The sequence below is a fragment of the Manacus candei genome, unplaced genomic scaffold (genome assembly GCF_025592945.1).
Source record: "Manacus candei isolate 608988 ecotype Guabito, Panama unplaced genomic scaffold, ASM2559294v1 h1tg000067l, whole genome shotgun sequence".
NCBI classification, from domain to species: domain Eukaryota; kingdom Metazoa; phylum Chordata; class Aves; order Passeriformes; family Pipridae; genus Manacus; species Manacus candei.
The window spans coordinates 10,283,569-10,427,747 of NW_026138115.1; the positions used below are offsets into that span (position 1 = coordinate 10,283,569).

General features: G+C 44.8%; 3 protein-coding genes across 9 annotated transcripts in view; 1 reads left to right on the forward strand and 2 right to left on the reverse strand.

Moving 5' to 3' along the window:
* Positions 1 to 876: 876 nt before the first annotated feature.
* GPATCH2L (G-patch domain containing 2 like) lies at positions 877 to 47,061 on the reverse strand. Of its 5 annotated transcripts, none has more exons than XM_051806758.1 (11): positions 46,932 to 46,988; positions 46,136 to 46,341; positions 45,360 to 46,027; positions 39,083 to 39,147; positions 35,500 to 35,676; positions 35,042 to 35,121; positions 32,908 to 32,975; positions 31,986 to 32,040; positions 29,937 to 30,022; positions 19,354 to 19,445; positions 877 to 14,300 (listed from the first exon to the last, which is right to left on the reverse strand). In XM_051806758.1, the coding sequence occupies exons 3-11, from the start codon at positions 46,016 to 46,018 to the stop codon at positions 14,128 to 14,130; spliced, it is 1,455 nt and encodes a 484-aa protein (XP_051662718.1). In that variant the 5' UTR covers positions 46,019 to 46,027; positions 46,136 to 46,341; positions 46,932 to 46,988; the 3' UTR covers positions 877 to 14,127. The 5 variants fall into 5 exon arrangements, with proteins under 5 accessions (XP_051662718.1, XP_051662717.1, XP_051662716.1 ...); XM_051806757.1 differs by having other exon boundaries at positions 46,136 to 46,456; positions 46,932 to 46,983; XM_051806756.1 differs by lacking the exon at positions 46,136 to 46,341 and having other exon boundaries at positions 46,932 to 47,042.
* Positions 47,062 to 88,343: 41,282 nt separating this feature from the next.
* Positions 88,344 to 131,520, reverse strand: IFT43 (intraflagellar transport 43). Of its 3 annotated transcripts, XM_051806411.1 has the most exons (10): positions 131,341 to 131,520; positions 130,877 to 130,966; positions 125,016 to 125,045; positions 115,653 to 115,720; positions 103,259 to 103,291; positions 102,713 to 102,759; positions 90,801 to 90,873; positions 89,790 to 89,865; positions 89,377 to 89,439; positions 88,344 to 88,589 (listed from the first exon to the last, which is right to left on the reverse strand). In XM_051806411.1, exons 1-10 carry the CDS (start codon positions 131,398 to 131,400, stop codon positions 88,479 to 88,481), a joined length of 651 nt encoding a protein of 216 aa, XP_051662371.1. In that variant the 5' UTR covers positions 131,401 to 131,520; the 3' UTR covers positions 88,344 to 88,478. The 3 variants fall into 3 exon arrangements, with proteins under 3 accessions (XP_051662371.1, XP_051662373.1, XP_051662374.1); XM_051806413.1 differs by lacking the exon at positions 125,016 to 125,045 and having other exon boundaries at positions 131,341 to 131,453; XM_051806414.1 differs by lacking the exons at positions 125,016 to 125,045; positions 130,877 to 130,966 and having other exon boundaries at positions 131,341 to 131,428.
* Positions 131,521 to 137,431: 5,911 nt separating this feature from the next.
* TGFB3 (transforming growth factor beta 3) overlaps positions 137,432 to 144,179 on the forward strand; it is a 19,259-nt gene continuing 12,511 nt past the window's right edge. Inside the window, exons 1-2 of the mRNA XM_051806309.1 lie at positions 137,432 to 138,068; positions 143,755 to 143,918. Coding sequence (XP_051662269.1) covers positions 137,585 to 138,068; positions 143,755 to 143,918 — 648 coding nt within the window. The 5' untranslated portion in view covers positions 137,432 to 137,584. The remainder of the gene's footprint in view (positions 138,069 to 143,754; positions 143,919 to 144,179) is intronic.

The following is a 144,179-nucleotide window of genomic DNA, read 5'->3' on the forward strand; positions in this document are numbered from 1 at the left end:
AAATGGGTATTTAGCTGAAAACAGAGCCTGCCAACCCACATCTGACAAATGACCACTATAAAAAAATTGGAGAGGGAGGGAGGTTGTGTTTGTTTTTTTTTTTAAAAAAGATGCACTATTTTCTCTAGAAGATCTAGACCTGACAGTCCATGGAGAACAGAACAAAACACAGGATATTAAAGACAAAAGTTAGTATTTTTTCCTTTGTATGTTTCTCCTTCTTTGCAACACAGCTCAGTCAGATGATTGATCCTGGTTCCAAAGAGGAGGTCTCTGTCCTGAGGGCATTTTTCCCAAAATATACACTAAGATTTCTGATATTTTAAAACTTTGCTGAATTGGGCATTAACAGGCAGCCTATCACTTGTTAAACAACAGCCAGGTTTTCTTCACTGGACAATCATTACTTTGGAGTTTAGAGAAAAGAATCAAGAGGACAACACTTGACTATCACTGCAAGACATGAGTTAATATTCATGTCATCCTATTACGTTCAGGTAAAAGTATATAAAGTGTGACTGCTCAATAGCAAGTTTTCACCTACCTATTGCTCTTTCTCAAGTTATAGTAGACAAGTTATTTCATGGCAGATTCTCTGCAGTACCACGGATTTGGGTTGCTCTTTCAATTCCCTTGAAGTCCATCCAGAAATCATAGTATTTCCAAAGACAAGGCATTTTTGGGGAAACTAAATTACCTTTATAAGGAAACCCCAATACAAAGTGAATACATACCAAAAAATCTTAGCTCAAAAATAAATAATATATATATACAGGCACATATATATCTGGTTACAGATAAAAATACTCAAAAGGGAAGAAAAAAACTGTCGTCCTAAGTTGCCCCTCGGTACATACACTTTACAATAATGCCAAATCAAATGATCACACAATTTATTATTTTGAGAATCTAGCTTCAGAGCACAGAACACACATCTCTAGAGAGGTGAGGGCCAAGAATTGAAGGAGATTAGCAGCAAATGAGTCAGACCCAAAGACAGAAAAGAGAAAGCTGGAAACAGTCGAGTTCTTACAATGAAAACAACTGACCACCAGCCCTAGGGAGACGCCTGCCTGCTGCCATCTCTCTCTTAGCTGAGAAGCCAGAGAGAGACTTCAGCAATGAGGACAGTGGTCCACACCTTGTCACTAATTGTGGCTGGATTTGCAGAAGCCCTGAGCACTCATAGCTGCTATGGAACTTAGTAGGAAATGTGATTTGAACCTACAAAAGGCTACAAAGTAAGCCACTCCAAATTGCCAGTGCCTGGGTATCTGGTCTTAGGCCCCCCAAATGCAGAGATAAACTCTGCCTCAGTCGTTCTGACTTAAACTCCTTATTTATACAATAACATCTAAATGCTCAGCACATAAATTCATTAACATTCTAAGTTGCTATAGCAGGAGGTACCCTGAAGACACTAACAAGGAAATTACTTCTTCCCTCTTCAGAGTGGAGTCTGGATGCTGTGCAGTAAATAAAGCTTTAAGTCAGTCTAAATGAGGAGGGAAAAAAACAATCAAAGCCAGTAGCTGTACACTCAGAGACCTCAACTGTCCTACACTAAGGCGGGAACTTGGTGTGAAAGCGGGGGATGGAGGACAGACAGGCCAAGACACACAACCCTCAAATCCAACAACAAATCATGCAAGTGCTTGACTGCATTGTACTGTACATGCACGAGGGCACTGATTACAGGAGTTTGGGCCACTTGAATTGTAGCCTTGTCAACAGAGCTCAACTTTGTTTTGTTATTTGGGGTGGTGGCGGTGCTGAAGAAGGTACTTGTTTAAATGTCTAAATAAGTATGTAAACGCATGAAGCCCATAGTTTAGAGTCATTTAGCCTGTCACTGTGGTGAGAAGAGCTTGAAATGCTACTTGCCTCAGGTAGCCCTGTGGTAGCCTCAGCACCACCTGAGTGCAGGACAATGGCCAGACTTCATGGTCCCTTCTCCCCACCTGGGAATCAAACCCTGCACTCCTCACTCCCATACCTTTCTGTCTCCACAGTATCTGAAAGGACCAGCATGGGATAAAGGGTTCCCAAAAGCTCCCCTTGCTGCTCATTGGACAGCTAAGAAAGAAAACACAGGACTTCTTTCACTCACCATACAACACTCAGCAATAAGAGTGTATGGCTTCTTAAAATGGGACTGCATGTTTCCCCATGGAGGGTGCCTAGGTGAGTCCAAACACTTGCAAATTATGTAGTGAAGCAGAATGAAGAAGAGTCCTAAGACAACATCGGTGAACGTCTCAGGATGCTGGTGTCAAAATTACTAGGAAAACAGCAGTGTCAGTGCTGGCATTAGTTTATCAGAATCACTGGTCAGCCATCACTGTACCTGCAGGCAATCTGAACTACAACACTTCTCAGAGGAAGATTTCTCCAATCTTTAGGTACAATTCTCCAATTTCTAAGTACAATTTTACAAGTGTGTTTTGCAAAATCTGTGTGCTATATCTGCCTAATGGCAGCAACTTCTGACTAAGATCTGCTCATGTTCTCATCTTTAGATACCTCCCTCTGAATCCACTACTAGAAAAGAATTACATTAATATCATTTACCATTTTGAAACTCTGTACTATGTTCCATTAAAAAACTATTACTAAGCATCTGTCCTCACTGGAAAATTGCTTGACTTCAGTAGAGAACAAAATTTGTACCCCCAGATTTGAAATACCCTTTCTTTAGATGTGAGAAATTCTCCATTAATACACAGCAAGCCTGCTTGTATTCATTTGTAGGTTCAGTTGATATTTCTGAGCTGGAAAGCATGAAGCAAGCACAGTCTGAAAAACATCAAAAGGCTATCACAGTCATCCCTGTTACCAAATTATTCACTGGGCTTCTAATTTTTTACAATTTATTCATTGGAACAGTTAATATAGAGGGATTCCTGTGTTGTTGCTTCCACAATGGGCATAGCTACCAGTACTGGCTCACAAACACAGGCAAAAGAAAATTCAAAGTCCAGTGCTCATTTGATCTTTGAAGTCACTGTTATCATAATAAAAAGAATGATGCCAATCTATCTTAAAAGGATGTCAGTGCTGGCAAAATGAACAGATATCTATAAAACTATCAATTGAAACTGACTTGCTCATTTAAATGAAATCCCCTGTGGGACTGGGCAGATCCAAAGGAGTGACTTGGAAGTGAAAGGTTACTTAAACTCTGAAATTGTTTCAGATTCCGAACAGGGAGCATCTCACTTGTCTAGAGACAATGTCCTGACAAACTGGGAAACAAAATCATTACATAACAACTCCAAAGAATGGACATGATAAATTACCTCAAATTCACTCACGTTTGCAATTCAAAGGAAGAAAAGCATAGTAACTCCCTACAGACCTTCAGGTTACAGGTTATACTTAATGAAATGGTCAAGGAAGCATGCGGATTAATGGACATTCCAATACTGTAAATCTAGTTAGATGTCAGTGAAATCTCTCTTCCACCACTCTCAACTCAGTTTGCTTTATATCAGATAAAACAATTCTTTCGTATATTGATTTATTTCCAGTTTCTATAATCAGAAGAGAGATTCTGCAAGAACCTCATTCAGAGAATATGCATCATGTTTTAAGACAGAAGAATCTTTCTTATTTACATAAAGAGAGTCCTAAGAACCCAGAGTCCAATCCCTAACAAACAGTTAAATTTTATGACCCCATAAAATATTTGGGACATGCACAAGGCTGCTCTTTACAGATCTTGTGTAGACTTGTTTGTGAATTATCTCTAGGTAAGCCCTCTGTGACAGAAGGAGGAAGCTAAAATGCAACTGATGGTAGCTTTGCCTGGCTGGTGTTGCCAAAACTTGAGAGAAAATTCAATGTTTTCAGCAGTGCACTGCGTCTCTGGTCAGTCCAGACCAGTCTCACTTCATAGCCCTCTTAGAAATGCCTTCAGCAATGAAGTCTCACATGCACCAATCTAGGCAATCTAGGCTTTAGCTTCAAGTTCATTTTTATGCCCATCTACACAAGACAAGAAATTGCTAGCATTTCCATTTCCATAGAACACTTTCTATCACACAGACAATAATTAATGATGCGATAGATTTTGGAACAAAAAAAAAAAATTCTTACTTTCTAGGATCTTGTGCATTGAAAAGCAGTGGTGAGAACTTTAGGTTCAGAGTCAACTAACTGAATATCACCTTCTATGGTAATGTTACAGCAGTGTTTGGGCAGCAAAGGCTAGCATGACACTCATATGAAGCCCGAACAGCAGTATAAGAACACTCTGTAAAGAGTACTATAAGTGACTCTTACAGTTATACTCTGTAACTCTAAAGAATACTCTAAGTGTAGACACTAGCACTGAATGCATATGGATATGAAATACTGGGGATTTTCATGCAGGAGGAAAATTAAAGGTTAAATGACAAGTTTTCAGTGTGAAGCTTATGAAAAATTACTTATATGGGTTAGTGGATTACATAGGACTTGCTGGGTGTGTATAGGTAGTTATACATGTCAAAAAAAGCCTAATTGTAAAGAAAGAACAAGACTTTTCAACCTTGCTGAAAAAAAAAAAAGCAGAGTAAGAAACAATGTCAGGATGTTCATATCAGGAAAAAACTATTCCAAGAAAAGATGCAATTTACTTATAAAGAGAGTAATTAATAAGAAAACTGATTACAAACAAAGATGAGCTAATTCTTACTTGATGCTTTTAAAGTCAGGACATGCCCTTGTAAAAATATCATTAAATCCACTTGCAAGATAAATACTACAGCCAAAAGGTTTGCAAAAGTTTTCTCCAGCTTTGAAAAAAGTTTGTACATCTTTTTGAGACTGGACACTGGGCTAAGAGAACACCAAAAAAAGCATAATTATAAAACTACTTCAGCCTTACAATACCCCCTAGGTATCCAAACCTAGTCACTGTGAGAGACAGACTACCAAGGCAGACAGATCTTTGGTCTGACCCAGTACAGCCTTTTTCATGCTGTTCATCCCATTTCCTTCAGACGTTACAAGGACAAGAGGGCAGCTTTACAAAATCCTGATCATCCTCATAATACTGGCATCTCTGCTTTAAGACAATGAATACTCTAGGTCATAACACGCAGGGTTCAGCAATACTTTTCCTGATTGTCTGCAAGTATATATATATATTGCATCTTTCTCTGACATAACACGCTGTACCAGTCCATTTTCCACTTTTACCAATCCTTTAAGTTGGTAAAAGAACTCTCTTTCCCTAGTATGTCAGTTAATACATCTTTGTTAACTCATTGGACTCACACTAACAGCCATGTTTGCAGTTGGGAAGGCATTCTACCCACACTGAAGTTGAGAAGGATGTTGAAGGTTCCCTCTGTCTCCACAACGTAAGTCTGTATTGTACATCACGTGGTCGAGGGCCAGCCATGCGCCCGTCTCCAGGCATTGGTGCCAGTTTAGTCTCCCTGCACTTGCCTATGGCACTGTTCACTTTCTTAAGAATGAGATGCTTAGGTATAATTAAGACATTATGTTCTCTGTGTTGAGTTCAATCCTTGTACTGGGTAAAAGTTAATGGCCTAAGATAATCTTGTCTTACCTTCTGCATAGCAAGAGTCTCCTTATGCTTAATGCCTTAAGAAGCATTGCTGTATTTTTCCCATTTTTGATGGCATAAAAGGAAGATTTCTCATCATAAAACACAAACTGGAACAGAATACAGAAGACAAAGACATAGTAATGAAGTATCACACAGAGAACTGAGTTTGTCCTCCTTTGATAGTCTTCTAACAGACTATTAAAATACATTTTCTGAACAAATGATTGGTAGCGTCCTTCACTTTTGCTTCAGTGAAAAGTACTCAACAGTAAACTGTTGAGGAACAAACTGTTCCTCAAGACAACAAAGCAAAGCTCTTATCCACTTGATATAATTCCTTTTCAATATCCAGGCACACATACTGTTTTTTGTAGCATCTTCCTTCTTCGGTACAGAAGGGGTTACAATAAAAGATGCACTCAATCACCCTTCTTGTTGTCCGTCCTCCAATTTCCCTTCTCATCCTCTGCTCAGGATCTCTGCAACATCCACAAAATAACCGCAGGAGTTTCTACAGTTTGAAGGGCAGCACTGACCAACTCGATGTCATTACTCAGGAATGATGCTGGCAAGACACACCTCTGCATACCACAATTATGAAGCTAATCTATCACTCAGTAGCACTAGTCCCAGCCTCTAACAAGTTTCTCTCCAGCTGCTGTTTTGTTGCCTTCTTCACTCTTCATTGTACCTTAAAATCACAAATCCATCAGGCCAGAAACTACATTCTTTTAATTTAAACTTCTCCAGTACCTACCAAATTGAGTATTAAGCCTGACTAGAGCTCACTGGAAGTACTGGAAGCATGCAAAGAACTACTCAGAAACGTGCCCCTCTCAGCTCTTGATTTCTTTTTCACTGAATGTCCATCTTCTCTCTGTACATAAAAGCATGTCATTTTAAGATGGGTCTCCGTTCTCTCTGAAAAAATGTGGCAATTGCACGAGGTCCCCAGTGACAAGAAGGTGTACATATACATCATCTTTCTAAAAAGACACAAAGGAGTATCTGTGGAATGATAGGCTAGTCATCCCTACCTCAGTCCCTTGCAGCTTTATGAAGCAAGTTCTGAAAGCCATTTCCAGGCACCTAAAGGACAAAGAGGTAACTAGGAACAGGCTGCCATATTAAAAGAGGGAAAATCAAGCCTATGAACCTGACTGCCTTCTATGATGAAATGACAGACTCTGTGGATGCATAGAGGGCAGTGAATGCTGTTTACAATGATTTCAGTAAGCCTCTTGATGCAATCTCTCATAGTATCCTTATAGCCAAATGGGGGACCTATGGGCTACGGACCAGTGAGAAACTGGCTTAAGTGCCAGGTTAAAAGAAAAATGATCAATGGTTTGAAATCTGCCTGATGGCCAGTTATGAAAAACATGCCTCAGAAGACAATACTGAGATCAATACTGTTCAGTGATCATTAGTGACCTGGTGGAAAAAGACAGAACATAAAGATCAGAAAAAACGGCATGTTAGGGAAGGGAGCCACTGATATGCTGGAGGATGGGGGTACCACCCAGAGGGACTTTGACAGACTGGAGGAATGAATAAAACAGAAACATCACAAAGTCCATGTATAAAATACAATAGTTCAGCTGGAAGGGACCTAAAATGAATACCTAGAGCAAATGACTGATCACATCATGACTAACCAAATGTTAAAATAAGGGCATTGTCCAAATGCCTCTTAAACAAACAGGCTTGGGGCATCAACCATCTCTCCAGGAAGCCTGCTCCAGTGTTTGACCATCTGACTGTATAGAAGTGTTTCCTAATGTCAAGTCTGAATTCCCCCTCATGCAGCTCTGAACCATTCCCGTTTGTCCTGTCACTAGATACCAGGGAGAAGAGTTCAGCATCTCCCTCTCCGCTTCCCCTCCTTGAGAAGCTGTAGAGAGCAGTGAGGTCACCCCTTAGTCTCCTTTTCTCCAAACCAGACAAATCCAGATTCCTTCACCAGTTCCCACAGGACATGCCTTCCAGCTCCTTCACCAATTTGCCGGTTTTTATTTGCTCTGTTTTAAAATTACATCGTGAGCCAGTCGAAGGAGGTGATTGTCCTGCTCTGTTCTGCACTGGTGCAGCCTCACCTTAAGTCCTGTGTGCAGTTTTGGGTACCACAATATAAGAAGAATATAAAGCTACTAGAGACCATCCAAAGAAGTGCTATGAAGCTGGTGAGGGGCCTAGAGGGGAAGCCATATGAGGAGCAGCTGAGGTCACTTGGCTTGTTCAGCCTGGAGGAGACTGAAGGGAGAACCTCATCGCCATCTACAACTTCCTCACGAGGAAAAAGTGGAGGGGCAGGCACTGATCACTTATCTCTGGTGACCAGTGACAGGACCGAAGGGAATGGCCTGAAGTTGTGTCAGGGGAGGTTTAGGTTAGATACTAGAAAAGGTTCTTAGCCCAGAATGTGGTTGGGCACTGGAACAGGCTCCCCAGGGAAGTGGTCACAGCACCAGGCCTGAAGAGTTCAAGTGTTTGGACAATGCTTTCGCTCACATGGTGTGATTCTTGGGGCTGTCCTGTGCAAGGCCGGGAGTTCATAGAATCATCACGGTTGGACAAGACCTTTAAGATCATCAAGTCCAACTGTCAACCCTGCACCACTGTAAACCCTAAGCCATGCCAGATCCAGATGCCTCTTAAACACCTCCAAGGCTGCTGCCTCCACCACCTTCTTGGGAAACTTATTCCAGTGTCTGACTACCCTAACAGTGAAAACAAATTTTCCAATATCTAATTTAAATCTCCCCTGTTTCAGCTTAAGGCCATTCCTCTGGTCCTCTCACTATTACAGGCATGGCAGAAGAGACCGGTCTCTACCTCACTACAAACTCCTTTCACAGAGCTGTAGAGAGTGACAAGGTCTCCCCTGAACACTGAGGGGTGCACTCAACTCCCACATTCAGGTAATGAGTAAAGATGTTAAACATGACTGGCCCAAAAACCAAGCCCTGGGGAGGGGGGGCCCCAGTGTTCCTGGGGAACACTGCTAGCAACTGGCTGCCAACTGGATTTAGTTCCATTTGCCATAATTCTCCGAGCCTGGCCATCCAGTCAGTTTTTTACCCATCAAAGAATGTACCTATCCAACCTGCAAGGAGACAGTTTTTCTAGGAGGATGCTGTGGGAGATGGTGTCAAACACTTTACTGAAGTTTAGATAGACTGTATTCACAGCCTTTCCCTCATCTACTAAGTGGGTCACTGTCATAGGAGACCAGGTTAGTCAAGCAGGACTTTCCTTTTGTAAACCCATGTTGGCTGGGCTTGATCCCCTGGTTGTCCTGCATGTGCTGTATAATGGCACTTAGGATGGATGATCTCTTCCACAGCCTTGCCCAGAGGTTAGGCTGACAGGCCTGTAGTTCCCCAGATCATCCCTTTTGCAGATGGGGGTTCCATTTGCTAATTTCCAGTCAGCTGGAACTTCTCCAGTTGACAGGACTCCTGGTAGATGATTGAGAGTGGTTTGGCAAGTTCTTTCACCAGTTCCCTCATTACTCTGGGGAGGATCCATCAGGGCCTGTAGACTTGTGAGTGTCTAATTGGCATAGCAGGTCACTAACCATCTCCTCTTGGATTACAGGGGCTTCACTCAGCTCCCCATCCCTAACTTCCAGTTCTGGGGGCTGAGTATCCTGAGGACAACTGGTCTTGATATTAAAGCCTGAGGCAAAGAAGGCATTAAGTACCTCTGCCTTTTCCTCATCCCCTGTCATTGTACTACCCTCTGTATTCATTATGGAGACACTCCTTGATCCTCCTTTTGTTGCCAATGTATTTATAAATACTTTTTTTGTTGTCTTTAACTGTAGAGGCCAAATCAAGTTCTAGTTGGGTTTTGGTCCTTCTGATCTTCTCCATACATGATCTCGCAACATCCTTATAGTCCTCTCAAGTTACCTGACCCTCCTTCCAGAGACAATAATTCACTTCTTTCCCCCTAAATTCCAGCCTAAGTTCTCTGTTTAGCCAGGCCAGTCTTTTTCCCCAATGCCTTGTCTTTCTACACATGGGGACAGCCTGCTCCTGAATATTTAACAATTCCTTTTGAAAGCACATTCAGCCTTCCTGGACTCCTTTGCCCTTCAGGACTGACTCCCAAGGGACTGACTGTATCAATCAATCTCCTAAACAGGCCAAAGTCTGCCCACTGGAAGTCCAAGGTGGAAGTTCTGCTGGTGCCTCTTATTTCAACCAGTATTGAAAACTCTTAACATTTCATGGTCACTATGCCCAAGACAGACACCAACCACCGCATCACCCACCAGTCCTTTGCTGGACTTGATGACCCCTGTGGGTCCCTTGCAACTCAGGATATATTATGATTCTATGATTTAAAGGACTTTAAATGCCTTCCAGTAGCACCCAGTATGATCTTCTCCACAATTTTTCCAGGTACTGAGGATAGACTAACAGATCTGTAGTTTCTTCGGTCTTGCTTCGTGCCTTTCTTGTAAACTAGAATAACACTAGCTAGCTTCCAGTCAACAGGAACCTTCTCAGACTCACAAAACCTTAGGTAGGTGATTGAGAAGGGTTGTGCTCTAACAGTCCCTAGCTTCTGGATTAATTCCATCTGTCTTCATAGACTTCCAAGCATTCAACCGGTCCCTTGCAATCTCAGTGTACACAAATGGAAAGCCACTATTCCCACAGTAACGGTCATCCAGATCAGAAGACTGGACAGCCCAAAGTCTGTCAGTATTATGAGAGATTGAAGCAAAAAAATCACATTGAATACCTCCACTTTTTCTTAACCCTGATTTGTCAGGTGACCATCTTCAACACATATTGGTCCAATGTTTTCCTTAGACCTTCTCTCGCTGTTATTGTACTTCAAAAAGCCTTTCTTGTCTGACACAACACCAGCCAGTTTCAACTCTAATTAAGTTTTGGTCTTTCGTATTTTCTCCCTGCATATATGAAGCCCAGCTCCATATTCTTCCTGTGAAGCCTGACCTTGCTTCCAGAGATCTTTTTCTTCCTGAGTCCCAAGAGGAGTTCCCTGTTCTGCTAAATTGGTCTTCTGCACTGCTTGACTTTCAACAAAGGGATTGCCTGCTCTTGTGCTCTTAAAAGGTGATTCTAAATAACTGACCAGCCCTCATGGAACAGCACACTACTATCTCACTGAGTAGCCTAAAATTAGCTCTCTTGAAATCCAGGGTAGCAACTCCGCTGACCCTTTTCCTCATTACATCGAAAATTTTAAAATTACCCATTTCATGATCCCTGTGGCCAAGGCTGCCACCTACCATCATATCTCTCTCAAGTCCTTCTCTAGTCATAAATAAGAAGCCTAGGTGGGCATATTTCCTGCTTGACTCACTGAGTACTTGTGATGCAAAATTACCTTCACCATACTTCAGGAATTTCCCAGACTTGCTTGTCACAGTAGTATGGTATTTCCCAGTTCATACCTGGGAAGCTGAAGTCTCCCATAAGGACAAGGAGAGTAGACGATTGGAGAGAAGACAAAATCGGAAAAAGACTGGGGAGTCCTGGCTGACAAGAAGTGGAACATGAGTGAGCTGTGTATCTTTAAAGCAATAATCACATGTTGGACCACCTTGGTAGAAGCACAGCTACCAAATCTAGACATGTTATTATTCTTTTCTACTCAAGTAATCCACATTGGAAGCAGTATCCTTCACAGCGAGTACTGTGTGAGCAGAGTGTGAGTTCTAAGAAATCTGCCTTAGAGAATAAAAGAGACAAAGCCACGAATGTATTTTATTCATCTTAAGAATGCTGCAGATATTAAAATCTGTATCAACTTACTGAAGTCTGAAGATAAATTTTGATAAATACCCAGGAGTAACAAAATACATGATTCATTTAGCTTGCCTCAGGAGAATCAAATTTGGTTGAGAATGCAACTGACCTGTAAATGGATTCTAACATAGAAATAGGAAAGACAGGGCAGCTGCAATAATTTGAGTCTCCTGACGCTTCCAGAAATTTGCCATAGTAGGAAGTATGGTCTGCCAAGACAAGACCTGCCACAGTTACTCTTCAGTACTGCCACAGGTACATTCAGCCTTTCAGGACAAGAAATATCTCCTAGGAGCTTACAACCTAAGTAAGGGCTTAACCAGATAACAGTGCTACTGACCTCAATAGGAAAATCTGATAAATTATCTTTGTCCCCAGAGAAAAGTCACGTGAAGCATGGCAACCCACCTCCCACCCACTGCAATGAGATGAAGGCTCTGGATTCCCTAACATTTTCTTACACAAGTTTTAAAACCATCATGACACCACAGAAGAGAAAGAACTACTCTGGACAATACGCAGAATGTAGCAAGATATATCAGAATTGGTTTTAAAAAGAGGAATACAAAGGTTAAATATAAAATTTTAGCTGAATGATCAGTAATCTGAGTAAGTCTGTTGAATAGACTCAAACCAAGAGAGGTTGTGGAGGGTCCTTTGTGATATCAAACCCACTCAATTTCACAAAAGCTCTTCTAGGGAACCACTCCCTGTCACTGGAGCAGCATGCAGTTTAGATTACAAGGCTTCCAATCCTAAAATTTATCTGCAGGTTGTCAGGAGTATGTGACCACCTGTATTCACGAGTATTAGAAGACAAGCTACTCGTCTTCAGATTTACCTTCCCCTCACATTTCTAGATTAAAGGTCCTCCAGTGCTGAAACTTCTTGTGCTACTCCTTAGACACAATTGCTCAAAATAACTACAAATAAGACAAACCAATGACTACTTCAAAACAGGAGCACTCCTTCCTCCACAAAAGCCTTACAGTTTGCCCTGTAATCCAAACAGACCTCTGTACTCCTCCTTTAAGGTAAAAATGCCCCACCCTAAAAAAAGAAAAAAAAAGTTTTGAGATGGATTTACAATGACAGATCTGACAGTTTGCTTGGGCTGCAAAATATAAATCCAATTTGGATATCTCCCCAGGAATAAGTAGGTATTAGGGGATCAGACACAGACAGTATGTCTGTAGTATAACCAACTATATTTGTCAATTGTGATTTAGCAAGTCATTCAATTTCTGTTTTGTGTATGTTATGACCACTTAACATTTTAATACAGAGTTAAATATAAATCACTGCTTCATATTCTCACAATCAAATCTGTCCCTCAGCTATTTGATTTATAAGGCAGAGCAGAACACTGCAAAACCACTAAAAACATGCAAATTTTGTTGTCTGCTTAAGAGTGCTAGCTGCACTTCCACAATCAAAATTAATTTTAAAAGTTTAAATGGTCCTGTCTGAAAGCGCCACACAATGAAGAAAGCAAAGAGTTCTATTCATACAAATATATCCCATTTTTACAGGACTTAAGAAGCTGTGAGGCCACCTGTTCCTTGACGCATGCTATGCAGGTATATATTCTGAAAACACAGCCCAAGATAAGCTCCAGAGTTATTTAAGGAAAGAGAGGGAAGAAATCACTGTCCAATATATATTCCGCAACACAGAAGGTAACAGCAGACCAAGTGGAAGTTCTATGAAGAGAATCTCTTTAGTGTTCACTGCAGTGTAATGTGCAATCATCAGCAGGTGGAGACACCCCCAGTAGGTATAGCAGACAATACTTGTGAGGGGAGGGAAAGCAGGAGACAGAAGGAGTCTGATCAAAACCCATAACGCTCTGAACTCCGGTGACACTTTAGGTGGTTTTTTTGTTCAATGGCACGTTAACTTCAACAGCAAGTATCCTTTAGAAACACTAACAGAATTTTTTTTAATTTATACACTGAGATATGGAAGTGTTGTATATCCTCTACCATACTCCAATGACATTGAGGGACCCAGGTTCCTTTCCAGGACACCAGCTTACATATTTATGCCAAAGTAGTTCTCCCAAATCCTTATTCAGTAGGAGGTTTAAGAATGAACATGCAATACACAAGACTAAAGACATTCAGAACAAGGGGGAAGGAAAAGGTCTAATGGATGATGATGCTGCCAGTGAGCCAATGGCAATTTCTACGTGGACAAGCACCATATTTGCTTTGCCAAAAGCAACATGATTTGAGTCCATTAGCACATGGCCTGAAAACCTTCTGCTAACATAGAATTCAGGTTCCATATTTCAACCTGTTTGCATTCCCTCCTCATTCCCCAGCCAAGAAATCCCTCTGGCCTGGATAAAAGCAGGGAGAGAATTCTGCCTCCCTGAGTGGCAGTGGGACTTTCACCCCCAAAAATGCCAAACACACAAACAAGCATCATGTCCAGGGGGTGAATAAAGATCTGAAAACCCAAAAGAATCTGTACATGACCTATTACATATAAGCTGGCATCAGGGAAAGAGATGAATGCATAATAAATACAGCAATAGCAAGAATATTTTTAAAAGCCGCTGCGATCCCAACAGTGATTACCTTTTCCTAAACACAGAGTCACAAACATGACTTAGGTATGTGGGGCACACAGATCAGTCTGGATGATGGCACGCATCACACACCAATACTGAGGATACCACTACTACCAAACAACATGTTTGGTGCAGATACACACCAGAACCAAACACTTCCAAAATCGAGCAAGCTTTTATAGTTGCAATGCGTCCTTTTAGCTGTATCCAAGGCTCTTCTCTGGTGGCATTTTAAAAAAGTTACTGGAGGCAGCAATAGTAGATTTCTCAGTTGCTGGTGTTTTCCCAGTCCACTCAGAGTTCTGGGATCTCAAGGATGGTGTTGCTGGTAGCTCTGATTCTGCTGCATCCATGTGGAAAGATAAAGTTGCTGGAATATAAAATTGCAGGAAAGGGGGAACAGAGGAAGAGAATAGGGAAGGGCAATTAAAAAAAAGTTAGAACAAGTGACCTCATGGTAAACGCCTCATATATATAATTTCTTTTATGAAACTGTTATTTATTGAGTTCCTACAAGTTTTCCATCCAAATTCCTTTGAAATACAGGTTCTTGATAGCATTAACACCTTCACCTTAATGAGTCACACATTCAAAACTCTAATTTCCCTTAGAGTTCCTGTTGAAAATCAAGAGCTTTAGCTGTCCCATATTTAAACTGAATCAATTCAAAATCACTCATCTGAAGATAAATTGAACTCTTTGCAAAGACTCAATTAACCCTGTATCTGAAACTTTGAAAGTCTCTGAAGGCATGGCAAATTTCAGGTTGCAAAGCTCCTTTAGAGATGAAAACATACCTCTCCTTCTCACACAGTAAAGGCAGTAGCATGAACCTCCACATATATCCAACATGGTAAATCAGCATATTATGACAAGAAGCTACTTGCCAAGCTAGGTTGAAATCCATTCTCATTTTCTCAGTACAACCACTGCTTCAAATGGGACAGATTATAATAGCACAAGAGACTTGCAGATCCATAGCTCAACCCAACAGTCACACAAATTACAAGAAGGATTGCCAGAAACCTAGAGATATGAAAGTTTACTTCCATTCTCAGTATCCTGAAACACTCAATCCCCACAACCAGAACAGGGCAGGGTAGAGTAATTGTCATAGGAGTCTTTGGGGCAAACAGATTTTTTTTAACAAGTAACTGCCTCAATACTAAACACATCTCTTCTTCATTGTAGTCTCATAACAGATAATAATTGTTTGTGTGTTTTAATTACAAGTTGCATGTGCTGCTCTGTAGTGGATGAAGGATAAATAGGCCTCAAGGATAACAAGCCTCAACTAGAGGACTAATTGCTTTGAAGTTTAAATAAAAAGTTAGTTCAATGTTTGAGGTTCCACACTCAGTAGACCTGGAACCCCAACAATGCTGCTTCTGCACATCCAAAACAGTGAGTCATTCCCATACAGCCACAACAACATAGCTGATAACAATATATTGCATATTTTATGTCTAGTCCACCAACTTCTTCCATCTGAAGGTCACATGAAACATGAAAAAAACCCTCAAAGTCCTTAAACTAACCAATACTACACTATGTGACCCTTGTTAGCAGTCTCCCCACACAGGCTCTCCATCTTTGCTCATAAAAAGAAAAAAAGCAAAGGACTGAAGTAGGCTTCTTGCTGCTGGGTATGACAAACCACCACCCTGACAAAGAATGAATGATTAGCAAGAAATACAAGAGGGAAAATTCACCAAATTGCTAGTACTCATCAGACTGGTCTCTGAAAAGCAGTTTCACAGGCTGCTAACTGGCACCTTTTAAAAACTGGTTTTTCACAAGCTAAGTGCAAATACATGACAAGGCAGACAAAAATCTATTTATGCAGATTTTTACCCCCAACTCACTGTAAGAGCTGAAAAGGATGCCAGTTACCATGTGCACTGCTACATACCTAGTGGATTGAACCACATAAACACTAAAAACATCAGTGTACAGATCGACAGTTGTTCACCATTCATGGCACAACCATCTGTACTTGCAGCCTAATCTGGCAAAGTGAAAACAGACATGACAGTCTTCATCAGATCCCTTTCAAACCAAAGAATAACTACCATGAGAATAACATTTCATGCAGTATTTCTCAGACAAGCCCTACAGTGCAACTGGGGACATTATTCCAAATCTACTGTACTGCAATGGAAAGTAACTAAACACAAGGACACTACCCATGCCTTCAAAGTCTTAGATCACTGAAAGCTCAAAGGAACTTTCTCACCACAGACTTTGTTCCTCCCTAGGCACTGCCTTTTGGTCATTAAGCTTGATGAACCTCTGGTCTAATCCAGTACAGTCAGTCTTAACTTCCTCCAGATTTCCTTATTCTACTGCCAAACTACACCAGTCAGACTTTTGTTCTTAGCCAGTAAAAGCCTTATGCTTTAGGGCTCACACTGTTCGATTGTGTAGTGTAGAAGACACTAACTTTAATTTTCAATCTCTCTGAACATTTGCATGTTTGCTCAACTTAATTTTGATAAGTCCCTTCCTGAAGTGCAAATTAATTCTGAATTTCTACCTACTTTTTGTTGCTCTCAACAGATACCTCAGTTATGGTATTTAGGTCCATTAGCCTCAAAGAGCAGGATTTATACCAGAAGTTTAATACTATAACAACACAATAGAGACCTAAGGCACTTCTGCTACAGCAATGCATGTTTTTTGATGTTCATACAGGGGTCTCTGGCAAAAGATGCTTTACCAGAACTCATAAATACTCACATTCATGAAAGTATGTGAGAGGACATGGAATAAACTTAGTTTGTTTGGCTCCCAAATAAACATTATCTCTAGCTCCCTTCTCTCATTCCTGCACTTAGAAAGGAAATAGCATCCACATCTCATCTGCCTTTTATTAGTATCTTCTGATTTCAGCCAAATTCGACTCAAAACTTTCTGTGGATAGTGGGGGGGTGAGGCGACAGGGGAAGATTTGTAGCTGCATGTTTAAGAAAGAAGCTAAATTCATCACAATGACAGGGGATAGTGTTGGCAGAGATTTGAGCTATTTATTCTTTTAGGAAAATCCTATAAAGAATGACACGAGAAAGCCTCTATCTGCAGTCTTGTTCATCACACTGGTGAGGAGTCCGATAACAGATGTATGCAGTAGCGTGATTTAGTGCCGGGAGCTGGCCCCTGATGTGTATTAATACAGCGGCAAAGCGGAACGAGCTCCTCTTCATCACTCATCTCTATAAAAGAGGTGGAATCCGAGATGGCCCGATGTTCGGCAGAGCAAGCCCATTTGTTCTGCTGACTGATGAAGCCAGCTCAGGCTGTGTCCTTCACCTCCACGGGGCACTCAGGTTGCAAAAAAGAAGATCACTGAAGCAGGACCTGGTCAACAAGTGAGACGAGAGCAGCTGGACTCAGCTAAGTAGATATTTAAAGGTGAAGAAATCCAGCACTTCATATGCCTGCACTGGTAGGCAAGGGCCTGTGTTCTGATTCACCTGTGCTTCACCTTTTGCAAAGGAGGTAAAACACCACAAACATAAGCATCTGTAGTGAGAAAAAGAGGGTGCCATGATTCCACAGGCATAGGGGAACTGCAGCATATGGCATTTATGCAGGGGTGAGTAGATGCATGGCAAGGGAGAAAAATCTTTATCTATTTCATCAATATCTAACAAGCACAAGAGTCTCCAGATAATTCTACTTTATTGCAAAGTAATACAATGTATTTTTTTAGGCCTTAGTAATTCCATAGAAAGACCCCCTTTGACAGAAATAATATCAGATTTCAGTACTTTCCAATGTCCAGGTTGTGCTCCAGCTACAACTGGGAGTCTGTTGTAGAAAGTCATCTAGGACACAGCTTCAGTTATCCAATCATAAAAGTTGCTTTCCAAAAGTCAGAATTGTAGCAAACCCTGCCCCGTAGTTGTTCACTTTGCTAAACAGGGTCTAAGGGAGAGATCTTTACCATTTCTGATCATTGCAGCACTTGTCTCTTAAAGATCAGTACAAGCAAGTCCATATTGTAGTTACTACACTCATTTCTTATTTTGTAATACATAACTCTAATTTTCTCTCCCATCCATAAAAAGAAAACTTTCCAAACCCCTGTTGCTATTTCCACTGCTAAGTTCTACTCCAGATGCAGTTTCAACTCTTCAAAAAAGTGTTCACTGTACAATTTGCCTAGTCAGGTAAGTACAATTTACACAATACTCTGAAACATGTAGGCATAAAAACAGAAGCTGTCCTTATAGAACATGACCAGCAATGCAGTACAGAATACAGTCTGAACAGTAAATGAATGGACAGGTAACAGGGGACAGAGAGATATTAGCATTCATACAAAGAAAGCTTAGTATTCCAGTGCTAAAATTCTGTGGCGAGATACATGATTTTACTAACCCTTTCACTACAGAAGTTTGAATATCCCAAAATGGAATATGCAAAAGCCAGGAAAGAATATCCTAAATAAAGAGTTGATAACAGATGACACTTATGCTGAGCAACAGATTAATAATGTTCTTTTCTCCTCTTTTCTAATACAGAACCTTTCAGACAGTTTGTAATTCAGATCTGTGACCTGGAGAGAAAGCACAACTTTCTTTCCTACTTCATTATTTTACTGTCTAACCACCAGCCCAAGAAAGAAAGACGAACTTCATTCCTTTTATTTATCATCAGTCTCTTTGGCCTTCCCCCTGTTTTCACATCTCCATTCTTCCCATCAGCTTACCCACTGCCTTGTTACTGGATTACAAGAACAATTTTTTAATAAACTAGTTGGAAGAACGTGTTGCTTGATAGTCACAAGACAGGGTAAGGTGAGAGGTCAGAAAGTAGCATCCTAAACTCCTCTGTGTTCTGCAGATTAAAACTTTCAGATTCTGATGAGTCATCAATCACTTTCCAGAAATATGCCACATGAAAATAGACCAGCATTTTAATGACTACATCCCTAGAGCACGAAAAAGAAAAAAGTAACTATTTTCATCCAGAAGAGTAAGACAACCTCCAGGGAATAATAGGTGGTCTCATCCAGTGATGACAGAAAAACTGCCAGATTTTTGCTCCTGTGAAAGTACCTACAAATACCCTGACAAAGGGCATCAGAGCCACCAGCTAATGCCAGCCCAACACTGAAGGAACACACTGTGCATACTGATCAACTCCCTATTACCATGGACTGCATAATTTAGGACAGCAGAAATAACATCTTATGAAGAAACAGATTACCATCCACTATACAGTGAAGCACCGTAAAATATATTAACCTAGCATAGCTACATCACCAAAAATTTGTTTAATAGACAGCTTTTGATGCTATGCAAAACCACACGATATGCTCTCTCACACTTTTCACTAGTTTCAAACCAAGGTAACACTACTTTTGCCTGTGTCACTTTGCTCAAGAGATACATGACTTAAAAATGTTGGCAAGTTACCTGATGTTGGGCTAGACATGGAGGCTGCAGCTGGCTTTCGTTTCCTCTTGATGTCCCTTGAATATGGTGGTCCCAGGTGGACACTTGTTTGCCTATGGAGAAATTAAAACAAATTAAACTCTGTTCCAATATTGCGTTTCTGTAAGACTGACCAGTCACCTCCAAATCCCATCTTCCCCTCAGCCTATCTAGTAAGCAGGACACGGAAAAACTTCTCAGGGAAGTTTTGATCACATTCTTTGTTAATATACCATTATGCTCCCTCTTCTTTTAAGAGCTCAAACACATAAACTGCTCAGAAGAATAAATTCTTAGCCTTTAAGGGATCTAGTTTTGCATTAACTTTAAAATAACTCCTTGCATACATAAAGATGTAGATCAAGCAGTGATAAGACACGTCCTACCATTACTTCTACATAAGCATAACAAATGTCTGCAAGATTGCTCTTTAAAGAAACTGTGTGATATTTGCTCCCTTAGTCAAAAATTATTTTGCGATCTACTTAGTACTATAGTCATCTTAGAATGTACCTATAATGCCAATAGTCCATGCATATTGTTTTCACCACAGCAGTAAGTTCGTAAAGTTAGGAATGCAATGCTGTCTCATGCATTTTCAAAATCATTATTTCCTTATCAAAGTGCTGTGAAAACAGCTGAATCTGGCTTATGGTAATACAGACTTGTTGCACCTCTAAACTGGCTGAAAGGCATAATCTGTTCCATTAATATCAACTGTTAAGTTTGAAGCCTACTGACGGTCATTGCAGTTTAATCATTTGACAATTAACAAGAAACCTGCATTGTCGCGACTGACTTGAATTGAGAACTCCTCCAAGTTCTAGATCTAGGAAGCAGAGTTTAATTCAGAAACAACAGTCTTTACAGCAGACCAGAGAACTTTATCAAATACCATCCATAATGAATACAAATGTGTTGGGTTCAAATCCCTGCTTTGTCCAGTATAACAGTTGCTTTGGCAAGTTCCTTGGTCACACTCAGCCTCAGATCTGATGTGCAAAAGGCAGAACTACAGTGCAAATAGAATGCATTAAACACTGGGAGGTGCTCACCCCGTACAAAGATTGGAACCGTATAAATTTGATGATTAAGTAATGAAAAGCTTGTTATTTTGATTTTTTTTTAAAAAAATCCTGAAAGTTTAACAAACACTTCTATAAAGTACTGAAATCTTCTACAGATAACAAAAGGAAAAGTTCATAGGTTTTTACTTCTGTGCCAAAATCGATTAAAAAAAAACCCCAAACCCCAAACAGCATATTTAGAATATCTATAATTTTAGATGATGACTTTACACAAAACCAAAGTGTGCTGTTATATCTCTACAGTGTAGAGAGCACAAAAAAATTCCTATACCAGTCCAGTCTACAAATTGTTTGAATGCTGCTGCATCTACCTACTTACCTGTAAAAAATGCACAACCACAAAATAAAAGACATATCTACCCTTCTGTCTTCTCAACTAAACTTCAAAAGTTCTACAAGAAGTCTACAAGATCTGTCCTCTAAATCTGACATTAAGGAACAAAAATTTTTAAACTGTGCTAAGCTTCACTGACAGCCAATTTTTCAAATTTGGGAACACAGGTTAATACAAACAGACAAAGAAGTCTCCTGAGGGGATTGAGTGTACCCTCAGTAAACTCACAGACAACATTAAGTTCGGTGGGAGCGCTGACCTGCTGGAAGGTAGGAAGGCTTGGCACTGGGATCTGGATAGGCTGGATCGTGGGGCGAGGCCAATGGCCTGAGGTTCAACAAGGCCAAGTGTCAGGTCCTTTACTTTGGCCACAATAATCCCCCACAGCACTACAGGCTGGAGCAGAGTGGCTGGAAAGCTGCACAGCAGAAAAGGACCTGGGGGTGCTGGTTGACAGCCACTTAACATGAGCCAGCAGTGTGCCCAGGTGGCCAAGAAGGCCAAAGGCATCCTGGCTTGGATCAAGAATAGTGTGGCCAGCAAGACTAGGGAACTGATCATCTCCCTGTACTTGGTGAGGCTGCATCTCTAGTCTTATGTTCAGTTTTGCGCCCCTCACTACAAAAAAGACATTGAGGTGCTAGAGTGTGTTCAGAGAAGGGCAACAGAGCTGATGAAGGGTCTGGAGGGTAAGTCATATGAGGAGTAGCTGAGGGAGCTGGGTTTGTTTAGCCTGAAGAAAAGGAGGCTCAGGGAAGACCTTATTGCTCTCTACAACTACCTGAAAGGACATTGTAGACAGGTGGGGGTCAGCCTCTTCTCCCAGGCAACCAGTGACAGGACAAGAGAGTGCAGCTTCAAGTTGTGCATGGGGAAGCTCAGGTTGGATATCAAGAGGAATTTCTTCAAGGAAAGGGTTGTTAAACATTGGAGTGGACTGCCCAGGTAGGTGTGGAGTCACCATCCCTGGAGATGTTCAAGAAATGACTGGACATGGCACTTAGTGCCACAGTCTAGATGACAAGGTGGTGATCAGTCAAAGGTTGGACTCAATGATCTTGGAAGGTCTCTTCCAACCTAAATGATTCCGTTATTCTGTGAAATGCTTTCAAAAATACTGGCACACCTATAAACTGCATATTCAAATCTTGTGTTTGTACACTGAACCGAATAACCTTTAAGTGACTTTGCATATCCTAAAAGCTGCTTTTGTACATGACTACAATAGCAGCTATATAATATTTTAGCATAGCTGTACCATGAAACATCTAAGAACACATAGCCCGAGGAAAAGATTCAGTTTTTTTATTTTGCATCAGTGACACAGTATTAGATTACTAACTAGATGACTATATCATTATATATAATAATCCAACTAATTTTAAATAATAACAACATTATTATTAATAATAATAATAAAAATTCTCCCTTTTAAATTTTATTAATTTACACCAACATTAGCCATCTGATCCTTGGTGGAGAATCACTATGGACTAGGAAAGAATCATGCACTATCATTTCCAAGAGACTTTATGCAATTTTTCCCTTCACAAATATTACAGCTAGGTTTTGAATAAGAACTCCTGGCTCTCAGTTACATGCTCAAACCACATCTATCCTTACCTGATGATTACACAGGGGGTAAAAAGAAAAGGAAAAATGAAAACAGAAGAATCTCAAAATCACTTCTTGTAGTGAAAGTAAAGGCAAATCATACTCCAGCTGGAGACTACTAGCAAGGATATTGTATCTAGTAGCCCAGCCTCTAACACACAAAGGCTCAGAGGTCATAAATTGTCTCTGTAACATGTATTTCATTCAGGTTTATCCCTTATTGATCACCCACACTTCGGTTAGTAAATCAGGAACCTATTGATTACTCACTGGCTCTGACTAACCCGGTAGTAAAAGTGTCAGTTTCAAGTGGTTGGTGCACTTTACAGGCACCATAAATCTGCATACAGGGAATCTCCAGGTGGTAAGAACCTTGGCAGAGAAAAGAGCAGAAGATTGCATGCAGGGATGATAGCCCTCATTAAGACGTGGACAGAAAAGATGACTGAGGTATAATTTATGAAATATACACATTTTTGGAAGAGAGCACTTTTCAATCTAAATTTCTAATCACTAGTTTGCATACAGGTGCTATATCAGTGAGATAATAGAATTAGTAAATCCCATTTTAACAGCAGACTCCTACAAACACCACCACCAGGCAAGTCAAGTAATGGGTATGCAGAGCACCCAACATAGCAGTGTACAGGCTGAACTATAGAATGTGAAAATATCACTGACAAGCTGCAATGATGAATTAGTTCTCTTCCAAAGCTGAATTTTAACAACTCTTCTGAACTGTTAAAAATTACTCTGAAGTAGAATAGAACAGGAAAGGCAGAAAGAAAATGCATATTTGTGCATTGTCACAACACCCTCTGTGTAGAAGTTTGAGGCCAGAGCTTTGTGGGATGAAAGATATGGGCCTAAACTGATAAATTAGAACAGTACTTACTCTGTCCTTACTAGCTTTCAATCTCTTCTGCTAGGCTTCCATACGTTCTTTAATGTTGCATAAACAGTAATGAGAATATAATTCCCTGGTTTCTTTTGGAATAGGGTGATCAGAAATAAAAAACAAAGTTGCAGTGCTTAATCACAGATGGAACTGCTGGGTGACCAGAGACTAATATGAAAACCTAGTTTACATTGTAGAGAAGGCTGAAATTCTAACCTGGGAAGAGAAAAAGGAAAATACACTTGGAGAGACAAAGCAGGATGCAGAGTGCAGCTGTGTTGATGGCTGTAATATATTCAACTCACACCGCAGTCCCTCACTGCCAGGAGTTAGTAAATGAAAAATTACATATGTATAGGAAAAATGGCTTTATATGAAAAGTCTATAGTGTCTTTTTGACAGTGATAATATTTTTTGTAATCACAAGCTAAAGGAATTATTCAGGAAATATGGATTTATCTCTTGTTTTTAACATAGTACTTATAGTACCCAATTCTGCATGCAGGTCACGCTGGAGAAAAAACAGGCTTTGCTATGAAGAAAGCTGAAATTCATGGTAATCTCTAATGTGCCTGAACTAATGCTTCCTTTCTTTTCTTTTCCGCATATTTATTCTATGACTTTATTTATATTTTTTTAAATTAAAGGTAGCTACATACACAGGACTCCTATCTCACTTCTACAGTTCAAAGTCACCATGTGCTAGAACTTGCCACTATTTTACATCTACCACAGGACTTCAACAGAAAATTAGGATTGGCAGTACAGTCTGTGGAGACAATACAGAGCACAAGCAGACACCAGACCACAAAGAACTTTACTGAACAGCATCAGGCCCCTGAAACCTTCACTAATCTATGAAGTCTAAATTGTAGCATAATGTCCACTTAAAGTCCAGTGTAAAAACTGCCTCAATCTCCCAAATGAAGGCCTCTGAAAAGGCCCTACTGACCTAAATGTGGTAGTCAGTGGCCTTCTTGGAGGCAGGAGGCACACTGCACACTTGTGAGTGCATGCATCTTGCTGTAACGTAAAAATGTCTGTGTCAACTGCTTTAGGCATCTTTGTTTTTTTTTTAACTCCTTTTCCATTTATCTGGAGCACTTTCATGTCTTCCTTTGCTAAAGCCTGGCTAATATTCCAGTTGGGGATATAACTGAATTCTTCTGACAGGCATGCAGTGAACAGCAGCTATCAACCTAGTGTCACATGCAGTTGTCTGAGGCCTAATGCTCCCATCTTGGTGAATCCTAATTCTCCGAAGTGAAAAATAAATTCTGCTTGGCTTCAGAAATTTTTTTACTTACTATTTCAAATTTGTGTACTCAGCAGGTCTGGCAAATATTAGGAGTCTTTCTGGCACAGATATTGTGTGATTCAGTGTGAAAATAGAGACTATAATATATGGGATCACATCATCTCTGCTTAGAATGCTTACATGGAAAACAAGAAGAAAATATGTTCCCTTGCATTTGCCACACACAGGCTTTTAGGGATGGAATTGCCACATCATTACAGTGCTTACTTGGGGAACAGACTGCTGTTGTTGAAGACTGTAGGAGACGCATCCAAGGCACGAGTGACGTGCCAAGGCTGAGAAGTCCAAAGGAGATGCGTCTAAGTAGATAACCCTATTGGTTAGAAGGTGACATGATATCAGGGTATAAAGGGACGCGCCGAATTTGAAATAAACCTCTTTGTCTCACCACCTGAGGAGGAGCGTACTGATTCTTTACCGTGTAAAGTACCGCCACGCAACAGAAGACCTGTAAGATTTGTACGATTTAAGAAGTGAGCTGACCTTTTAGTGATTTTGGAATATGAAAATGTGCTCCAGGAGCTTTCTCATGAGGCACTGCAGGGCATAGGAGACTGCTGTGCACAGGGAATATCTACAGTGAGATGTGATGGTAAGAACCACTTGCACACAAAGCTCCCATATGTGAGCAACTTGTATGGATTTACACATGTTATGCGCAGATCAGACTTTGGTGCCCAGCTGGCTCTGTAGTCAAAGAAGAGGAAAAATTCTGCTTTTACTATTAATTTTGTGAAGCCACTATCAACAGCCTCAGGTAACACCTGAGGGCTTAGAGAAAGAGCCTTTCATTTGGCTTGTGTTTGCTGGGAATATAGCATCACAACAGCAACAGTTGAGTTGTTGGGAGTTTTAGTAGCAATATCCTTGTTAGAATGTAGTTTTCTATCAACATCCACTTTAACATGAGGATAACATCCCTGGTTTGTGTAATAGTATACTAATGTCTGCCGCTTTACTACGAAGTCCACATGCTTTGCTTCATCTAAGGATAGGGCTAGAACAAAGAATATAAACAGACAAACTGAATGATGTGAGATTTACTTTCACAAGCGTATTTCTAGAGCTGGAACTAGAATTTGAGACATTCAAGTCTGTTCAATTTAACAGCAACACCAAACCCAGGGTATGGGGCAACTGGCAGTTTATAAGAAGATCACTCAGCCCTCTACATCGGGGCAACTGGCAGTTTATATGAAGATCACTCAGCCCTCTACATCGGGGCAACTGGCAGTTTATATGAAGATCACTCAGCCCTCTACATCGGGGCAACTGGCAGTTTATATGAAGATCACTCAGCCCTCTACATCGGGGCAACTGGCAGTTTATATGAAGATCACTCAGCCCTCTACATCGGGGCAACTGGCAGTTTATATGAAGATCACTCAGCCCTCTACATCTTTATCCCTTGTTCCAGGTAAGATAACAGACTTATTTCTAAATCAAATTAAACTCTAGATTTACAGTTAATATTAACTGAGAGTACATGCAAAACAATTTTCATTGTCTGTACTGTTCGAATGTCTAATACAGTTCTTCAAACCTCCAACATCTACCTGCCATCTGAGGTCCTATGACCTTCAGTGGGAACATTTAATTGCATTTTTCACCCATAATCCTATTTTCAAGGCTAGGTAAATAATAAATGGCATTAGGAACAATTTAACTTCTACCTTCCTTTCTTATTCTGCCTGCCATTCAGGCTCAAATTGAAGTGACTATTGGTTCTAGGCTCTTCTGAGACTCTTACCCTGCATCAAGGCAATAACATTCCATCAACCAACAACCCATAACATCTTCCCACCAACATAACCACTGAATAACCAAAATCTAATAAGATATTCAACTTCAGCCTATACAAAACCCTCTCAAGTAGGAATTGGAGAAGAAAATTCTGTTCAGACCACTCTTTCTCCCAGACGCAAATGGGCAGAGGGGGAAAAGGGAAAGGATCATTTGCGCATGCAAGTCTCTACTTGCTTGCTTTTAACGGCCTGCATCATGAAGTCAAAACCTTAACAGACAAGACATGATTAGCAAACGCTTTGTGCTCTTAAAGGAGAGTAATTATAGGCATGTGAAAAAAAGAAGAGATCCCTGAGGTACTCTTCCTTGCATGCCTCCCGAGAGGCAGCAGGGCCATTAAAAATTCCATGATGAAGAGGAAAAACAGTCTGGGAACAGCCAGGAGGCAATACAGCAAATTAATACACCAGCCATCCCTTGGGAGGACTGCAAGAAAGCAGGAAACTCTCCTTGCTTCACAAAATAAAATTATACCACTAATGATAACAGTCACCACACACACAAAACGGCTTCTAATGATGGGTGTGAAATTCCCAGTGCTGTGCATACACTTTGAATGAAATCTCTTCTCATCACAGACATAAATCAAGAAAGGTAATCTAGGTAGTGTACAATTTATACAGCCTTTCAAATAAGACTTCCCAAGGAACCTTCCGTATAGAACCTCCTCCTTGACACTGGCAAGCCTTTCTTGAACACCCTCAACTGCGCTCAGTATTCTGGCCTTCAGCTCTACTTAAACAAAGCACTGGGTTACCAGTCCTTCAGACAAATTGCACCAAAATCCACCACTGAAACAAAGAAAACATTTCCACAGCAGAGAAAGACTCCACCTGGGATGTATACTCCTTGGGACACACTCGGTGATAGTAGAAGCTAAGCAGAAAGAGGCAATTTTGCGTGGCACAGCGGGCATCAGGTTGAAGAAACTGGATGTCCACAACAGCAAGACAATTTCTTCTCTAATACATTTCACATTATTTCAGGGGATTGGCTTCCCACACAAATTCTTACAAATTTCTGCAGAGAGTTTCTCCAGGATGAGGTGCAAGCTGTTTGAGTTTCCTAAAGCACAAACTACTGAAATTGACTCCACCCATGGCAAAAGAGGGAGATGTTAACTGGGGCAATAGCTAAACAGAGCTTAGAGATCACCTGAACCTCCTGTAAGAAAATGGACTACTAAGTAGTAGGCTTAGCGTGTAAAGCACCTAAAGAAAAACTACTGTCAAGAAAATGTTTCTGTGAAGGAACAATTTCCTTCTGTGTCCTTATCAGCATCTTTACATAAAGAAAGCACCTTGTACCAAAGAGTTCAATCCTTGCCATATACATGGGGCCACAAAACACATTTGTTCTTTTCATATTTCTTTCTCCTATAAAGGTTCTTGAGCACATTTCACACTAAAATAGTAGCTACTTTCTCAAACTACAAGCATTCAGAAACACAACTGCCTCTGGGATGGTATAATTTCTCCGTCAATTCAGTAACAATTTATCAGTGCTTATGTTTGTCAGGATGCCAGTCACCTGTTCATTAGAGGATGAAAACAAAATATATTATTAATTAGTTAACTAGACTATATACTCAGCAAAGCCTAGCTAACCTGATCCCTACGGGTTTAGAAATCTCTTTGTAAACAGACTGGTTTTGGAAAGGGCCTTCACTAATCATCATAAAGGTAGAGATTTTGCCCAGTTTGAATTTTCAAGCAGGATTTGTCCAGCTCTCCTTTCTGGAAGACAAACTCCTATAGAGCCCCAAGTAAAACACTCGAGGCACAAGAAAGGTTATCCTAGCTGAAAATGAAGAGACCAATCAATTTTCTTGCTTCACAGGCAGAAAACAGCCCCAGAGTGGGGCAAAAGCACAGAAAGGAACCAATTTGCTGATGCACAATCTTCTGAATTCTCTTTATTCTCGTCCAGTTGAACATTTAAGAGCTGATTTCTTCCTCCCTCCCCCTTTCCAGCTTTAACATGCTGGCTACAGCAGCATGAGGTCATGGTGCGACATCACAAAATTCCCTGCAGAAGCCAGTGGGAGGAGAGGCTTTGTTGGGTGGGTGCCAAGCTTCTGTTCAGACACATACAACCTTAGTACATTTTTCATGCTCTATTTGCTAATTAACAAGGAAAAGAAAGCCATGAAGCTGAAAGTCCAGACGTTTCTTTCAGATTTGGTCCCCCATACAAGCACACAAGCAGAATTGTGTCCAAAGCAAGGCTTTGTCTGCGTGCATGAGGAAAGACCTCAAGGGCACCTTACTTTTACATAGTCACCTGCAGCACAAGAACAGGAGTCACCTCTAAGGCCAACACATGAATTTAATTTAGGATTAGTCAGCAGAAGGTGCCTGAATAGTGTATTAGCCCCAACTACGCAGACTCAAATATATCCAACTTTGGCCAGATCAGATCTAAATTTCAGCTTTAGCAAGAGAGAGACATATCAAGCCATTAGAGGTCACCTCAGGTGAGTTCTGAATCTGCTCAGAGGGTGCTCAGAGGGTCTATTTTAGACACTCAGAATACCAAAACGCCTCAGCATGTCACCCACACAAGCTTGTCAGCACTTTCTCTCTCATCTTCTTCCGATTCTAATAGTGGACAATGATACTATGCCCACTTGTACCTATACAACAGACTTGCAGCAACTCACTGCACGTTCCAGAACAGATTACAGTAGTTTCTAAATAATCTACCTGTCTGTCATACACTGTTTCATATACTGTAAGCACTTAGTTCATTGAGACTGTCAAATAAACTGCATCAGTATGTTTTATGCTAAGTTTGAACACGGGGTTCCTAGGGAAAAGCCTGTTAACTTACAGTAAGGTCCATGAGTATTGTTCAGGTCTGTATTGGGTCTGGCTGAGCTGGAATTCATTTCCCTGCAGTAGCCCTCACAGTGCTGTGCTTTGCATTGGTAGCTAGAAGGGTGTTGATAACACACCAGTGTTTGGGCTACTGCTGAGCACAGCATCAGCACTGTAACATTCCTTCTTCAATGGAGGGCAAGATCCTGGGAGGGGACACAAGTAGGCCAGCTGGCCCAAACTGACCAAAGGGATATTCCAGACTATATGACATCAGCTCAGATATAAAAGCTAAGGCAAGGAGCAGGAAGGCAGGCATTCATTGTCTCCAATGGCTGCCTGCTGAGGAACCGTCATGCGTTCCAAAGCCCTGCTTCTCGGAGGTGGCCGACCATCGCTGCTCATGGGAAGTAGAGAATAAACTGTGTTATCTTCCACTTCACTTCGCTTTTGCGCGTACAAGCTTCCACTTTGTTTTTTGCTTCAAATAAACTACCTTATCCCAACCCATGAGTTGTTTTTCCACTCTGTCACTCCCTGTCCAGCTGGGAAGGGGAGTGAGAGAGCAGCTGGGGGGGCACCTGGCATCCAGCTAAGGTCAATCCACCAAAAGACCACACAGTACTACTGAGAAACACCTCTGAGAGGGAAGTGAGACAATGCCAACAGAGCAGAGTAAGGGAGTTACCTGGCAGTGCAGTGTGCTGGTGAGCATCTTCGGTGGGAAGCATCAGCAAGCACATCCAGAGAGTACAGAGGAGATAACGGATTGAACTGGAAAGTCAAGAGATTTTATTTAAGCAAAGTGTTAAAAGAAATAGTCTCCAGATACAGCTGCTCAGATCTATTCCCTATAGCTGTTCATACAAAGAAGACCTTTCCAACACCTCAAGGGGTGAAACTAGATGAGAACAGACTCTCACTTCAGACAAAAGGCTAACACAAAGGGGGCAACAGCAAATCTCACAACAGACAGCCTTAGCACACTCCTCTTTCAACTCACTTTATTAAAAATGCTGGTTGACTAAGAGCATAAGTGCTCTACTGCTGCATGCCTTGAGCAAAATGTTTGCTTCTCTTTCAGAAAGCCTCTTGTCTACCTTCACATTGTAGAGAGAAAAGTCACTGTTATGAATGGTGCAAGCACAGAATTTCCCACAGAGCAGTTCCCATATTCCCTATGGTTGTATGTATCACTGAAACAGACCTCTAGAAGACTCAAGTGCACCAGGTTCAGTTCACAAATAGCTCCCAATTCATTCCACAGCAAGTGAGCTGCTCCTTCCACTCCCAACTGACCTCACAAGCTGCCTTTGCAAACTGCTTAAAACAAACTTCTGAAATACTGCATAGTCAGGCTAATCTAAGATCCTTTGTTAGACACACACTAGACAAATCCTGAAAGCATCAAACCTGCACAAGATAGCTTGTTGTAAAAGATGCAATAGTTAGGACAGAAATGGAATAAACTGGTCAAACAATGCATGAAGCAAACTTTGCTCAATATGTAAATAGAAGGTTTAAACCGGTAGTTTCTCTGGGGTATGTGCATTATACTTCCATTCAGCATCTCCTCTTTATTTATAATTCACACCTCGAGCAGGAAGTTCATTTCCATCTGCTTTTCAAAGTGCTACACCAATCTCCAGAACACTTTTCTTGTATTACTAGGATAACTGATGCATTTTTAAATAAGGATAAATGAACAATCTACAGCTGTAGCAGGACTCATCATACAAGCTATCTGCAACTCCAGAACTCAGTACTAGGCCTTTACCCTAAACATTTCTGAGAAACAAGATGGATCACAAAGCTGCTGCCATCAGGGAGCTCCTCCTTAAGTGGGACTGTTAGTTTACTGTCAGTGAAGTAACACTGCAACTGCACAGCAGGGAGAATCACCAGGAACCCTCTGTAGCTGATTCAAGTTCATTTAAGAAAAACAAAAGTAATTTGTTTTGGTCATTTTAAAGCTCTACATAGTTATCATTCCTATCTCTAGCATTATAAAAGCAGCATGTGAAATGTTCTTGTTAATAGAAAATACACAACTGCACAAAGGCCTGAAAATCATTTCTTATCATACATGTATTTGTAGTCACCTCAAAGAGAAAACAGAATTCAGTCCTACTGCTCACCAACCACAAAACAATTCACAGAGGAACAGAAAGGAGTGTGCATGGCCAGGAACACTGTTAAAACGCGACTGCTCAAAATGAAGATCCTTTTTGCTTTCTGCTATTAAGAACCTGAGCTCTTATATCTTAAGTAAAAAAGTCTCCTAGCACTGAAGCTAAGAAAGACTTACTGGAGAATATAAAAGTGCATACACAAGAGTTTTAGTTACAAGAATGCCTATTTTTCTTGCTTATCACCTCTTACATTTTCCTGTTACAGTTTCTATTTAACTGTACCATTTAAGCTCACCATTTTTTTGCTTCTCTGTTGATGAGACTATCAAGTAGAAGCCTGAGTCAAAAAAGGCAAAACAAAGCATTTCAAAAGAGTAAAATGTTCCAATTCTTATGGAATTTTGAGAGGGCCAAAGGTCCTCCTTTCAAAAGGCATTTTCCCTTCCACTCACTGTCAGAGAGGAAGGCTTATACTGACCTAAAACAGGCAGATAAACAAAAGGAGTTCAGTTTAAATAGACAGTATAATGCCTGAGAAATGGTTTGTGTTCAAAACCCAGAAGACATCTCAGTTCACAAAATGAGAAGGGACAGGTCTGCCTTACCTCACGTGCACAGGCCACAGTGTGTGGGAAATCAGAAGCCAGCACTGTGTCCTTTCTAGAGAGAAGGAAACCAAAAAATAAAAAAGGAAGAGCAGAGTCAGCTTACCTGGTTGCGATCTCTCTTCCCCATGGATGGTAACCAAAAACTGGAAGGAGGGCAGAGTCGAAAGGACAAGGTGGAAGCAATGCCAATGAACGAACATGAGGGGGAAAAAAAAGGAGGGTTGGGGTAAGAAGAGAAGGGGAAGGGAAGAACAAAGATGGAGGGAGAAGGAAAAAGATTAAACATCATCAGGACCCATACTGAAAACAAGAAATTTCAAATCCAAGGAAGAAACCTAGATATAAACAACTGGTGAAGGTTGGACCCATTGCACTGCAGTCAAGAGGTGCCATCCTTACCTACTCGTTCCCCAGTAAGAATAGCATCACAGGGATATCAAAGGATAGGCACCATGACAATTCCCAGTGCTGACTACAATTTAAATACACTAACTGGGGAAGGAGACAGAACAAAAAAGAAAGAGAATTTCATGGTTGCCTTGTCAGCATGATTTCTGCAGCCTGGGTATGCACCCATAGTGTGACTCCACACCAAAGCATTTAAAAAAACTAACATATAGGGCTTAGTCTCCTCTTACCATGCAAAAGATCTGCAGTTATTACAATGGCACATTATAAGGGAGGAGGAAAGAAAAAGCTGGCTGTAAACAAAAGGGCATTTGAGCAGTGTCCACACACTGGGGTAGCAATTCTAAGTAAGAAAACAGAGAAGCCATCAGTAGAGTACTGTCCCCCATTCCATAGGTTATGCTTAGGTTACTACCCAGCTCTTCATTCCCTTCAGTCCCAGGAGGGAAGGGGACCCTATAGTTCTTCATCCCCTCCCAAAGGTCTATACAACAGCTGTTAAGGGCCTTACTCTTTCTGGCGCGGATCACTAACAATATGACCTAGCCTCTCGGTGCCCAGGTTGCTCATGGAGGTCTCCTGAAACACAAAGACAGGTAAAGATTGCAAACTCACACAGTGAGCAGACATAATAGCTTGCTGCTGCCAGTAAGAACAAATCTTACTCCCCTGGGTCACATCCTTTCCTTACCAGCCCACTCTCAGCTAAACATATTCACTCTTACCTTTTAGAACCTCAGCTGAGCCAATTTAACTAAGTAGAATCTCAGAAAATCATTTAGTTTTATTCGTGAGGCTTGGTTTTTGTTATTTCAGTGATGATATTTGCTTGCAGAGGGGTTCACCAAGGACTGGACTAGTACAAACTATGCAGCACAACGATGCAGTTAAGAGCAGGAGAAATGACTGAGAAGTGCTTCTTTCCAGGTAGTCAGGGTCAGCTCGGCCATAAACAGGCTGAGAGACAGAACACTACACTATTCCACTAACAGCAGGGATTCACCAAGCACAGATGAATAAAATAAGGAGCAAAAGCACAAAGCTTTTGCCCTTTCTGAAAGCAGCAATTCAGCAGCAGGACCTCTAGCAGCTAAAAAGAGGTAGATCCTAGAAGAAAGGACTTGCACTGGGAGCACGTTCCTTCCGGTGAGACGCTGCCCTGCGTATGTGCTTGATGCTGGAATACACATACACACACAGCCTGAAGCACCAGCTGTTCACATCTGCATAGCAACTCCCTCCAAGAAGGAAGTATACTTTGCAGCAAGGGGCAGAAGATGAGAGTATAAGTCTTTCACAGGTATGGTTTGTTTCTGCCAGATACATAGGCAAAACACACTCAAAGTTTGGTGGCAGTTGTAGCAGCAGGGGTGAAAGATGGGCTATTTGTTACAGCAGGAAAATTATTAACTTAAAGTGCCATAATGTTTAAATTTACAGTTTATTACTGTGTAAATTACAAGCCATACTTTTGGTAATTAGCAGCTCGCTGGCGGGGAGCTCTGAATGAAACTCATTATTTATGATTACAATTTCGAGAGAGATGGGGAAGGGGGAGCAGTGACCTCTGCTGCAAATGACAAAGATCCCTTTAAGGTGATGAAGATGAATTAAACAAGTAAATATTATCCTTCTCATTTGGATCATTAGAGGTGTGCCGCCAGGCCCAGCCACTTGCAGGTGGCCTGAGGAACCTTACCCAAAACCAGTCTCTTGCCAGCTAAGGATTCATATTTTAAACACTGGTTACAACTAAGCAAGGTGAGTGGAAGAAAGAAGGGGCAAACAAGAATCTTTCACGTATGACTGAACTGAAGGCGACTGTCACACTCCTCTAGACCCTGGGCCCCTCTAACACACCTTGCTAGCAGATTCTATCTATGGCCACTCAGCTCAGAACTTATGCCAGTGTTTTCAAAAGCACAGAGAATATTGCAATAAAAGACAAGCCAAACACAGCCAACACCTTCCTTCTCAGAAACTTCTTTTACAACAGTCAGTGCTCCATGATGCAGACCCAAACAAGTGTATCCCTCCTTTTAAGCAGACATCTGCAAAGTATTGCTTATTCCTTTAGAAAAAGGACTAATATTTTGTATGTTGGTTGCCCTATATATAATAAGACTAGTCAGTGGCTTTGGGTAGCTTTGTCTGCATTACTGCATATACCCTTTTATTCTTCTGTCACCCCACTAAAAATGCAACCACTAAAACCACCTTCCTTTGCTGCCATTAATATCAGTCAGCTTCCCTATCTAAAATTTGGCCTTCCTTCACCTTTGAGCCACCTCTCTGCCCTTGTGGTCTCAGATGAGCATGCACAAGTCTCACGCTATCACCATTTTCTCCTACATTCTGTCTAAATGTTCTTGTTATTTACTCTGTCATTCATCTTCAGGCCTCCTTTCATACTACTTTCAGTGCTGATCAACTGTCTTTGCCACCCCAAACATGCCTTAAAATCCACTTAGTCACTCAATCAATTTCTGACAGTCAAAGCAGTTAAACAAATCAAACAATACATGAAACAAAAAATATACAGAGCCACTTTCTGCAGAAGACAATTTACATGATATCTTAGAATAGTACTTCAAGACTGATCAGTATTGAAAATACAAAATTATCATCTTTCAAAAGGGCAATACCTTGCCAACAAGCCTCCTCCGACCTTTTCGGAGACAACGGGCAGCAGCTCCTGGAAGGCGATTCAGGCGAGCATGAAATCCTGGAAACCAAACCCAGAAAAACTGAGCAATGAACACAGAAGATTCTTCCTGACAAAACCACCAGGAAAAATTGTTAGTTCAATAATCAAATCAGATCCTCTGTCTCTTGTTTTCCAGTCTCAAAGATGTAGATACGCCAGTTTATCCACAAATCAAATAAAATCCATATTTTTTTTAAAAAAGAAGACTCAAGAATGTGGGCAGCTGGTAGGAGTATTACAGGAAACTCTCCAATAGTACATCTTTTTTTAATTGGATCATGAAAAAAATCCAAAACAGATCATCAATACCATTTAAATGTAACACCTACAAACAGAATCTACTTCTCCCATCACAACAGAAGTTCTTAAACACATGGCATTCCTGATGGATCTCACCTCTCTGAGCTGGTCGTGAGGGCAAAAGGAACGTGGAAACTGAGAGCTTGTCCAGGCCTGAGTCAATCCTCTCCACTTCAGATCGGTGATCAGCTCCCCACTTAGGAAGAAGGTTGGGGACAGTGAATCCTGGAACACATTCTCCTTCATAAAACCAGTCACTTTGCTCATCATCTCCTAAAGAAACAGGATGGAATTAGCCACAAATAACATCAATGTGCCTGGTGACAATCCCTCAAAATACTAGAAGTAGGCATATTTGGATGTGAAACAGCTGAAGTCTCATTAGGAATTCCTTCCTGAAGAGCCTCATATTTGTATTCCGTTTCAATGATCCTCAGTAACTATGGGGCCTCACTAAATGCTTTAAACTATCCAACTCATCAGTCTACAGAATTTCCCTATAGAACAAAGTCCTCTTTATAGACCTGCCTAGGGCAGCTTTAGCACTCTGTTGCTACTGCATCTCATCAACCTTAGTTCAGTGTTGTGTGATGTCTTATGCAGAACTCTTTCTCTGAAGTAATTACTGTGACAACGGTAGAGGCCAATCATTTGGCACACACTATAGGCAGTCACAGGAGAGATTTCACAAGAGAAAAAGACCAGGCTCACAGAGTAAGCAAAAGGAGCATGTTCACTGATGAGAAAGATCCCTACCCTCCTAAGACAGAAGCTAAGAGAAAAACACACAACTATCAGAAATGGTCACTTTGAGCGTAAGCACTAACCATGCTGTGAGTTCTTCTCAATCAAAATTTCTTAGAATCTGTCAGAACAACAAACGCTCAGCAAAACTGAAGCAGCAGCAACAGAAGTCATGACAAAAGTCTCCGTAAAGCTGTGTCACTAATTAACGCAGCTGCAGCCTAAAACTGAACTGCATCAGGCACCATGCATAGTAAATCTGTCAGGCCAGAAAGTCCCTGAGAGTGGTAGCCCATGAGCAGTGTATGAAAAAAAGTAGGAGGAAGGCAAAGAACCTGACACACGTAGCTTTTCAGTAGCCCAACTAACAAACAGTCCCATGTAATTGCAAGGTCCTTCATCTTGCCTTAAAAAACTAACACACCTGACTCAGGGAAAACTCTCAGTTACCTACCATTAAGTCTCAACTCAAGCATCCCCACTTACTTTCCTTTCCTCACAGTTACATTACTCCTGACCAAAGTCTATGATGCCTACCCACACATCTTGCCAGGAAAAAAAAAAAAAAGGAAACCCCACCATACCCTAAAAAATCTAAACAAACAAACAAACAAAAAAACCCCAACAGTACAAGAAACTAAGAAAATCTCAGCCTAGTAAGAATGCTGCAATCTTGCACATAACAGAAGCAGCAACACACAAAACCAACTCCAATCAGCAACAGGTAGGACAGCCAGAACACTTCAGCCCAAAGCTCTGACATTGCTTTTTATTTCTGTGATATATCAGTTGACCTACCACTTATATCTTAAAATATAAACATCCTTCTGCATCTCTTGGTAAATTAAAATTAAATAATGTTGCATAGTTCTAAGTGATCACAATTTGTGCAAAACTATCCCTTCCATTTTGGGTCTATGAGCATAGTGCAGTGTCATATCTCAAATCACTACTTTCGTATTTCATAAAACAAACTTTAACAATCAGGATCATATGCTAATACTGCAGTAATTTTCACTGTGAGAGATCCCAATGCGTGTAACAAATACAAACCAAAAAACCCACCTTACAATCAAATTATAAACTAGGACCATTCTCTGCTCATAGAAGTGTGCTGGTATGTGTAATTGCAATGATAATTCATTTAATTAGCAACAGCAAAAATATTACATGATGTAACCTCAAAAGAAGTAAGGGAAAAAACTACATTAATTTTAGTATGCTGCTAACTTAAATTTCCCATTATTCAGTTTGGAATTGTACTAGAAAACTATTTCTAAGAAGATGATCTGTGAGAAAAATAATTTTGTGCTCTCCCCATCTCACTGACCATAGACAGCTGTTGTTTTTTTACTTATTTTATGACTAGAAATTGTCCAAATTAAAAAAAAAAAAAAGGAGAGAGATATTTCTTATTTAGCCTGAAAGTCCAACAATATTTTTTAGCCTTTTTAACATAACGGTTAACATAACATCTTGGTCAGAAATCTATCACAGTATAAACTGTTTGAACAGACCGAGACCTGACGACTAGGATGTCACATCTCTTCTAGTACCTAGACAGGTAAGGCTGTAATTGGATTTTATTAATTTATCTGAGTCACATTTCTACGTATTCTTGTATATTGAGTATCCTACTTCTAGTATCAGCCAGAAGTTAATGTCTAAAACAGGGTATAAAACCAGGGCAAGTATATAGAGCAAGCATATAGACAAGTATATATATAGAGTATCCAGTCTACATCAATCTTACCTTGGGTGATGAAGTAAAACACTTCAGTCACCACCCTGCTTTATCAACTGATATACAAGTGCTCACTGATTTCAGCTACCCCCCGAACAATCATCAGTAAAAAGAGAAGACAAAAGATTTTACTTTTCTGTTGCTTTTGAAGAACCAGAGGCTGGAAACAGTTATTTTTCAGCAAAGGTCAAAGCTGATATTTGAAATCCCTAATTATACCCATGGAGATCACAACAGATTGACCCTACAGCCTAAAATATCATCAGAAAACATGTAAGCATATTTGCTATCATTGTGTTGCCTCACTCACAGATACCCAGGTCAGTAACAAGCTAGTGGAAGCAGCATTTCCTACTGAGCTACTGATGCTACTTCCCTTAGCACGCCTATATTCCCAGAAGAGACTTCATCCAAATCTTAGCCTGGTAAATGTGACAGAATCCTAGTGCACAGAATTGCAGGTCTCTAGGGTCACAGCCCACATGCTCCAAATATAGTCCTGAGTGCCTATGTGCCTACTACAACCTATTTCATACTTACTTCTGCTATATCTCCCATAAACTGGACACTGTGCTGTCACTGATAAATAAAACCAGATTACACTTCACTCTCAAAACTCCTAAGAAATAATTTCTACAACAGACATTGAAAATACTAGGTTCAACTAATGCACACAAGGGCAAGGGAAGAACATATATTTAAAGAAATAAAACCAATCATGTATTACCGTCATCTTCTTAGCACAATTAGGTGACTTATCAGTATTAAGTAATTTTTTTTCACATCTTCTCTTTCTACCCACAGAGAAAACAACTAACAAATTCAGGCACTAATGGTGTGTAGACAACAACTAAAACATCTACAGAAACAAATCATAAGCCGTGTTCTTTCATTGTGGAGAGCTCTCAAATTCCCCTTGTACTTCTGTGCCTTTCCATAATAATAGCTTCTTATATGGCAAATATTGTGGATCTGATACACAAAGTATTTCAGCAGGAAGAGTGTACTGTCATGAAAATCACATTTTTGCAGCCCTCTCATTTCTTAACTTCTAGCCCCTCCGTGATACTGGCTTTTCTCCCACACTTCCCTCTTCGTCCCTCTTTAAACACACACCTTTCTTTGTACTTGTAAAGAAAGGAAGAAAAATTCCCCAGCAGCACAGAAGGAAAACCACAAGACAGTTGTTACCTTGTCGGCCCTCATCATTGGTAAACAGGCCAGTATCACTGCTGCTGCACACACTGCTGGTTTCACTGGAACAAAAAAACAAAACAAAAAAAACCACGGTTACAATTGCAGCAGGCACAAAACAAAAACCACTTTACTACATTCTACTGGCTTCTCCAAGACCAAAATGCTTTACACATCTCAAAAAATTGCATTTCAGAAACATAGACAGGACGTAACTGCTTTCTGTTATAACCTAGCAACACTGCATCACTTGAAAAAGAGTAGAATCCTGTATCTAGTTTAGTTCTAAGTTATCAAAAAGTAATTAATACAGTGGCATTTGCCTCAGGTACTAGAATTAATAACCTAACTATGACATTGTCTGGAATACTCACCAGGAAATTAAGTGCAGTTAAAAACTCTGTCCTTGGGTCACTTAACAGCTACTGAAAACCCTCTGAAGTTCTCTACTTCAGATTCCCTTTTCTCAAAAATGTTACATTGATACACAAACCCTTCCTTCAACAGCAACTTTTATTTTATTTGGAGTGAAGAGCAGCTGGTACATTTACAACTCTTCAGCTAAATACCTTAGCACAGCATGAATTGTTGCTGCTGAATGCAACCTTGTTAGAGCATGCTTTGTGTTTGCTGAAGCAGTTAGGGGAGACTCTTAATTCTTGAACAGAAGAATAAAGCTAATAATTAATGTGTAGAAAGCCATTAACTGACTGTAGAGCTGGATAAATGTATGTAGCAGAAGTACATGCTCAGGTCAATACCAAGCATCTGATGGCTTTAATGCTGACGTTAAATCAATCCTTGGACACTTCAGGCCGTACTTCCTCCAATTTAGCCAAGAGATACCAGGACAAGCAGAAACCACTTACGGCCTACTCCTGTAGCACTAAGATCTTAGATGCAAACACCTGGTGTACCTCAGCACTCAAATCAACCTCCCTTCTAGGCATGCTGTTTGAAAGTATCTCTGGATCCCTCTTCGCCAGGGAAACTCAATCATACTAGACACCAGTATCAGCTGGAAACCCCTTGGTTCAGAAGGCTGAATGATGAGGGACCACAAAATACGTCACCCCAAAGAACTGCAGGCACACAATAAACCCCCCATCCTGTGAGCATATTACTGCTCTTAGAAAATGCACCCTAAAGCACAGTCAACTCATCATGCTGGATATATACAAACTCTGCATCTTCATCATTCTATAAAGGCCATTTATACTTAAAAGATGAACAAACTGTACATCATTCTCATATTTCAGTATTTAAATTAATATCAAGTTCTAAATTAATCCATTACAAAGCTTGGCCATTCTTTCACCCTCCAACATAGTAGCAATTAAGGCCAAGGACTGAAAACCATGAATTAATTGTTTCATTCCTAGCTCTCCTACCAACTCACTGTATACCCTGGGCCAATCCCTTAGTGTGTCTGCTTTCTCTTTTGATAGCTTGGATTAACAGTCCTCATAAGCTGCAGATGTGAGGACCAAGTGACTCCTTCATAAGGGTTTTAGCATCCTCAGAGGAAAGGTGCCTGAGAAAGGAAAAAGCATTGTCAAGATTCCAGATCACATTAACAGTATTTAAAGCATCCTGTTGCACTGAGAGCTCTTCAGTTCCTTATAGATAAGCATCACTGCCAGTACTTTACTGGAACAAACTTTCAGGGATCTCATCTTCTTCACCACCCCTTTTACACTGCAGGGCTGAACACAAACTAGACTCTTACTACACAAGCCTTTCTGCAGGTCCAGTAAGCACTGATTAATGACCTCCACTTGCAAAGAAGGCTACTTACCTTAACCACGAAATAATGAACGCTATTGATCCGACAAGCTACTGCTATAGAGTGTTATTGATCACGCAATCTTTGGTTAAAATGGTCCTCGTTTAGCAATTTCACTGTCAGAAACACCTGGAGCAAAGCATGCTTATAATTAAATAGTTTGGGGGAGTTAAAGTGAGAGGTGATGGACAGAGATCTCAGGTTTCCCCCATTTATTCTTTTGCCTGAGCTATTGTTTGTGTCAGGAGGGATATTGATTTTCTATAAAAATAAGAAAACAAGAGGCACCGAGGGGCTGCAGAAGGTCAGGCTGGGCTGGAGAAGGAGGGGAAGCTGAACACTCTGTCTTTGTCACTTGCCTTCCAAGAGAGAGGAATTTTTTCTTTATGGAGAAACTGGCCTCCAATTCATCAGCTTAGCCAGACTCTTGAATGCCACTGCAGGCTGTCATCGAAAGAGCTCCCTTCCAAAGGGTAAAGCAACTTAACTGCACACCCAGGATGAGCAATGGTTACACTCTCAGGCCAGAATATAGTAGTGGTTTTGGCTGGCATAGAGTTAAATATTTCTCATAGTAGCTCTATGGTTGTATGTTTTGGATTTGTGACCAAACCAGTGCCTGTAACACTGATGTTCTAGTTATTGCTGAGCAGTGCTTATACAGTGCCAGTGCTGTCTCTGTGTTTCACACTGCCCCACCAGTGAGCAGGCTGGGGATGCATGAGAAGGTGGGAGGGGACACAGCTGTGACAGCTGACCCCAGCTGAATACAGGAATATTCCATACCATATGGTGCCATGCTCAGCAATAAAAACTGGGAAAAAGAAGGAGGAATCTGGGGACATTTGGAATTATGGCATTTGTCTTGCCAAATAACTGCTACAAATTATGGAGTTCTGTATTCCTGGAAATGGCTGAACATCTGCCTGCTGATAGGAAGTAGGGAATTTCTTATTTTGCTTTGCTTGTGCACATAGCTTTTGCTTTACCTACTAAACTGAATTCACCTCAACCCGGGAGTTTTCTCATTTTTACTCTTCCGCTTCTCTCCCCATCCCACTGAGGGGGAGTGAGCAGGCAGCTATGTGGGGCTGAGCTGCCTATCCAGATCAATCCACAACAAACACATAAGCATTAAACCAGCAAAATCTCACAGCATTGCTGGGCCAGTAGGATCCCCAGTTCGAAAAAGTCACACTAAAAGTTCTGGCACTTGAAAATAGATGAGAGCAATTGTACATCTTTCACTAGTAAGCATGCCACTGAAAGTCATTTTTCAGACAGCTCTTATTCAGTCCTCAAACCAAACCAAACCCAGACCTGGAAGTACCAACAAGAGAAAGAACTTCAGCACTCTATATATAATTTGCCTTTGCTTTATTATGGCTGCAGGGAATCTCAAAGCATTAAGGGACAGAAGGGCATGCTACTTCTAACAGTTAACTTAGCAGTAACTGTCACCTTTGTACAAATATACAAATGACTGACTGCTTAAACCACTTGCTTCCTCTGTTGTTTCCACAATTATTTATAGATCAGGCATTGAGTCGTGTCATTACCCAATTCAAAACCATCATCATTTCCTCATCATGTTCTTGCACATCCTTCCTTCTCTCAATTTGTGTTCACCTCTTGCCACGTTTGGCAAACAATTTCAAAGATTTCATTTCATGTACATGTTGAATCATAACACTGCAGCTCATCTTCCTCCAGGAAAAGACTGGGAGCAGTCCCACGAGCAAACTATAAAAAACTACCTCCTTGTTAAGAATTCATATCCAAGACTTTCTCAGAGAATGGGAGTTTATCGACTGAATACAGGAGGGTTTTGATCTAACTTAGGATAAAAAGCCTTCTAGAAAGCAGAGAAAAATACAGGATACTTCGGCATTTAGAGATTCATTCCTGCATAACAAAGAAAATCAAGTGTCAGTGGAGGGGAGGAAAAAGAAGGTGGGGGAAAAAAAAAACGTTCTCAATATACAGCTTAGTTTGCCTGAAAACCCACTGCGTTTGTGACACTCCCTACTGCTAGAGGAGTGAACAGTGGTGGAACCACTTCAGTATGAAAGTTTTGTAAATCACCAGATCACCACAGATTGCTTCCAAGTCCCACAAGCAGCATCAGTCACCCTTCCTTGTGATGACAACCACACCATTCACCCCCCTAGGCATCCAATTTTCTTCTCCCTTCCTCAGGATATGCCCTTGTCATACATCTGTGCAAAGTTCTTCTCTTACTGTACCAGAAAAAAACATCTAGAGGACAGTGGGAGTGAGGTAAGCACAGCCAGTTTCACTCTGCTGCTAGCAGCAAAGTGCTATATTTAGAGCAGCAGAGACCAAAGCATGATCCTTCATTGCCATAAGGGATACTCCGCACTGAAGAGGGTTCTATGTATTTCTCCCTCCAACTTTGACCCTCCCCAGTGAGTCATAGCACAGATCACCCATGTGGTGTTGCAGAAGTCAAATATTCCAAGCCCTAGCTTTCTGAAGAGAATCCCAAGGATTTGGCAGCAGATGGTAAGTGTCATTTGGTGCATACACTTGCACAATAATTAGTTTGAGAGCAAGGGACAACTGAGAGAGAACAAATCAGCATGGTCCTCAAGTAACAGTCCGGACATAGCTCTTTATTAACTCTTTCAAAGGCTGGAACAAATAAAGGCTGGATGAAAGCCTGATGGTTTAAGTTCAAGTTTGACATGATGGAACAGACTCTGATTGGTGAAAAAAAAACAAACAACTCAAGGAACACTGTCCATCACTGCCACATCAAGGAAGGGTATCTCCCAGTCCATCATCACTGACATGCAACATTCAGGAGCTACTCAGCACATTCCTTTTCCTGGAATACCAACAAAAAGCTCTGAAAAGATAAAACTGCTTTTAACAACTAGTAGAAAAAAGGCATCCACAAGCCTCTTGTAAAGACCCACTTTTTAGCAACAATAGCCACTCTTAAAGGAAAAAAGTGACCACTTTTTTGCTACTTCCAGGCTGTAACAGTTACATACAAACCACGCTGACCCACTAAAAATGCAATAGTGGTCCCCTGGGCCAGGACAGTGAGGACTTATTACAACCTAAGCTCTTCACAATGTCCCAGAAAATACCACTGAGAAGTTTGAGCTTCCAGTTGTTATCCACAAAGCTGTAATAACAAAGTGCCACCTGTCCACTCTGACAAACGGCAGGAGCTAGACTGTCAGAACACTTAAATGAACCTTAACATATGAACAATCATACTGGATCAAGCAGTTATACTTTCCAAATGCACTGCCCTCTGTCTGATAGGACCTGTTACAGTGGATGGTTTAAGAAAGAACATGAGAACATGACAAATGCAGACTCCTCTGTATACTTCTCCAGCTTCTAGCTGTCAGTAGTCTAAGGACTTCCTGAGCTAGATCTTTCATCTGGCCTGTAATGTTTAACAGACCCTGATAAATCTAGGCTCCACATACCACTTTTGAACATACTTAATCTTTGACCTCCAAAATGTCCTGCAGTAGAGTTCCAAATCTCACGTTTCATGAAATATGGGGTTTTTGTTTTACATGTTTCCTCAATGTCTGCTGCTTCTTACACAATGATTAATTAGAAAATAAACAATCACATTCATTTTCTGTATGCCATTGGTTAAGAAATGTCCTCCATTTGGTTCTCAGCAGTTACTTCTTTTCTAATCTGAAAAATCTTTTCAGACAGAAGCAGTTTTATAACGCCAAACCTTCTACAGAAAGAATAAAAGTCATACTCGAGGGAAAAACTTCCCAAGGTTTTTAAACTCCTAAGTTTTTTTTAAATTCAGACCATGGCATTTAAATGTCTCTTTTTAATCCCTTCTGAAATTCTGACACAAATTCATCAAAGTTCTCCAAAACTGGACATGAAGACATGCCAGACACAGGCTTATCATGTAAGTAATTCAAGTTCCCCTCAACTTCTTCATCATCTCAGTACATTCTCCCCATAGCTAGCCTTTCAAGACCAGATCAGAGCAGAGATGTAGAACTGCAAGCAAGATGTTTAGACTGAGGTTCACACAGTACCTGTACAGAGGACTAGCAGTAATGGTGGGAGGTCTTATCTGTTCTCTATTACTACCTATGGTAAATTTTGAAAACAAGAAACTGAGATCAGTTCATATCAATCACACAAGTGCCAAAGGTGGACTTACTCTCCAAACCGCAGGCCACAAGCATGCCACTTTGTAGCTGCAGGGCCACAGACATTTCAGAGGACTCCTTGTGTAACAGGAGTCAAACATATCAGCTTCCCAACTTATCAAGGAAGAATTTTGGGCCATTATACAGCGTTGACAGGAAAGACTTGGAAAGAATCTACAGTTTGGAAGTAGCTGAGATACTTCTCCTCTTCAAAGAGAGAGCAGCACTGAATAATTTTGATAAGAACTTCAAAAAGCAAGGCACGGGATTTACAAGCAGCTGCAGCAAGGCAGGGAAGAAACCAAGATCTCACCATTCTGACATGTTTTCATCTGAGCCCTGTTTCTGATCATCAGCTTCACACTCCATCCGCTCCTTCCTTCCCCCCTTGCTGAGGAAGGGCCTGTTCTCTCCTGATTCACAAAGGCCATGACTGGATGATGTCCAAGGGGCATTTTCTTTCCAGCGTGAAAGGCGTTGTTTCTTGGCTGACTTGAACCTGCAGCCCCTCTCACAGTTCCACTCTGACACCCTGAGCTTTTGCTGGAGACTGGCAGCCACCTCTGATGTCACACGTTTGACTTTCCGTCGGCGCCTGAGAGGTCGACAGGGTGCATTCTCTGTAAAGGAGTCTGACTCATGCCACAGGTGCTGCTTGCTCCTCAGGGTGGCACTAAGAGCTGGGTGTCGTTTGACCACTGCCATGTCATCAGAGTCACTGAAATTAGCTGTCAGCACCTCACGGCAATCCTTGATAGCTTCGTCCAAGCTGGACTCTGAGGCCTCACTGTAGCAGCAGGCGTGCTCTGCCTGATGTGCAAAGTCTGAGCGTCGCTTACGGCCCCGTCTCTTGCGGAGCTGTCGCCGCTGCTGCCGTGGGCTTAGCGCCATCTCTTCCCATAGCTCATCCAGTTTGTTTTGTTCTGAAGTCTGCTCTAAGGCTGAGGCCAAGTCATGCACCAGTTCATCCATTGGCAATGCCTGTGAAAAATGACAACAATTACCACCAGACATAAACACTGCTACCAACATATCAATGGATTGTAGTATGCTATAGGCTTTGTAACATTAACCAAGTTAGACACTTACTTTAGAGTTGCCTGGGAGGACCCAATGCAGGACAACTGCCACTTCTTGGGCTAACACTCACTTCTTCCTTTTGCAAGGGTTAAATCCCTCTTCTAGCCATTGTGGCACAGAGCTCCATACTGCAGCAGGTGAGTCAAGTGCTCTGTGTCTGAAAAGGCCTTAAGGTTGCATCTTTTGCGTTGAAGCAGCATGCTCTATTACACATCCTAAGGGTATGAAAGCCTGCAACTAGTTTGCTACCTCCAGTAGGTAAGCCACAGAGAAGGATTAGCCTGCTCGACAAACAGATTGCATCTTCCAAAAAGGAGACAAACAGCAAAGCTGGCAGTAAAACAGATGGTAAAACAGGTATTTTGCAGGCCAGTATCACTTCAACAGCAAAATAAGGGGCGCGGGACTCCGCGCTCCTTAGAACAGGGTGTACGAAACCGAGCCCAAACTCCTACCGCCGAAAAATCCCACCCCTTTCACCTCAGGGCTGCCAGTGTGCCATTCCCAAAGTCCTGGGCAAATCCCTCACCTCACAACCCCTCCCTCCCTCTCTCCCTCCCTCTCCGTGCCTTGCAGACGTGGGATTTCTCTCCTCACCGGGCTCAGAAACACCCGCACCCCCATCCCGGTGAACCACCCGCTGCCGGAGGCCGCCTCCCTTAGTCCTCAGGGACCCGGCCGCACCGACCCCCTCCTCTGGGGAGAAGCTGCTGCTTTTGCTCGACAGCCCCCAACCCCGCGGGGAACACCTGTCCTCAGCGCCCCGGCCCCACCGGCTCCCGCCAGGACCCCCGACCCCACTCACCGGCCAGCGCCCCGCTCCGCCAGCCCCTCGTCAGCGCCGCTTCCGGCCTGCCCGGGCCACTTCCTCCGCCCGCCCCGCCCGCGGGGCGGGTCTGCCGGCGGGCCGGGTGGGGTAGTGCCGACATCGAGCAGCCCTCGCCCCGCAGCCGGCCGGCTTCTGAGCGCGGGGGGCCAGTGTCCCTTGCGTCTCTGTCTGTTTGCGCTGCGGTTGGTGCCGCTGGTGGAGACATTACAGATCCCTTACCCGCTAACGGGGCAGCCCTTCCCATATACTTACTCTCTAGTTGCTTGGTTATTGTATTTTGTTTTTAATAGACAAACGATAAACTCCGTACTCGAACTCCTCCATTTCGCTGCTGGCTAATTGTGTGTATCCTGAATTAAACCTCTCAGTGTTACTTCCCTCTCCTTAAGCCTTGCATCTCTTTTCCTCTAATTCCATTTTACATATCACCAGCAGCCATCAGAATAAAGCTCGGTGCGACCCTGCCACCATCCAGTTTTGCTTAGCATTTCTTTTTATTTCTCAATTTTCATGATATTTTTTCGGATTTGTTTTTTGGGGTTTGTTTGTTTGTTTGTTTGGGGTTTTTTTGGTTTGGTTCGGTTTGGTTTTGGTTTTTGGTTTTTTTGGGGTTTTTGTTTTGGTTTTTTTCCGGGAAGGGACAGGGTCTCGTTCTTGTTGGTTTTTTGTTTGTTTTCGGTTTTGTTTTGTTTTCGGGGGGGATTTTTTGGAGGGTTTTGTTTGTTGTTTTTTTTGTTTGAGGGGGGTGTTTGTTTTTGCAACTCAGGTGGCTGCACTCACATTCAAGCTGATACTGATTCATTTTTCAAGTAATGTTTTACGAGGCAGCATACCAAAAGTTTTGTCAAAGTCCATAGCTTGCAGTATTCACTAATTTTGTAAATCCAATCAAGAGAAAGTAATCAGATTTGTCTCAATGTGATTTGTTCTCTATAAATGTATGCTGCTGCTTATTGCTCATAAATCTCTTATCCTTTGCATTTTTTCTTCCCCCCCGCCCCCCTTCTGTTTATTCCATCGTGTTGCCAGGGTCACAAGTAATTCTAAAAGGGCGATAATTGCCAAGATCACTGCTTCCTCCCTGCTCCCCCGACCTCACCCGGCAAAATACTGGCAAAGCACTTGCTTTTCCTCAGTCCTCTGGCGCTCTCCCAAGTTTGTCAACATACTTCAAAAATAGCCGAATCCTTGAGTTTGCCATTGATTCCTACACCCCAATAGGAAAAGATTCGTTTAGCTTTACTGAGTTTTCTACATGCTGTTTATCTAACCAGTCCTCTACGTTCGTCCGAGCTGTCACGTTAACATTTTCATTACCTTTTATTTATCTGACAAATTTCCTTGGAAAGGAAATATTAAAAGAAGAAAAATAGTCATTAGGTAGATAATTTTTATCCCATTTCCAAGAGCTGACTTGATTAAAGTTATTTTCTGTGCACCAATTTGCCTGTAAAATTCTGTCCTTTTGTCTTTTTTAACCCTTTCTGTGGCAGTAACTCACCTTACTTGCTGGCAGTATTTTGTTTTCCTCACCAGTTTCCTATTGCCAATACAGGGGTTTTCTTTTTACTCTCAGATCTGAGAGCAAATCCCTCCTAAAATCTAATCCTGTTTCACCGCTGCAATCCTTTTTCATGCTTCAGGATATAAAACAGCTACAAAATGTATGGGTTAGAAAGAAACTCCCCTGATGGGAAGGTTATTTTGTAAACATCCACTTCAGAGCTTACCCCTTCATTTCAAGTAATCGGTACTGGCTGCCGTTCCAGGCAGGATAACAAATCACACAAACAATTGTGTACAAGAAATCCTGTGTTCAGATGTCCTGGGGAGATGGCAGCAGATGCCCACTCTAATTTTCCCCTCATTTTCCCAACTAGTTCTATGCTGTTTCTGTAGGTCAGCAAACTGTTCTGCAACTGGTATGAATTGTACTTCACATGTCCATTTTTTTTTTCTCATTTTCAACACTCCAACCCAAATTTCAGCAGATGTCAGCATTTGGCCTGAGTAAAGACAACAGACTGATGCACAGGGTTGATTTTCTGGGAGAGAGATAGGGCAAAAGCAAGAGACAGGATGAAAGTGCTCTTACAATTACAAAAGTCCCAAAAACTAAGAAAGTGCAGCAGAGGAGCACTGATGTATACAGGGAAACATCAGAAAACTGGGAATAGGAGTTGACAAAACATAATGAGACAGTTGGAGTAATCTGGTTTTGAGCAGTTTATGGTATTTCTGTCCAGTATTACAAGGTTCTCCCTGACATGGGCCAGCAACAGTAAATTTTGAATCCTTGCCTGCATTCAACTTCATCTCGTGTTCCGGGCAAATTGTTTACTCCCTGTGTACTTGTAGGTTGCCTGCATGGACAATGGGAACTGGCCCATCTCCTCAGCACTAGTTTGGCTCGTGAAATGCTCCAGGGAGACAAAATGTTCAGAACTCTTATCCCGGATGGATTGTTAGCTGTCACTAGGCTTTGTAAAGACAGGGATTTTTTTCCTGCCCAGAGGCTATGGTCACCTGTGCTGAACTGTTGCTGGGCCTGGAGACAGGAGAGGAGGTGTTAGTGATGAAGGATGTTTCGGAGGCAAGCAGGAGAGGAAGGTCGGCTGGATGCTGGCTGCTCATCTGGCAATGCCTTCACCCAGCTCCCTCTCCGGTGAGCAGCAGGAGCCGTATGGCCCAGTAGGACAGGGAGAGCAGCAGGGTCATTGCTCTACCCCAGCAACTGCTCTGCCTGGTCCCATGGCACTTCTCAGCAAAACCTTCCAGGGGTTAAAAGAAAAAAGAGAGACAGAAAGGGGACAAGAGACAAAGGGAGGAATAAAGTCAAAAAATGTGCCGTGAAGCTTCTTGCAGCAAAATGCGGAGAAAGTCATTTCCAACTTCTTTCATCTCAGAGATGAAGCCACTAAATAAAAGGGCAGCGCAGAACACAAGGGCTTTTAATCTGTCTCATCTCCTTCATAATAACTGCAAATTTTCCCTGGGCTCCTGGGAGTGAGCCTCTTTCCTCTGTCTTTGCCTTATCTCCCCCCTCCATATTTCACAGCCGGCTCGGCTCCCCTCACTCGGCTGCCCCCGGCCTAGTCTCCGAAAGGCCTGTGGGAGCCGCCAGCTCCCAGGGCCTCATTGTTCCCGGCTTGGGAGGAAGCTCAGGGAGGGAATTGAAGGCAAGTCAAAGGGAAACGGCATCATCGCTGCTTCATTAATGGGAACCTTTCAGCAGAAAACATATCAGAGCGAGGTCTTTTCAGAGGCAGTAATTAGCAATTTGGAGCCTTCCCCCCTCAGGAGATGCAGCTGCGATCTAACAAGTGGGAGCAGCGCTCGCCTCCTTTTACGCTTCGTATTTATTGTTTTTCATTTTCTCCATCTTCCTCCCATTGTCCAGCCTCCTCCTCATGGCCAGATAAGGGCCCTTATTAATCACTCCCTTTTAATTCTTCATTAATGATAATAACTTTCTCTGGTGTGCGAAGAGGAGTTAATCTTTCCTGGGTATTGAGAAAGGACAGGGCTGAAAGGGAGGGAGGGAGAAGTGCACGGTGGACAAGGCTGTACTGCCATGCTTCCCTCCTGCCCCACCACCCGGAAGGAGTTTCTGAAGACTTTGGCTGTCAAGTTGCGAGTTGCCTGTTGGAAAGTCTTGGGCTCTCAGTTTAGTCAAGCTGTGTGGGTGTGGTGAGATGTACCTTGTCTCAGACATCCAGCCCTTACCAGAAACAAGTATATGTGGGCCAGAGGGAGAGACCTTCTCTGCATGTCTTTGCCAAACACTCACCAGTGTCTTGGTGTGACTAACTGGCTGTATCTACTTGTTTTGTAAGAACGCTCCCTCGGACACCTTCAAAGCCCAGTTTCCCAACACCCAACACTGTCCAAGCTTAAACAGCACCTGAATGTGGACAGAAATGGCATCTTGGAGGCTCTGCAGATGACAAGGCCCTCTCTAGTTCCTCTCCCTGGCAGCTGGTACAGTCTGCCTTCGATTGCACCCTGCCTTGGATTGCTCCCATCTGGAGGTGCCAGTCCACATCTGTGGGCATCTGTGTGAGATGACTGACAGCAGGCGGGCTCAGAATGGACAGCCCAGTGACAAAAGCTGGGTGAAATAGGCAGGGAGGGGAGGAGCTTCTCATGGAGGCTCTGGCTGTGTGTGTGAGGTAACCCAAGAACACAGAGAGGACAGTGCCACAATCCAAACATGCTTACAGAGCTCAAGCTTCTTTTCCTGGTGTTTTGTACCACTTGCTCCTTTGACAGACATTACCCCAACACCACCAGTATCGATGTGTGCTGATCTGAGGCAGTTGTCTGGCAGTGCTGGGAGTGGGTGGAGAAACCAAACTGCTGAGGGAGTCAGGGCAGGAGTGGAGAGAGACAGGGAAAAAAAAATGAAATTTGGTGTTTTCACTTCTTTGGTGTCATTTACAGGGCAGATATCCTGTTTGCATTCTTTTACAGACCATGGCAGTAAGTACTTTTTTCTCTACAGTCAAAGCTCCTTTCTTGGCCCAACATCAGGACTCTTGCCAAAGGCTGTGGGACAGAGCAGGTCTGTTTATTTCTGGTTACTGTTTTACAACCATCAGGTGGTGTTTGCCTAATATGCTCCAGTTCTCAGCTGTGTTTGAGGGTGCAGTGAAACTCAGGCCTACATTTATGTTCCTCTGAGCAATCTGCTGCTATTGTTTGCATCTTTGGTATGCATTTAATATGGACTTAGAGGATTCCTTATAGTCCCAATAATTAGGGATAACCTGTATTTCAACGTTCTGTGACAGACCTGTGCTTAATTTCCAGGGTCCCTAATACACCGTGGGGAGATGTCTGAAAGAACAGGCTATGAACTTGAAGTAATACCAAAAGTGGGGCTGGCCTATCTGTAAATGTTGTGTTTTAATCTCACAGTGGGTCAAGCTACTCCTATTAAATGTGGGCTGGATTTTAGGTTTTATTGTTTTCCCACAGCACCTCTTCATGGGGCCAAAAGACCTCACTTGAACACAGCAAATGGAAGAGGTTTTCAGGCTTAACAGCAACAAATTGACGTTGTATTTTAAAACATGAATCTTTTCTTTAGACTCACTGAATCAGAAATTCTCTGGTCTAACACTGCTCCCCTGTACTGTCAGGCCAGCAGGGTCTACCAAATCATCTCCTCCACCCTTACTGCCCCACTAGATGCTCTGCACCTTCCGGGACTGGTACCTGCCTTCACACATCCAGCAGTGGATGGACAAAGTCTGCATGGTAGAGACTGAGTGAGTTGAAGTGAGTGGAACCAGAAGGTTTGTGAAACCTGGTAGGTATTAACCCTCCTGCCAGTATTGTGTGCCGAGTACTGAGTAGCAATGCAGATCCTACCTCAGTGAGGATTCACAGGGACTCCAACACCTCTAGTAGTCAGCTGAGCAATGATCATGTGTAGGATACATGGCTGAGACTTGTGACAAGGTGCCACTCCTGCTGATATGGCCAAGTCAAACTCTTGATTGCTGTGAAGAATACACTAAATATAGGTGTGAGGCAACATAATACAAACATGATTATTACTGGGACAGGCAAGAGACAAGGTGTCACATATGCAGAGTTCCTCCAGAAAGACATTTTAAAAATTAAATTGGCTTTACTTGATTCTTCCATGGAAAAGACATTTAAATACAGCAAGAAGAATGTTAATGCTGTAACTTGGAAGCAGGAACTAAATAAAAAGATGAACAGAGGGCAAGCGAAGCAGGAATTAAAGAAACACTAAATGAATTACAGGATGGTACCAATGATGCTGGTGAGGGCTGGAACATTGTGGATGTTAATGACTTTGGGCAGGAACTGAGTGGTAGCTTGCCCTCAGCAAGAACAAGCGGTCTTTCAAAATCTATAGGCCTCAAAGCAAGCCAGCACAGCCAAGAGTAGGGATCACCCACAAGGACAGGTGAAGCCTCAAGGAGGCTAGAATTATGTCTTTTGCAGTTATAATGATTGCAGGTTTTGCTTCCTGAAAGTCCTCTACGGACTCTCTTGTTCCTCTTCCACTGTCCTTGCATCTTGTGATTATCTGCCTGTTTGTTGCAGTGAGATCAACTAGTGCAAAGAAGAAAAGCAGCAGATCTTATATAGAGCTGCAGGGCATGCCACAAGTCTACATAAAGTGGGCAGGCAGGGGTTCCCAGAAGGCCTTTCCTTATTTGAGGGGAGGTGAAGGTGCTCTGGGTATGTGAACTGGGCTGGGTGTTTCAGCCAGGAGCACACTTGTTGACTGGCATCTGTAGGTTAGGGTGGCCCAGATGGCTTATTTTTAAACATGGAGCTATTATGCATATGGGATCCATAAATGTGTAGCTTTAGAAAGCAACCAAGAGGACAGCATTTTCTGAATCACATGCAACAGCAATCAGATCCCTGCCTCAGGCTGCACTTAAGCTCTCCCTGCCCTCCAGACAAACCTGCAGCTATGGCTCTCCTCCCTTATCTCCACGTACTTGCTCCTTCCTCCTACCACTGCTTTCTTTCACCACAGTGTATTTGCCGGCTCCTTGCCTCTTGTTGCTCAAGACCCAAGTAGAACTGCTGCAAGCCCTGCCCCTTGAGCAGATCCTGCTCGCTGCCTTTCCTGGCTTTTGCCTGCTGGGTGCTGTCGCTTTCCACAGCCATTCCCAGCACGGGACACAGGCACACCCTCCTCCTACCTCATGCTGTGGCTAGGGGAGCCTTTGGTGCTGACATTGCCTCCCTTTTGAAGGGTTGAGAGCACTTCGTGGTAAGGAACAAGGCAGCAGCATGGATCTGTGGGGAGGGGGAGGGGAGCAGTTCTGACAGTCCCCTTCGAATTATAAACATATCCTCTTTAAATACATTTCTAAGGATAACATTTGTATTACTGCGTCCTGTGGCTGCTGATAGGGCCCTGCTTATCGCCTCGGTCTCTCCTCCTTTCTCTGGGCTCTGCTGGGAAAGGTCCCTATCTGGAGCCGAGCTGGCAATCCTCCGCCAAGCAATTGTTTCAGTCCAGGGGAAAAATTAATTTCTGCCTATCGTTAATTGAGAGAATTGTGTAGAGAGCTGGAAGGGGGGGCTGGCGGGGGTAGTGGGGGATGGAGTGGGGAAGAGAGAGATCGTGTTATTAACAGTGTCCCTTTCATAACCAAATACCCTGATTTCCATCAGTGAGATGAGAGGCTCATTACAGCAAGAAGGTGATTAGAGAACTTGGAGGAGCTATCAGGCTGAGCAGGAGAGTGGCAGGGAATTCGGGAGGGACTCCCAGCAGAAGGGCAGCCGCACCAGCCAACCATCCCCTCTCACCCTCATTGCCATCTCCTCCACCCTGCTTCTCCATGTCAGTCCCAGTGACCGACCCCCTACCCACATCTGAGGAAAAAGCAATTAAGAAGTTCCAATGATCATCAGTTTTAGTGGCTGGAGAGATGCTTTATATGGTGGCAGAGCCTGCACACTCATAAACAAAAGCCTACTGGAGCTGGCCCTTCCCTGATGGCCAAAGAAGAAGGTGCACAACTGTTGGCCTCTCTCACAGCTACACAAGGAGGTCATGCATGGCTATTCACTGTCTCTCATTAGCTGATCCCTCAACAAGTGGCCTAGGACCCCTGACTGACTCACTTACAGAAACGATGTACAAGTGCAGGAAAACTATGTCAGACTGTACTCTGATCCACCATTCTTTCCATGTGTGTCTCCTGAGATATTTTGCCTTTTTTAGAGGTATCACTGCTGTGACACAGCCCACCAGCCCCCAAGCCATCTCATGTACCATGTTTATGTCTTCATGAATTTGCTGTCCTTCAGCTCACAATCACTCCCCTGACAAATAGCTACAGAATCCCCTTGATTCCTGACATTGCTAGAAATAACTTTCTCCCTCTTTGTGAAGGTAAGCAGCCTTGAAAATTCATCCTGCTCACAGAAACTCTAGGGGATGGGACTAGGATAAAATGTTGAACTCCCACCTAGCATGTGAATGATTCTATGAAAAAAAATCCCATCACTTTAATTTTCATTCTCTTTCTAATATAAACATTTGGCATCCCAGACAAATTTGGAGTGGACAGGAAGATAATATTCTACTAAATTAGAGTAATATAACCTATTAGTCCCATAGTTAATATTAGTTAATGCTTTAATGATTATGATTTTTTTGTTGTTAGTCTATTGCCAATGATGTACTTAAGAATGTCAAAAATCCTGATTTGAGATGAGAAAGGGTTCTCTGGCAAGGTCCGTATTGAAGAGAAAAGCTGCAGCAGAGAAGTCAAAGTGTTGACTGAGCACCAGCAGATTGAAAAAAATTATAGGGTCTGAACTCTCCTCTTCCTCTGAGAAAAGCCTTTCCTCTAGGCTCAAGATGAAGGGCAGATTGTCCTACTCTACAGGCTCAGGAAATTCAGTTCAGGAAGATACTCACAATAAATTGATGTGAAAACAGAAATATTTCTCATCTAGATCATGCAGGAGACCGTGAAGGCTGACAGAAGTGCTCACTTTCACAGTGTATGGAGTTCTGCATACAGCAGCACAGACAATCTCTCCCAACTCCCAAACCAGGCAGATCTCCTACCCCTTCTTAGCCTAATCCCATCTACCCGTGACCATGTGTTGAGCTCAAGTAATCTCCAGCTCTTCAGGGAGATCCAGACAGAAGCAGAGAGAAGCAGACCCTCCACACAAGGCAAGGCCTCCCATTTAGCACCAAGTTTCATTGCTGACAAATAGAGGACACGTCCAGGAATATATGGTCTCTTGTAAAGCTAGCTGGAGGGCACAGTGGTCATCAAGATCCATTCAATCCTTAGGAAGTTCTCTTCATTCACTTATTCCCATGAGAAAATTACTGGCAAAGAGCAGGGCCATAATAGACAGTTAAGAGTAGGTCCAGAACCGGAGTTAGACATCTTTGAAGCCAGAATGGTTTGTGAAAGTCTGTATATTTAGCCTTTTCTCTAACAAAGTATCCATTTCTTCCTGTTTTCTTGTGCAAATCAGCAGCAAAATGAAAATGGAGAAGAATGTTTGCAATAAATATCTTGTATGTTGAAATTTGGGGCATGCCATCTTCTCATGCCATCTTCTTCCAAAGATGCTAAAGGCTTAGCCTTGAATTTCTAGTATCACCAGTCAACTAATTAATACAGAATCTTCCTCTTGATTAATAGGTAACTCTGGTTTAATAAAATTGTTAATAAGGCCAACATAGGCTTAATGACAACCCCTCAGCTAATCTGACCTCTGGCTAGAGAGGTTCTGGAGACAAACTACAATAGCACAATAGCCAGTCTGACCCAGGGACTAAGCACTCAGTCCTGGGCAGTTGAACACAAATGCCCTCTCTCCAAGCCTTAAACAGCTGAGACTCCACTGAGATTGCTGTAAACTGGCAGCCTTCAGCTTTGGATAGCTGGTCTGAGCTACTGTTTTGCACTCAAATAGCCCAGATTACCTTCTTCAAGTGGGGAAGTCTAGGCCTTGCATTTCAAACCAAAAATGATCAGGCATTTGCAAACGCCTCTACTACTAGCTATTTTCTTCCTTAGACAGTATTCTGCCACCATCTTTATAAGGTTTCAGCATTTGGGTCTGAGGAAGAACTTGTACAGCTGCTTCTCATCCTCTTTCTTTCACTCTCTCTCTGCAGCCCATCAGAAAATAGAAAAGGGGAGACATGGCATGGTCAACCTCCAGCTCAACACATCCCAGGCTGTGCAGTGTCAACTTAATGACTGGAGTCAGTTTTAAAGAAGAGAGCGTAACTGAACCCCACCAAAGCATTTGGAAATATTTCAGCAAGTAAGAAGAAAGCTCCCTCACACACACAGAGCCAGTCTCTGAAACCCTTCCTGGTGCTCACACTGCTTGGGCACTGCTGGGTGATGTAGAGGCCACAACAGTGGTTAGGTGCAGCCCTTGAAGAGAATGGGATGAGGATGATAGTGCTGAAAATATGTTCATAGGGCAACTCTGTGCTCTGATGATCTCTGGTATCCCAGGAAATCCCAGAGCAGGGCAAGGTGTGATAGACTCTGTTCTGACATAGGGAACATGTACTTTCCAGCATATTTTCTCCAGTTTGGCCCAGACGAAGAAGTAAGATTAGCCAAACTCATGGAGCGAAAGAGAGTGTGACACCTATACAAAGAGGGACAGGCAAATAAGCAGAGAATATGAGAGAATTTTAGGAGGAAGAGTTTGAAAAACAGAAATGTGACTACAAAAAGAGGAGAGTAAGGGTGAATTAGACAGAGAGAGATGGAGACATGGACTGTGTTTCGAGGAAAGAGCATAGGGGGAGAAAGGAGGGGGCAAAGTCCGAGGCTCTCAGTGAGTTCAGAACAATCTCTATTCTCCACAGCACTTTCTGTTTAAAAAAATAAAAAAGGAATGATGGAGAAGGGGAGAGAGTCAGACAAGTTTAATGATGTGTGTTCAAAGCTCAGATTGGAAAAATGACAGAGAAAAGCAGCCTGTTTCGGCTCTAATAAATTGTTCTTTGCTGTAAGAGACGCCTGTCGCAGCATTAATACAGGGCCCTAATACACGGGTCAGGGTTAAGTAATTTTCTCCGGCAACTTAAGCGAATAATGAAGCTGGCAGCGGCTAGTGGCGCAGTGGGAGAGATGGCCCGGGCCGCCGGCACTTTGTCTTCATTTATTATGCCAGCTCTCATGATTTGGGTACTGGCTGCAGCGACGGGAAGCCTCCGCCGAGGAGATATCGCTTCATTTCGGCAAGGTAATGAAAGCTGGGATGGGGGGAGGATAAACCAATTTGCTGGCTGACATAGGAAGGAGTGATTTGCAGACCTGGGTAAGGGAGGGGGGCTACTAAGCAAGAGGAAGCACAAGGCTAAACCAAGGGGGTGCTCAAGGCCCTTCCTTAGATAATAGCACCATGTGTTTGTGGGGAGGGCAATGGAGCAGGACCAAGCAGGAGGGGATGGTGCGGCGGTAGTGTGGCAAACGTCAGGACTTGACAGTGTGGGGAGTAGGGAAGAGCCACCAGGAAGAACAGTGGGGGCAGCAGAGGCTGATAGAGGAGGAAGGAGCAGGAGCAGGTCCAAGGGCTGGTGGAAGTGGCTGGTGAAGTAGAGAAGCACATGTAACAGTGGGATGATGGAAGACAAGCAGAGAGCAGCCATGTGGTGGGGAGGCAGAAGCAAAAAGCAGGGTGAAAGGCAGAGCAAGGGATGTTGTCTTGGCACTGTGGGGAAGATAGACTGTCACAAGCAACTTGCCAAAGCATAGATACTCAGGAACTGAAGTACTGGAGCTCACTGAAGTTTCTCCCTGCTGAGCCCATCAGTCTTCTACTGTGTAAAAACTGCAAATGGAGTAAAAGGAAGTCCTACAGGCACATCCTTTCCAAGAAGAGGGAACTTCTGCCTCTTGCTCTTCAACCCCACCACACAGGCACAGGAAATCCATCTCCAAATGTACTTCCTCAAAGCAGATTAGCAGTGATCAATTTTGTGGCTTAATTCCCAAAACCCATCACTCTGACCAACCTGGGTATACTATTTGCATGCTCACAGCCCCCTTTGACTACCCCTGCACTGCTGTCCTCTCTTCTCAGCCTGAGAGGATATATGCCTAGAAGTAGGATGGCATCTTAGTCTCTACTTTAAAATACCTGCATCACTCAGAGCACACCCCTACCTCCTTCAGTATCCATGCTTCCCACTCTCAAAACATTGAAGGGAAAGGAGGCAACAGAGCCCTGGCTGAGTCAAGTCTGGAACTCTTACATTTTCCTTTCCTTCCCTCCCCCTCTTCTCGATGTGGGTTAAGGATTTCCAATAAAGACCAAGTGTTGGAGGCTTAACACTGCAGTCTCTGGAGAAGCAGGCCAATTTCACACTAATCTTCCCCATGAAGGGAGAGAGCATCGGAAGCAAGAATTACATCAAAGAGAAGTTAATGCTGAGAAGCAGACGACAAAAAGGAGCTGCTTTCAGTTTCAAATGAATACACACAGCTGGATTAAGAGATCAGGCAGCTCAAAGCCTGTATCACAAGCTTTGGTACCCAGGATTTAGCCAGCAGGGAAGAGTTCTGATCTGGGCGCTCTTCTGAAAGGAGAAGAGAGTCTTTATGGAGCACTGCAGGTATTTGAGAAGAGCTGGGTAGAAGACACAGAGGCTGATCTCTTGTTCTGGCCTCCACTGACCTCTTCTAATAAATATCATGACAGACTCAGATAATGAGATAGGTTTGCACAACCTACATAGCTCCTGAAGCCTTTTGATTAGCAAACAGTTACCCCATCATCTCCCCCTGCCCTGCACAGCCCTTCCTCCCACTTTGGTCTGGGGCATTGCAGTTGCATGGGGAGTAACCCTCCAGGTGCTGAAACGCAGGCAGTCCTTTCCCCCATAGCAGGAGGCGTGTTCAGCTTCAAATTCAACTCGCAAAGTCAGCTGAGCTGCTGTAATATAAAACACACCCTCCAGAGGAAAGGAGAGCAGAGGGTGATTGCAGTAATGTGTCTGTTGTCCCATTTTAAGTGGTGCCAAAGTAAGTCCCAGTATGTTCCCCCCGCTAGGAGTGTGACAGGTGTAAATCCCACGATGAATGAAGGCACCGAGCCCTACAAAGCTGGTGTCTCTCCACGCATCTCCGCTCTGATTGACTTGTCGGCTCTCTAAGGCTGACTCTATCAGCTCCTTGCTGCCTCCAATTCCAGGCGTGATTTAGTTTGGAGATGAGAGGTGACAGTTAACATTGGTAGTCGTCAGTGTAGATCAGACACAGTCACGCTGTCTTCTCCTGGCTCACTCCCTCAGCTCCTCCCCCATGCTCCCCACTCCTCTAGTGTCTCCCACTCCTATCTGTTGCTCTTATTCTCCCTGCCTATCCTCATCCAGTCCCTCTGTTTACCACCATATCCTTTTGCTTCCCATCACCATTGCCAGAGCTCAACATCAGTAAATTTTCCCTTCTGCTTGTCTTTTCTATTCCAGAATAAGAGACTCCTAATGCCTTCTTCAAGGAAACAACTTTTGTGCAAAGACTAGGAACAGCTGTTTTGGCTTGTCCTTTCCAGTCCCCTGTAAAGCAAAGTGAGGAATATTTAGCAAATATTCTATCTGACAAATTTAACCTATTTCTCCACTGATGGGTTGCTTGTTTGAGTTGAATTCTCTCAAGTGTATTTGCTGTTTGAAATTCACCAAATGGTTTTGACGCATGAATTTGGGCTTGAAGACAAAAGAAAAAAGGATTTTGCACTTAGCGTGTGAGATTACATCTTACTTGTTTGGTGTGGAAGAGCTATTTGTAGTCCATATGCTGTAATATACTAGATCAGCCCTAGAACCCAGGTTTCCAACACAAATACTCAGATTTTCCATCTGGAACTCCTCCTTGATTTAAAATTTCCGGTTCATCAAACATTTCCTGCCAATGTCACTACCTGTAATCCTTTTAGAAAAGGAACACAAGGGAAAGGAATCCTACTTTTTATTACAGTTAATAGTTGCAAAAGATCTTGGATGTATTTACACAGCTCTTTTTAACCCAAGTAGCTTTCTACTCTGTGTCACTCATGGTCTCTCATTTTCCAATCCCATTCAGTTTCAGTCCCTAGTACTTTAAAGTGACAAGATTTCTTTAAGCCACTCTGAAAAGGGCAACTGTTCCAGCATCAGCAAACAGAAGGTGACTCAGTAGACAATACACTGGTTAGGTTAATCCTTTTCAGTTTCCAATTCCCACCCTTCTAATTTTCAATAACATCGGAGATAATTTTCAGTAAGGTATATTTTCCTCTTTTCCAGGGGATGGTCACCCATCGACACAGGCTTTACTGTAGCAGAAATTTTGCTTATAAATTTACAGGTTACTTAAGCTGGAAGCAATTGAATGGACATTTTAGGATGGGCAGAGGATACAAAATGACCTTGACAAATTGAAGAAAATGTCTGGAAGAAAGGAAGCAGAGCCACCCCAGCACCACACTTAGCCATCAGGTAGGAATAACACAAACAAATGCAACTCTACAACTAAACGGAAGGTGAGAGACTTGCAGAACCACATTGCCTCAGCTCAGAACATACCACAAGCATGGTGCACTTGGAAGTGATAAAGGCTAAAGTCCTTTAGCATATTCCCTCCAGTACATCTGAACCTGAGTATTCAGCTTCACAATCATGGGTCTGGAGAAGAACCAGGTAGGTAGCAGCACTACAGAAATAGATATATGATGAAACAGTGGTTCACAAGTTGAACACCAATCCACATGCCAAGCTGTTGTGAAAAGGCAAACAATGTACTGGGCTGTACAAACAAGAGAACAGCCTGTAAGGCACAAGAACTAATCCTTGTCCTCTCCTTAGTGTTAATAAGGTCTGTGGTGGACTTTTTGGCTCTTGTTCCTCACTGGACACTGAGGTTCAAGAAGAAAAGCAGACAAGCTGGAAGGCCACAGGAAGTTAAGCAAGAATGATCAGAGATCTAGAAACCTGGCCTGCATGGAAAAGGCTGTAACCAGGTTTGTTTAGTCCAGAGAAAAAGAAGACTGGAAGAGATGATGGCAATCTTCAAATTCATAGCAGGCTGCTTTGAAGAGGAAGGGTCTTTGGAAAGTAGGAGAAATTGTAGCCTTAAAATGTATAAATGAAGATTTAGAAAGTTCAAAGAACTTTTTAGCTGTATATGTAGTGAAGTCTAGAAATAATTTGTTTAGAAAGACCAAGTTAGGTAAGCATTTGGAAGGAATCATATATTTTGGCTGGATTAGGTGAATTTTCAGCATTCCTTCTTTCTGTATTTTCTCTGAATCTGCAAATACTTTGACAATACTCTGCTAATGTGACAGAGACTACCCATAATCATAGTCCCTTACAGAAATAAACTCCTAGCTGCAATCCTATAGTGCAGCCACACTAGCTTATGAATGATAATAATACAAGGCACTAACTAAGTCCTGTCTATGCCTCCCAGCATGGCTATGATGAAATGAAGCAGAAAGAAGAGCCACTATACATGTACCATGATACTGCTGAGAATCTGAAGGAATGTGTCCTTTCCTCTGCATGAAAGGCAAAGATGCATAATTTGGAGACTGAAGATTACCTGCTGCAGATATTGCTGAGTTTTGTGATTCTTTCTAAATTTAGGTAATTTAATGAAACATTAAGTTCTGAGGTTCAATGAGGTGTGACAGTAGTTCCGTCCAGACCTGGTGAGAAAGACAATGTTTAGAATACACTTATCCTTTAATTCAGACTGCATGAATAATATTTACTCTAGATCATTCAGTGATATTTTTTCTCTAAACATAAATTATTCCTGGCCTATGGAACTTCACCAAGAAGTCCCATCTCTGCCTCTGAGAGACAAATGGAACAACTCTGATGTGCATATTCACCCCCAAGCATGAAGAGCTGTCATTCCCTGTACTGTCAAAAACCACTAGTCAAAAGCTCAAAGTGGCACTAGGTACAGCTGTCCACATCACTGTCCTCCAACTACAAAAGTTTAGGGGAAGACCTTAGTGATGGGGCACATCTGCCTGTTTCATGAATCTCCCTGTGACACGCTGATGACAGCCACTGTTAGAGGATGGATATTCACCACTTGCCTGCTCTACAGGGGCATTCCTGCATCTCTTGATTCTGAGGGCATGACAGCACAGTACTATATGTTCTTTACCATCTTCCCATGCATAGGCCAAGATCCTAATACTAAATTTTGGGCTTGTCTATAGTGAGAGATGCCCATGCTATTCTGTGGCTCACCAAGACAGTTTGAGTCACTGAAGACATGGGAACTGAAAGTACTTCCATGTATACTCTCAGAGGTTGGGAGCTCTCAGTCCTAGCCCAGGGAACACCTTAATGAAGTGGTTCCCAGTTACAAGATGACAAAACTAGAAGTTCAAGTTTAAGCAACAGAACCTTAGGAAGGCACAAACAGAATCCATAGGAAAACTCTAATACCCTGGAGTTATCTAAGTCAGACTAGAGACAGAAACAGTGAACTCTTTCCTCACTTCTTATCCCAAGCTCAGTAGCCTGACTCAGGACTGTGCTCACTGCTAAGACAATTCTCAACATCATTTTAGCCTCTCCAGCCCCTATCTGCCAGATAGCATTCTTAATCTTGCCATTGTCAGTATCTAAATTATTTCTGTCATTTATATGCCTATATGATAGCTGTTCTCCTGTTCCATCCGAAGTCCTCCTCTCCAGGACAGAGATATGTAACTCTCAGTCTGTCTTCATCTACTTTTTCCTCATTATTTGCTCTGCTAAAGATTCCATCTCTACCTTGGGGCTCAAAGGGGACATTCAAGGGTATAGCCTGCATCTGGGAGACTTTTTACCCAGGCAGCCTCATCTTGTCCACAAGACTCCAGATAGGGGAGTTGCAGAAGGAAATGAGCAGTGTCAGCACAGGACACTGGGTTACTGAGCCTGCCAGTTTCTCCATTAAATCACTCCCAGCAAAGCACACTCACATATGATTTTTGAATGTCTGAAGGCACTCTGGTCGGTGTTGTGTTGTCAGTGTTGGGATATAGCTGCAGAGGGAACTTAAAACATTTTTAAGTGGCCAAAAGCCTCTCCAGACAGAGGGCTGCTTCCTGATCCTGGCAACTTTCCAAATGCCCTTTCTGTCTTTCTGCAGGCTACAAGTCCAGTTTGGGGAAGAGCCTCAGCTTTACACTTTCTAGTTTCTCTCAGAAACAGAAAACCCCTGCCTCCCATAACCCCACTGCCCACTCTTGCCCTGTGTCCATCCACTCCCCCCCTGCTCCAGCACCACCCTCCCCACCTCCAGCCTGGGTGACGATCCATGAAAGCCCCCAGCAGTATGTCACAGGAGTGATAATTACATACCTCCGCTCGCATCATGCTGCCTGCTGCTGACCTCTCACCCCTCCTCTCTTTTAATCACCCCCTGGCATCAGTCACTCTGACAGGGCAGCGGCACAAGACACGTGACCTGTCAGCCCAGGGACATGACTTATAGGGCCCGGCTGGTGGACAAAGGGAAGGGAGATAGGCAGCATAAATCTCCAGTACGAATAAAAGAGAGTGATGGGGCACTCTGCTGGGGCCTGCATTAGCAGATTCTCGGCCTCTTGTTATTCAGCCAAGAGTTATGGTGATGAGGCAGTGGCTGAGAGTGACACACGCTGGTCCCAATCAACCTTGCGAAACCTGCCAAGACCTAGAGGAGCCTTAATGTCACACATAGCTGGAGAGCCTCAACGAGGTGAGCTAGGGCCAGGGGAGCAGCCAGAGCTGTCCCTAGCCACCAGAGGCATCTGACCAGCAAAAGCTTCTGCAGTCAGCAAGGCACTAAGTCACACGGAACAAGGATCATTCTCCATCTCTACCAAGCATGGCTGCAGTAGGATTTGAACATCAGAGCACCCACCACTGGTTCAGGACACAGGTTTCTCCCTAACTGGCACATTCTCTCAAACTTCCCACCAGGCCTCTGCTCACCAGCGGACTCCCCTGACACATAGCTCCTTTTCACCTACTCCCTCGCACTTACCTGTTGCTTGGTAGGATGAAATCACTGGTACATCAGTCAGCTGCTCCCATTAGAGGACATCTGGAGTTTCCACCAAGGAACACTCCTCCATCGCACCTCTGCTGTGAAAGAAGTGCTCCTCATCAGACTGCAGAAACCTTTTACTTTTATAGAGGGCCAAAGAAGGAGTGTGTTGCACTAACACCTGCTATGATGGGTATAGTAGAGGACAAAGGGCACCATAAAGATCCATCTGGATCATCAAGTCCATTCTATGACAGTCACTATGCAGGGTGTCTACAGGTCATCTTGTTCCCCTCATCCATATATTTCTCAGGAGGGAGAGTGGCAAAGAAGAGCTGATGTCCCCAGTAGTGCTGTAACTTCCCTAGTACTTCATCTTCAGAGAAGAGAAGTCAGGAACTTTAACCCAGAAGGAGTAGAAAGGAGAAGGAAGCCCAGAGAGAAGAACTGTGGGCTTTTGAATATACTAGAGGAGAAATTAGGGAGAGGGCAACACCTGGGAGGAAGACAGGGAAATTTTAAGAATATTTTCTTTCATTTGTTTGAAAACTGAAAGTAGTATCTGAAACTGTAGCTCTTCAGCTGAAAGCCAACAACTTTGATGGTTTTCCCTTGTGCGTCAGGGAACAAAGTAATGAAGCCCCTTTCCAGGTGTGAGGGTAGTTGTTCCTGACTGAACACAAGAAAAGTGAATCCTAGTAACCAGGAGGGATTTGGCTCCATAAACATTTATATCTGGGAACCACCATGTCTCAGGTGCTCGGAAATGTGAAAGTATTGGGGGCAGTGGGAAAGCACTGTGCAGATCTTTTACACTGGTGCTGTGTTCCCATCCTGTCCTGCACTGGCAGTGGCTCCTCTAGACTTCAGGTCTCATTTGCACAGTGAAACATCAACAAAGCCAGCTACTAATGTTGGCTGTTCATGCTGTGCATAAGCATCACCTCTTGACCATGTCCTGCTACACTTCCCTGAGGCCTACAAACTCACAGCATTGTGGCAGGGTATCTTCTCATTTATAAGACATGCCATTTGCTAAAATGAGAGGTGGGCCTAGACAGTGATGGGTGAAGGTCTGCTTATGCCTTTCCCTGAGCAAGGCCTGCTCTTGTACACCAAGATATCCCTGCATATGTCCAAAAACGACAGGGTTGTACAAGCCATACAGCTCAGTGCTGCTGCCACCACTAAATGAGAGGGAAAAGTGCTGAGACCTGCTCTTGGACCAAGCAGCCACACCAGCATTCTATGCATATCCTGTACCCTCCTCCCTCAGCAAGTGCCCACTGTTGCTACCCTCCTCAGGTTGTCCACCTCTGCTTGAAGCCCCCAGCCCCTGCACAACAGGAGGCAGAGGTGGTTGCCTCTCACACAGAACAGACTTCATCTAGGCTGGGACCTGGAGATGAGAGTGACAAGGGCCAGACACTTCATCCTTCCTGAAGGCTTTTTCTCCACTGGCAACTTCTCTCTGGGCCAAGGGGGAAGCCCTGAAGCCCCCAGCCTCCTCACCAGCTGGGTCTTACACTCTGAGACAGGAGCACACCACTCCCTACCCTCCTCCCCCACATCTGCCTTTTAACGATGATGGAAGCTGCTGTCAGCGTGCAGCGACAGTAATAAACACTCTTCTTAATAACACAGGGTGTCCCTCTTATTAAAATGAATAGACTTCAGTGGTGAAGCCAGGCTGTCTGCCTTGCAGTCTGGTGTGGACAGCAACCCTCAAGCAGAGCAGTTCATCTGCTGTAATTACTACAGCAGCTTCGGCTCCAGGACATTCCTGGTTATGGCACTGTACTGTACCCACAGGCAGAGACACGGGTGCATGGACGGACTGAGGTACCTACTAACACACGAGCACACAGAGAAATGAAGGCAGATAATTGCCTGTGTGCCTGCAAACATGTACAGTAATCTCTAAGATGCAAGGACACAGCACAGTAGGTTTAAATGTATCCACAGCCAGGCTTCTAGACACACTAAATCCCACTGAAACCAGCAGCAGCGGCTGGTGTCACTCTTTCTGCTTCTTTCACACATAACAGGTATATTAACACATCTGTGCATAAACCACACTGCACTGAAAGCAGGTAAAGGAAGGCAAATGCTTGGTCTGTGGGTAAGAATCCTCTCCTCCACCAACTCCCAATGTATCTGCTCAATTTTTCCAGTTCCCTGATGGATGAGAGGTCACAGGATAAATGTATTTCAAGTTTTACATATCAGTGCAACATCTTGAAAAGAACTGAGATGGCACATCGCTCATGTCCACCCCTTCTGGGTTTGGGATCTTAGTTAATGTACTGGTTTCTCCCCCTTGGGGAAGCTGTCCACTTCCCAAGCACCAAATTCAGAGGATCTCTGTATCCCAAACACCGACTCTTTCACCATGCATACTATAGCCAAACACCAAGTCTAGGATTCACAGGACAGTGAAGGATACCATCTGACATGACTGACATGCCAGTGGTTCTTTTATGTTTGAACTGGCTATTACACAGTGGCCTCTGTGCACACTTCCTGGCCTGGTAAAACAAAGCATCCCCCTCCTCTCCTGATCTAGTTTATGTTCTTAGCCTTTACTAAGATGACTGGTTCTGCAAATATGCCCAATGCTGACCTGACTGAGGCTATATGTATGTGGAAGAAAAGTTGCCCGGGAAGCATTTTCCTCCTTTTGAGCTCCCTCAAACCGAGATTATCCAAGGGAAAAATCTATCAGAAGGACAAATGAGAGTAGCACATCTCAACATCTGTTCTGCTACCAACTCAGAGCAGTTCCCTGGGCTGCAGAGACCCAGCAAGACCAAATCTCATCCACTGCATCTCACCTTTCCAGGAGCAAGCACAGAGGAGCAGTGCTCAGTTATTGCATCATTTCTCCCCCTCTTCAGTGCATTAAGGCAGGTTTCTGCCTCACTGTCATAATCAGGCCACAAAGAGCTCACACACTCACAGGATTCCAGCATTCAGGAACACCTAACTCTATCTCACCTTTCAGTGCTCCTCACAGAAAAGCCCAGAGCAAGATAATAAGATAGCATTAGGCAATTTAGCAAATTTGCCAGAGGAGTAGAATAAAAGTAATCAATTCATGTGCATCCAGGAGAAGCAGTTGGCAGGATCTCACCACGAAGAACTAGACTGAGGTATGTCTGCCTTTATTATCTGTGAGAGATAGTAATTACTGGCATCTGTAAGCTCTTAAAAAATGTAAGTGGTATGAGATATTACAATCTCACTGTTTTTGCTGATGTTTAGTACAGCACAAGAGACTAGAGCAGTGGAGCAGATAGTAAAAAAATGAAACAACAGATGAATGAACTAGCCTTCTTCAGCCAGTGACTTCCTGGCTCAGAAGTCACCACAACGAAGCTGCAGGCATGCTGTTTCTTCATGTTTCCCAAATCACTCATATGCCGTGTCCTGAATTGTCCGTCTTTTGCTCAATGGAAGGTTAGCAAGGATATATCAGAGGTAGCAGTTAGAATGCAAAACAAGATAAGGATCTAATCTAAAAAGCTTCCAAAAGGCCAGTAGTATACCAGAATCAGTGTCTCTAGCTACACAAAAACAGACTGCACCACCTCTTTCTAGAGTATTTCCACTTTTCCAGGCCTTAGCAGTGATTCTCCAAAGTTCACTTACCGCCAGAAATAGATCTCCAGGTCCCCATGGCTCACCTTGCTGAACCACTGCCACCAAGGTGCTACAGGTCAGGTTGGGGGTTGCCAGCAAGGCTGCTAGTCTGGGCTTTCAGAGCTGCAAGCCTGTGTCAGTGAAGATGGCTAAGCCAGCGGGCAACAGGTCAGAGGAGACTGTGGGAGCACTGATAGAGCTCTGAGGGACAGCCTGGCTTTGCAGTCTACTTCATCCTGTCAGTGCCTTATTTAAGCACAAACATTTCATCTATTTCTCACCTTAAAAAAAAGTCAGAAGAGAATGAAATAAAGAAGAACCTTCACAAGAAGCTGAGCAAAAGGGCTGGGCAGAGCTAGGAAAAGCTGCAGCACACCCTTCACCCCTGATACTGGTGATTTTACTCAGGGGACATGCAAGCTCAACATACAGCAGGGTTGAGATGGAAGCCACATGAAGCCCATTTGTCCACTCCCACAGCGCTTCTGGTGTGTCCCTGGTAGCAGCCTGGTTACAGGCTGGGTAACTCCTGGCCTGTACAAAACCACCCTTCAGAGTGGCTGGAGGGGTCCTAATGCTGATATATTGGCTGCATCGTGGTGATGGCTGCTGCACACCACTACATATGGAAGAGAAAACACAGTACAGAAGCAAACTTTCCTTCCTGTGTTGAGAAAACAACTGAAGTTGCTGGACCCAGGCCCTCACATCAAAGGGAAGTGCTGGTGTCTGGAGTCACCAGGCTGTGGCTCATTGCCTGTCACCAAACAGCACATGGAAAACAAGCCACAGTGTTCAGAACAAAGTGTTTGCCATAAATGTGGATACCCCAGCCCCTTGAGCAGGTCTTGTGCTCCAGGTAGCCTGCAAAGGAAAATTTACCTTCAGGATGTGGTTCACCAGTGCTACAAGGAAGTGAGATGTGGGAGAGTGGACAACCAATCATCCAAAAATCTTAGCACCATTCACACAGTTTCCCTCCTTCCACTGCTCTCAGTTTCAAAGCAGAATCAATATTTTGCTGCTGATGCTTTTTGCTGGAGGATTTTGCAGCATCCATCAAGCACACAGGAACTGGAGAGGCATGGGCATACAGGGGCAAGCTGAGACCCATTGCATGAGACCCATCTGGACAGCCTGTACAGAGCATGAGGAGTCAGGAGAGGACCAGCTCTTCACCAGATCCTAGAAAGCTCAGACTATGGTCCTGGCAAATCACTTCTTGAGTCTGCTGAGGCTGACCGAGGGCAAAGGGCTTTCGATGCCACCCAGCCACAGAGCCCTGAAGTGCTGACAAGGGTGCTGAGAAGAGATGGGAGCTTGGAAGAGCTGAGCAGCAGAAGGCTGATCCCAGACAGAGACATTCTCAATCAGCTGACATCCAGAGAAACTGAGCCAGGGAGAATTCAGCCCTGGGACTTCCCTGGGCTTGCATGCTCTACAGGGCTGTGACATGTCAAGAAGCAGATGAAGAAATTATTCTGAGCAAGTGTATTTTTCTCCTATTACCCTGCAGACAAGCACATACAGATAAAGAGAGACCTCTAGTGATGCTGGAGGGACTCTGCCTGGCCTCCCCCTCCGAGCATCCCTCACAGCCAGAAACAATTGCTCTGACTTGTGCAGTAATGGCCTTTCTCCTGAGTGGGAAAAAACCACGTGTGGATCACAAGAATATCTGCTCATCCATGGAGGAGGTGGAGGGATGGTATTCAGAACAGGGGAACGATTATGCCAGACTGGAGGGGTTCAGAAAAACTGATGAATGAAAGTGAAATGGGCTCAGGTCTTGCCCACAACTTGCCTCTCTAGTTGCAGCTGTCTGAGCTCCACGGTGGTCCTGGGATCAGGCATATGATTCAGCATGTGGAGAGTGGGTAATTGCCAGCAGTAGGAAATGATGTGCAGTTTGGCTGCAATTTGGAACATGTACCTGAAATTTACATTCAGGCAGAGAGTTCAGCGGCTGCCAGCTCAGTGTGGCGAGAGGCAAGCACAAGGAATAGCAGCTCCCTGGCTGAGCCCAGCCATACCAGGAGATGTCCCTGGTATCCGCCTTGCACAACCCTAACAGTTGCAGTATCTTGCACTCAGCTGCAGGAAGGAGTAGTTTTGGCTCTTGCTGAATTCAGCCTCAAAACCCCCCAGTGTCCAGGTGTCCAGGTGTGAACAGAAAAGATGATGGACCGGGCATAAGGGCATGCTCATGACAAGCATCCAACATCCAGCACAGAGAGAAGACAGGCTGTTCACCTTCCCAACTCTTTGTACCAAGGGTTGGACACAGAGCCAAGAAAAGTTTGTCCACTCATACACAACAGTAGTACATTAAACTTTCCATGTATGAAAAGGGTTTGAAGAGAAACATGAGGAGAAAAGGCAAACAAAGGGACAGACTTGGCTATGGCAGAGGCACAGCAATTGTGCTGTGCGATGTCAAAAACCAGACATATATACCTGTCCTGTTGTTCTCAAACCTGTGGCGAGAAAATAACTCCTGCCAGCCAGAAAAGAAGGCCTCCCTTGCCTGCTCCTGCCACCTTCTCTGCAGCTCTGAGCTGAGATTACTCAATTAGCAGCTCCTGTAGTACCTTCCTTCCACTCAGCAGTCTCTCCATTTGCCCAGCCAGCACATAAATCAAAAAGCAGCAGCTCTTTCCCTGGGCTTTCTTTTTCTTGTGCTAGCCCAAACCTTGGTGACCTCCTGTTGAGTGAGGGGCAGTCATATTTTGCTGGAATGTTTTATTTTCTGTGCTGCATGAAGAGTAATTGTGGAGAGGAGGGAGAGCACAAGAAAGCATGTACACTGCCAGCTAGGCCGATGTCCTTGTCCCACAAGGTTACGGATCCATTTTAGCTCAAATAATAATAATAAAGCCTCACAGAAGCAAGGGATTCATAAAACAAAACACGAGTTGGGCATTTGGCAGCAGCTGCCCACAGAGCGGGAAGCACACATTCAAGTTTGGAGGTACACAAACACTCAGGGATTTCAAGGAGGTGTCAGGGTTAGTGTGTGCATGCATGTGTACACACATGTATGCAGAGATACCTGTCACAAGCCCGCTTTTTCTTCTCCTGCATAATTCATCAATGGTATTTCAGATACTCTGCATCAGAATGCAGAGGTGCATTCAGACTGAAGAGCACATCTGACCCAAACGAGACCAAGTGGCCGGTGAGAACAGCCTGCATGGTGACCTCCCCCTCCACCCTGCTGCATCCCACCATGCTTCCCAGCACAGTACAAATGCAGCTTTCTAACAGCTGCATGGGATGTTTGCACTGAACATTTCCCTGCTTAGAGGGCAAACATGAGCACAGAACAAAAAAACAGCTTACACCTGAAACAGAAGAGCCTCCTCTGTGAGAATTCAGGAAACTTTGGGGATTTGCAAGTGTTCTGATGAAATCCCAATAGGCATGTGAATATTTCCAAGTGATAAATAAGGCCCTGAGGACCAAATTCAAAACTTTTCAAGAAAAACAACACTGGTACACCTCCTTTTGCTTCACATATAGTGAGCTCTAATAACAATTACTACTTCTTTCTTGTAACAGGCATGCATGACACTTTCCTGACTGCAGAGGACATCTCGCTTGCTCATTTCTAATATATCAGAACAGAGACATTTAGATCAAATGCAAAGAGAGCTGGGCTGAGTTAAGGCTACCTGGTACTTTGGAGGAGTCAATTACTTAATAAACTATGAGTTAGTCAAAAAAGTACTGAACAGGTTAGAAATTCAGCCAGTGTTGTTGAAAGATAAGATCTGTTTCTTCCAGATAGGTGTTCTTGCATTAAAAAGCCCTACAGTTAACTGGGGAAGCTGAAGGCAGGATCTGAGCAGTCAGGGAGGATTTCTGTGTTTACTGGTCAGAGTGCAAAGCATTACACTACTGACCAATGTCCACAGCAGCCTAGACTGTAAGTGACTTCTGCCCATCAGCACCTCAAGGCTAGAGGTAACAAACTGGAAGAGCAAAAAGGAATGGAAACCAAGGACAAGTCTGAAATTCTTTTTTAAAAGAAAGCCAGCCATCCTTAGCTGACTAGAAGCCTCTGAATAAAATTGTGAGTCCATTACCTGGCCTTCAAAAAATTCATCATCTTGTAGAGGCTGCTGCTGAAGCTAAGCCGTGACAAGTTCTGGCACCGGATCACATCCCAGCTGAGGCAGTGTCTTCACTGGCCAAGGCACAGTCCTAAGCAAGCACCTAAGCAGAGGTGGGTACTGGTAATAGGGCCCAGACATGGCAAAGTAGTGAACCACGCCCAGGGTATATACAGGGAATCCCATCAGGAGTGACAAGAGACAGGCCTGAAGACACTGCTGCAGTATAGGTCTGAGGTCAGGAGATGAGGCCAGAGACAGGGTTAAGAGAAAGACAGACCCACAGCACAGCTCAGGAAGGCAATGAGTAGCCCAGGCTGAGCTTAAATGGAACCTCTGGGCAGAGGGTGTGGGTGGGGTTCCTAGATGAGATCCGGGCAATTAAGGCCTGTCAGGACCCTGACAGTGTTGATTAATGTACAGATCCCCTCCACATGGGGCAGGATCATCCACACAAGGAGTTTATGTGCAAGTGCCCTGCTGCTCTAGCTGGCCCTGAGTGCCAGCTTTCCTTACACGCTCCTGTAACATCTGTCTGCCTGCACACATGATGGGGAACGTGTTCAACATCCCTCAGGAGAGGATTTAGCACCATCTAGGCAACAGCATTAGGAGAAAAAAAAAAAAAGCAACCCTCCCCCCCAAAAAAGTAAACCCCACCAATTCCCTCAAACTGAATTAAAAATAATGCAAATACATTTCTATTTCTCCTGAAGAATAAAAACAAAAGGGGTTTGTAATGGGAATACCTCTTACTGTAGTGCATAACTAGCCTGTAGGAGTTGCCAATTGTATGTGGAGGATGTAAGCCCAGAAGAGGCTCTGACACTCATGAGGCTTAGGGAAACACCCACAGTTACAGCAGGCAGGATTTTAAAGACAATATGTAATTTGTGAACCTTCCTGTTCAAGGACATATGGCAACTGCTATACACCTTGGAAGGAGGAAAACAGTAATCTCTGGGTGGCTTAGACCCTAATTGTTCCATTATAGCATTTCTTGGCCATTTTTTTCCTAAGTCTTCAATTGTGGCCATCCTGAGCACTTAGGACAAAAGTCCATTCTCTCTGCCTGGGCAATTCCCATGCTAAGGGAGTGCTTTTTTCCCCAGCACTCCAAAAGGTGCTGCAGGATCAAGAAATAAAGTGTATTTTCTGTCCTGAGGAATGAGCTGTGCAGACAGAAGAGAGCATGGAAACAGGCAGGCAGCAGGGTACAGTCATCAGCAGAGAGGGCAAGGGCAGCACAGGGGCTTGTAAATATGTTTTGCTGTTACTTTGGAATGGCAAAGACACATCCTTGTAGGAGCAAAACCCTACAGATGGCTTTATTATCTTCAGTCCAATGAAATTAGCTGGGGTGGAGGGAAAAGTGGGGCAAACAGCAGACAGGAACAGCAGGGATGGAGGGTCCATACCATGAGGGTGCCCTGTACTTGGGACTGCACAGACCCCTATCCCAAACCTGCCAAGCTGGGTGATGCCTTGGGAGCTCAGTGTGGCCAGACAAACTGGCGGTCTGTCCTCCCAGCTGCAACAGCCCTGCTGGTGCCGGGATGGAGACCCGGCAGCAGGGCCTCTTTGGCTCAATGCAGGAAGCTGCATGGAGCCTCCAGCTCCTGCTGCTGCTTCACAGCATTGAGACCCCACAGAGCCCCATGCCTCTCCCTGCTCTTTCCTGGTCCATCCTGCTCCCTTCCCTGGCACCGAGAGCAATGAGAGCCTGTGCTTGCCCCATCCATATGCCCCATGGGATTGGAAGGAAGCAGCAAGGTGACTGCTATGCCCATAGGCATATTGGTCACTTATTCTCATACTGCATTTAGTGATTTATATATTTGATGTAGGAGCCTTTGCGTGCTCCCCCCACCCCTTGTCTCCTTTCACCATCTGTCTGTTCGTTGAGAAATCTGTTCCAGCTGACCTCGAGCTGACCAGCGTTTCCCTCTTCTCTGTATCCTGCCATGGGCTCCTCCAGACGTTCCCAGCTCAGCTTATGGGCTTTTAGCTGACTATGCAAATGTCACCCAGCCAGCTGGTGTCTGCCTCCCAGAAACACATGTTCAAAGGCCCCCTGGACAGCCAGGGGGGAGACGGGGCAGGTCCCTGTGCCCCGGCCCGAGGGCTGTGCAGAGAAAGTTACTTAGGCAGGAATTATTCAACAAACAGATGCGAGAAGGGAAGGAAGGTTGGGGAACACAGAAAATAAGAGCATGGTGCATCTGTGTCAGCGTGTGTAGGTGTGAGTGCATGGGAGTCCCAGGCAAGTGTGTGGGAAGTGCAAATGAAATCCCTGTGTGAGGATGGGTGGTGGTGGAAGGGGTGTGTAGGAGAGATGTACAGATCGGGGGAGGATGTTGCTGATAGTTTTACAGCCTCCTCCTCCTAATGATATTTACTACAGCATGCAAAAGGAGATCTAACAGAACAGCATAAAGTAGACGGAGCTGTCAGAGGGCCAAACAGAAGGTCCATGAAAACAGCCCCCCCAAGAGCATTACTAAAGCAAGGCAAGGCCTGGAGGGCTCATTTCTTCTTCAAGATCTCTGACTTCCCTCTTCACCTAACACATGACTATCCACCTAAGCTCTATAGGTCTCCATTGAGGAAGAGTGTGAAGATGCCAAATGTGGAGCTGAGGATTTGGGGAGGGATTTGGGACTGAACCAAGGAGAGGAGAGAGTAGAAGAGTATTGCCACAGCACCCTACTATGGCTGATAACACTTTAGGACATACATTTACAGCCAGAAGGCCATGCATATGCAGCAGTGCAGCTCACCTGGGTGTCTTTGCAGGGCACAGGATGTGGCACAGCCATTTTCTGAAGTGTTGGCAAGGAACTGGATTAACATGGTGATGCCTGCTAGGTTTTTGCCATGCATGACGTGAGAGGAAGGCTTGGAGAGAAAAGGCCAAAGCATCCACAGTTCCCTTTATGGACCACCTCAGCCAATTATTGACATCTTCAGCAGCTCTGCTGCTGCACCCAAAGGCTAGCACAGCCTTAGTTTTCAGGCAGAAAGGAAAGGTTGGGTGGCTCCATGTAGTTATACAAGGCTTGGACACTCCACCAAGCTGAGAATCTCCTTTCCTTTACCTCTTTCAGATGCTCTCCCTCATCTAACCTCAGGTGTCTGGGTAGTTATTTCTGGGTACTTACTGATAACATTTGAACAGGGGGACACCAAGTCACATTTAGCCTTCTGTAAGCTAAATAAAAATAAGGATATTTGCACTTAAAATTTAACAAGATTCTTCCTTGTAGTAGCAATTAAAACTAGAAGAAGCAAGGTACTTCTCCCCAACCTAAATTTCTCCTGTCACAACTACTGCTCTAGCCCTCTGATAAGAACCCCTTGGGCTCCCTGGGAGAAGGCAGGATGGCAGATCCAGATGTAGCTGACAGATGATGCTCTTCCTGGCCATAGGCAAGAACTGTGAAATGGTGAGCTGCCAGGAACAGCTTAAGGAAGAAATGCAGAGTGCATGTACAAGGAAAACCATGAGGTTAGAGCATCAATACAGAGCACAGTGGGGCTGCTGGACATTGGAGACATCTCCTTTGTATCCTGACCACAGGTGACAATGAAGCCTGTCCCTGAGTCAAGCCTAATGGTAGAGAAAATGTGCACTGTATGAAAGAAACCCACGCAGCAACAGGTGCTCCTTTGCACTGAGATTAACAGGACACCAATAAAGGTAAACAGAGCTGAGTTTGTTCCCCAAAATGGACTTGAAATCTACGGTTTCTACTTGTGTTCATCTCATCTCATCTGGATTTAGAGTAGATCCCAGGTTGTCACTGGATTTTCAAAAGACCAAAGTGGAATATGTAAATGGAAATTGATATTCCTTAGGTGCGTGTTTGATGTGGTTGGGTTCAGCACAAGAAATAAAAGTGGTGCTGGGTTTTTTTCCTGAAGAAGAAATCTGGGTTATATTTGCCCTATGGCAAGGCTCAATAGAAGCAAAGCTAGGGGAAATCACAGGGCAGATCAGCAGCGAGCAGTGTTGTACGCTTTAATGTGAATAAAGGAGAGACTGCATCCCACTTCTTCCAAGGCCAAACAAGCAACAGCTAAGTGCAGCATGAAGCCAAAAAGAGCAGAAGTTACCTGCACTCAGTGCATTCTTTGATAGGATCTTTGTGCCTTGTACTGCAGCCCTCTCCTGAGCATCTCTGCAACACTGTTGTTGCTACATGGCTTTTCCCCAGTAACTCCAATATCCTGAGTTCAGAAGTCACACACCAAACAGGTCAAGAAGGAGACCACAAGGCTGTATCTACACCAGTGAATTTACTAGGGCACAGGTTCTAGCACTGGCACTCTTTGAATATGGGCACACTCCTGGCAGGGTGCTGGTCCCCACCAGCTGGTGTTCTCTCAGGCACAGCCTGGCTGCAATTTTTGTGGGGGGAGCACAGGCAACACTCCATTCCCCAGAGGAGAACAAAGAAGGCCCTGTTGTGCTGTGGTAGAAGAGGTTTGGGATGTTTCAGCATGAGCCATGCCCTACAGCTTGCATTTGCTTGAATATACTTATATAAGCCTAACTGCAGAAGCCCACTGAAGGATACCAAAGGGAGCCCATTTCAATGGGGAACTCAGAAATTGCAAACCAGTGGAATGCCCTCTGATGCCCAGGGCTGAGCCAGACCCACTAGACAAGAGCCAGCACCCGGTGCCATAAATCCTCAGACTAACCTTAAGACCAGAACTTGAGCATCCAGTTTATCACAAACCCAGGGAGCCGTTCTCTCTTTCTGGCTGCCAGCAAGCAGTACTGGATTGGCCTCACGAGCAGCCCTGAGCCGTGGTGTGAGAGCCGGCAGCCCTCCCACCACCCAGCCCAGGTGAACGGGGTGCGGGGTTCCCACCAGGCTCCCCCATCTCTGTGGGAAGGCTGCAAGGCAGAGCAGGCGAGGAGGGGGAGCGGGCTGCATCTCATCTCTCCTCTTCCTTTGTATGTACCTCCTGGTACGATTATTAAACGTAAATTACAAAAGATGTGACCCAAACGATCTTTATTTCTTCTTTCACCGAGTGGTGCCTGCAGGGTCCTGATTCTGAATTCCGTTTCAATTACTGATGCCATTTTAACACAAAGCAGCTTCTGTCTGCAATTACCGGCACTGACGGCGGCGCAGAGGCAGCTCCAGTGGCAGAACACAAAGCATGGCATCTTTCACTGTTTAGAAACTTTCATTTGCCGTGATTAAAGGCAGCAGACGCGGGAGTTGTCTGTCTGCAGACGCACACGGTGCGGCACGCTCCTTCCCAGCACAGTCCCCAAGAAACCAGCCCTCAACACTCACCTCCACGAATCACTCAGGAGGACTTTAACTGATGTTCCAGTCGATATTAAGTAGGCAAACTGACAGAGTTAACCCATCACGCTTTAGCTTAGCAAGCAAACTCTGTGCTTTTACTGCTGGTAAAACCGAGCAGCCTGAGCTGCAGAGCAGAGACGCCAGTACAGGCTGGGGCACAGGGCGATGCAAAGATGAGTGTTTTCGTTTTACACTGGCAAGCTAAAGCACTAGTAAAAAATTTACAAAATACACTCTCTTCACTCATAGCTGAAATGCAGACTCCTGTAAATATGAGGCTAGGAAGTCCTACGTTTATTACTACCACAAATTAACAGAGGGATAGATGAATCCCAGAGCCAAATGAAACTGGTAACAGGATACACGCACATCTGCTGGAGTTGGTAATTACCTAAGACAAGAGGGGTTGACATCTGAAGTCCATGGGGCTTGGACAACACCTTGCACCTTGTTGCAAAACCGTTGGCTCCATCCACACAGTTCTCAAGCAAAATTCACAGCAACGGCAGTTTGACAGCTGAAGTCGGGCACAATGGAATCCAAAGAGTACATTTCTGTGCAGCAGCTGCACGTTGCTCCCTGTGGCTGTATCTGAAAGTCCTTGCTCTGCCTCAGGCTGGGCAGCACCTGCATACTGACCCACTGACAGCCACACAGATCACCCAGGCCCATGGTCAGGCAGGCAGACACCATCTCTCCTTTGCCCCATCATCCAGGTTAGCTTTTGCTGCTGCTTCTTCAGTATACACAGCTGTGCCTCTTTGTCCTTCAGCCTCCTCCACAAGCTCACCTTGCTTGTGCCTGAGCCTTAAGCTTATTCTCATCTTTTAGACCCTTTCCTTCCTTTCTGTCCAGCCTCCACCAATGACACCTGCTTTGTGTCCCTTTGCTCCCATTCCCCACACCATCCATAATGTACCGAGCATTTTCCATGTGCTCTTTAATGCTACTGCTCTTGATGAAGCTTCCACAGACCCAGGAAGAAACTGATGGCAGGTACTGCTGGCTGGTGAGACCTGTTGTTCACAGTTATTTTGTTAACCAGTTTGCCCTTGCCTATTCCTTGACAAGTGGTTTATTTTTTTCAGATGTACATTGTTTGCACATCAGTGTCCAGCACCAAGCCCATGTGAGCATGGCAGCAACATGTGAGTGGACAGCAGGGGCAATGCTGCTTCCCAGGGAAGGCCATGCTGTGGCTCAGCAGTAAGGGGTCTGAGGTGCCTCAGCTGGGTTGGCGCAGACATGGGGGAACACCAGCCGAGGAGGCCCCAGCTTTCAGAGGTGACACAGCACTCGGCCAGAGCTGCCAGCCCAGGAACAGGGGGATCCTCAGGAAGACACTGTCATCCTTCCCCTTTAAAGCCCTCCTTGAGCTTGCATGAATGTAATAGCTTTTGAGACTCTTGGCCTCAAAATATGACTTAAATAGGTGGTGTGTCAGTCAGGGAGGTGGTCCACACCCCTTTGTTGCACAACCCCCATTTTCCAACAAGTCCCTGGGGCCCCTTGGGCTGAATGGCCCAATGGGGAGTGAAACAAGGACACTCAATCCCACAACCCCAAATGACAGCACTGGAAAGGTCTTTACCCCAGCAGTGGCTGGTGTCCAACTCCGGCTGGATTTCCCAATCCCACCCTCTGGCAGGGCAGCCCATTTTGCATGGGCTTGGACAAGCTGCTGTCCCCAGAAGGCAGCAGAGAGTGAGGAGAGGGCAATTTACAGCCATGGTTATTGAGTGGTGTGTGAGTCGTTTGTCACGCTGAGCCCTGGCACCTTGTTCTACCTGTGTTGTGCGTGTTTTATTGGTGTTGAGCAGAGGGAGGCCGGAGCAGAGGGGAGTCTGGGAGGAAAGGCACTCAAGTGAAAAATGAACTGAGCCAAACAGGATTGAGAGAGAGAGAGAGAGAGACATGTAGGGGAAGGGGGTGAAGGGGCCAGATTATAAAACACAAGACAAATGTCCCCACTGGTAGCAGCGTTAGGGAGAGAGGGAGAGGAAAGAAATGAGGGGGAGCAGGGGAGGAAAAAGAAAGAGAAAATAAAGACACTGTCTTGTGGCCAGTACCGTCCTAGTGGGATCAGGGATGCACATGTAGTCAGAAAAATAATTTTCAGTTTAACAAAGCAAGAAGAGGGGGCGGGAATGGAGGAAAGCTACAGATCCAAATAGAAAGTGCCCCAGGGTCTCCAATCTGCTGGGTTTAAAGAAAAAAATCATTTTCCTTCATCCCCCTCCTTCCTCCACTGGGGAGCTGGCTCCTTCCCCGTCCCCCCAGCCACCACCACCAAAAGGAATGGGACCAGGGAGAGAGCAGAAGGTCTGTTTAGAATTTCACATCCCTTCCATCCTGCTCCCTCAGTGCTAAACTTTCAAGACAAAAATCATAAAACGAGGTGCTTTGTTGGTGCGGCAGATTCAGAGATCTTCCTGTTAGGAACAAGAAAGGGAAGAGAGAGACAGAGACTGAGACAGAGAGATAGTTAGATGGAGGGCTGGCTTTGTGCTTGCAACAAGCCACTAAAGGTGCATTTTAATTAAATTTATACAAAATGTGTCAGTTTTATCTCTATGTTTCAAACCTGACTCTTTTCTATCAAAGTAAAGTATTGATCTTCACTGCCCTGAAGCTACCTGACTGAATTAAACAGAATAAATAGAAGAAGGACTGAAAGGGCTTAGAAACAACTGCAGAGAGGCGAATGTTTAATGGCTCCACAGTCATTTGCTGCAATTAAAAAACAAAACCGTTTAGAGGGGCTGTTAACACCTTGAAGTCTGAAAATCCTCACTTCAAAAAAGCCCCAAAACAGCTTCCAGGCAAAACATTTTAATTGCCATAAATACTTCCAACCTCAGCCATCACTGGTGTGTTTGCACGTTGTACAGATAGACAAACAGATCCCTGGGCCCAACAAGACAGAACCTACTCAGCTTATATACAGGTATGCTCTATATGGCACAGAGACACCTCCAGCCAAGGAAAGGCATGTATCCACTATGAACCAGATATATATCCTCTTTATGTAAGCAAAAAACCCATTTATCTGAGAAGTTAAGGATGAATGTTTCAGAACTACACAAGTATTCCAGGGCGATTTGCCTAATGTGACATTGCCTATACTGAACAATATTCTCCAAACTGGTCATACTCAATTGCATGTCACACAAGTAGGCACCTTACAGAGCTCTCTCTCTGCCTGTCTCATGTCACAAGAAGCTGTGTGACACAGTGCCATAACCAGTCCCACTTGATTAAGAACTGTGTTGGGGTTGAGGTACCCTGTGACAAGAGCCTACAGCCCCTGGAACAGGCAGGACCCACAATTTAGTTAAAGGCTCTGGACCATCATATGACTTCAAAAAACAACCAACCAACCAACTAACCAACCAACCTCCCTGCTCCATATTTGCTTGATTAATCTTAAGGCAGCATGGTACTGTATGACTTACCAAAGCCTTTCTGAATGGCCTGTGCATCTCTCAGCATGGAGATTTCCCATCCCTATTTTGTGGTCATCTTTTGCTGAACTCAGCAGAACTTGATTCTGGAGACTCCATAGAGAGAGACATCAGTAGGCTGAAGAACCCTATTGGCTTCAGACTTCCAGAGTTTGCACTGGAAAATAGTCAGGCACATTCACAACTCATACTGTTCGCTGGCTATTTCTGGGACAAGGGGAGCAGCCTTATGGTAGGAAGCTGTTTTTGCAGGAGATGATTACAGTTTCCTATCTCAGCAAGGGTACTACCAGGTGGGCAGTGCCCTGTGCTGTTCCTGTGGAAGATGTTTTGTACAGAGATTGTGAAGTTTTACTTTGTGTTTATGAAAATCTGGAAGGAGATCTGTAGCCTGAAACCAACTTTTGGTTGAAAAACAAAATAAACAAATATATTGACCTTGTGCATCATTTCAGTTAGTGAAGTAATGTGGCTGCGACACTGGATGGATGCTTGGAGGAGCTGGATTCAGTTCCTAACTATGTTACAGTCCCACCGTGGGACCCTGGAGAACTTGCATTATCAACCTACAGTTCTGGTCCCTATGTATGAAATGAAGAGCATCCAATCCCCTTCACACACGGACAGACAGGGTCTTAAGTCTTGGGCACCGTGTGTTTGAAAGCCGTGAAAGTGAATAACAGTGTCTCCATGGGGCATAGAGCAATATAAAGGGGCAATACTAGAGATGGCTTTAAAAGAGCCAGCTCAGATGCCTAAAGAGGATTTACAGCACCCAGTGGGGCAAGTCCAGGCTGCTTCTTGCCCCTCTGGGTTAGATGGGCTTTGCTATCTGGACTAGCTTTGAGTAAGCTCAGGTATAGCTACAATAGCCTGAACTATTATCACCCATTTATCAGACTGATTCACCAAGCCATGCAGCCATCTGTACATGCAACTCTGCTGGCCACAGGGAGCCACAAGCTTAGCTCCAGTTTGGCTTTGGAGCTCAAAGAACTGAGAAGGTTGCTTGACTTGGATCAAATTCTTTGGCAATTTCCCAAGGCACTTTTCTGGCTTTGTGAGTAGTTCTGCTGATCAGGGTAACGAGCAGAGCAAGACTTCAGCCTGTCACATGGACTGCAAGTCCATCTCTTTTGAATGATTCAAAATGTCCCACAACATCAAAAACAGTGCCCCTCATAATTTCAGGGCCAAAAAACATCCTGAGAATTTTCCTTACTTGGGTCTAAAGGAGGAATGATTTCTGTTGAAGGAGCAGGGTCAGATAATAAAAGCTCTGATTAGTTATTAGTGTGTCAGTTTAGGCAAGTGAACCCTGCATTTTCTCATCTTTCAAACATTTTGTTCAACATTAAATAATGATGAAGAGATTTTTCTGTAAGCAACAGGACATTTCACACAGAAGCAATAGCACAAATGTCACAATACACAATTCTTGCCTATGATTGTTACAGAATTACATTTTTAAAGGATCTGTGAAGCCATGTGCATACGTTTGTATTGTGGTAGCTCCCTCACCAACATCTGACCTGCAGGTTAACGCTCATACCAGTTAGCTGCAATATTCACAAGCAACAGAAGCAGAGGGACAGAAGCCAGCATGGCTCTGCTTGACAGGATTTCAGAGCTACACTCTCACTTGAGCATCAGGAAGTTCTGCCCTATACCCTTCCTGGGCCTGCAGCTTCTCAGGGGTGAAACAGCCCTATAAATCTGAGCCAGCTGCCATATTCTGTAGCAGAGGGTACATACGCATTCAGTCAACCTGCAACTTGTGCATCTGAAATGAACCATTTGGGAACCAAAGAATATGCCATTTTAGCGCTAAGGTTGAATACTCCTGCTGCTTATGGCCAAGCTCCTGCTGCTGCACTTCAGAGCATTTTGCTTTGTTACGGACCCCTGATTAACACTTTCTAAGCATTTCGGCCCACACTCCAGTCACTTCGCGGATTGCAATGAATGCAGATTTGAGTTTATGGGTTCATAAAAGTGTGAATTAGCACAACAATTTTCTCCCAGCCTATTTGCACAGCCCCTCCTTGAGTGACCTGTCCCTTCAGACAACACAAATATTTCAGCTCAAGCAAACTGCCCGGTGAGGCATTTTTAATAGACTAGAAGGAGATCTGTGTCCCCAGGAAGCAATGCCTGTGGGAGCACAGAGCAGGTGCATCACTGTGAAGATCAGCACTTCCATTTTTTGACAGCACTATAAAACACTGAGAAACAAACTCCTCCAGCCCCTGTAGGAACTGCAGTGATCCCAGCAGCCCTGGCAGTGCCACTCGTACAGGCTCTGAGCCTGGCATTGCTATTGCCACCCCTGTTAAGCAGAGAGGTGAGCAGACCTCCTCTGACTGTCTTGCACTGGTGCAGTGTAGTCACACAACCCTGCATCGATACACTGGGCCAGATACAGAGACCCCAAAATGAGCACCTCACAATGCCCCAGGGCTGTGTTTCTCCTCACAACACATGTGCCTTAATCTCTTCCAGCCTCCACTCCGACATCGCATATCTTTGGGCTGTGGAAAACACTGTCACCCAGTAATCTGCCTCTTTTCCTGCTCTCTCCATATCACTGGTGTGATCTGTCCTATCTCTGCATGGAGGAGGGGCTGGCTGACCAAATTTCTTTAATTAAAAGAAAAAGGATCAGGTTTATTTCAGATAAGCAGGCAGGATTAAAATAGACAGAAAGAATAGACAAGGGGCAGCTGTCAGCACTCCAGCTGATCCAGTGTGATTATTAATAACGATAAGCAGGAGAAGAGGGCTAATAAAAGGATAATGAAGTGGTCCTGAAAGTGACAGGAGATTGAGCTTGATAACAGAGCCCATGGCCCAGAGCTGTTCAGGCCCTAGTGAGGTCTGCGCAGAACAATCTGCTGGGGCATACTCAGGTAGTAGGGCACTAGGTGGAAAGGTTTCATCTCCCCAGGGACCGTGGCAGAGAGATTAATGGGCTCAGGAGCTCTGGACGTCCATGTCACGCAGCATTCAGGACTGAATCAGTCAATCAGGATGCTTCCCAGGCTGTGACTGCAAGGAGTGCAGGTCATCCCCCAGATAAAGTATGGTCCTGGGAGGACTGGTCTCACCAGGGCAGCCAACTGTGTATCCCTCATGTGCCCTACCTTGGCCCTCAGTCAGCACCACACCATCCCAGCACAGCCTGGGACTGGGGTGCCACATTTCAAAAGGAAGGGCAAGTGGGAGAAGCTGCAGATGTGTGGGGGCAGTTGCTGGGAGAGCACAGAAACACTGTGGGGCATCTCTGCCCTGTCTAGAGATCACCCACCACTCCAGTTTCTCCTGGCTCTGTCAGGTCTCCAGGCCAGGAAAGTGCCCCGTTATCTCAGGCAGTCATCCAAAAAGGTGGAAGAATGTGGTTGCAGAAAGAGCAGCCTGTGGAGGGTTGGCTCTGGGTGCCCTTTCCCAAGGGAAAGCTCACATGCAGATCATGAAGCACAGACAAAAGACTGCCACAACCTGGAAACAATACAGTGCACCCACCTGTACTAGCTAGATACAGCTCTTGGCAGTGGTCTGGGTCAGTCAAGGAGAAATAAGGTGTGGAAAATTATTTCCCAGGAGCCATTAAACAGAGAATGACATCCCACCTAACAGCAAATACAACCTCCGTCCTCTCTGTCGAAGAGAATCAAATCATCTGTAGAGATGCAGTGGGAAAGAAAGAAGAGGGAAACCAAGGACTCAGAACCTCACAGCAAGCCACAGAACAAGTCAGATGGCTGGTGAAAGGAGGACTCAGTCAGGGAATGCTGTGGGAGGAATAAAGGATGTTTGGGACAAACTGGATTAGTTTCCATTCAAATTGGTCTCTTTTCTATCAAAACACCCCCTGCTCCCTCCCAAGTCTAGAGCATGTCTCCTTCTTCAGAGCAAGAAATACTGTGACCTGGGCTGTGCCATCCCACCCCGGCCAGCAGGCAGGAGGGGGCTGGGCCGCGTGTTCTGTGGGAGCAGCCCCGCCACTCCCCTGTTCAGCCACAGGCAGCAGCGCACAAGGCCCGGGAGAGGAGCTGGGAATACAGGCTCTGGCTCACACTGCCTGGCGCTGCACTTCCACCACTCCAGGTCACCACGGCAGATGTTGGGAGCATATGCCATGAATTAATTCCACTTTCCATGAGATGCTTTGAAGAGAGGAATGGCAGTGCCTTTCCAGCTTATTAACATAGGAGCTCCCCCCCACCTCCCATCACTTTGTCACACTTAATAAAACAACCAGACAGAGCCCCTTTAAGAAGTTCTTTAATGGAAAGTTGCTGGCTCTGGCTTTCTTTCAGCTTTTATTTCCTACATTTTTTCCAGTGCTGCCTAGCTCTCTCAGCCCAATATTTCCCAGTCACCGACAAACTGCACTCTAGTAAGACATTTTCTCCAAGAAAGTCTATAAATATCACATATATTATTGCAACCAAAACCAGAGATTCCTAAAACTGATAGAACCTAGACTTAGTTTTTCCTTTATGCCTTTCTTTATCTGTGATGAGGCTTGCCATATGCCCAGTATTGCTCTATTGAGCGCTGAGTCTGCCAGAGACTATCTGCAGGTAGATATTTACACCCATCCAGAATCCCAGCAAGTCCCTGGGCAATCACCCCAGATCAGCTCACTGAGCTAAATATGCTGTTGACACACACACGACAGGTTCCTCAGCAATGTATGAACAGAGCAGAACAAAGAATAAGCAGGACACAAGACTATCTGCACTGAATTGTCAACTTTGAAATGAAGGTAGAAAACATTCCCCAGGTATATGAAAGCTTTGTTTGAATTGGGAACCTGAGGTTCTTTGTTTCTAGTCCTGATTTTGCCAAAGATTCTTTGTGTAGCCCTGGGCACACCACTGCATCTTGCTTTACCCCTCTGTGACACAGCATCTGTGGAGACCAACAAGGAATTACTGTCTATGCCTCAGCTAGGCACAGCCCAGAGGGCTGATCTGAGTTCCTAGGAACTGGACGCACTGTTTTGAAAACTGCTTTTGCTTCTCACCTCACCTGAGGCTCAACCAAAGCTACACTTTTGCAGGCTACACCTGCCATTTCCTCCTTTGCATGCTCTTTCCATGGGACTTGTCAGAAATGAAGATTCCTGAGGTAGCTTTGTCACAGCCAATACACACTGGTGCATCAGTGAGCCAAGAGCTGGCCTGGGCATGCAAAAGCAGCTCATCATTTCTTTTTAACAAGGGCAGTAAAAGGCATGTCCTCTGAGAGCACCAGGACTTGAGAAAGTCTCAAGTCTCGGTCATCCTCCCAGGACTGCAACCAAAACACAGCTGTGGAAGGAAGGTGGGTGAGAACAGCTTGCTGGAAAAAGGCCAGAAGCCAGACACCCACCTCCCCTTCTCCAGCTGGGGAAGGAATTGAAGAGACATGGAAAGAAGTCTCAGTTTATTAAGTATATTGAAGGAAATTAAAGAGACAACTTGATCACTGTGCACATAAATACTGAAGCAAGGAGAAAATACCTGACAGCATGGCTTGATTGGAAAGGTGAAAGCAAGCAGTCTCAGGGAACAGAAGATGAAACTCAAAAACTGAGTCTAGAAATAAAGCAGATTTTAAGCCATAAGGGCAATCATCTATTAAAAACTAACCAGGAGTTTCAAATATACTGTATGCCTTTCTAAAAGACAGGCAAGGCTCAGCCACTGGACTCTGCCATGGCCTATATTATAGCAGGTCAGACTAAATGATCAAAGCTACCTCTTCCTGCCTTAAAATAGATGAGGCTGTCACTTTTTTCAAGCCCTTCTCTCAAACTCTGCTGGGGTATTTGCTGGGCTCCCAAGGTCCCAGACTGGGCACAGACCTGGCCCACATACATCTGCCTCCCACCACAGATTATCCCCACCCAGGGCCCCCAGCCAGAGGGGTGTAGCCAACAGCACCCATTTTTTTCTCTCTCAGAGTGGCTTGTTGGGTTTCTCTGATTTACTAAAGTATTTTAGTTTGCTGAATTTAATTTTTTTTTTCTGGAATGTAGGAAGCATTCTAAATTCTCTTTGTCCAAGAACCATAGGTGTCACAGAAAAATAGATGCTAGCGCAGCTGGGAAGTTTCTGCTCATACCAAAACAGGTTTCTCTGCTCACAGAAAGACATTTGGATTAACCTTCATACACTGGCTTCCCTTCCATCTCACCTAGTTTTCTAGTTACAGGAGAGATTTCTTGGTCGTAAAAAGCTTAGTGTGTCCTTAAGACAGATAAGCCTCCATCATTTTTGTGGCCCCAGACTGGGACCCCACTCTTGTTGGTAGAGTTGTCTGGTTTATCAACTCTGATCTGAAATTCTGCAGAGTACTGAATTCACAGTGAGTTATTTGACCTGTCCTGCTGTCACAAAAATGGAAATGCCGTACTCTATTAGACCGACCAAACAAGCCAAGAACAGCACAGCAAGCTTCCTCCCAAGCACCTGTACTGCCCCCCCCAAAGTATACAGCAAGATTCTCCAATGGGACAAGGCTTTGAAGGACATTGGCTTAGGAAGTAATGTTACTGTTTCCTGCAAATAATGACCACAGTTCTATGGGGATAAGGTATTAACAGCTAAATGGGTTTTTCTTTAGATGAAAATAAGAGTGGGTCACTTGGTTCCAAGGAGACACCCACCAGGGAGTTACCTTTTTTGAGAGCATCAGGCTCCATTCTTTCACACACATGGAATAAACAGTATTTTCTTTGCAAACTACCTATTGCCTGAAGCGATCTCCATTCAAGCTGTGGTTTCATGTGATTGCAAAAGCTAAATGGGGTTATGCCTGGTCAGAATTTAGCTGGGAAACCTCAGGGTAGAAAGAGGTGCTGTAAGAAGTGGTGTTGGCAGTTTAACAGGTGATGCTTCCTGAGTCAACACAGAGGTAATGTTCCAGCAAAGGGGTTAAATTAGCAGGGAAAGGCTGGAGGCTGCTGGATGAAATGTAAATCAGATATCCTGACAACTTGTGGTTTCTGTTGTGAGGAAGATGGTAACCTTGATGTCCTAGTGTATTGGGTCTGGCTGAGATAGAGTTCATTTCCCCCCTAAGCTTCTCTGAACACCATCACTGCAAACCACACTCCATTGGAAGATGGTCCACTCCAGAGAGGCTGGGTTTCCATAGAGGAAAGATCAACCAGTGCAGTTATCTGTAAAGCTGCTATTGAGGTGGAGCAACTGTTCATAAGTTAATATTTTATTGTGTTTAGAATTCTTCATCTCTTTTGAGAACAAAGATTTTTATTACAAAATACCCAAAACTTCTCGCGAGACAGTTTTTTCTGTAAAGCAAGGTCCTATTTATTTTCATGTCTGAAGTAAGGGCTCAAATACAAACAAGTGAATAGAAAATTGAAGTGCTAAACTATTTACAGGGGATGCATGTACGAGATGTCTGTTCTGCCAGTACTCTATGGCAGACTGAGGTGGTCCTCTCTCTCAGACTGTCCCAGGTCCCACTCAGTCACTAGTTCTGAGGACACCTCTGTGAAGAGATGATCCCAATCCCAGCTGACATCATCCTACCAAGAGGAAAAAAACAAACATGCTGAAATGTTACTGGTGACACCCAAAGTTGTCTGAACAATGCCAGACATTCAGTGAAGAGAGAAAGTAAATGGTAACTGCCCTGACCAGGGAAGTCACAGATTCAGTTGGCTAGAACAGGAATACTAGCCAAAATGAAATGTGAATTCCTGCTACAATTTAAAAATGTTGACAGAATTATTTATGTTCCAAAATTCCATAAAGGACAGATTTTTTTGATACTTGTTAACATTAGATACACCCTGGCAGGTCATAAAGAGGAGCCATAAAAATCTTTCACCCTTCTGCTGAAGCATATGCAGTTCAAAGCTGCAGAAATCCTTTGCTGCAAGTCCTGAGCTCCTGCCCACCCAGTTGTATTGAGGTTGTTCTGTCCTGCTTTAAAACCCCTCTACCCAAACCCCAAATGCTTTCTGCCTTTGTTCCTCTGTACTGTTCTGTAGAACCACCTGTAGCTCATGGTGGCTACCAAAGGACAATATACAACACAGCATTGTTTCTGCAGGGATCTGTGACAGTACTAGGCCCTTCATATTTTCCTTAGTAGCTCCTTCATGTTGAAGGTGGCCAATCATAGTGATGCCATAAACTCACACTGAGAAAGCACTATATATCTTTAAAATCATCTGCTGGGGAAATGAAACCTTTTACACCTTGGACAAGCTCTCTCTTCTCCACCCCACCAACAAAGGCTTACTATTACAGTCTGAGACACACAAGAAGCTTTTACCTTGTTGGTGTTTCCACAAAAGAAAGACTCACCTCTTGTAGTTCATGCTCTGGAGCCAAAACTTTGGTGAGGAGCTTCAGGTCTACCTCCCCATCCTATGAACACACACAGAGTCAGTCTTACAGACACTGAGAAAGCAGACAGCCTCATTTAACCAGATAGGTCTTGCTAGAGATCAGCACATTTGCCTCATAAGGATCACATACTTTGTCCAGAACAACAGCAGGAGCCTCATCTGAGCAGCAGATACCATAACACATTATTTACAGACACAAACAAGCACAAAAGTCACAATGCAGAGAGGAACAAACTTACAGGCAGACTGCAAGCAGTTTGGATTGCAAAATGCTGTGTATTTTGTGCAGCTGAGTATCACAGTGGAGGATGATGGGCTCCTGAAAGGAGAGGGAGTCACACTGGTCAACCCATAGCAACATTCACTTACCAGAGTCTGAAAGGCAGCGTACTTCATTAAATCTTTGTCCAGGTCTTGGTAGGTCAGCACTCGGTTCACCTGCACACTGCAACCAGAAAGGGTCAAAGAACAAGCTTCAGTCAGTGTGGAAGCACATGTGAGGAAAAGGGTGGCACGAACAATAGTCTGGTGACACCCACCTTGAGTATCCACATCACCCCTGTAGACTTCTGAGATGGATGTACCCAGACAGAACCATATCTCAGTCAGCAAATGAACAGTCATTGACAAATCTGTGTATCAGGTTGTACACATGCATAAAAATAGAATGTGGAACAACCATGAACTCCCTCAGAGAAACTAGATGCCAAAAAGAAGATCCATAGACTAGCTGCAATGGCTAGAAGGAGGACTGTAGTAAGCCTTCAAATAGCCCCAGCACCATAGCATATCCCATCCCTCCCAATAAGGGTCAACAGAAATCCCAGTCTGTGATCTTGGCAATAGACCCAACAGAGAAGATTTTCCTGATATGTTTAAGACAAAACCCCAAAAACTTTCATTCTTAAAAACTTTCTGGTCTCCCTTGAGCTAACCCCAAGGCTACTCTGATAGCACCTTCAAACAACAGGATTGTACTTTGCAAATTAACTATGCACTTGAGTAAGAAGGATATCCTGTGGAGGGCAAAGCAGCCTACGACCACACGTAATCAAAATGTGTAGGAGACATTTGAGGTTATATAGGCAACTTTAAATCAAGTAATTCCTCACTTTTAAAAGTTTAATTCTGCAATATCAAATATGTTATTCTAATGTAGGTTTTTTATAAAGAGAGAGATTATGCAGTACTTGCTTTTCTGCATAATAGGAAACAAGAAGTTTGCGCTGTTCAGCTCGGAGCCTTGCTGCCACAAAACACAGCACTAAATCCTGCTGAATGGCACTGCTGCCAACATCCAGAGGCATAAAATGGGTTTAATTTCACTAGCCAGTTCACACAGCTGATGAGAGCCTCAAGAGCACCTGGCAGTGCTCTTACCTGGGGGGAGCTGCCACTTGCATGGCCAGGTCTTCCTCCTGGACTTCCTCCAAATCAGGGATCACGGGAATGTCTGCAACAAGAGAAAGCAGCATCAGTAAGTGAGGAGTGTTGTGCTCTGCTCTCCTCTCACTGAAGACAAAGCTTCCCTTGCTTCACAGATATGAAGCAGCCTGTTCCTTATTAAAGGAAAATGCAAAGGAGTTATTTAGCAATAATTAAAAATATATTGCTTAATATTAAAACAAGGTAACAAAAGTTTGAAGCCTGGGGTCACAAGAAATCTTCCAAGAGGACCAGTACGGGTAGAACTCTGTAGGCCATGGACCATGCATTTGAACACAACCGTGAAGCCGCAAGAAGCCGCTTGCACTAAACCCTGCTTCCTACTTGCCATCATCAGCTGGCAGGACTTTGCTTGTTATTGTTATCATTTGCTCAGCCATCAGTCACCAAGACTCTGTTAGAAATGAAATCTGGGGCAGAAACTGAGAGAAGCTATGTAAAACTGCACGTTGAAGAAACTGCTAGTGGGGTCTCAGGCTGTGTAGACCTGTGACCATCCCAAAGGCTGAGGAAGAAAGTGCTAGTGGTCTAGCAGATATAAACACCAAGGAAGATGGATCTAGTTGCATTGTCACAAACCTCTTCATGATTTCCAGTGTGACTCTGGAATGGATGAGGGTCACTGGGTATTCCCAGCACAAGGACTGTGGCTACTCCAGCTAAAAAGGATGCTAGAAACAAAAGAATTGAGGAGAGGAGGAAGAACTGAGTGTACACTGAGTCCTGCTAAAGGAGTAAGGCTCTGAAAGCATTGTATGGTTTGTGATTTTACAAAGTATTATAAAAAGTTAGACAGTAAAAAAGGAGAAGAAGAGAAGGGAAAGTAACTGGAGGCACAAAACAAGAACAGAGTACCCCAACACAGAGCATCTTTAAAGACTGAAGGCCACAAAGGCTCTCCAGAGACCCTGAGCCCACAGACCACGCAGAAGCTGGTGGTTTGGCTCAGGGAAGAGGTTTCACTTGCCTAGTGTACAGGCAGAGCTGGCTCCTTCAGTGCTGGAGTGAGCAGGCTGCTCCTGGCTCTGCCAACAGCCTGGCCATGCTACTGCTGGATGGCAGCAGGCAGCTGGGCCTGGCTTTGCCACTTTTTTCAGCCCAGGCTGAGATGAATATTCAGGAGCTGGAGAGACATTCCCACCTATGGTGCTGAGGGCTCTGGGCAGAGTCTTCCTGAGAAGCCCCTGGTCCAGCCGCCTGTCAGAGCTGTGCAGGCTCTCAGCTGCCCTCCCTTGCTGAATGTCCATCATGTTCCCCCACTCGCTGGCCAGGAGGCAGCCCTGGCCCAGCTGCAGCAGGGCACGGGTCAGCCTGGGCCTTGGCGAGGTGGCCATCCAGAGCTGGCCACCCAGTGGGATTTCTCACTAATTGGCTGCCTGGTGGAAGGCTGAGTGGGACAGGGGCTGTCGCAAGAGCCTGGCCACGGCAAAAGGAGTGACAGCTTGGCCAGCCTCAGCAGAGCTGTGCCTTCTAGCTCCCCAGCCGCCTAAGGAGCAGGTGCCTGCGAAGCAGCTCTCCAACTGCAGCAAACTTCCCAAAGACATTTAAAGGGAAACTGCAGCAACAGCCCCCCAGGCTGTGTCCGAGATAGAGGAGGCATGTGCAAGAAAGGCCTCACCTGTGCATGGCTGGGCATTTGAGGCAGATCTCTCCTCCTCTGGTTGAAGGGACAGTACCTGGTAGAAGCTGCTATCCTGCTGGCTCTTCCCTGCAGGGGCTCTCAGCTCTTAGTAAAACTTGTAGCAAAATGCACTTATGGGACAAAAATATCACCATGGACAGATTGACCAGTTGAGGCAGCTGGTAAAACCTGCTCAGTAATAATGTGGGAGAAAGCCCCTTATTGTTGCTTATATAGCAACAAATACCGAGGAGGGAACAGACTGGTGAGACGGGTCCAAGGTAGGGAATGCAGCTCTGTGCAGATGTGCCCTGTTAAGTCCAGGCAAACGAGCAAGGGAATGAGAAACACCTAACCTCTCCTGAGCTAATTTATCCTTTTCATCAGGAGACTATGAATCTTTCCCAGCAAACACAACTAAATTAAGAACTACCTGGGAACAGAGCTGTCTTCACCCCTCAAGCACATTCCCTGTAGCAGGAGAAAGTCAGATCCTTATCCTCTTTTGACAGCAGAAATGTGGAAGGTGTTTGCAGCAAACTGAATTTCTTCACTCAGTTCTCATTTTGGCAGCTATTTCTGGAGTCTCCGCTTCCAAGTTCTGTTTTGGTTTTGTTGATCTCTTTTTGCACTAGAAAAAGCTGTAAACTTAGGGCCTGGTCAGTGATGTCCCCTCTATTTGCAGGTTCCCAAATACTCCTGGGTTCTTCAGTGCTGATTTTGTCTCATTGCCACTGAATTCCATGGAGAGATTTCTAAACCCCTTGCAGAGCGTGACCTCCACTCTATATTAGCAAAATCCAGGTGATCACATAGAAATTCTTTCCAAAAGAAATTCAAGGTTCTGATATTTTATAGACAATCTAAAAATATTTCACACATAAGAGCTGCAAATGCTCTGGAGGCTCCTGCCAGCCCCTCCAACAAAGGCCACCGCAAGCTTGTTCTTACTGCAAAGTGAGGATGCCTTGCCCATCTCTAGGCAGAAGCAATGCCCTTTAGGACTGTCAAGCTGACAGGAAACAGAATGGAAATGTGACAAATTTTAAGAAAATATCAGCTCCCTGTGATAACTGCTATCAGTGGCAAATCAGCCCTGAAATATTTGGGTCTTTATTTCACTTGTTACTCATAATTTCCTCTTCCCTCTGCCAATTCCCACTTCTCCAACAATCCCTCTTCCTTCTCTCTCTGTACAGTTTGCAAAGTGTCTCAGTTCTCAGTTTATCACCCAACCTTTCCCCTCACTCAGTCTCCAGCTGCCTAATTGTTTTTGTTGCTCTTCTTGGGACTCAGATCTTTTTTCCCTGTAAGCTGTGGTAACACAGCCAAGTCATGGCCTATGTCAGCTGCAAGGCAAAGAAGCACACGGGCTATCGTGCTGCAATAGAGTAGGCATAAGCTGTACTTTTAGTATTGCCATTCGCTGCAGTGAGGCTTTACATACAACATTAGTAGACGCAGAAATGTTCGTGGGACCATGTCCTCCCAGTCTTGTGCTGCATTTTTCCAAAAACAAGGTTATATTACAAACCCCCACTCTGTGTGCTTTGCTCTGTGATCAACATTTTAACTCTCATGTTCAGTGTGGGGGCTTCAGATAATTTTCCATAAACCTGTGTTTTTGGTGCTGAACCTTGACACATACCTTACTGGCCAGGCTCTCATGCTCATGTAGGCAAACCTTAGAAATAACTGCACAAAAGGACACACCAGGTCACTGCAATGAAGTGAACAAATGGCCCGTGCAATGATGAGTGAGCACCACGATGACACAATGGTGAGTGCTAGATGACAAATGCAAACTCCCCTCCACCTCCCAGATGATGGTGAATAAGGGTGAACAAAGAATGAAACCAAAATGACTGTATTCATAGAGAAGTTATGGTGGGGCAGGAGACAGCAGTACCAAATGTTGGCTAACTGGGGAGTTAAGTCACTGCACCAAATTGAGTGTCTCAGAACATCTAAGTTCCAGCATGTAAGTAAGAACGTTTTTACTGCAATAGTTAAACTGAGCTAGGTCTTACACAAAAAGAACTTCATGACTAAATTACAGCAAAGCACCAATTACATAAGGCAGAAGTGTGTGAACGGTAGGAGGAAAAGATGGAGAGGAAAGACTGAGGGTGACCCATGCAACATGCAGATAGTCAAACAATAGGCAAGGAACAGCAGCTTTTCAAGTCATAAAGAAAGGAGGACTTTATGTGTTCATATTAAAGTATATGCAGTAATCATCATCTTTTTTACCTCTTAGCAAATAACTTACTGACAGGCAAAGGTTAACAACCAAAGAATGCAACAAGCAGGAGGTGGGAGAACTTGCACCAGCCTAATACCCAGCTGCTCCTGCAAGTTGGTGAATTGCACTTTCCCTCCCAAGCAGGGCTGATTTTTTATTTAGTAGCAACACCTGCAGGCTGGGTCTCTTAAAATCCTGCAAACTCATAGCAAGATCTGGTCCTTGTCCCAAAGAACTAAGTTCTCTGTTAGATACAAGACAGCATAAATGGGGACAGACAGCATCTGTTCCAGGTCAGGCAATAAATCAGTAGCTAAGATGGATCTAGAAACGATATCCCAGGTCAGGCCTGCAGTTAGTCAGCAGTGTGGTGACTGCTTCCTTCCTGAACTGCCTTAAGTCTCCTGAGCCAACATCCTGACACTGAAAAAAAAAAAACCAAAAAAACACTTCATCTCACATTGTCTGATTCACTTCCCCCAACTGGGTGAGTGTTTCAAAGACCAGTTCAGAATGGACACTCTTGTGGTGGGAACTGTGCTGCCCTCCCTGTCCACACACCACCATATCCAGAAAACAGAAAGAGTGGCTTCTGGATCTGGCAGTCCCCTGTAACCAAGCAGGTATAAGAATGAAACTAACTTTAGTTTAAGTTGCTTGCTCATAAAATGTAAAACTGAAATTATTACAGTACCTCTGCTGCTGCAAAACTTTGTTTTACTGAATGCTGTTACCTTCTGCATCACGTTTGGGGAATTTTAAACAGGCAAATGGAAGGTCTGATTGAAGATGAAGTTAAGTGAAAGAAATTGGTCTCATTTAGCACATGACAGGATTCATCTGTGTTCCCAAGTCCACTGAGGTAGCATCATGGGCGTTTCATATTCATGAGCTGCTGCGACACTGTGTCCCCTCATTTACAAAGCACCGTGTTCAGCAAATTCTGTCCCTGTGGACACTGTGTGCATTTCATGGTCTTGTCAGAGAGACATCAAACACTTCAGTAACCAAACACCAGAAAATGGCTTTAATTAGTGCATCTCAATGCAATAAATATTTTTTTCTCTCTAAGTGGAAAAATGGAAAATTAAAAAAAAAATAAAAGAAAAAAACTGAAAGCAACAGGCAAAAAATCTTCAAAAAACCATAAAGAACAAGGGACACAGACAGCTTCTGCTGAACACACAAACAAGCTTGAAGCCTCTTGGAAGGTTTCTCAGGAGAGCAGCAGGCAATTGGAGAGGATAAAGAATACTTCTTTGGATGCTTGGACATTAATTTCATAGGGATGCCTTTCCCTGACTGAAATTGCCCTACCAGTAGGCCAACACAGAACAGCGCGCCTGCCTGATCAGCCAAGAGGGAGATGAAAACTGTAGACTGAAAAGCAGGCAGTACCACAGCTACCAGGGCACTGCCTAAAAAGCTGAGACATGCAGAAGATAACCTGAGTGTCCCATGTCCCAAAGCATCCTTCTTCAGAAGAGAATGGTAACAGCGCAATCTGGCCAAGCTGATGGGAAAAGTCACACTGTGAGCAAGTGCCAGAGGATTCACAGGATCTAGGGAAGGTCATGCAGCAGACTCAGTACTCACCCTACAGCCTTGCCTTAAAAGATCATGTGTTTGCCTTGCACAATATTGCATCTCAGCTAGACAGATGACTGGCTGGGGGGTCGGGTGGGCCATGAGACACTCTACTTGCTTCAATAGTGTAGTGCTTTCATGGACTACCTGGTGTGGCATCGCTTCTTCCACACCTGACAGCTTGCTGGGAACAGGCATCAGGCATATCTGCTAGTTCCCAAGGCTGCTACTGACACAAAGGCTCTGCCCAGTTTAAGTCCCTATGAAGTGTGAGGAGAGATGGGGCATGGAACAGCCCTGTCAGATGAGTCGCTGGGCTCAGTGCAGGGCTTCACAAGCAGTAATACATGGCTTGTACAGTGCAAGAAGTAGGAGCAGACACTGATGGCCTTAAAGGTGAGGAACCTCTTAATGCATGGGTTTGTTCACCAGCAGCAGAAGACAGGAGAAACTGGAGGCCAGGCCTGGAGTCCACCACATTCCTGAGGTTATCAGCATTTAGAGTGATAACACAGCTCTTAGCCTTACCAACAGCCACTTGACAGAGCACTATGCCTGCCTTCCTTCCCAGTAACATCTGTTTTCCTCTTTTCCTCTGTTCCTTTGCAGTATTCCCCTGCTGAAACATACTCAGCAGGTAGTGGGGCAGCAGATGAGAAGGCATGAGGTGCCCTGAGAGGGTCTGGTGAACTCAGAAACACAAAACCCTCTTCAGCAATGCTGGAGATGAGAGATTTTGCATTAGAACATTACTGGGGCAGGGAAAGCAACTTCTCAGGATGCTCCTGTGGAAGCATGTTCAGGAGCAGGCGTGTCTGATTCTATTTCATCCTCTTCATGTTATGCTGCAAAAACAAGACAAACTACATTTCTTTTGTGCTAAATCCTTAGGTTTTTTATTTTTTCTTATATATATTTATTAAAAAATGCCTCTTTGATCGGCAGCACCCATGACACTTTCACATCCAGAGACTCCTCAGAAGCCTCCTTCCCTCCACACAAGGCCACCGCTGCTGACAGCCAGACAGGTTTGATCAGAGCCACTAAGAATCGGATTTTCATAAGACAGATGAGGAATCTTACTGCTGCTCTCTCTCATATCAGATGAGAAACTGAGGAGGAGGGGGGACTAGTCCTGAGGGAATGACACTACAATCAAGGGTATGCGGTTCTCTCTCTGTCCCTCCACTGCTGCAATTTTCAAAGGAGTTTGCCTCAGGCAATTTTAAATGATGGTGTCTCAATTCTGTAATCATCTTTCAAGAGCTTTTTCTTAAAGGGTATTTTAGGTAAACCGAGTCCGTCAATTACACTTACGGACTCAGCAATCACAGACCCACTATGACTGTGTATCAGCCATATCGCAGAATTTAGCAATGGAAGATGCTTACGCAAACTGTGATTTTCAGCCCCCAACAAGCTGTGTGCTCCCTTGTAACTAAGGTGTCCACTGCCCCTTGGCCAGTGGTCTGCTGCTTCAAATAGAACTTCAGACAATCTCTTGGGACATATTCTCTGCTCTCCCCTGACCACTGGGGCTGTCAAGAGGGAGCTTTCTTTGAACACCAGAGGCTCTCTATCACAACACCAGCAGTTACTGGAGGAGTTCAAACTGGCCTGGACCAACAGTTCAGTGGAAACCATCAGGTTGGGTGGAGTCTGCCCTTCAGTGACCTTGCACAGAGACTCGGGGTAGTACATTGGAAGAGCAGCCAAGGGGAAGACTGTGGTGTGCTGACAGAGCCACACACAAAGTCACAGTGCAAATCCCAGAAACTCAACAATCACTGACCCTCTCTGCCCCAGAACCTTCTATTCAGCCCATTCACACCACTTCCAAAACACTATATTTTTCATTCTGTCTCCATTTCACTGATGCTCAGAACTTTTCAACCATTTAGCTCTCCCCAAACCACTCCATCACTGCCTTCTGAGCCTATGAAATACCTACTGGCCATAACCTTGACTGTTCCTGCAAATTCTGCCTTCTCTTACCCTCATGCTCAGCCAATGCAGCTGTCCTTGCAGCTCATGGCCCCTGGGATCCAGCAGCACTTGGTGTGCTCTGTAAAAACAGCAGTTTACCAGGTAACTGGCAAAATTTAATCAGGAATGATAGAGCCAATCATAACCCTCACTGTGCTCTATTCTCAGCTCTTTTTGGAGCAATATCATGACTGGTGCATATTCTCATGCAGCTCAAGAGGTGTGGGATATTATATGGCTGTGAATATCTCCCACCTGATGGACAGACCTCATTCCCCAGAAGGATGTGGGGACCACAGCATATGCCCACTTCCCCCTCTGTTGTTCACAGTCTGGACTCCCATCCTGTTCAAATGCAAAGAAGCTGCTGGCACATGCCAGAAGGGTAATAAGTCCTTCCAGAGGTTCAGCATTGCATAGAGAGGTCTAATCATCAGCTCTGCTTCCCTGAGGAGGCTTCCCAGCAGGCAGGAAGGGGGTTTGCCTTGAGGGCACAGACTGTCTCCCAGCAGCCTTCCTCACCTGCAGGTCAGGTTTGGCTTGTCTGTGTAACATAGTCAGGCTTTCATTTCAATCAGCTGTCTCATTCACACACACTATCTGCTTTAAAATATCAAGCCGTTGTTCCTATAGACAGAGAATCACACATCTCATACCAGTCTTCCAAGAAAAGCCCTGTTCTAGGAGCTACGCATTCAAGGGTAACAGAGAGAAGGTGGAAAGGGACTTCTGAAGATGGGGCAATAGTCCATGTGAGAAGAATAGCTGGGAGAGAGATTACAACCTCAGTTAACAAGCTCCTGTAGAGTGCTGAGGAGGAAAATCCAAGGGCAAAGCAGTGAGGAGAAAGAAATCTAGGGGAGTGCAACTCAGCAGTGCAGAATTGGTGGACAAGAAAGGAACAACAAAGAAAGTTCTCGACAGAAGGATAAAGCTGATTGATGCATGGGGGGTAGAATGCCAGCATTTCTTGCCCCAACAGGAAACAGCTCTTTGTAGCTGCATGCCAGAAAGAGACACGCAAGCAGAGTAAAGCCCTCTATACCCTGATGGAGAAAGGAGCAAAGGGAAGGCCTTCAATGTGAGCTTGGTTGTCCTGTCTTCCCTCTCACCTCATGAAAAAGAATAGTCTGCACTTGGCAGAAGCTCTTGGCTACTACAGAAAACGAAGCTCTGCAGATAGCACATACTGAATTCCACCAGTAGTCTCACATTTCCCATCTCATGCAGCTTCCCTGCCGTACAGAACTCAGTCACTGCTGCTCATTTCCCCAGTTGACATGGACAGAAAATTGAGCAATTACCCTTAAACTCCTCTCTCTCAGTTTGCCCAGATTGCTACATACAAAGCATTAAGGCCCCAACTGCCCCTGGCCAAAAGTGACTCAACTAGGCCTGTCCTTTAGGAATTAAACACTTCTGCGTTGCTTGTGGAGGTTTATTATTCTTCAAGTTGTGATGCATTAAATCCTGCTAAAGCAGGTTTCCCACCATGCAGAGGACCTGGCCCCCCATGACAAAGTCTAGTGAGACACATATCCACCTAACAAAGGTGCATTATCTGCTGTGCCTGTGTAGTAGCGTGTACCAGCATGTGTTCAGGAAGATGGGCACTAAGTTCACAGGGGTGCTGTAGGAAATCACCCTAGCTAGCAACTAGACATTCCAGAGCTACTTTTGGAGAGATGCTAAACTTTTTCAAAAGTCTTTTCAACTTGGGGGTTTTACAGGAGCAAATGGTGCTTTTAGTCAAACACAAGTCTTTGCTTTCCTAAAACTCAACACTGGCGCCTCTTTAAAGGGCTCTCTTATCCTGGACAAGCCTTTATGAAAGAAAAATATAAAACAGAGAAAATGAATTCTGAGCATGACCTGAGCCAAGGTACTTCACTGCTAGTATCTCAGTGTTTTGTATTGTGCAGTATGGATGACTTGCACCTTCTGGGTTTCCCTGTGCAACTGTAATGAATGGCTGAAACTCCAGATCGTTCCATGCATGTCCCTGTCTGGCCCACTCACTTACAATCTCCCATATTATTTCAGTCTTTCCACACAGCCTGAGAAGTGTTTGTCCTCTCCCAAACTCCAACAGAGATGAGGAATCAGATGCTATTTCATACACAGGCCAAGAGCAGTGAAAGAATTCTACTTTTGTTTCTGAAACTACAAGCCCAAAAGCCTCCACTTGGCTCTACAACCTTCCCTCTATTCTCCACATGCCAAACTGTGCTCTCCCTAGGCCCTAGGCTTTTTTAACACTTTCTCAAATGGACTCCAAATTCTGAGCCTCTGGGGGTTAGTGATGCATAAGCAATCACAACTGAGCACATTTCAAATTCACAAGAACAACTTTTTAAGGGCATATAGTTTTGTCCTTCGTTCTTCTAATGAAAAGGTTGGATGGGGGACGAACAATGTTAATGGAATGGTACAGCTCAGCTTTCTAATAGGTTAAAGGAAGGCGATCCAAATGTATTGGTTGACAGCAGCAATCATTACACAACTGCGCCTGTTCATATTAAGGTGTACAAGCTAACACATTATGCAGCACAAAATAACCGTGACCCATCCTTGGGGATCCATACACCAATGTCTTGATTTTTGTATGTTTAGAATCTAAGCTTTACTGTTACAGTTAAGGACACAAACTCAAGTGCAGTTCTATGCAAAGTGGAGGCTGATACAGCTCAATTTACTGCACAGACGCAGCCAGTGCATGCTACTCCCTGCCTTCTTCACTAGGCAGTTAGTTGTATCTCTCTGCTTATTAAAAAAAAAGTAATTTTATTCAGGTTCTGCAGTTTGTTTATTTGTCACTTCTCTACACTTCAATTGCTGAGCCCACATGGAAAACTCCTCTCCAAGAACAGCTTGCTTAATCTCCCTGTAGAAATAGGACCACGAGCCTGCAGTGCACTGATCCATTTAGAGATTTTTCCATATGCAAATTAGATCCACAACCCAGCATATTTCACTATACCAGAAACTGCCTGGGTAGGAACCATATCAGGTTAGTAGGCTCTTCCTTCTAACACAGATTTAATCCAAAGCTGAACTCTAGTTTGCAAACAATCCAAATCCAACTGTTAACCATAGGTTAGGCACAGATAAATAACTGAAGCATATTAGGATTCAACACATCTTCAGACCACACTGTGCATCAATTCTATTCTATCTTTATCACCCAAGGTCTTGGAGTGCTGAAAGTCACATGCTGCAAACAAACATTTGGCAAGCATTTTTATGCCTGGTTAGCAAAGACAGTTTTTACACTCTGAGTACATGACCACAGTTCAACAAAAAGGACAGCACATATGCAAACAGTCAAAGAGCTGTTCAGAACAGACTAGCAGCCTCAGTGACATACGCTGAAATTTAAGAAGCCCAAGAAACCTCCCAGGGGGAAAATTTAGTCTGCTCTGAAGATGCCAATGCTATAAAGGTGCCACTTATGGCAATCATGTGTTGCAATGCTTAATCTGTCTGGAAGACCCAAATAAGTCTTCATTTAATCTCATTAACCATACTGATGTCTGATCCTTTGTGACTCCAAGTAATTCTTCTGATGCTTGATGATATTTTACAGATGCAACTTTTTATACACTGTATAAGATTCCTAGTCCTTGAAAACTGAGGTAGCTCCAGAGACTTAAAGAATTTTTATGCTCCTCACAGTTCTCTAGTGCTCATCTTGAAATTCATACTGTGGATTTTTCCTGAGATTTTTCTTGACTCATCCAGTCCTAGAAGAGCAGGTGATATACACTATAAAGAAAACTAGTGCTAAGTCAGTAGATTTCACAGCAGCCTGCATAGGGATGGGTTGGGATTACCCACCAGTTCTTATGTTTAGTTTATGATCTTGGGTTAGGGTAAACAGATTTTTTAAATTAAGAATTCCATTATGACAGAGACCCTGGGAGAGTGGTGCAGGCACTTGTTTTGTTGGGAACAAGACAAGGATGTTGTCATAAAACAGGTGAGAGGCTTTATGCAGAGCATACTATCACCTAACTCGGGACAGCACTGAATCCCTTCTCCACTCTTAACCTTTTAACTTTTAATGCTTTTAGCTCTCTTTTTGCCCCAGTCCACCATTTCCCATGTGGAGGCAATCATAGAGAGAAGTGTCCTCGACACTTTCCTTCTTTCCAAGGGTCTTTTATAATTCTGTGTCCATGAGGAGCCAGAGTTAGACTACAGGTTCACTTCCTCATCCTCCTTCTCCATCTCCTCTAATTTCTCCCTCATTCAGCAGGTGGGGAGACCCAGGCAACTTCCACATTTGTTTACCCTCAGACTGTTTCATTTCTTCGCAATTTCTTACAGGATGCTTCTGCCACTTTAGTGGAGAGTCCCCACACATGCATGAAGGCATTTCTTGTAGTCAAGTATGTGATATCTTACCTCCTCCATCATCTGATGCCTCCAGGCTCTGCTGTCTGAGACGATGGCTGCAGCAAAACACATGGAAGAATTTCAATTGCAAATCCAGAAAAGCATCTTGTTGTGCCCCCTTCCTTCCCACAAAGCCTCATGGCCTGTCAAGGGGAGAGTCCCCAGATATGCTTAAACAGCAGACTGACCTTCCATACCCCTCACTGCCGGGCTCAGCAGAAATCTCAGCTTAAGCAACATGCCTTGTACCTAAGAAAACTTCTAGGCTGCAGACCGTAGGGCCTGGGCTGGGTTTGGGAGGAAAGCAGTTGCTTTTTAATTTTCTTTCTTTCTGTTACATGGGAGTGACAGAGCCATCACCTACTCCACATCCAGGGAACTACAGAATGACCAGCCCTGCCCCCTCCCAGGACACATGGCATGAATTCATGACAGGCTCTGCACACTTCCAAAGTTTCAGATCTTGGAGTTCTGGTGCTTAGTGGACTGTGCCCCTTCCCTGTGAGATCAAATATGAAAGTTGTGGAAGAAGTCTCAGCAACAATGGAAACTTACTCTTCTACTTCTTCTGCACGCTTTCTTCCTGACCTGTAAGATGAGAAAGGCCTATGCTTAGAAAAGGCTTAGAAAGGCTTAGAAAATTAAAAAACTGCACCTTTCCCTACATAACTGTTATTGTGCAAAACAGTTTTCTGCACCAGGTCTGATATAACACACTGAGTGACCATTAAACCAGTATATCAAAAAGCCCCTGAGTGAAACAGATAGATGAAGAACCATTTGGATCCCACAAGACAGCCATGGCCAAATACAGCAAGAACAACACTCCCTGGTTTTTTAGCTTCTCAGACACTCTTTCGCCCCCTCTGCCATCATTTGCAGGTAAAGCTTGCCTTACCTGAGTAGAGAGGTTGATGCTTTAAGGAGTGAAGGAGGTGCTATACTTTGTCTACCTACAAGGTAGGTTCTTCCTTCCCCTGGTTATACATAAAGATTTTCTGGTTGCCTTTTAGATTAGGAGTTCCATCCGAATTGGACAAGTTCAGGTCAGACATGCAGTTGCTGCAGAAAATCAGGGCTGATCTGGCTGAGTTAACAGGAGTTCATAATAATAACATGGGGGGGAGGCACTGGCAAATGGCAGCTCGCTTGCTCTCCACCCCAGCAAGCCCAGAAGTAATTCAGTCCCGATTAGGAACACTTGTTCAATATTCAAAATGTAAAACATGGAGGTTGCTGAACCAGCACTTTGAAAAGTTAATTAAATGCCAGGTTTCTTTTTAGCAGATACTCCATCACTCACTGATTGCTTTGGCCATTTTGGAGAGTGAAGTTTCATCTCTATGTGTTGGGAATAAATATTCTCCCCTCTGCTGAAGTCAGGGTGCTATGACAAAGAATAAATGGGGCCCTCCCCTACCACATGCACTGTCCCAGGACACACCAAGATGTAAGAGAAGTTGCTTCACTGCCTTGCACTGTTCCTTTCAAAGCAATTCTGAGACATGGGACAGGCCTCTCCTCATCTGCTCTCTGCTCTAGCAAGTTACGATCTTCATCAGCTCTCCTATGAATAATCTATTCTTCTAAGAGCAAGGAGCAGGGCACAGAGGATGTCTAGCTATAAGAAGAAGAGGTATAAGGAGAAGAAAGTCCTTTGTCTCCACTGCTCTCCCTGGAGCTTGCAGTCTGTAAGAAGTTAAAAATTACACTGAATCGGTGATCTAAGCCCAGTAATATCCACTGCTATAATCAGAACTGCAGAACTGTGGGTGACATCTGCATCTGGGCTTTCAGCTGTATCTGAACCCTCTGTTCAGAGGCAGAAATGCAGTAGAGCTGGGGAGTTTAGGAAAGAGCTCTTCCAGTGAGGATGAACTGTTCAGCTCCATCCTTCTCCTCAGTGGTAGTACAAAGCACTTTTTGTGAACCCCTGATACCATGGAGAAAGAAGGAGATGGCTTCAGAGAGGCCACCACCAGCTCTCACTGGAGTTTAGACTGAAAAGACAGAGGTGGAAAGATGATGCAAGATTTCTCCAATTTTATCCCTTCCTTATGCCTTCACAGAACTGATTCCCACACACTGCCTTCATAGCCTTGCCTTCAGTGAACTGAAACATCCCAAATTATGGCATTGCACAGCCTTGCACAGTGAGATGATTTCCTGGGGGTTAAATCTAACCTTTTCTTAGCATGATCCCATTATTCTTGATTATTGTCCAACCCCAAATAACACTCTCTTCCTCAGTACTCACACTTCTTACATCTTTACTCATCTCCTGTCTCCAGGCAGGAGTGAAACACACCACATGTTTATACTTCCCAGGAGAAGGTCACTCCTGCTATCCCTGTAAGCAATTTCTGTTTCTTTTTCCTAAGCTCCCTGTCATAACAGATATCCAGGTGGTCCACAGGGAAGGCAGTCATATGTTAGTCCTAGAGGCAGAGACTACTTCGCTCATGTTTTGAGACTTAAGCTTTCTCAACTTTTCCTTGTGTTAGGAAAGGACTTACTCAGGACAATAAACAAATACCTAATTATGAAACAGCTGCACTATATTGGAAAAAAATAGTAATTTGGGGAACAAATTAATCAGTTGGGAGGGGGGAATAGTAGTTACCCCTTTAATCCCAGAGCCCAGATCTAAAACACTCTCTTGTCAAACAAGACCATTCCTTTCCTCTCTCTAGGGCAAGTAAAAGCCCCGTGGTCAGCCCCCCCAGGAGAACACCTTAGTCCCTTTGCCACAGGGCCTGACGGTGGCAAGTGGGTGATGCAATTCTCTCATGCTGACAGTGCTGTGGTTTATACAGAGCATTTAAATACCAATTACAGTAGAGCAGGAACGAGAAATTACTTGTTTTGTTTAGGGGAGATTTCTGCTTCCAGTCACCTGTACTAGATATGTTTGTTAATATATGAATTGGAATAGCATTGATGAAACTGGCATTTCAAACCAGCTGATAAGCTCACGGGTAGAAAACTATCCCAGAAATATAGTATGAAGCTTCTGGAGCACAGGAAGAAATTGCATGTTTTATACTCCCTGTGGCCTTAATGATTAAGCTATTGAGCAGGTTTGTTCCTGACTAGTCTTTTGCTTTTTTGGCCAAGTTGCAATACCTAAATTTACCTAACAGAGTGACTCTAAGAGAAAAGACAAGATTTGTCTTGTGTCGTAAGGTTAAAAACCTTGAAGGCAGTAAGAGAAATCATTCAGTCTTCAAAAGGTGCCCCAACTCCAACTCTGTCCATTCCATAAACTTAGCTGAGGGCTAAGCTACACATGGAGATAGTATTCCTGCAGAACCAGTCACCTGCTTGTCTCTTTGCTCTCCAGGTACTACGTGAAGCCTCACAGGATTTCTTCATGAAGCCACCATATTGCTTTAAAGCATTGTGAGCATCTCTTCCTGAGAACACTTTCAGCTTACCAATGCCAATTGCAACACACTGAGACTAACATCTCATCCTTCAGGAATATAAGGCCTGGGTACACAGCACCCTCTTCATTCACCTCGTGGTCAGAGCTTTCTAGTGATGAGTGAAAGCAGACATGGAATGAACCCAACTGTAAACTCAAGCCAGCATACACAGATTTTCTACTCTTTTCTCATATTCTCAGCAACACAAAGTGCACTGCCCTGCTTTGTCTGCTGCAGCAGCAGGCACAGCCCAGGGAGGGCAGCAACAAATACCTACCAAATGAGCAATTGAATATGAACTACAGATACACTCACTCAAGTAAGGACAAGCAAAACAGTATAATCCCGGGAGCAGTGCTCAGAAATGCATTCTCAGTACTATACACCAGCCATCCCCAGCTTTTGTGAGGCAGTAATACCACTCATTTCTTCTCATAAATGCATTTTTTTGGAGTGCCAAAGACCGTGGACCAACTTCATCACCTGGACAGATCCGTTTAAACTCCCTTTCCCCGTGAGACTGTCAGTGCTCCCAAACATAACCGTAATCCAGGAATATTCCCTACAGCTTTGGCCAGCTGCTTACTCCCTCTCTGTTTCAGGGTGTTGAATAGTTTGGAAACCGGGCAGAAGACCCTGACAGACCCCATGTAACCCCATGGTATGTAACTCCTAGTACAGAATACCTATTTCTCTCTTAACTCTGTCTGGGGGCAGATCTGCTCTCATTCTTGAGTGTGGTCTTTGTTCAGTTCTGGCCAGGAGGAATCTTTCCTCCACATTAATGAGAAGAGGTTAAACCTCAAAACCAAGGCTTTACCCCCCCACACACCCTTAATGTACAGCTGCACCCTAATGTACAGCTGAGCTGCTTCCAAGCTGCCTGCAACTTCAATGCTGAAGGGTGAAAGGCAGTTCTAATGTAGACATAATCTCTGTTAAACTGTTTCTTTCTCATTTAATGGACTACCACGGAGATCTAAATGGAGATAAAGTAGCAGGGCTCAGAGAACAGCCAGGATGCTATCTTTATGCAGCATGACAATGTGCAGTGGTTAATTAGACACCATTAACCTATTTTAGCAGAGGACATAACTGGGATGAATGGGGGGAAATGTCCTTGAAATCTTTTAATGTCCACAGCTCATGAGAGCTTCAGACACACTTGCGTCCTGCACCGAGCCACCGCCAGGCTCCAAGGAGGTCACTGCGCTGGAACCGAGGTTCTCCGCCGCGGCACAGGATGGTGCAGCAGCGCAGCTAAGGAAAAGGGAAGCAATTATGACAGCTTGTTAAAACGAACAAGGGGGCGGCTGGGCAGGAACGCCCGGTACGGAACGGAGGAGCAGAGCGAGCGGGAGCTCGGGCAGCCCCCCGGCCGGCCCGGCCTTGCCCTCCCGGCCCGGCGCACCCCGCCCGCCCCGAGGCCGAGCAGCCGCCGCCGCCGCGCCCGCGTTCCCGGCCCCGCTGCCGGCCCGCCACCGCCCTCTGCCGGGCACCGCGGGGGTGCGGCCCGGCCGCCGCCAGCGCCAGGGAACCGAGCGCCCCGCTCGGCTGTCACCGACTGCGGGCCGTCACAGCCGCCACCTGCGGGCTGCCCGGGGGCGGGACGGACCCCTGCAGGGGCCGCGAGTCCAGGCCCGGGGTATTTTCGTCATTTTACAGGGCAGCGGAGGGAGAAATTCATCTGCCCGTGTGTGTTAGCGTATTTTCTGGCATGTCTCAACCAACTTCTCTTATGAATCACGTGGAATCAGAAAGCCCTCTTGCTAAAAGAATGAAATGAGGGGGGGGAAGAGAACGTCGTGATGTTCAGAGATACGTTTGGAGAGAGCAGGGCGATCAAAGTGTGGGCAGAGATGGGCTGGGTGCGCAGGAAGCAAGTCACCAGCCAGCATTCTGCCTCATGCTTCCATACAACACTATACCCAGTTAGTTAAACGACAAAATGCTTGACTCAGCCTGCCTTTTGCCTCTAGCACAAAGACTGTAATTCAGGTCTAGGCCTGAGGGAGGAGGGGGAAAAAAGATTATAAAGGACATTGTAATCTCTTGCTCAAGTATTTCTTTAGTGCCCATCAATACAGTGAGTGGGTGGTGAGCTAAGAGTTGCAGCTTGTTCAATAGCCTAAGGCACAACTAAATTACACATCCAATATGATGCACAAGTGCTAACTGATCAGTTCTGCAGGCTCTCCAAGAGTGGATCACTGCTTGTTTGCTGAGACACAGGAAAAACACTCACCAAGACTGTATGTAAACTAGAACTGCTGGCTGTGCTGGAAAACAGGACCACAAGGTGTCTTCTCAGCTATTCCACTGCACCTTTCTTGCAGGTCTGATCAGTTAAGTTTCCACCCCCTCTCACTGGACTCTGGCGTCCTGGAAAAGCCAGATCTTCCTTGATTAAATTAGGGAGTTTAATCTTCACATCTACAATCAAGGCAAGTTTTGCCATTTATTTCAGCAGAGTGAAGACTACTATGAGCCTTTATTTTTATCATAGCATGTCACCTCACAGTTCTCCACTTCCAAGCCCTAGGGTGCATGGCTATCTCTATCTCCATAACAAGGTTTTGAGCAGATACATTTTTTAAACTGTAATGGTCCCACTTTCTGCCCCTCACAGGGTCCCTGGGCTGCCCGGACGACATGCTGAACACACTGCCCCAGAACACGGCCCTGAGTAGGAAGGATAAAGCAATGAACAGGCGTACTCCGTGGGACGGGATCTGACAGACAGGGCAGCTAGCAGGCTCCATCTGAAACCGGCTTGTGAGGCACTTAATCAATCTCTAGCTGAAGAGTTTTTGTTTCTCCTCAGGTCCTAATACATGGGCTTACTTAACAGAAACAACAAAGGACGAAAGCTCTGGCAAACAGGACTTTTAGGAACAAAGTACAAGCTGACAGAGTGCTCACGGGGGTCACTGAACCTCAGCCTACTCACTGCATCATTCTCATAACAGATGTTCTCAGGGTTCTCTCACTTGCTCACTGGTAGGCTTGCTGACCGGCAGAGCTGTTCAGAGCTCCCACCGAGCAACAGAAAAAAACAACAACACTCAATACAAATTCCTGCTGTGTGGGAAAACAGTGCTGCAGTTTCTAGAGGTATCCACCACACATCTTTGGTCCCTGAGAACAGGGGCTCCTATCCAAGTGATCACGTCCTCAGTCTCCAGTAAGCACAAGGGCCAACTCTCACACCAAAAGACTCTTGAGGTTAGTTTCCATTTAAAGGGAAAAGTACACTTCTAATCGTCAAATGGTTACAAGAAAGGACTGCTATGAGACAGAACTAGACAGAATGCAAGAAAAAGTATCTAAGGTTGTTTGGGTTTTTTTTTTTCAAATCTCACAGTAGAGAACAAACTCATGATTCTGAAGTCCAAAGACCTTTCACTCATCACTGAAAACATTTACATGGAAAACATTAGAAAGAACTAGGTGTTTATTACTGAATGGCACCTTGTGCTGTCATCTGAGAGCAACAGCTTCTGAAAGGAGATATTTTAAAAACCTGGAACAAGAACTTGAGAATAGTGGAGGGGTTATATGGGGAGGGGAGCTGAGGGAGGGGGAAATAGGGTCAAGCAAGTAGATCAGGTCATCTCAGGTCTCTTTCCGCAGGTAAACTGCATTAAGCTAGACTTTACAACTGCTTTAGAGGTGACCTACAATGGCCAGACAATGTTTTAGCCTTGTCTTTGACAGATACAAAAGGGATGCAAGCTGCATATGTTCTTCAAGAAGATTTTGCTTTTTTCAAACTAGAAATATTTGGGACAGCAATGATAGTATCCTCTGAATTTGCTGGTAAATTTCTTGGAGATGCAGAGAACTAAGGAAGGAAGATGCTTTGTCCTCAATCGGAAAAAAAATCAAACGGATTTCAGCCTGAACATATTCTGCCACCTCAGCAGCTTACATGGACTGTTACCAAAAATGTCACACTCCTGTTCTGTTCTGGTTTTGTCAGGCTGGCTTCGTTTTCTAGGGGAGCCAGAAGCTGCAATCCTACTAGTCCATCCATTGTCCAGTATCTTTCTAGAAAAAGAAGTCAAAGAAAACTTCACTAACTGGGAAAAAAATAAAAACAAATCTAGGTTAAAAATAAGAAGAAAAGGAAAAAGAAAAAAAAAAAGAAAAAAGGTAAAAGAAAAAGCAAAACTCTTCTTCCAGGCTCCTCTGGCACTGCAAAGACAGAAATGGGCACAAGTCTAACATTTTCCCTTTGCAGGAAACCCTTGCAAGTCACACTAAGCTGGTTTAAAAAGAAAAAAAATCCCCCATCACAGCCAGGGCACTGAGGAATTCTCAGATGACTCTTCTGTCTTTTAGGAACTCTTCTTTTTCTGCCAGTTATCTTTACTGAGTCTAAACAGAAACACCAAGGAGAGCTCACCCCAGCAATAACATGAAGGGACAAGAGGACAGGAGCTTGTTAGCATTCCTGGAACATCCAGCCTATTAAAAAAAAAAAGGAAAAAGAAAAAAGAAAAGGGTGGGAGGCAGGGACAGAGAGGAAAAAACCGACCCTGGGCCTGCACATTGCAGTTTACCACCATCTTGATGTCCTTGATGCGTGCCGATGGCATGGAGGTGGCTGGCACTGGATCAGCCCAAGAGAAGGAATGAGAGGCCAATGGAGATTTATGTGAGGAGAGTGAGATGGACAAGGTAAAATTGTCAGGAGGAGTTGTTAGAAAGTAAAATATATTGTGACAATTCCACTCCTGCCGTTCATCAATAAACTGACAGATCATTTAGTGTCAATTAGGAGTGATAGATGGACAAGTCCCCATGATCCTGGGCCAAAATTAATGGCTGGGAGGGAGAGGGTGATTGAAAATGACGGCTGACATTGAGAGGAAAGTCCTGAAGGTCCCCAAGGGGCCATTACTTGCCTCATTCCCTTGCAGATCAATGCAGGGACAAACCCAAAAACAGACACTTCAAGACAAAACTTAATCAGACTTCCTTTTCTTTCTTCTCCTTCTAAGTTGTGCCCCCTCACTTGGCAGCCTTGATCCTCTGTGCCCATACTCTTCACATCACTGAGAACATCCACAGATGGCTGCAAGATGCAGAGTGAGGCTAACATCTCCTGTGCAGCCAGATGTCTGGTTCCCCGCCTTACATGGCAGTGTCACAGGGAAGCCTAGCCTGAGATTCACCTCAACACTGCTGGACTTGGAGTAGAGGGCAGAAGCAATGACAAGCCTGTGCCAGATGGAAAAACTCATGAGCACTTTACTACTCCCAGCTGCAACACAGGAATGACTGGAGGTTCTAAAACCAGGCACTCTCAGGGGTCATTTCTTATAGATAGAACACAAGACAGTTTAAGCCCATATTTTTGAAACAGGAGGTTTTTAACTTTACTTACCCCTAGAGACCTTGAATCATAAAACCCCTTAATCTCTTAAATAACTTTCCTCCAGCCCCAGGGTGCAATCTCACCATTGCCCACCCTCCAGAGCCCTAAATGATATCTACACAAGGGCTCAGCTACCCTGCTCTAAAGGTCACCCCAACTGCATCCTCTTCCTTCCTTCAGGCCCTTAATATTCACCTTCTTTGTAAATGCATTCCTGGACACTGTACCACTTCTGTCTGAAAATATTCAGCATGGTTGTTTTCTTAAACAAGCCTTCAACTCTGGGTGACCTATCAGTCAGAAAGGGGAAATTTCAGTTGTAGCTGAAGCACCTGTTGCTAAACTGCCACGATCGATGTAGAAGAAAGGAGGTACATTTGCAGGCACTGGAAGGGACTTCCTACTGAAAATAGCACTTGTGTTTGCTTGCAGGGCCACCTGAAATGAGCTGTGTTTATTCCAGAACAACCCTAGCTGCTGTCTGCAAAGCTGTAGAAATTTTAGGGGGCTCACTGCAAGACCAAAGGGATCAAGCACCCAGGTACACAGAAAGAGTCACAAGAAGCAAATATACTACCAGAGAGAAAACTGAAGAATTCTATCAGTCAAGTCAGAGATATGAGATCAGAAGAAGTTGGAACTAAATGGATCCTGGAAGTACTCCTCCTTTATCAAATCCTCACCAGTATGCAAAACCCTTTTCCTTTTCCCACTGGCAGGCACTTTGTGTTTCTTTCTTTTGATGTGTGAGATAACCTGATAATAAACCTCTGCTTTGCTTGTCACAAGTGTCAACACTGATGTCATTAGGGACATCAGCACAGTGTTCAGAATGGCACTTGGGCTCCATCCAGTGGTTAGAGAGTTGCTTCTGTAGCAAAACCCAGCTGTAATTACTGATATCTCAGCAGGATACAAGGCGCCAAGTGGCTGCCTAAGTTCTTGGTTGGTCCCCTTTCCACCAATATTGGGGCTAGAATGTTGCTGGGGCAGCAATGGGACTGCCTCTTATCATAGAGAATTATTTTTCTCAGTACAAATTTAACCAGATAAGGCAGATTCAGGTACAGATGACCCTGTCAGTATGGAAAATGAATTTTCTGTCACTACTTTGCACCATTTATTTGCTGATTGCAAAAGACCAGTCTGGGAGTTTGCTCAGACACTTACTTGCAGTCTTCATCATCATCCAGATTTATCAAATGGGACTTATAGCAATGACAGCAGTTCTACAGATGTATTAAGAGTCCAAAGTAATCTTTCCATGAATGGCTTTTAAAAACTTGAGTAAAAGAGCATTTTGATAGTTCTCAGCAATTTAAATATCTAACACTTGTAAATGCTATGGGTACTCATGATAAAACACTTTATCTCACTTGCACACAATCTGTGATAATTAATTTAAAAAATAATTATAGGTTGGAAAACTTTAAGGGCCCTCCTCAACTTTCTACCTTGCAAAAGTCTGAGAGAGCAGCAGTCTGATGGAAATAATCGGCAAGATGGTGAGAAGATTTGGAGGTTACCTAAGCATGACAAGACCTGGGCAGGTAAGGGATGAACAGGGAGAAGGAAAGGTAGAAAAACAGAAAAACAGGTTGCAAGCTACATTCTCTAACATGTGCCGAATGGAAACAAAAAAAAAAAACATTTTTAAGTGATCATTTCACATTGGTAAGACTCTGAACTAGAAATGCAGCAGAAAAGTATCCCTGCAGGAAAAGCAACACATGCAGTGGCAACTGGCTGAATCTGTCAGAAACAGAACTAAAAGCTAAGACTTCAAATGGAGAGAGAATAACACATAAATGGCTACAAAATCATTGCACAAGTGGCTGCAGTATCGTATCTGACTCACAATGTATTTTACACAACACAGAAAATCTAACTGTACCCACTCTGCTCATCCTTCCTTTCTAAGTAAACAAAAAAAATCAGATTTTAACATTGTCAGTTCTGAAAATCTAATTACTTCTAACAGAAAAATTCCCAAGTCCAGGCTCTGTTACACTGGCATAAAAGTGCTTAAACCTACATCAGATGTATCAACAGAAGCATGTTATTCTAACTACATCTACACTAGTGAAATTGGAGCAAGTTAACTTGATGGGCTTCCAAACTGAGTCAAATTGGTTGAAAAGCTGTGGGGAGATAGAGCCTGAGAAAACAGAAACAACACAGCTACAGCAACATTGGTATGACATCAGCCGATGACTCAGACTTTTCACATGAAGGCTTTACCCTGGGATATGTCACAAAGACAGCCCTACAGGCCAGCATCTCAGACTTTTTTAAGGGAGAGAAGAAGAGAGATCAGCTTTGGGAGAATACACAACTGAAGGAAAGACAGGGGAACTAGTTGTACAAAATCCTCGTACCTCATATGACTGAAGAAGTCAGAACAAACTTCTCCTCCATAAAATTTGTTCAATAAAAACTCTGAATACAAATGAAAAGAACACTTAGATATGACACAGTATCATACGCATGACAGAGCAAGGGGCACATCTTGATCTCGTGTCCCATTGTGCAGAGTCTCACAGGCATAAAGGTCTACAACCCTACGACCCTACAGAATCTCCCGTTCTGCTTCTTCAGCTGAATTGCATCCAACATCATAGAAGCATTTACTCCAGACACCTACAATGTCTGTAAACCATGCAGTTGAGATCTGGGGAAGCACCACTGATAGCCACTGCTGCAAATCTACTGGATAAGGCTAATAAGGCTAATGCCAAACAATGGAAAACATAGTAAAGTAGCACATGGTACAGTGCTGTTACATTAGGAACCTGTACACTGTCCTTCAGGGCACATTAGACACAACCCTGAATATGTATTACCTCCAGTCCAGTCCTTTGCCTAGCCAACAGTTACATAACTTATTATTCCTGAACAATGAAATTCACCTTTGTTCTCTGCTGTCACATTTCCATAAAGCTTCTGCTTGGTCCTACAAAGATCCAGGATCATTGGTGGCACTTTTTTACTACCCTGAGGTGGATTCAACCTTGCAATGGCAACTTCTAGCTGCAGCCAGCCTATGAAAAATAACCATTATCAGGGTTAAACTGGAGAGGAACAGGAGTTCAGACTGAAATCTTTATTCCTTTGCTTTATTTCAGTCTCCAGATTATTTATTTTTCAGAGACAAACACAGTGACAATTTTCGCAGAAAAGTACTGTTTTTCAGAAAGGCTATCCCAGAATACAGACCACCTTTCTCACCTCCCAAGAAACAGTGACTGTATAACAGGTTTCTGGATGTCTTCATCCATTCTCAGAGTTCCAAAAAAGAAAATACATAACTTTTCATAAATCAGAGTGCCTCCAAAGTATATATTAAGGCATATACACTCTTATTAAAGGCCTTTAAGTACACAAGCAACCTCACACCACTCCATGGCTGAGCCCTTCAGCTCTGTGAATATGAAATACAACATCAGTGTAATTTCATAGCTTGGAAAACAACAAATGGTTTGAAAGCAAGTCATCTCCTCCCAGTCTGAACTGTCCTTTAGTTTTCATACCTATTCTATAAACCATGTGCAGATATTTCCTTTGCCTTAGGTGTCCTTCATAAGCATTAGGCTTCTCAACATATACTCTACAATTTGTATACTTTTTTCCTCCCATCTCTTCTTGATGACCATTTCTATCCATCTCCATTATACCATAACCCCATACACACATAAACATTGACAAATTTCACCTTTACTGTCAAGGCTGATCACTAAATCCAGATGTGTTCATTGCACTCTTGTCAGTGGGGCGCTGTCATGTGTCACTCTCTTGGAAAGAATGGAACCAGTCAAACCCCCCCACCTCAGCTCCTGCATTTAACATGCTTATTATGTTCTTGACTCCTTCCAGGTACTGTACCAGGTAAGGAACACACTGCCTATGGCAAACAGTGACATGTACACAGTTCTGAGATTCACTAAGTCAATTAACCAATGGAACCAAGCAAGAGCAATAATTCAAACAGCTTGAAGGAGCTACATTGGTATTGGAGACAGAGGCCACATAAAAGACCCACAAAAACTCTTCCAATATCTCTGACAGCAAAGTCCAGCTAGTGATGTTCACTTAATCCACACCTAAGCCCCTCTTAATAAGGAAAGAGATGAGGACTCACTTGATAGGTGCCAGTACAGGATCATCTGCCCAGCCTCCTTGCCGGCGTGGAGGTTTAGGTGGTGGACCCTTTAATAAAGAGAAGAGACACATTACAGACAGCTCCAGTCAAGGCGAAGTCAAGCCAGTTGAGACACCAGGTCCACACATACTAATGTAATACTTTACCAAATAATAGATAGATGGAGAGATAGTGTTTAAAATGCTGATTATTCATAAAATAAAAGGAGGACATATATTACAGGACAGGTTTTTAAGCATCACTGTAAGCAAAAGTTGTATCACTCTAATCAGCATCTTGACAAATTTCAGGTCTGTGTGCCTTTGACTGATCCACAGAGGATGTGCTCTCCTGGCAAAATAGGGTTCACTGGGAACTTGTTCCTTACTGTTGCCCACATATCAGTGGGAGGTATTATGTTACAACTTTCCTAGGGTACCAGACAGCATGTTTTAGACATCTTGTTTTAGATGAGGAATTGTTACTAAAAAGTATGCTTTTGTCCACTGCCTAGAATAGGAGAATAGATGCCAAGTTCAGATGCAGTGAGCCATATCAAACACTTCCAAAGTTAGTTGGGATGAATCCCACCACTGCCACCACTGATATCTAAAGGGGAAGTTCATCTGGAGCTTAAAGACACTCCCTGCTATTTTCTTGCATTGCCTTGTGTGGTACTCTGCCACATGGCAAGAGAAAACAGGAATTCAGCTTGGAGCTTATGATGGGAATTTTCAAATGAATTCCCACCATTTAGGAGCTGCCCGTTGCCTTTACAGTTTTGGATTCAGTTCCCTCAGCCTGAGGCACCTTGTACAGCAGTGACTTCAGTGTTCGGCATGACAGGCAGTGGTGAAAGCAGAGAGGCAAGGTGAGCCCAGTTTATATAGCTCCCAATTGATGGTGCCCAGTGAGGGATGATAGATTACAAGGACCAGTGAAGGGACCATCATGAGAAAGGATGATTAGGTAAAAGATGTCCCAAAACAGAAAAAAAAAATGGTAACTGCAAAGGAATGGCAAGGGGACAGATGGCTCCCACAGCTTTTATTAAGAAAGTGAATGAGTGGGATGACTCCTGAGGATTTTAGACTTCAGAGAGAACTCCGCATGTGTAGTGGAGTCAACCCTGAGTCAAAGCCAAACCACCTCTTGCCACACACGAGGAAGGGGTTGAGCTAGCCCATGATGGCCTGATGGTAGGGGTCTCCCATGTTTATTTCTTGAAGTAGAAGCATTGTTTGTGAGTGTGGGAAATTAGGAGACCCTGCCAGGGGCAGCCGCTGCCTGCTGCAGGGAGGGAGCATGACCCTGCATAGCTCCCTGATAGGAGCAAAAATAGTCATCCTCCAAAAATAAACAGGGAGCAGGAATGAGGCAGGAGCTGCAGTCCCAAAATACCAACTTTCTTCAGCAAAGGGAGCACAGGAGGGCAGAGGGACAGGCAGGGAGCGTGAAATGCAGGAAACAGCCTCCTTATATGGGCTCATCCGTAGGGGACAGAGCTCAGTCGACTGGAATGACCATGTCACAGAATGTGAAGCCTTCAGGGGCCCAAGTGAATGGAGTTTTCTGATCTTTAAATGATTCCCCCAGATTCTTAAGATGCCAAACCAGAGAAGAGGCTACAGTGCCAAAAAAGGAGCATTTTGAATTCAGTTGATCTGGACACACCCAGAGCCCAGGAAAAAGGGGGAAAACACACCACATATGGGTGTGCATGCCCACATAAACATCCCTATTCCCATTACACACACCCCTACCTCAAAAACACACTCCCTCCCACACAGACCCTTCCCATGCAAACAACCCCTCTCTCCTCACACTATCCCTCCAATAGCCAGCAAGCCATGTTTCCAACACACAGCCTCAACTCCTCGCAAAGGTGCACAGAGACACACAAATTGCACCAAAGATCCTGGGCCATAAGGCTGAGGGAAAATGTAGCATTTCCTGGACATTCAAATGCACTTGCAATTTAATTTCCTCCTCATCAAAACTAGCCTTAAGGTCAAAGATATCTCAAGTGGGGCACACCAGATCAGAGGGTGATGAGAATGACTGCTCCAGCCTTTGCACAGGGCATGACTCCATGGCATCTAGGGGTTTGATTCCAATGTCTTGCCAACGTTTTAACGTGTTCCCATTGATCATACACACCAGGCAACCCTGAATGTCTCTCAGGTCCTGACAAACACCTCACACATACCTACAGGTCTTTTATTTCTCTTGCAATAAATCAGGTAATTCTTTCTGAATTGCCTACAGGAGCACTAGCAACAGGAAAGGCAATGTTAACTGTCAGCTGAGGATAAATAGCTTTTCTTTGTTAGTTGCCTGGAAAGTGCTGTAATAAGGTCACATGCCACATGCACTTTTGTCAAGTAAATAAACTTACCTTCATATACTTTCACATTTCCAAAACCTCAGCATAATTTACAACTGAGAATGCAATGTCGTGCATTGCCATAATATGGTACCAGGCAGGGACTCTGCAGCTGCAACCAAGAGCTTGAGGCAGAAAGTGGGACAAATGTCAACCCCTGAGGGATCAGAGCAGAAACAGAGGACCTTGTTCCTCTGTAATGCAGCCAATGTGCTCCTGAACACACCTTTTTGGTGAAAAAGACTGGGGAATTTAAATGATCAGAACTTCTTGGTACCTGCTGTAATACCTTAGGCAAGATTTTTATGTATGTTCCCAAATGCAAAGCTGAGCTATACACCCAAACAGTTTGGTGTTCAAACAGTTGAGATTCCACTGGATCCTGACAACAGTGTTCTCTCTCAGCTCTTGCTGCTCAGTCTGTTTAACAGCATTAATTAATCACTTACTTGCTGTGGTTTGCCTTTCTACTTCAGTTTTATCAGTTATTTATCTCCAGGAGATTTCTTCTACTTTAGTTTCTGCAGATTGCCCCCTTTTTCAAGGAAAATTGCCATGGTCTGAGTTTTTATTTTTTTCTCAGAAACTCGATTCACTGTTTTTGTGATGGCACTTTTCCAGTATTTCTCAGGCCACCCTCCTTACCAACACTTTCATGCTACCTCCATAATCAGTGTTTTATCTCTCCCTTTGAAAAATGACTGGCCTGAATTCCATCTCTCCTGTATTAAAGTAGAAACTCTACCTTCTTCTTTATCTGTAGTCAGGACCTTTCTTATCAGACAGATGCAGAATTCTAATTTGGCTTCCTCATTAAGGCAGAAATTTCCAGGTTACTTGTCAGATCATGTCTGAAGTTTTGAAGGTGCCATTTGGATGTTGCTTCCCTCATGGAAGCAGCTGTCCTGTGTGTCTCTGGATCCCAAAGGTCCAACAAAGTTTCTCTTAGGACCTACCACAATAGAGACAGATTCTGGACATGTTGGGTCCCTCAGTTCTCAGGTGGGTCTGGAAATATGGATTAATTTACCTTCATCAACATGACAACTCCTTTGAAACACTGAGCATTCTGTGCAGGGATGCAGGGACTCAAATGACATTGACAGCATGTAACAGAGGACACACAATTTTTCTATCATGTAATACATCTCTTAAAATCTATAGGATCTATGTTTTCCCAATATACAAACACTGAGAGATTATATACAGATGTCTTGTTTTTATCCAGTATTGACCATGGAGTGGAAAGAAAGTATGGCCAGTCTCAAGGTTCCTCTTCTCCAGCAAGATGCCTGAGGCTCCTCTGACTGAGGAAAAGCAAACCTCAACAAACAGGTCTGATGAATTAGTTTTGACTGCTGCCAATTAAGGAACTGTGAGTCAAATAGCCCCACTGCTTCCAAGCAGCCACGTAACACAATCTGTACTGATCTCAGAGCATATATGATATCAAAAAGGGATCAATTCCCAGATCTATGCAAGCCTGGGCTTTCAGAAAAGAACAACCCATTTCTGCTAGCTCTCTTTATCATGTCCACAGATGGTTCAAATAGTGCATCTGATTTTAATGAATACCATCCAAGGACTTCTGCATGTCTTACTTACCTAGTAGAAAATACTGGATTTCCATTTCATCCACAAACTGTCCTTCTTCATTGTCACTGACTTTCCTTTACTAGAGAAAGTGCTATTGAGCCAGGAAAAGTGCTTCGAATATTCTGTCATCTATCAGAGCAGGTAAAGGAGCAGTTCATATTGTTAAACAGCTATCAAGAATTTCTCCCCTAGAACAGTGGTCAGCTATCTAGTCAGCTTATATGTGCACCTGCGAGGAAATCTGTCACCTCTGTGGCATTTGGCACCTTAACCTGTCTCAGGAGTTACTGCTCTCCCCTGCATGAAAACAGTGCATCAGCACACAACAATTTGATTCTCTGAGCAAGGGGTCACCGACAGAATCTTCTCCCAACCCATAGTTACAGGGAAGTGCCCCTCCAGCCTTTCCAGGCATGAACATCACTCAAACAGTTTGCTACTACCTTGGGCTACATACTGTCAAACATATTTCCATCCACCCCCACCCTTCCTACTATTCTTCTGTTGCCTTCAGGTGGGTCCAGGAGCACTCAAAGAATGAAATATATGTATGGAAAAGGAAAAGTTTTTAATAAAATTATTTTTTATGAGATTGTCCCTAATCCACATCAAGGTTGCCAAACAGGGAGGATACTACTAGAAAGGCTGGGAAACATGGCTGACTAGAAAAGCTATTTCAGAAGATGTCATCAAAAAGCTACAAGATAAGCTCAGAAAGCTGAAAATAACTGCCCTGCTGGCCAGCCACTCGGGGTGCACGGGGCACAGGCAGTGCAAGGCCTTGGGGAGCTCCAGGCCATGCACTGCTGGGGCTCACACTGGGGAAGTTGGCCTAATTAGGGAACAAAAGTTCAGCTGCATTTTTGAGATTCCTCCTGGAGAATCTGGCCAACTTCCAGATGAGAGGTCCCCAGGAACAGGCTGGGAGTCCAGCATTTCTACAAGTAACCAGAAGACCTCTGGAAAAAAAACCCTATGTAATCCCCATATAATGGAAACAGGTAAAAAACCCAGTGCTCCCTTGGATGCTGGTTCCCTTTAGCAGAGGGTGTTTATTAGCACAATGCAAGAATCCAAACAGATGACAGAAACTCTGGGACCTGGAGGGACAAATGGAGCTCAGGACTAACAAGCAAATGGGAGGGCATTCACAATGCACAACAGCTACAGGAATTTTGCCTCAAAGAACACTCCCAGGTTCTCAGAAATGCCAGTTGCTTCAAGAGCTATCTACTGCCAGTCCACCCTACTCCCAGTTGCATGCCTAAGGCAGCAAACTCCTGGCAACGTTCTGTACACAAAATGCAGCTAGCCCCTGGTGAAGGCTCCTCTACAAGCTGAAGATCACAGAGGAAAACAGGATGCTAGAGAAAAACAATGCAGTTGGACTGTAAGGTCTTTGGGAATGGGAAACTTTTGTTCCAGCCACACACCAACACTCTCTAGATCTTACTACAATGCAAACTGTAGATACAGAAGTGGCTATAAGTGACTGCATTACAATTATAACTTCTCAGGTCATGAACTCTCTGAACTAGAGAGGCAGGACAGTGCCTAAACCATTGTGATTATTTTTATACAAATAGGGTCTCCCAATAGGCACCTAGCTGAGTGCAGCCAGCACTGGGCTCCTCGGTCGCACGTTTCTAACTTTCAGGGAACATGGGGAAGAGCACTTAGAGGGTGGCTGCTGCACAGATCCAGATCAGACCAGACCAGACAGTGGAATGAGTTTGGAGCTGTGTGAGGCTAAGAACTGGGTCAGGAAAATACCGCTCTGATTAAAGGCCCTGATCATATCAAGCCCCAGGCCATGTCTACACCACAGGTGCAGACATACCTGCAAGCAGGATTCGTGTGAGTCAGCTCAAGTCTGGAAATGGTCTTGTTTTGGGTCCTTCTGGTAAGCAAGTTGGTACCTCCTCAGGTAGAGTGCAGGTTGCTTCTCATCAGGGGATCTCCGCATCATTCTGCACTATATGACTGGATGCAAATAAACTCACTCGATCAACTCCATGGAACTGGGTAACCTAGCACCATAAGAACACTAATAGCTTTATATTTCAGATACTTATTTTTTTTGATAGTTATTCTTGCAAAAAACATTCACTGAAATCAATTGTTCCTGATATGTTGTCTTAAACTAAAAAGCAACAGCCCATTTTTCTACCCAAATGTTTTAAAAGCACTGGCAACTAAACTACAGGACTTCGTTGCCCCCACTGGAAATGTCACATCTTCAAATCCTCTTTCCAGTCGTTGCCTTAAAGCATGTCATCACTCAAAACACTGAGTGAAGTAGAGCCACAGAGGTCAGCATCCACCTATATAAGAGTCAGAAATCAAGTGCTGTCCCTGTTTTAGTCAATGAAGGACCTTGAGACTACCTACGGCATGTCTGTCAAAGCACAAACAGAGAATGAGGTCCCAGCTGGACTCATTGGGACTGGAACATATGTCTTCCCACTCAAATGTTGTTTCAGTTAGAAAGTCCTTCCCTGTGGCACCAAAATCCTTTCAGTTCCATCTGCAAAGCAGAGCAGCTTCAGGAAAAAGGACTGAGAGCCTTCTCTGACCCAGAACAGCTCATAGTTTTGTCATTATATATAATATTCTCTATGGAGGTGGGAAACATTACTGGATACATCTTTCTCAGAGGAGGAAGAGGACAATAAAATCAGTGTTTTCCAGCTTAGAAAGGAAATGGCAGGTTTAACCTTTACGTATAAAGTATGCTGTTTCAACACCTAAATGAACACCTCAATCCCTGGAGGTCCCCGAAGGCAAGGAAAGGCCCTACTCCATTTCTGAAGGCTACAAAACACAAGATGGGGATCAGGATCACTCACCAGCAGTGCAGAAACGTGCTCCCAGAGTTCTCAGAACAGGGTCAGAACTCCACAGAGGAACAGCTTCAGACACACTGCAGTTTCCAGCTACTCTTTACCACCCTAATAGATCCACTAGCCCATCCTGAGATTACCTACATATTATGCAGGCACCCAGTAAAAGCTATGGATTTTGCTATGAAGATAAGGCATCTAAACCTGTGGATTCTGTGTTTAGGGAATACCAATACAGTTCTTCTGCATAAAGCTCTAGCCCTCCTTTCAGACAGGGACTAAAGGAAACTAGTGGAGAGACTTCTAAAAGGCCCCAGAGCAAATCCATGGCAAAGCCAGGAAAAGAACCCAGCAAAATCTTGGCTCACAGCCATGTTCATACTCCTCATGCCTATTCTGCCTCTGCAAATTAACTGAAATATTAGGATACACCCTGTATTATACCATTGATCAGCCTTACAGCCTTTGGCTAAGTGTCCCAGGCAGCCTTGGAAGGTGCAGCCAAACGAGTGATTCAACTGCAAAAATTCAGATCCAAGATGAGTGGTTTGCCAGGGGATGCAAAACAAGTTTCAGAGCAGTCAGATGGCTGGAGGGCAGAACTTCAGCAGGTACATTCACATCAATGGCCCAGATGTGGCTGTTTGCTGGTATTCACGCAGCCACAAAGTTATCTTCAGCACAGCAAGAGGAAAGGGACCAAATCCAGGAAGAGTTCAGATTGTAACACTCAGCATAGCCCAAAGGGAGTTCAGAGAAGGGTTATATGAGCCATCAGGGGGACGAAGGAGCCAACTTCGGACAAATGATTCAAGAAGCCAAGTATTTCAGCTTGGCCAGGCAATGACTAAGGGAGGGATATACTGCAACAAGATTTGGATCATACTTTATAATATAAAGTTCCACTAACCATCAGTTTGGAACAGACTTATGATACAATTACCAGAAGTTTGTAAGCATGTAGTATTGTAAATTACAAGCAGCTTACTGATCAGTCAGATTTCTCAACACTCAGTTAACTGTTTTATACCTTCTACAGGTTTTTACAAATAGAAAAATACTATAACGTAAGACTGTGATGGTTAAGAGCATAAGCCTGAATAAAGGACAGGGGAATTATCCAAACAAGAGGGGTTTCAAAGCAGGGATCCCTTCATACTAAGGAAAATCTCCTTGCCAGGCACCATTGCATAACAATTGCAACAACAATTGCTCATGTGGAAGAGTCACATCAGTTTAGTTATTTTAATGAAATTTAGCAGCCAGGAGCAAGAAGGCGCCTGTGGCATGTGACCAGTCAGCATTCAACAGCAGACTTTGGGAATCAATGACTTAGGGCACTCTATGGAGGTGGAATTAGTTCCAGTGAAATGACTGTAAGGACTGGTTCCAGCGAGGGGGGGAGGAAATTATATCAATTATCAGGAAAAATTTCTCTTAGGCAACCAGTCCCCAAAACTATACCCATCAGTGGGAGGTCTCTTTGCCTGATAAATGGAAAAGTGCTCTGGGCATAGTCCTGAACCATCCATTACTGCCAAATAAACCCAGTGGATCTTTCCCACAATATCATCTCTTACACTACCAAGAGAAAACTGAGATAATTTGAATAGTCTTGACTCCTTGTGATGACTATACCCTTCTGAGGCCAGAATTAATGAGATGGGTGATACAGGTTTCTTTTCTGGGCTTTAAATTTCACAAATGAATCTACTATGCTATCCATACTGGGGCGGTGCTTCAGCAGGAGGAATTAAAGAGTACAGAAGAGGGTGATTTAATTGTCTGACATATACAGAGAGTAACTCAAGGCAGGAAAAATTAGGCAACACCCATTCCACCATTATGAAGAGTGCAAGGCCCAAAGACTTTAACAGAAACAGGTAGAAGTTCTCAGGTTGATCTGAACAGCATCTAATGCTAAATGAATGCTGAGATGTATTTTAGCTTTGCTGCAGGATGAGAAAGGATATGTGTATTCCTTCTCCCTGTATAAAAGGAGCCTGGTAAGAAGCATTATGACATCCTATTAACTACACATACTGGCATTCCAAACCTGGCACAATAAAAGGAAGACTTGTAGAAAATACAAAGGCATACATCCTTGTTACTACTGGCTGGCCTTCTCCTCTGGGACACCAGCAAGACTTCATCATCCCTGAAGACAAGTTTTCATGTTATGGGAGCAACCTAACCGTACTGGACAGCAACTTAGGCTCAGTCAGGTTTTGTATTCTATTAACTAATTGCTGCCCTGACTATTAAATGAAAATAGAGCATCTTTCCAGTGGCCACATATACATCTGTGACCTCAAAACAAGATGCAGTAGCTGATAAAAGTAGCTGTTACAAAGATAATTAAAACCTCTCAGCAACAGGAAAAGAGGGTGCAGGAAAGGCACTGCATCTGAGGCAAACTTTGTCTTATTCTCCAATACTAGAGTACCTTTTTAAGGTAGTCTCCAGACACATAATACGTTAGTCCTACTAGTCCCCTTCAGAGGAGCCAGCATCTACCTAGAAAGCCTCTAGTCTTACATGGTCAACCTTTTCCTCAGAGTCTTCATCCTAGAAGGATCAGGAGGGAAAAAGAAAGAAAGAAGTTAAAAGGAAGCACTATGGAAGCCTGCACAAAAAGCTTGAAGAGCGACATTTCTGGCTTTCTTGCAGTACATGCTTTGCAACCTTATTCACAAAATTAATCCCACCATTGTACCATTTTATATCCAGTCATTTATGCATAAACCAACTGTGATACTTAAAGCAGGAATGTTTGACTGCAATGGCAGGAAGGTCTGACAGTAGCAGACCTTGAAAAGAAACATGAGCAAGAAGAGAACAGACTTAGTTCATTCTCCCTATAGAATGAAAAATCCCAAATTATTCAAGTGTGTAGGATGCCTGAAAGATTTGTATGGATAGTCACTCCAGCCATGCCAGAGACCAGAAATTATGCTGGACCAGTCATACTAGGGGTTATATACTGTAGTAGGCTGCAGCCTTTTTCAGGACCTACTATTTCTCAAGACAACCTCAGATCCTCCCCTGAGAGCAGGAGCTGTAGCAGTTAGCATAAGACAGGCATAGCTGAGAACAGTGTTTGCTTTAGCAGATGATGTTTAGCTAACACTGTAGTATAGGGGAGTAGCTTGGTTGTGGGGTAGATGAGTAACTCAAGGAAAGCAGCCTAGATGAGTAACTCAAGGAAAGCAGCCTGTTAATCACTGTGAAAGTTGCAAACTGGCTGAGAACCTTTCAGATGAGCAGACTATCAGCACCACCAGTGGCAAAAACCGCTGTTGTCAGACACCAAATGCAAGGAGGCAATTAAGAACCCCGTAAGCTCTATGCTATTCTAGAAATCACAGTGTTCAGAATCACCAAGGGAGAGAATCTAGGGTATCCTAGATTGACCTATGACCCTGCACCAGGCATACACATAGGACAGCTGGAAAAACGCCACTAACCCACATGACTTTTCTTCTGGACTGCCTCATCTCTCCTGTGGAACACAGAAGCCATGTGGTTCATCAATTGCAAATCTCTGACTAAAGTGGTTTGGTATCTGAGTTCACTTACTGTCTGTCTTGTCATCTGTTCTTATAGTCTTACTAGGACAAGAGCAGAGGGAGGCTACATGCAGGTTAGGACAGCTGGAGCACAAAAGTATCCATATCAATGAGCAGCACAAATGAGATCGGATTTGCCCAACTGGTAAAAACCTGTTGGAAGTGTGTATCTATCAGCCAGGGACTCACTTGATCCCACATCCAAAAGCAGAAAGGCCTCTGTGGGGCCCAACATGATCTAAGCTTCTCTGGATATACAGAGTCCGAGTGGTCTAAGACTTGCTCTAGCACAGAAGAAAATCCAGCTGGACAACACATGTTGGAAAAGCATTTAAATAACTACTTTGAGCAATCTTCCACGTGGATTTCACCCTCAGCAATTCATTTTTTGTCTTGTTTATTCATTTGGGTTAGATAATGGAATCCTATGTAAAAGATGCCTGGATATCAGCCTAAAGAATCACTGCCAGGAGTGTTTGTAAACTGGGTGGTAGAAGTCCAGACAGCTGCTTTGCAAAATTCACCTGTGGGAACATCCTTCCAATGTACAGTGGAGATGGCCCAAGCTTTTGTCTGTCCACATGAATGTACCCTGATTAAGGTATTTTTTACAGCATAGAAATGCTCACTTTTTAACTATCACCCAAGGACCACAGCTACATAGGCAAGCTCACAAATGCCAGGTCAGATAACAAGAGAAAAACATACTTTCAGAATTGAAAGTACAGAGCCTCTTCCCAGGCTGTGGTGAAACATGGGGAAGAGAACCAGCAGGGAACTTGATTTGTGGGAAAACCCTGATCTAAAGTGACCTTGTCGTATCTGTGTGGAGATGCTCTCGACACAGTCTGGAAAACCCTCATCCTGGAGGCTGATATATTGCATATTAAAGTAGTCTCCACTCAAAGGATCTACAAAGTGCCACCAGAGACACGCTGGCAAAATCATATTGAGGTTGTAAGAGGAAGAAACCAAGGGACTCGTGAACAAGATCCCAAGGGAATCCTGTCACCATGGGACGAAGAGAAAACAGACTGTGGAAGCTGGATAACATTACAATATTTCTGCATACAGATTTCTTATGGAACAACAAATAGTTCACTCTCATTGAGATAAGACACAGAAAAGGAAAAGTTTGCTGATATATTTTTAAAAAAGGCTTTTCCACTCAGTTTTCCAAATCAATCTCATTGAGAGCTCCAAACCTGGCCAAACATCTTCTTCTGGTGGATGTCATCAGGCATTCAGGCTTTTGGGTGCAGTGATGTTAGAGCCAGGAAATAGGTTTGACTTTCATTCTACAGAAGTGTGCAGAAGTCCTGTTAGGATGGGCTAGCAAAGATCTTCAACAGATCTCATTATATGATCTGTCTCTCCCATTATACAAATAACATGACCAGCTTGAGTTTCTCCCATTTTGTCAAAAACTTGATACCATCAGAATGAGTAAATGTAACACATCAAGTCAGAGGATGGGTAAGGCCTCTGTCCCTCTGAAAATGAATGTTTGAAATCTGGAGTTCTGGCATGCAGCTAGCAGATTTATCTCTAGGAATTCCCACTTGAAGCATATTCCCCTGGGTGCGCAAGAAGTGCCTGTCAATTTGCCAAGGAGCTCTGAAGGCAAGGTACATGCACAGCCTTTGCTGCAGGAGGATGCATCAATTACAGCAAATAATCATGTTCCTTCTTGCCTCGCGAAATAATACATAGCAGCAGTGTTGTTAGTACTTGTACTTCTGAAAAGGCAGGAATGCTCTGCATGTCAGATGGCAGACTGTGAGCTTTGTGACCTTTTGTGAGCCCCTTCAGGAGACAGAGGTCTACATTTGAAGATAATGCAGGTACTTCCACACAGGAATGGGAATTGCCAAATAAAGACCTGGGCAGAGGAATTACAGATTTGCTGCTATAGTTAAGAATATTATTGTGGGAGATACATACACATAACAGGCGCTGAAAAGATACTGAGATATCAGACTGTCTTCATAGAGCTCGAGGGAAGTATATTGGGCTACAAGGCACAAGACATTAGAGTTGGGCCCAGAGAAGGGAGTTTTAACAACGCATTTGTGAGCAAAGACACACAGTTTGGAGTCTCTTTTGGAAGGGGGAGCCCAGGTCAAGGAGAGATCAGCAGTAACCTGATAAGATCTATGCTCCAAGTCAGATGATTTGCCTATTGACTTCAAAACAAAGATCTTTTTAACTACATTAATTGTTCCCCCTCAAAGTGAATTTCATTATAATAAGTCCAAATGTTGAAACATGGATAGACAGGTACTTTTTGCTTCCTTCAAGCAAGCTGGTCTGCCTGGAAAAGACTTCCTGGATGTTTCCCAGTGTCATGAGAAGACCAAAACAATAGCACAAACGGTATGTTCATACCAGAAATTTGAGCTGGGGGGAAACTGAGTGGATTGGCATGGAACTAAAAAAGAAAGAGTCAAAATGAATTAAACCATTTTTAAAACCCTGAGGAACCTTTATAGGTAGAATCACCATCCTGAATGCGAAACTGAAGTTGTGAATATGGCAAAGGTTAAAGACAAACCCCTTTGTCTTCAAAATCAGTAATAAGAATAAAACCTCTTATGCTGAAATTAATTACAAGAGGCCTACTCCACTACTGCCAGTTCCAAAAAAAAAAGGACTGTTTTTTAATTTGCATTTCTTTTGGGAAGACTCCTTGAAGAGATTTCAAGATGACCAGATGGCTGAGTGAGACATCCATTGTAACAGCTGACCCCACCACTTAAAAGCAAGCCAAGGTCAAGCTTCCAGAAAAGTAAAAGGTGATTTCCAATCTACAGTGAAGGAAAAAACAATATTAGTTCTATTAAATGCTCACTTTGGTATCAAATATGGTCATGTATGAAAAGCCTCCAATTCCTGAGCAAAGGAAAAGCTGACGATTATTTAGAGTGGATTTTGTCTCTCCTCCAGTAGCTCCAAGGTTTTCAATTAACAGAAACATTTAGCAACAAAGACCTGTCTGAAGAGAAACTATTGACACAAACAATTCTTCCTGGTGGTTCAGATCCAGTAATAACATATTTGAATGTTGTAAGGCGTGGAAGGCCTCACCCTTCTGCTGCTGAAAAGCCAAACCGAACACTGTAACTATTTCTTAGTCCTTTCCAGGGGTGCCCAAGGACTGGAGTCCCTATGATCTTTTCCCAGCTGTTACAATGACTGTGATGAGACACACCAAGCGCAACTGCAGTAACTTACAGTCAATCAGCTGTACCCTTACATAACACCCCAGTCTCTTTCAAACCAGGGAATCAGCCTATGAACTAGGACGGCCAGTGCCAGTAAGAGAACAATCTGACAGTGAGCCACCCTAATCTGGAGGCCAACCAATGATTACACCCCCTTAAATGACCATCTGGTTTCTTTAAGACTGTTTTTGCCCACGAGGCCCATGGTTATTTCTATTTCTTAAATTACATCTTCTCCATATTCCCTCCATCCTAAATGCCTACAGCACATCTGAGGAGGGGAGAATGCATAGGTGGGACATGATTCTCCATTATGTCTACTAAAAGAAAAGAGCATACTTTCTCCAGAAGAAAAAGCCTGCTCTATGAGGCATTATTGTAAGCTAAGCCATTAAAGTGTATTTTCAACAGCATCCCAGGGTCTCGAAGGAATTATTCCCCCTCAGCAAACCATTTCATCACAGATGGCTGGGACACAACTACTCAGTGTAAATGGAAAGTTTTGTCACAGCACGGACGATCAGGGAGTAGCCAATTCCAAGGCAGAAGGCCCTAGGGCTCTGAGCAGAGCAGCTTGAAGCACACTTGGAGCCAAGGTGGCTGGCAGGACAAAATGGGTTTGAAATTTAAAGAAGCCAAGAATATGGTATGCTGGAGACTATGACTGGCACTGCAAAAAGTTAAGCATCACCTCATTTAAACAAATATCACTGTTGTCAATAAGGTGGAACTCTGATGACACTTTTGTCCATTTGAAAATATCAAGGAGCAAAATCTCTATGTCATTTCTTGAGAAGTGCTCCTTCCAGCTGGAGAGGCCTGTGGAGAAGCCATGCTAACATCCAAGAGCAAAATTCCAGGTAGAATTTGAGCATTCTGCAGCACTAAGCAAGAAAGTGAATAGAAACAGTTCTCATATTTCTGGATACAAGAGGATGTTGCCTCACTCTCCTGAGAAAGAGGGGTTCCAGACCCCCTTCTACCATTTGAAGATGTACTGATAGAACAGATTCTGAACAAACGTTTTCCTCCAAAGAGAAGCGGAAACTGAGTTTGCACATTATTACCCACAAGACAAAGTCTCAGATGCTGCAAAGCTGGCTCCTAGCATGACCTTTGTAGCCTGTGCACGGAGGAAAGGAAAAAGAGCATCACTACACAAACTTTATAGTGGCCACATCAGATACTGTACTCTGCCTCTAGCAAAAGCAAAGCACAAAAGTAAGGCATCTGTTTACCTGTACTCTGTCTTGCTTCCACAGATGGTGGCAAAACTGGTCACAAAATGATATGCCTGCTCATATTTTAATTCTGGGAATCAAAATATTGGGAAGGTATGCACGCACAGGAGGGAGAGGGCCCAAGTCCTGTATGATACTACTCTCCATACTTCACACATAAGAGACCATAGCCCTGAATATGGTCCTGTGTGAAAACTACACATCACGCAAAGGGCAACACCAGGAAAGGGACAGGCAGTCACACGGGTCCCAACTCTAAGGACAAGCTTCAAAGGACAGAGCACACCACGCAGGAAAGAAATGAAGATTCCTCCTCTGGAGTCACCAGCAGGATAAATTACAGGTTCTCCTGACAGTACACCCACCTCTCCAAGACAAGCAGACGGGGAATTCTTCCTGATGAGATTTTCATCTGCCAAGAGGTCCTGGCGGGCTCGACGTCCCATCTTTAGTATCTGGAGCACAGGGGGAGATACGAAAGAGCGGAGGGCACAGGGTTACTGATAAAAGCTGTTTCAGAGCAGGGGGTAGAAGGCAAGGCACGGCTGTGCCGTCGCGCCATGCCCCGCAGCGAGGCGCGGTGCCCTCATATGTGGCGCAAAGGCATCACAGTCGCAGGTGTTCACCCCGCGGCCGCCTCCTGGCCCAGCGCCAGGCGCTGCTCGGACCCGGCGGCCGGCGCACGGCAGCCACACCGGGCGGGCGGACTCCGGGGGCGGCCCACGCCGCCTCCCCGCCGGGTGCCCTCCCGGCCCCGCGCCCGTCCCGGACCGCGCCTAAAGGCCCCGCGCCGCGCTCGGAGAGGCCGGGCCTTCCCGGGCCCGCTCACCCCGGCGACGCCCCCCCGTCGCGGCGCCTCCGCTCGCTCCGGCTCAGCCTCAGCCTCCATCCGCCGCCGCCGCCGGTGCTTCCGGCGCACAGCCCGCCCCGCCACCCGGCGACCGCGGCCCGGCAGAGACAGCCGGCACTGAACTGCCCGCCAGGAGCTCCGGACAGCCACGGCAACATCCAGCGCCCTGGCAATCCTTAAACCTTGGCCTGACCGCCGGTGACGGCAGTGCTGCAATACGTCATGCAGGTGCTCTGTTACCCGGTTTTAATCCCACGTGCAGTGGGGCAGGTCAGGAACAGCCTTCCACTCCGTCTTCTACAGCTTTTTGCCCGTAGACACTTTTTAAGTTCCCACTAAGGCAAATAATCCCAGCCTTGCAGATTTGTCTCCTCACAGAGGCTTCTGCCAAGTCTCCTCATCGCTGGTGATGCTCTTCCCAGTTCTCTCTGGCTCTCTAACACTGCTTTCCAGATGGGGCAGCCGGTCTCCAGAGTGCAAGTGGAAGCAGTCCCAAGGATCAAATATAAGCACAACGATCATTACACACGTGCCTCGCAAGCATGAGTTGTGCAGAGATTTCCACTGAGCTGCATAAAACGTCCCCAGTCTGTTTCTTGACTGGACAGATGTATAGATTAATTGTAAATAGATCTGTTTTTAGCTCCATATGTTAAATAAACATTCAGTTTTCCAGTGCTTTGTCCATTTGCTTATATTTTTTCTGGTATCTCACATTCCTCAGAATCTTCAACCATCCTCATTAATCTAAGTAATTGTCATTCATTTATTCTGCTGCAACAATAAAGAACTGTACCACACCACCAACTACACTGTTAATACTTTGCCATGATGAAAATTGACTGTGTAACCCTAAACTTTTAAGCCTTCCAAGAATACCTATTACTAAAGGCATGAGATTTCACTCCCTACCTGCTTAGCTTTAGTAGCAGCTCATGGTTTGGCTGAGGAACTTTCAGAAGTCTAAATAAATTGTATCAAATAATTCTCCTTTTTTCCGTTCCTTACTGACATGTTCAAGTTGTGCTGTGATGATCTAAGGACTAAGTGAAACAAGATTTGTGGGCAGAGGTAATAACTTTTTATTAGACCAACTGATATGGCTGGAAAAAACATACAAGAAGTGTTTCTGTGCCTGAAAGCTTGTGTGTTTTTTCCAGCTATATCAATTGGCCTAATAAAAGATATTATCTCTCTTTACAAACCTTGACATGTTTAAGGAATTCGGTAAGTGAGACATGATTTTCCTTTTTTGAAGCCAGGCTCATTGGGCTTTGTGAAATTATGATCTTCCAGATACTTTGTGCTTCTGTTTTAATTACAGATTCAAATATTCATGAAGTATAGAGGGCAGTTTTCACCTAGCCCATGCTTCACCACCAGGGCCACGGGAATATGGCCCTGCATTTCCCAGTTCCCACCCACTCCTACAAAGAGCTGCTGCAACAATGCAGCTACACAGATGCCAGGAGACAGAGGGGACTGTGGCTCTGGGGTTACAGTAACCACTGCAGGATGTCCAAGTACAGGCATACACTTACAGCTGACCTTGATCAGAAAAACAGCATCCCAAGAGGAGCATGATAGCACCCAGAGCAATGTCTGCTAAAGCTGGAGGGCATCCCTGAGGTGGGAATCCTTGGGTAGGAGTGCACTGCCAGCATTGTGGCCCCAGACAGGTAGCTGGCAGTGTGTTCCTACTGGAGGCAGCGTAAAGACAGTACCCGGGGCCATCCTGGACAGGTAGATCATGAAGCAGCAGGAACAGCAGGTTCACCTGTTTGGAACTGCCCCCCCTCTCCAAGCTCCATCTCACAATTCCTCCAGGTCCTCATCCCAGACACCATCCCACATCCACTTCCCAGCTCCCCTCAAGACACTCTGTGTGCTGCTTGCTGCCCACCCCAGGGACAGAAGTCTCAGGCAAATAGAGGAAGGGCACAGTCCATGTGCAGGAAAGAAAACATTTAAGCACTTGGGGAATTGAGCCTTGCCTCAGAACTTTGACTTCTGAATTAAGAGATTCTCAATAGGAGAAAAGAGCAGATGTGTAGAAAGAATGAAACCCAAAATCTGTCCTGCCTTGAGTCCCTCCGGACTCAGTTTATTGAAATGGGGTTTGTTACCCACCCTGACACAGTTCTGCCTGCTTAGGGAGGGCAATGGGGATAAAGGAGTTTTCATCCATTGTTTCGTGTTGTGGCTAAAATAGATCTTGCTTGCTTTAAGCATTGGGGTCACCTTTTCTGAATAATTTAATTCTCCTCTGTCCTACTCGTGAAACCACAGGCATCATTTGACCTTGGGCCTAGAGCAGCTCCACTCAACCTACTGAGAAGGAGCCAGGTAGCAGGACAAACGTCTGGTGCTGCTGTGATTATCCAAAGCCATTTTTTGTGCTTGCTTCCTGTCCAGTTCAAGCCTGTGGTGCCAGGGTTTCTCTTTCCCAGTGTAGAGTTCCAGGTATATTCTCAGGTCTCAGTCTGCCTTACTTGTTCAGTTTTGCTCTCACTATAAATCACACTGCTGCCACCCCCTCTCATCTGAACAGCAAGTAAGAACTACACAAGCATTCCTTTCACGGACAAGTTCTTACATCTAAGCATGGACTCTCTCCATCTGGTTTCAACCCAAACCTGATCATGCAGAATAGGACTAACAGAGTCCCCCACTAGCACTGTTTACTGTTGATTACCCCTTGACTGGACAGATGTATGAATAGAGCTTGTGTCTGGTCCTCCTACCCATGAGAAAGCCATGAGAGTCTGGGAAAGCAATCACACTTGAGCACTCCCATATGCTTCTGGTCCTAGACCACCTTTAGAGAGAGGGCACCCATGTGTAGTTAAAGCTGCAGCTATGGTGGAAAGCTGACATGGTAGCACAATGACCACCTTATTCACAGTGGCCAAAGGTTTTGTTAAGTAGCTCCCTGGCAGCAGTAAGATTTATGGGACACAGGGCAATTCCAGTTGCAACAAGTGACACAGTGCTGTGCCTTTCCTCCTCGCCCAATCCTCACATCGGGCAGCCAGCCAGATTCCTGATTTTGACATGGGCCAATTCACTAAAAACAGTAAGCTTCCACTGGGAAGCAAAGTGCTCAGCAAAAACTGTTGCTGTAGGCTGCTCCACACTAGCAGCACACTGGCAGCTCCAAGCATCTCAGTTTGATTTTTCTGCAGTTTTTTCTCCACGTACCTCAAAGGATTTACCTCATTTTTATGGGGTTTTGCAGGAGGGAAATAACTGCAAATATTCTCTTATTTCTGTGGGCTCCAGAACAAAATCTCCTAACAATTGCAAAGTTTCAAACAAGAGGTTCCTCCCTCTGGAAGGGAGGAAGGGGCTTTGACAGGCTTTGACAGGCAGCAAAGGCCCATGCATTTGCCTGTCTTGATCTCCACAGGAACAGATGCTGTTCGGGTTACATCTGCTCCAGCTCAGACTGTCAAACCCCAGCCTGAGTTGCCAGGTGTGAAATATTTCCTATGACACTCACACGTTCAGTAGCCATGTCAGGCTCTCCCTCAGCCTAGCTGGATTCCAGCATGTCCAAGATGTGCAAACTGTTAGTGACTGCTACTTGCAACCACCAGTGTTGGTTCCAGTGAATGTCAGACCACGGAGATTCCACACCTCTCTCATCCCACAGAGCAACACCTGGAGCAGAAAGTGAGTAGTCCACCATACCTACATCTACTAGCACCACACCTATATCTGCTATTATTTCCAAGCAGTAAGTCCCCACTGTCAACTTGTAATAGAAAAATCTGATTGCAGCCATTAACAATATAACCTTACATTTTGTACTATTGCATTCATCCAATTTCTACTGTGTCAGCCTTCGAATTTGCTTACACCCAGTGCTCCCCTGTATTGACAATGCCTCCTAGTTTTGGATAAGCAGCCAATTTCATTAGCACATCCATTTTGGCATGCCAAGATCATTAATAAAACCTGGGCCTGGGACCAGCCTCTGGGGAACTCTCTTAATTTCTTATAATTTCTGTACTTATCTCCATCTTAACTAATAATTCACCATACGGCACCATAGTAAATGGATTACTGAAGTCCAAAGCAATCAGTTCTACTGCATTTAGTGTGACCTCCAACCTAACACAGAGTAGAGGAGGTCCCAGTGCAGAAAAGCATCCAAAATTCATTTCAGAAGTGCCTGGGGAGCTCTAGAAACATCCATCCCAATCTACGTTAAAATACTCCATAGATTGTTAACGTCAGCACTCAGAATTTGCACCTTATTCCAAGTTGTGATTTCCCTGACATCATCTTAGAGCCACTAGATCTTGTTACATCTTTGTCTGCTCCATCAAGGAGCTCAAATTCCTCTTCCCCAAGCAAAGCACAAGCAAACAGTGAGCAGCCCACTGTTTTGTCTTCTCAGAGCTGCAGGGAATGGGCTCAACAGGCATCCAGCACCCCCAGGTGCCCAATGGATTTCCTGTCAACCTCTTCCACACTGTGAGTGAGCCACTGGTCTCTGAGCTGCCAGTACTCTCCCTGCCCCAGGCCCCTGAACATGTAGGCGAGGGAAGGCTCCCTGCAGCTGTGCCTGGTGTTTCCAGATGCACTGTTGCTGGACACCACTGCTTCAGGCACAGGGGTCACATGCGCCTGGAGCCCACCTATCCCAGAGCATGAAGATCCAGGACTTGCTTCCGCAGGGAGTTCTGCCCAGCTCCCACCTAGCCCATAGTCCAGCAGCAGCTGTCACTGCACCACTTTCCCAGCACATCACCAGACCACTGGCAGTGCTTCGAGCGGCTGCCATGGTTGGGAAGGCACAAAGCTGCCACCTGGCTCCAGGAGCCTCGCCGGCTCAGGGGCTGCCCTTCTGCTTGCCCCAGGAGAAGCACTGGGTAGTGGGGCCGGGAGTCCCTGCTCGCCTGGGGCAGGGTCCAGGTGAGGGCAAAAGGGCTCTCGCTCGCTCCAGGGGTTGGGAACACCTCCCTGGTGTTCAGCACAGCGGGCGCGGGCAGGGCATGGAGGAGGAGGCGGGTGTGGCGGGTGGCCGTGGTGAGAACGTGCCCCGGGAGAGGGGCCCGAACAGGCCTGGGTTATGGATCGTGACCCCGGCTGGGGCCGGTGCTGTGTCTCCTGCGTGTGGTCCTGGCCCCCTCCGAGGGCAGCGAGTGCCCGCAGCAGCGCCTTCCGTTCGGCGAGGGCTGCCGTGAAAGGGACCCCCACGGCTCTCTGGCCACCTGCCTTCTGGGCCGCGGGGCATCGCCCTGGCCCTGCCCGCCACCGTCCCTGGGCCCGCGGGGCCACGCACGGCCGCCAGCCCCGCCGCAGCCCCCCATCCGCAGCGTGGCGCCCAGGCCCCGCCGCCCGGCGCCTCCCTCCCTCCCTCCCCCGGAAAGAAACCACATCAGGAAAGTATGCGGGGTATTTTTAGCGGCTTTTAATGCGATTTCGCAGCTGGAACCGGGAGGGGCCTCCCCGCGCCACCCGGACCACCGCGAAGGGCCCGCCCGCCGCTGCCCGCGCCCCCCAGCAGGGGGCGCCCGCGCGCCGTCGTCGGGGCGGTGCGGCGGCCACGTCGGAGGGCGCGCGGGGCCGCCCCGCGCTGAGGGGCCCGGGGCGCGCGGGGCCAGGCGGCCCCGGTGGCGCGAGGGGCGGCGGCGGGGCCGGGGGGGTGGCGGGGGCCGCGCGGCTGCCGGAGCCATTAGCGAGAGGCCGGCGCGGGCGAAGGCCGGGCTTGGAGCTCCCTTCCCCGCCCCGTGCCCCGTCCCGGGGACGTCATGGGAGGGAGGTATAAAATTTCAGCGGCGGTGCTGGGGGAGCGGCAGTGTGCGCGGGCCGGCGGGTGCGGTGCGCGGTCGGGGCACGGCGGCCGGCGGAACCCGCGGGCGCAGCAGACGGCCCGGCGGCAGCACTCCCAGCCGGGCGAGGGGCGCCGCGGTGCCGCGCTCCCGGACGGCGAGGGCCGGGCAGCGGGCGATGTAGGGCGCGGGGCCCGGCGGGGGCATGAATGGTGCAGCGAGAGGGGCGGGCGCGGCGCTCCCCCCGCGGCGGCGGGGCGGCGCGGGCCGCTGACACGTGCGGCGGCGCGGCGCGGCGGGGCGCCCCCGGCTCCGCGGGGCGCGGGGCGGCGCATGGGGAAGGAGCGCGGCGCGGCGAGGCACGGCGCCTGCAGCTTCTCCTTGCGGAGCGCTGCCAGCTCTTCCTGGAAGTCCTGAGTCGCGCACGGCGCAGTGAGTTCATGCACCTCCTCGCCAAGCCTCAGCCTGCGGGATTTGGGGAGGCTGCCGCCAGCACACCACCCGGTCACCCGCGCTCGCTCGCCGCCACCCGGGGGTCCCTACTGGGCGCCCCGGCCGCCGCCCCCTCGCACATGAAGATGTACGTGCAAAGAGCTCTGGTGCTGCTCTCCCTACTGAGCTTCGCCACCGTGAGCCTCTCGCTGTCCTCCTGCACCACCTTGGACCTGGATCACATCAAGAAGAAGAGGGTGGAGGCCATTCGGGGCCAGATCCTGAGTAAGCTGCGGCTCACCAGCCCCCCGGAGACTGTGGGGCCGGCCCATGTGCCCTACCAGATCCTGGCCCTCTATAACAGCACTCGGGAGCTGCTGGAGGAGATGGAGGAGGAGAAGGAGGAGAGCTGCTCTCAGGACAACACCGAGTCCGAATACTATGCCAAAGAGATTCATAAATTTGACATGATCCAGGGCCTCCCCGAGCACAGTAAGTGCGGGGCTCCCCCCGTGCCGGCTGGGGTGCCGCGCCCGCGGGGCACGCTGCCCGGGATCCCGGGCGCGGAGGAGGGGCGACCGGCCGGGCCGGAGGGGCGCCAGGCCCCCGTGGAAGGGGCCGCTTTCCCGGCAGGGCGGAGGTGGGCGGGGGGCGCGTCTCTGCCTGCCCGTGCGCTCGGGTGCGGGGGCGAGCGGGGGCCGGGGCGGGGGAAGCCGCGGTGCGACGGCGGCGCTCGGACCACCGGCGGGACGGCGCGGGGCTCGGGCGGCCGTGGGTGGAGGGGGCCGGGAGCAGCAGCGGCCCATACCCCGACCGGCAGTGGCGAGCGGAACCCGTGCCTAGAGCCCTGAAATCTGGACAAGGCGGGCAGGGGAAGCCGTGAGGTGGGAAGGCAGCAGGGGAGGAGGCAACGCGGGTGTTGGGGTGAACGCTGCGCACCGGGCTGGGAGGAGTCGCAGGTCTGGTGTTTGGGTGACGAGCAGGTAGAGGAACTCCTCCTTGCTGAAGCTCCAGCGCCTGCCGCAAAGACAGGCAACCTGTCCGGTCCGTGCAGCACCCGCGCCGGCAGTAGAGAAGGTGGAGAGGCACTCTGAAGAGACTCTGCTTGGAGGACACTGACGAGGATATTACTCGGTTAGTGTGAGGGTTCAGAGAGCGAGTAGAGAACACGAGTGCTGAGCAAGTGTAAAGCAGACAGTGATGTGAAAGGGACCCCCATTAGAACATAGGCATTGGGAAAACACGGCAGATGTTGAGCAGGTGCGGAGGAGATGATGCGCAGGCCCAGATGTGGACACTAAACAGATTCAGGTGCAGAAGCTGAGCAGATGCAAAGACAGAGACTGAGCAGACATGAACCCAAAGCAGATTGCAGATGCTGAGCACATGTAGGCAGAAGCAGTCATTTTGGTCTGTGCTTGGGATTCCTTGGGATTGGAAGTTGCAGTCATGCCACTATCCAGGGTGTTCTCCTGTGACTTAGTGCAGTTCTGGGGACATGACTGGAACACCAGCAGTTCTGGGGAGGAGCTGTGACTTGGTGTAGGCAGTGTCAAAATGCAGTTACTCTGCCAGGTTTATGTTAATCTTGATATATGATGAGCTGGAATAAGAGCTACAATGTGGTAAGGCAACAAATTTTACTTGATCTCTAGCAGACTGCACTCCATGTGGTCATGATTAGCTCGTAGCTCAGGAGACACCAAGACTCAAGGAACAGAAAGTGCACAGGGTATAGCAGCTTACCTGTATTTCAACATTTTTGACCTACTGAAGTGTCACTTGTGAAATTCTAAACATATGGGGAAACCAAGTGTCTGCAAAATAGTACAGCCATGCTACACACCCATGTGTTTTGGGGAAGGAAACTGAAAGCACAACAGCAGCAGGTGAAGTCAAAGGAGTGAATTTAGATACGATTGAGGGGAAAGAGAAATGAAAAAGTGATGCAGAATAAGGAACGGTGAGCATGGACTGTGGGTGGGGGAAAATGCCTATGTAAATGAATGATTCTGTCCCACATCCCCATAGGACACTGGAGCAGTGAGTTCAAAAGACTAAGCAGTGCTGAGATTAAATTTCTGGGAGTGGGTAATGTAGATGCCACAACTCAGAACTTTAGAATTTGGTCACACTGGGAGAGATTAGCTCCAGACATATCGTGGTGTCAAGCGCTCCTTTTGAAACCTGGGGAGTTTCGTTGCTTACACCATGGCTGAATTTGGCCCTGTGTCTTCAGAAGTGGCTGGTGTTCAACTTTCCCATGACTCTGTCACTGTGCCAGGCGGTGATCTCAGAGCATGCTCTGAGCTAAAGCCAGTCTCCTCTCGGGGGGGAGGGAGAGGGGAGGACCGCTCCATTGAAGGAACTGCAAGGATGATACAGACAAGTCTGAAATGCGTGCACACTCACACGAACTGTTCTAGCTCCAGATTATTAGTCAAGCAGCTCATTGGCTCAGAGAAAGTCTCAGAGTCTGAAGGCTCAAAAGTGAGGAGAGCTGAGGAGCAAAAATAGGAAGTATATCCTTCTAGGAAGGACAGATATTCAGGACCAGGTTCCCCATCCCTTCTCTGAGCTGTTTGGTGACTCATGGAATAGTCTTCCTCCTGTGCCTCTCAGGCACATTGCCTGAATGATAAGGGACTTTGTTTCAGAGAATAATTCCCTTTTGACCAGCCGTTCACTTTAGGGATCTCCTAAAACTCATAGGGATCAGACCCCTTTAACTTGATTAGATTCAAACTTAGAGAGCATCTGCAACAGTCCTGCTCATGGCTTTTCGCTTACCTTCCTGAGGAAAAACACATGCCATTTTCCAAGGCAGCTTGAGACACAAGGCAATTAAAGTCATGGGTCACTGGGGCCAAGCATCTCTTTTCTCCAAACCTGCCACCTGCAGAGTTCCAGATGGATCAGTTTTTTTTTTACCAAAGTTATGCAGCTTTGGCATGAAACACCTTGGTGATTCAGTGGTGTAATATAGATCAAGGCAATACCTGCTCACAGACAGCCTGCCTTTCCTTCTCATCAAACTTGAACTGCAGAGCCATCAGCCTTCCTGGGGCTGGCCAGAAACAGCAGGCATTTCTGCTGGATCGGCAGCATGTGGTGAACCTGAACCTTGTTGACAGCAGTGATAGGAAGATGGAAGCTCACAAAAAAACCTGATCCCTGTATCACATTATCCACACTGAGAGGCTACTGGTCTCATCATTCGTGCAGTGAACAGCTCTGGGCTACACAGTAATAGCAGGGTCTAGTTGTGAGGATGCATTCTGTCATATGAGACATAGCCTGGCATGGCTGCACAGGGTGTCACAGATTCACTGTGTCCAGGCTTGGTTGCTGCCACTGAGTGTTGTGGACTGGAAGAGCTTGCAAAAGTACTGTCAGCAGGCTTTGCTCTGTGCTGGTAGGTGAACATGTCTGGATTCCAGTGTGATTAACACACCTCAGCTGGGACTGGACCAAGTTTCCCGAAAAATCCCCTTGCTGCCTTTGCCTGTGACCTTGTGCAAAAAAAACTGCCTCAAAATTGTCAGTTTCCTGGGAATGAGACCTATATCCTGAACACCCTGCTATGAGAAGCAGGCTCCAGCCTCACAGTGGTTCAGAGTGAAACACAGGTCACAGCTCCATCTCCGCATCACTGAGGGCTTGTTCCCAGGGTACAAAGAGAACATGAAGCTTCATAGGGAAGGTAAGAGAGCTATTACTGTTTTCACTGGGAAGGTCTCCCAAGACCAGCACCCTAAAAGGGGAGTAAGTAGGTAGAAAGTAATGTGGGGACAGTAGGCGAAATACAGTAGATACAGTAATGTCTTGCCACCATGGCTGCCTAATTTAGCAAAAAATCTTAAGGAGATGATACACTCTAAATTATTTGTCTCTCATCTGCACTGTGCTGTAGGACCAGATCTGCAGTCTCTAAACAGATTGTCACATAAAGCACGACTGTTGGAAACATCCTGAGCTTGACTGACCACTGGTCTGATGTAAAAAGGCATTTCTGATGATTTTTGAGACACTCCTTGTCAGGGTTGACAGCAGGTCTGTTGGAAGGAAGACAGAGCTAAACAAGTCACTGTAACTGTAAATGCTGAATCATCATGGTGTGATGCAGGGCAGCCAATTGTGATGTATGTTTATGAAAAAACACCAATGGTAGTTTTAACATGTGTGTTATGCCAAGGGCTATAAGAGTCAGTATTCTGTTACAATAAAAGTTCTTTCTTCTCCTGTCTTGTTTCTTGGAACTAGACTGTCTATGTATTTTCTTTTATTGACCACCACAACGATGACAACTCCTTATGGACAGGCAGGTCTGAAATGGAAGAGCATGTTGTTAATAGCGCTGTTAATAGGGCTAGGAGTGCAAGACAGCTTCAGGAAGTATTAAAACACAGTATCTGCCTAGGTCTAGGACACAAAATAGTTATCAGTGTTAGACTTCAGCTAGGAAGATGTCTTTGGTGTTTAATGAGAGCTTGGGTTTTCTGCTGGGCTTTTCTGTGGCATCAAACCTAGAACTGGTCACAGGTGGAATCCCCACAGCAGGTGTCTGTGTGTGGCTTGGTGTATTCTGCACTGCAGGGATGTTGGGCTGAGCATACCAGCTCATGGCTGCAGTGGGGTTTGGTCTCCTGGCATTAGTGAACAGCCATCTCTTCAATAACAGCCAGAGACTTTCCCCTATGGGAGAGTTGTTCTATTCTGTAGCACTAATGACAAAACCTCCTCCAGTTAAAGCCCAGTGTGAGCATGTGGTCATTAGTTTATTGAGTAAAATTTCATCACCCTAAGAACACATCCTTGAAAACTGGCAGGCTCCTTCCTGCTTGCTGAATCCGAGTGTAGCTCAACAGGAAAACCTTCACCTTCATGGATGTGACTCTGGAAATGCATTCGTGTTGCTCACATCAGAATTTGGCACAGAAAGTGAATCTCTATGCTCTGTTGCTGTTTCACACTAGCCCATCTTCAGAAGCTGTTTCTCAGGGGGGATGATGGTGGTGTGAATAGAGAGGCCTGCAGAACTCTAGGAATGTAATTTGAAGGTTACTCCAGCTAGGGCTTCTTGTCTATTTGTCAGAGGCTGGAACCATGTCTGGGAACAGGTGATAAGTTTTTCTTTCTGTTTCTTTTTGTTTGTTTAGAAACAAATATCAGCTGATAGGAGCCCTGTGTTGCACTGGACAACAGTCAGAGGTCATATGAGAGGCTCTGTAGGGCTGCAAACAAACCTGCATGTGGGCGTAGAGCAGGAGCTGTTGTGTCTTGTCTGCAGGAAGCCTTCATGATGCTAGAGCCTTGAAGGCTAATCAGGTCAATAGGAAAGGAACAACAGCAACAACAAAGACTTCCACGAGACCAAAATGGTCCCATTGAAGAGCTTTATTTTCTCTTGAGGACTCTGGTCTGCACAGCTTTTATCTACTCTCTTTTGAAGCATATGTAAAATGGATTTTTGTGTTTAGCAGGCACACATGAAGGCAGAGGATTGCTGTGTTATTTACTGCCCATGTGTCTGATGTCCACAGGCCTAGCACTATTCATTAATTCATTCTCCAGGTCATGAGTGAGAGCTGATCTTAAAACCCAGTTCTTTCAGTACATATTGCATAGTTGCTGCCCTAAAGAGTCTTCCACGTCTCATGCTTTGTAGACATTGGCTGGCTTCCATTCTAGGAGACAGTGTCAAGGTTTGTAAAACTAAGATTCAACAGCAATCACCTCCTGTGTGGCTTCATGTCTCCATCATGAGCAGAATCACACCATCCTCATTGTTGGGAATAGGCCCCACTAACTGCAAGTGAAGTTGCCCCATTGTCTGGGCTGGGGTTGTCGTTTTGGATGCAGCTGACTCATTAGCATTAGCAATATTTGATGAGTAGTTAGGAGACAATAATAAATATACTGTGGTCGATCTCTACTGATTCTCTATCTTGTGGCATTAAAATAACAGTGGCAGTAGTGGGTATATTTGCAAAATGTTGCAATGTAGAGGAAATGTGAGTGAATTCATCCAGTGTTATCTTCATCTAGATAGCCATGCTTCACAGGTGGCAAGATGTTTCTGGAAAGCTCTACTGGAAAGCTCTTTTTCAAACAATATTTATTTGAGATCCTGTCCCACAGAGCTGTGGTTTTCAGTCTCTCTATTTCTTTCTCCTAGATGAGTTGGGCATTTGTCCAAAAGGTGTCACCTCCAACGTGTTCCGCTTTAACGTGTCTTCGGCAGAGAAGAACAGCACCAACTTATTCCGAGCTGAGTTTCGTGTGCTGCGTGTGCCCAACCCAAGCTCTAAACGCAGTGAGCAACGCATCGAGCTTTTCCAGGTGGGTATTGTTATTACCTTCCCCAGTGCCTGAGCCCAGAATAGCTTGTCTCCTTAATGGTTGCCTCAGTTGATATGTACAGAGCCACAGAAGAGAGAGAGAAGAAATTGAATGCTGTAACCCAGGCTTCTTCCAGCATATGTAGTGATAGTCACCTTTCTACCCTTTTACAATGTGATGCTGTCCTTTTCCCACTCGTATTGGCTGTCTGCGTTGGGCATCCTGGCATGGTGCCCACTGCAGCTCTTTGCTGCACTGAGA

Excerpts from the sequence above, each read along its gene's own strand:
- GPATCH2L (XM_051806756.1), bottom strand. The coding sequence starts at position 46,018 with ATGGATGAACTGGTGCATGACTTGGCCTCAGCCTTAGAGCAGACTTCA. Across the intron at positions 39,148-45,359 it reads GATGAAAACATGTCAGAATG|TGAAACCAGCAGTGTGTGCA; the intron begins GTGAGATCTTGG and ends TTTTTGTTCCAG. Across the intron at positions 35,122-35,499 it reads CTCACGACCAGCTCAGAGAG|GATTTCATGCTCGCCTGAAT; the intron begins GTGAGATCCATC and ends TTTGGTTTCCAG.
- IFT43 (XM_051806411.1), bottom strand. The coding sequence starts at position 131,400 with ATGGAGGCTGAGGCTGAGCCGGAGCGAGCGGAGGCGCCGCGACGGGGG. Across the intron at positions 89,866-90,800 it reads CAAGTGGCAGCTCCCCCCAG|TGTGCAGGTGAACCGAGTGC; the intron begins GTAAGAGCACTG and ends TTCTGGTTGCAG. Across the intron at positions 88,590-89,376 it reads CAGAGCATGAACTACAAGAG|GATGATGTCAGCTGGGATTG; the intron begins GTGAGTCTTTCT and ends TCCTCTTGGTAG.